Source organism: Epargyreus clarus, unplaced genomic scaffold (assembly GCF_041222505.1).
Source record: "Epargyreus clarus isolate Ecla_fem2 unplaced genomic scaffold, WU_Ecla_fem_2.2 ptg000031l, whole genome shotgun sequence".
Lineage (NCBI taxonomy): Eukaryota > Metazoa > Arthropoda > Insecta > Lepidoptera > Hesperiidae > Epargyreus > Epargyreus clarus.
Genome location: NW_027332236.1, coordinates 10,252,392 through 10,396,570, shown reverse-complemented (window position 1 = coordinate 10,396,570; position 144,179 = coordinate 10,252,392). Strand labels below are relative to the sequence as shown.

Here is a 144,179-nt window from a genome sequence, read left to right as displayed (position 1 = left end):
TTTATATTCCCGAATACTTGCCGTCTTATCAAAGTGCAAATGTTATCTTATCACTTAACTGCGCAAAAAAGTAGTGTATATGCCTGTATTTACGATAATTATGTGAACATTTAACATTTTATTCTTGTAAGCGTTTGAAATATATCAATGTACAACTTGGAAAAAATACAGGTGCATAATTAATTCCTTACTCATTATGTATCAAACTTTTGGCAAATGCTCGTTAGGGGCAAAAAAGATTAATGTGTTTACTAGCTAAACCCTACCGCGTTTCGGGATTAATAGGGAAGTACATAAAATATCCCGCCGCGTTCCAGTAGGAATTTAAAATCATTCAAATTGTCAATAAAAATAAAATGAAATATCAAAAATTATAAAATACTTTATTTTAGAAATGCTTATTTAGGTATATCGTAAAAAACTGATTAACTCTTTACATTTATTTGTATATTTTTAATATCTACTCGTATTCATTGATTATAACATCCTATGACCCATTGTTAAACTTCATTACCTTTGAAAACTTTTTAAATATTTCTCTGGTATAAAGGTTTCAACACGATGTTCTCCTTCACCGTGTAGCGAGTTATAATTAATGTCTATAAAGTAGTCTATAACGTAACTTTGAAAAAAATAATAACAGATGTGTGCGTGATTTCAACCTCGGACCCCTCGATCAAGAGTTTCTTAACCACTAGGAATCACTGCTGCATCACTTTTTTATAGTGAAAACTAACTACGAGCTATACTTTCTTCTTCAGGAATCACGCTCCAGCGCATGACCAGGACGCTTCGAGGACAGATCCGGTAGTTGCAGTTGGCGGTGCTTTCATGCTTCAAGATCAACTACATCTCCCCTTCAACGCGTTTGAACTATATATATTTTGGTTAAATAAACTACATTTATGAATAACTACTCAACCTTAATAGATATTTATGGACTTAAGTTCATGGTTGACTATGGTCCTCAGGTGAGACTATAATCCTATCTGGAGTTGACTACAGATGTGGACATCTATGGCGGCAGTAACCACTTACCATCAGGTGGACTGCATGCTCGTCTGCTACTCATATATTATAAAAAAATGTTAATGAGCCTTGTAACTATTGTCGTGTATGTCCCCATTTACCATCAGAATATCCTTTTAGCATAGTTTAAGTTCTATCAACATAAATTAGTAATAAATTAGTTATCTTCAAATGTGTGGATTATTATTTCTATCCAAATATTGTATTGGGTCACGTCTCAACCCAATTAAGTAAAAACACGCTGGGAGTACAGCGAGCCAAGAGAAAGCAAATAATTGGCCTAGTACGAGTCGCACATGGATGGTTCTGTACCATTAAATTCTCATTTATTTATAAAACAGAAACCTATTACTAAGCATCCGTTATCTGTCCGTCTGTCACTGCGCTCTTATCTCTTGCATAAATAGTGAAAGCTTAGTAATAGGGTTCCGTTTCTAGTTTCTACCCCTTGGATGCAATGGTGCTAAAAATTGTAATTTTATCCATTCACACGTAATTGTCTCTGCTACAGACCTATATCGAAATATATGACACATGTACAGCCACGAGAATAAATATGACTATGGGCATTACACATTAGCAAAAATATCTGACTCAAGAAAGAGTTCAATAATATCTGACTGCACGAACGCAGCAAAAATATCTGACATTAATAGGCAGCAAAAATATGTGATGATAATGTTCATCAAATTATTGTGACCTTACCAAGCAAAAGTATGTGACGATATTAATTTATTTACTTTTGTTATTCCCGCTCAAAATACAACGTCAAGCTGCGTTCTTTTTTAACACGCTTTTATTAGCTTGGGTTGTACGTTTGTATGTATTTATGTACGTAACAGTAACGGAATCCTTGAGCCCGATTTCTATCCACTTTGAACGTTTAGTTTAATTCAAAATTTTGAAGAATTATCAAGAACCGATGACAATACACGATTTTAATAATTTTGTACCATTGTCCTTATCAAAAACCTCAGGATTAACGATTTTCGAGGCGAGAGAAAGCGCCTTATGGAGCGTTCAGGCAAATTTACTAGATTGATTTTTAGCTTTGGAAAATAATAATGTTATTTCCCTATAACTCAAATGTACTGAAATTTATCTATAATGCCATCATGTAGAAAGGTTTTTAGGATTCCGTACTCAAATGATAAAACGAAACCCTCCGCTGTCTGTTCGTGAGTCACAGGGCTTTATCTCTTAAACCGTAATAGATAGACACTTGATGTTTTTACAAACGATGCATGATGGTGGTCGCTATAACAACAAATACTAAAAATTAATAAAATAAATATAGTTTAAAAAAACTAAAAATTCACGCTTTTATGTTTAAATCAACTAAAAAGCAAAAAATAATCTTCAATCTAGGAAGCAATTAAGGAACAGTAAATAGTATAATTATGGAAAAGTGTGGGGCGCTTTTCGAACCTGATAAATGGAGCACCCCACACTTTTTCCACATACTATCTATCATATATAATATTTTATTAAATAATATATATGATAGCTGCAATAAGTTGCCGGGTATCGACGGTATACGGGTGCGAGATTTAAAATGAGTAAAAGAACATATTAGCCCAATTTTAGCCTGATTAATAACTTTATTCAGCTGGGAATATACCCTGAATCCAGCAATTATTAGACCTATAACGAATATACAAATTATAGACCGATAGCAATTTTAAGCGACATAAATAAAATATTTGAAAAAAATAATTTAAACAAAAAGTAGGTTGTCTTGAGAACACAATATTAACACATCTCCAACATGGGTTCAGACCTAATAAGAGCACAGCGACAGCCTAGGCCGCGATTTCGGACGATGTTAATAATGCATCGACCATTAAACATGTAGTTTTGGCTTTATTTCTAGATTTTAAAAAGGCGTTCGATACCTTACATCACGGCGACCTATTGCAGGCTATGGATGAATTGGAGTGGTCCTGTAAATGTATGGTTCTGCAAATATTTAAAGAATAGACATATTGCAGTGCGTGTAAACGGGGTTGATAGTAAGCTGGGATTAGTAAAATATGGAGTGCCGACCGGCTCAGTTTTTGGCTAAATTGGATACATAATGCACGTAGCATAGTAAATCTCATTGACAACTGTAGGCTATATATGTATGCTGATGATACGTGTCTAGTTTACAGCAGCAAGGACAGCGAGCAGATACAGGCAAAAATGCAATTCGATCTCAACAACTTAATAAAGTAAACCTACGTAAGACAAAATACATAGTTATAGCATTCCCTTACAATCGGAGTGCTAAATTGGTAAAAACCACTCTGCAAGGGCATTCGTATTATTATGACTGTTTACATACTAATCAGGGGAAGAGTAACTGCAACTATGAATAAGTGCAACGTGTAAATCAGTATAAGTACCTTGAAAAAATTGTATTTTCTTATTTTATTTGTCACATAACATTACTTCCCAGAATTTGTTCCTTATAAGCGACAATATCGGATAATGAAATAATATAGAGGGTATACTTTATTCAAAACGAACTCGTTCGATTCCCGGCTAGGGAAAAAGATATTTAAAAAAATTAATGATTCAGTTTCAGTTCCTTTCAGCATTTTTCAATAATCCTCATAGTATTGGTTTTGGCCCTGAAGGCCTATTTGAAAAAATCACCCTGTATAATATGACGACGCAAAAAGCGTTGACGTTCTTCATAATATTATTTGATTATTTTTGGATTACTTAAATTTAATTCAATGTTGACTTTCATTATTTAGAAACATGAATTTGAGTACTTTGATGTAATTTAATGTTGGACGATAAACTTGGAACATTCAAAACTCAACTTTTGTTATTTTAGATAGTTAATTGTATCAGGCGTAACTTTGCAGAAATTCATGCTATTAAGTTAAGATTAAAACTACTTCGCAACAATCCGCTACAAATATGTATGAGGTCACATAAATCACTTTATCCTGATGATGCTCCGTTTTCGAGCGAAACACGTGCTGGTTGTGGTATGTATGGTGGTGTATATTTTTAATTTTTTGCATCTGCACGCATCTTTGAGGGAGGGAGGGTGGTTCATACCGCATGGTTTAAAATATATACGTAATTGTTGTGGATTGTTGCGAAGTAGTTTTAATCTTAACTTTTGTTATCTTGTTCGTCTTAGTTAAGCGTCATGCAAATAGATGGCGTTGTATTTAATTGCAATTGTTTGAATGTGATGAATGTCACTTTGGTGGAAATGTAAATTTTAGAAAACTTTTTAAATAACTGCTTACAAAATGATTTTTTTCTTTTAAAATTCATTTAAATCAATTTATGAATTATGAAATGAAATTTCATTTAAATACATTACATTGATTATGTTACATTACATTGATTTTACCGTACTAATTTCTTTTGAAGTGACAATGTATTTTTTAGAAGTACCGCATATTTTTTGACGGACTTGTGCTTTCGGGTTAAGCGGACGATAATTGTGAGTACAGTTATAACATTTTTATTATTATCCTAGAATTACAAATATTGCTTAGTCAAGAAGATGATTGTAATTGTAATACTTAATAATGTGTTTTAAAAATGAAGTGATTTATCAATGCATCATGAGTAAGGAGATGGAGGACAGCGAGGTCCCCAATGCTGCCTTCACTAAGGAGTGATATTCCACATTAATATACATAACGAGGAGTTTTTCCCAACTGAATTATTAGAAGGCTAATAATTCAGTTGGGAAAAACCCCTCGTTATGTATATTAATGTGGAATACGTTTAATTTAATTACATTTATTTAAATAACAAGAAAAATATAGGAGTTGATTACTATTTATTTACTATTCTATGTATGTCAATATAGGAGTTGATTATCTACTATTTTCCTTGTACGCAAAGTATTCGCCCAAGTCGTAAAAACATTTATCAAGGAGCCAGTCAGACACTTTATTTTTAAATCTAAAAGAAGTCAATTCTTTAAAATTATTGAGTAGTTTATTATAAACTTTTATAGTGTTTATACTTATACGCATTTCTATTAAACGATTTTAATTTACTTTGTTGCAAATACAGTTTGAATTTATTTCTAGCTGTATTAATGTTATTCTATTAAAGTATTCTGGATGTTCCTTAACAAAAAGGCAAACCTTACGTAGTAACTATTTATTAATCTGTGGCAAAGCTCCCTAATATACATAAAAGTTAGTGGTAGTGTTCGATATTTTTTAAATAGCGGTTTACAACTGTCCATAATTCAAGCGACACAAATGGCTTTTAACTTTTAAATTATTACTATTGAGCCACTTAATTATGTGTCTTTATTATAATATTTTATTACAACTTTAGTATCATCAGGCAATAGGATAGTTTTATGATCAATGATATTTAGGAGATCATTTATAAATTAGATTTTTTTTTAATTTTCGCAGCTTTCTAATACTTCACTGCTTTGCCCATGGTTTGCACATACCGAAAACATTGGTGGTGTAGTCATTATTTATTTTTGGGCTTCTATGTAAATGGCAGGTCACATCTCGTACTTGTTCATCGTCGAGTATGTAAATGTTTCCTTTTTCTATACACGTAGCGACATCTATCGAAGAATGTCCCGCAACATTTGAGGAATCTAGTTTTTGTGTTTCTGGTGATTTTTGTGGTAGTGAGTTGCTGTCGCTGCTCTGTTCTGGAATGGTGTCGGCTACTTCCCTGTCGCCAGTGGTTAATTCTGATGAGCTGGATAGCATTTGTGGAGCGTTTTTTGGTGATTCATTGAGATGTAAGATTTAATTAACAGACGAAAGGCAAGACGTTGGAATCTGCATATTACCTCATTTTTTAATGGCAGATTAGATCATAGCCTAGGTGTAGCATTTGCTGGTTTACTTGGACTAGAAGTGACACACACATTCTTAAGAAATTTAATGTTTATTTTTTTCGCCTTATTCCAACTGTAATTAGCTACACTGAAAATTTAGATTGATTATCTCTCGATGAACACTTAAATTTTCGATTCTTAAAATTTCGAAAGTTTGAATTTGTTGTTTTAATTCTCCGACTTCTTCGAAGTCCTGTAATGAAGTCATAGGAATCGTAGTAGATGATACGTTAAGTCCTGGACAAGAGCCTGAGCTGAGCTGAATGTGTCGTCAAAGTTTAAGCTTGATAAATTTGTTTCTGATCTCAGGTGTTTTCTTAAAGTAACATTATCATGTTCCATAAGTCGATAAGTAGCGACCTCTAACTGTAGGAATAAAATACTGTTGTATGCGCTGGCGCACACTTATCTAAGCGTTGATGTAGTTAACGTCAGTGTTAATAGATGGCGACACTTTGTATGCGTATTTTTATTAACTGTCAGCAATCTCTAAATAATCTTGTTTTTGTGATGAATTTCACGTTTTTCGTAATTATTTGCACTTTGTTTACTCACTGTTGTCATATTATGTGCAGATTTCTCAATTCTTGGACATTTTGTGGAATTATTCAATAACAGTAGTTTTCTGTCCAGTACTGTTGTATTTTAGACTAAATTTTTTTAAAACTCTCGCCAAGTCACGTTGACATAACACTGTTGATGTTAAGTCATGTCACTTTCAGAGTATTTATGTACAATTTTCATCATAATTTGCAATTTTTCCATTTTTTCACTAAAATTAACATAGAGAAGCTATAAAATGTTTCTTTACTAGGCGAGCGTCTTCTGGATTGATATAAATCGATTTATAGAAACGTTTTTTTAGAAATTAGAAACATATTATTAGGATTAAAATAAAATCAAATCAAATCAAATTGATTTTATTGTAAAATACGGGTTACAATAGTCATTATTTAAATACAATGGTTTCTTTATATTTTCAACACAATTGGGCCTACAATTGGTATAATTTTCTTTATAATCTAATAGCGCAATGATTATATAAAATGATTGTTAATCCGTTAATAATAAAAATAACATCAAATTCAAAGTCATATATTTTTGTATAAAAGTATATTGTATATAATGTTATGTAATATAATTTTGAAATTAAGTCTAGTTTATAACTTATGATAATGTCAACTTAAATAAATATGTTCAGTCATTTTATATTCATTCAAAATATTCATTCAGTCTTTTTTACTTCTGATTATTTTTTATAATTGTACCTATTGTTATACAAAAAACAAATATTTCTAATTTAAAATATAACGTTATAAAAATATTTTAAAATTATGACTAAGGCTAGAAATAACCCAGCATCAGCAGGGTTATTTCTAGCCTTAGTCATAACTGCAGGTAGTTGAACTTCAAAATAATCTTATGTCTATGCTAAGGAACTAATCTATTATTATTATATTTACATACGAATACAGTAAATGTAATAAATAAGTTAAATGGTAAAAAATATTTTATTTATTTTTACAATTTTTTTTTATATTTTTTTGTTTAAGTTTTATTTCATCTATAATTATATTGTGTATATGTATCTTTAATTATAATTTGTAAACACTAAAATAAATTGGATGTAAACTAAGCAAAACATAATCTTAAATTTCAAATGAACATATAAATAATAATAAACTTCAACTTATAAAAGAAAAAGTCGTCCATAACTCTTTCTTGTGACAAAATGCATAGGTACTAAAATGGTTATATCCTAAAATGGTTTAGGCAGGCAATAATACTTACCGTTGTATTCAAGAACTTTAGTATAAACAGGGTGTATATAATAAAGTTACCTTGTAATTCCGTGTAAGCAACACAATAGCCTATCATGATATCGACTTCGATTAGTGCAGTCTTATGGTTTTGGAGTTTTTTGCATTTGTGAAGTTGTACAACATTCTTCACTGCATCAATCAATGCATGCATGAGCGCTTGTTGTAAATAAATATGAAAAAATAGCTAAGACGGGTTAGTCTTCTGAGTTACAGCAGATGTTTACAGGTTTTGTTGGTCACCAGAACAATTCTCAAGCGTAACAGATGTACACTCGTTATCGTTTGTACCCGAAAGAAATTGTTGCATACAGTTCTTTTTCCATGGGTAAAATATTCTACCCCTCTTTTCACATTTTATCTTCCTCCCATAAAATTCTTCATACCTTCTCCATTCGACACATTTCTTTTGATATTGTATAAGACTGTCGGTATTTCCCGTGCTATCATAATCGTGCTTGTATTTTAATCTTTCACTTCGAAATATTTGTTCCATGTTAGAAAGCCGGAAGGTATCATCAGTGTCTGGCGAAGGCAAGAGTTGTAACATAGTACTGTTTGTCTTCTCTCGAATTGCGTAAGAAACGTAGACAAGGTCATGATATGAAAAACAGGCAGAAAGTTGGCCGTGCTTCATCACATTATTCTCGTTAGATACTATGATTAGATCAATCCGTGAGGGTTTTTTATTGGGTTGGCGATGTGTAGCCAATGATGGTAAGATTTTTAGTCCAACTTTATTCATTACAGAAAGAACATTATTTCCGCGTAATGTATCAAGCAACTGGCAAATATTAAAGTCGCCCATCATAATAGTTTCGGCATACATCGGGCATAACTCCAGCAGTAGTGTCCGAAGTAAAGATAAATCTTTCGAAGTACTGGGTGGTCGATAATAAGCCCCCAAAAGAATTTTAACAGGTAAATTTACTTGAATGAAAATATATTCATGATTACTTTTTGTATAATGTTCAGTTGAGTTTGACGAAGTTCCGACGATCTCGTACGTAATATTGTCCCTAAGATATATTGCGACACCCCCGCCTCTCCCTGTGATCCTGTCGTTGCGAATCAAATTATAACCTGGTAGTTTGAATAAAGTAGGAGAAATCTCGTCCATATCTGGCTTTAGATACGATTCACTGACTAGAATAGCATGTATATAGCGTTCTTTTATAAATGTTAGCTCAAAATCACGAAAATGAGCAGGAATGCTTTGTGCATTTATATGAACTGCGTTAAAATTTTGATGATATCCTTCAAATTCTCGTTGTAGGTAATCTTCTAAATTCATCACTCCAGTTACATCAGACATGATTAAGTTGTCTTCTTCTGTTTCAAATATATAAATATACAATATGTAAGGGCGATATTACTTCCGTTGCCTTGTCTGCAAATCTGAAAATGAAGAAATAAACGTAGGTAAATTCCCACTAATATTATTCCTATGGTCGTATTTGTGGTGGTTAGGTCATCCATACGTAATAATTTGTTTTATTATAATCATTAAAATATATCATAACGATAAATAAATCTTTCAACAATAATTATTGAATAAATAATTATATCTTAGGCCGGTATATCTTAGGCCGGTAAGCGACTGTTCGGCTACACGAATGGTGGTTCTGTAATGCAAAAATTAAAGGAGGAATAATTTTATATATCAACATACATAATGGTTGATTCTACTTCAATAATAATGACATAAAGCACATAAAATATTATTAAAATTGGTGTCTGCAAAGTGAGCATATCATGAAACTTTTGTATCGATAGTCAATTTTATGGAAACGCAGATACGTGGACATCTGTGTTTACACAAAACTGATAAAGACCAGCAGGCGGCAATGAGCCAAATGTGGTTCGATTTCAGCGGAGATTCCACTATCGATAGGTCGCGTTCGTTTCGACATTGTAAATTATAACAACATATTGTAAAGCATCCTTCCAATAGAATTTGATAAAATTTTTGTGCATAAATTTTTTAGTGTAGTTTCTTCAAAATTGTGATATAGGAATAATATGGTGAATATGCGAAATATGTGCACGTATCGGATTATTTTAGTGAATTATTCGTCGCGTTTAAGTGCAGAACTTGTGAAATGGTCTAAATGGAACCTAAAGTTTTTTTAAAGAATATTATGAGGTTCCTGTGAAGAAAACGTGTCTTAACGTGTTCGTGGATTTCGAGGCGCGAAAAGTCATCGAAAATGTGTAAAAAGTAAACCTGAGAATGAGCCAAATATATCGTAATGTAAGTTGTACTTTGCTCTTTACAATACTTTCAAAATAGAATTAGCTCGTAGGATGTTTTATCGAAATTATTAAATAATAGGAACCTAATTATTACATAACCTTATGACAAACAAAATGGCCGACTTAACATAAAGATTTTACATTCAAAAAATTATTATTGACAAATAACTGTGCAAATATTGCGGAACGGGAATCATGCTATTTTATAATTTTTGCGATATAAGCATGCAATTAATTATTCTAATCAGGTTTACTTTTGATTCAAGTGAAATAAAACAATGAGCTATTAACCTCCTAAAAATGTTGGTGCAAAATGACTCATGAAATTTGTCAGTGAATCTGCTATGCTGTATGTACAATATATACTCGTATCCGATAATATTTCCAATTATTTTTTTAATTACAAGCTTTGTTTCCTAAATTTTGTAAAATAACCCAAAAAGGCTTTAATTTATGACATATATAGCGACCATTCAAGTCAACGATATATGTATTAAAACTGAGCTATCAATGACTCAGTGCACGTCACTGACGTGAATGGCGGGAAACGACTAGCACTGACGTGACGTCAGTGCTAGTCGTTTCCCGCCATTCCAACCGTACGCGACGCAAGTTCGACTTGTTTAACAACACGATTGTTGATGGACCCAAAGAAACTAGATCTAATCCATATTAATCTAGTTATTTATTTTATTTAAATATGACATTTTTATAATAAAAGAATAAAGAAAGTGAAATAATGCACTCACCTGTGGATTGTGTTGTATTCTTTTTTTCTTGACGTCCCGTGTCCTAATGGGAACCGGAGAGACCTTTTCAGGTTTTATATGACTGTTTTACCATGTTGCTTTTCAAGAACAATCGTTCCCGTAAAACAAGTTGGATTCTACTCGTAATGCAACATGGTAACAACATTATTGGGTGGTCTTTGTAAGATTGTCAGGATGATGTCATCGACAATCGATGTGGCTACTTGGTTAGTACTGATGTATAGTGACATGGGTATTTACTGCTGTTGATGGTGACCGGGAACAGACTCTGACCGACAATATGATGAGTTGATGCGAATTTTTTTACCGTGCTGGTCCAGATGAACTATCAAAAGTTGTTTAGTTTCATGAGCAGCTACCAAATATGCGACAAAATTGAAGATCTGAGGACCAGTTTGGTGCCGTGCTGGTCCAGATGAACTATCATAGATACGCATGAACTGTTCAAACAAAAGTTGTTTAGTTTTATGAGCAGCTACCAAATATGCGACAAAATTGAAGATCTGAGGACCAGTGCGGTACCGTGGTGGTCCAGGTAAACTATCATAGATACACATGAACTGTTCAAACAAAAGTTGTTTAGTTTTATGAGCAGCTACCAAATATGCGACAAAATTGAAGATCTGAGGACCAGTGCGGTACCGTGGTGGTCCAGGTAAACTATCATAGATACGCATGAACTGTTCAAACAAAAGTTGTTTAGTTTTATGAGCAGCTACCAAATATGCGACAAAATTGAAGATCTGAGGACCAGTGCGGTACCGTGGTGGTCCAGGTAAACTATCATAGATACGCATGGACTGTTCAAACAAAAGTGGTTTAGTTTCATGAGCACCTACCAAATATGTGACAAAATTGAAGACCCGAGGACCAGTGCGGTACCGTGGTGGTCCAGGTGAAGTATCACAGATACACATAGACTGTTCAAACAAAAGTTGTTTAGTTTTATGAGCAGCTACCAAATATGCGACAAAATTGAAGATCTGAGGACCAGTGCGGTACCGTGGTGGTCCAGGTAAACTATCATAGATACGCATGGACTGTTCAAACAAAAGTGGTTTAGTTTCATGAGCACCTACCAAATATGTGACAAAATTGAAGACCCGAGGACCAGTGCAGTGCCGTGGTGGTCCAGATGAACTATCATAGATACGCATGAACTCTTCAAACAAAAGTTGTTTAGTTCTATGAGCAGCTAACAAATATGTGACAAAATTGAAGATCTGAGGACCAGTGCGGTACCGTGGTGGTCCAGGTGAAGTATCACAGATACACATAGACTGTTCAAACAAAAGTGGTTTAGTTTCATGAGCACCTACCAAATATGTGACAAAATTGAAGACCCGAGGACCAGTGCGGTACCGTGGTGGTCCAGGTGAAGTATCACAGATACACATAGACTGTTCAAACAAAAGTGGTTTAGTTTCATGAGCACCTACCAAATATGTGACAAAATTGAAGACCCGAGGACCAGTGCGGTACCCTGGTGGTCCAGGTGAAGTATCACAGATACACATAGACTGTTCAAACAAAAGTTGTTTAGTTTTATGAGCAGCTAACAAATATGTGACAAAATTGAAGATCTGAGGACCAATGTGGTACCGTGGTGGTCCAGGTGAACTATTATAGATACGCATGGACTGTTGAAACAAAAGTTGTTAAATTTTATGAGCAGCTACCAAACATGTGCCAATATTAAAGATCTGAAGGCTAGTGTGGTGCCGTGGTGGTCCAGGTGAACTATCATAGATAGGCATGGACTGTTCAAACAAAAGTTGTTAAGTTTTATGAGCAGCTACCAAACGTGTGACAAAATTGAAGATCTGAAGGCTGTGTGAGGACCAATGTGGTACCGTGGTGGTCCAGATGAACTATCATAGATACACATGGACTGTTCAAACGAAAGTTGTTTAGTTTTATGAACACCTACCAAATATTAAATAAAATAAAAGGTCATATTGGCCTCCATGCAGAATAATTCCCATGAATTCCATACATTATCCATATGTGTTATGTCATGAATAAATACATTTAATTTACAAAGTAAATATTGCATTTCGATCTCAATGGGTAATTTAAGGTCTTGCGTATTTTAGAACAGAACGCGTATTTTAGACGATACCGCGCTATAGCGCCGACTTGTGTTTACTGAGTTACTACTAAGCGGTCACAAAGAGCGCGTCGCGGCCCTAGGTGTTCTTGTCGTCGGGCCTTATATGTTTTTTACAGATTTTCGTACAAGCGTCATTATCAGGGAAAAATTACGCGCGTGTACGAGTACGCGCGTACGCGTAGGCGCTCTATGTCTTCGCTTACTACTAACTCAGTACAATACGTCAGGTTCAGCGGCGTCAGGATTTACCTATCTCTAACGCCCTAGCGCGGCGCTAAAATACGCGTTCTGTATCAAATCAAATCAAATCAAAAATCCTTTATTTAAACAAGTATGTAGATTACAAGTTTTCGGGACTCTCCTGGTAAGTTTATATAAACCTGTGGTAGGAGACTCCGCTCTTATCTGTGGTCGCCTTTGTTTAAATAAGGTCTATGCACTTTGTTTACCATATGAACATATATACACACACATATATATATATATATTATATATACGTATATAAATACATACAATTATGAATATATACATACGAGCATAATTATACATAAATACTATTCTCAAGTCATTCATTTAATAGGTCTTCTGTTTGTTGGTAAGTTAGGGATTTTAGTAGTTGGGTTAAACTTTTTTTGCATTCAGAGTATGTCATTTCGGAAATTTTAAGTTTTCTATTTATTTTATTATAAATTTTAATAGATTGAGCTTTAAATTGCTTTGAGGCTATTACTGTTTTAGTTTTTATGTGCGGTAATACTGTATAATGACTACGTTTTTTTAAAACATTTGGATCAAATGAAATATTTTTATGAGTTTTAAGTATGCATTGTAAAATGAATAATTGCCTGACAGTTAACACATTTGCATCTTTATATAGTTTTTCAGAGCTATAAATTCTTTTTTTATGTAACATTACTTTTAAGTATAAATCTCTGTGCACGTTCAATGCTTATAAATTTGGTTTTATATGTCCCCCCCCATATTGGAATGCAATATAGTAATACTGATTGTATTAAAGAAATGTATATATACGTTATTAGTGATTTATCAGCAATATTTTTAAGGTATTTAAAAATCCAAACTAATTTTCTAGCTCTATTTGAAACTACGTCGATTTGGGGATACCATGAGAGATTTTTATCCAGAACAATACCTAAATATTTAGTACTATTAACTCTTTCTATTGGGCTGCAGTCACAGCTTTTGTAGTCAGTGTTGTTACAAAAATGAGGTGTTATTGTTAGGTTAGCATCAGGCTGGGAAGAGTCTTTAATGGAAAATGCTATAAAATTAGTTTTAGAAGTATTTAATGAGAGAGTATTATACTTTAACCATTTAATTACATTGTGTAGACCAGTTTCTGCTGATTTATAGACCTCATTCCAATTCTCACCATTGAAAAGAATAGAAGTATCATCAGCGTATGAAAATACTTTGCCATTTTTTATTTCTAATGTAGTCAAATCATTTATATAGATTAGAAACAGGGTAGGCCCAAGGACACTACCCTGCGGAACGCCGAAATTTGAAGTTAATTCATCTGAGCTTATCGTGTCACAATCTAATTTTACTCTCTGAGTCCTATTGTGGAGATAACTATTTAGTAAATTATGGAAAGTACCTCTTATGCCTATTTTTTCAAGTTTGATTAGAAGAGTTGGTAAGTATACGGTGTCAAACGCTTTTTTCAGGTCTAAAAAAACACATAAGGTTTTGCGTCTATCATCTAATTGTTTTGTAATTTGGCTAGTTAGGTCCAAAATGGCATCTTCAGTACTAATACCCTTTCTAAAACCGTATTGAGACTTTGAAATCAGACTATATTTATTTAAAAAATTGATCAAACGTGTATTTATTAACTTTTCAATAATTTTTGAAACTACTGTAAGAATAGAAATTGGTCTATAATTATTAATATCATTTCTGTTACCGCTTTTAAACACAGGATAAATTATTGAGCATTTTAAATCGGTTGGGAATATACCATATCGAAAGCAAAGGATACTAAGGTGCGTTATTATAGGGACTAATTCCTTTTTCGCCATTTTTATAAATTTAGTGGTAATGTTGTCCCATCCAGCGGCAGAGTCAGATTTAAGGTTGTTTATAATAGATTCTATTTCGGTGGCATCAGGTTCAATTATTCCAATAGTGTTTGGTTGGGTGGGCAGGGAGGCAATATAATATGCATTATTTGACTTTGAATCACTTTTGACATTACATGCTAATTTTTTTCCAATATTGTTAAAATGGTTATTAACATATTCTGCAGATTTAATTGGGGAATTCCTAAGGTTAACAAGCTCAGTTAAGCTATCTTTTTGTTTTGTAAGGTAAGTAATATTTTTTATACAACTCCATAGAGTTTTATTGTTACTTTTCGATTTATTTAATAGATCCCTTTCATAGCATTTTTTGAGATTTTTTATGGTATTGTTACAAAAGTTGCGATACCTACGATATGTTATTTTTAAAATTTCGTTATTTTTATCAAATTTTAATTGTTTTTGTAATTTATTTCTATGTTTAATGCATCTTAGAATACCCGGGGTAATCCACGGTTTAATTATTCTTTTGTTAGCAGATATTTTTATTGTAGTTGTATTCTTGTTTAGGCAATCTTTGATTATACTTATTAACTCATGGCAAAGTGTATCTGGATCCTGTAAATTTAGTAAATGTGAAATATTGTAATTTTTTAATGTAATTAAAGCATCAGTGTAATAAGTAATAGTTTTCATTTTTAGTACTTTTGGAGTAGTAATTTTATGGTAGATACATGTTAATGCCATTTTATGATCGGTGATAGTAGTATCTAGGATTGCGACCAGGGATGTAAATTTAGACATATCAAGATTGATAAAAACATGGTCTATACAACTGTTTATTCGCGTGTCAAATTTATGTCCAGGAAGTAAACTATGTGATGCCAACATATCTAGGTAAGATTCTGCATATTTATCCTTAATACCATCTATTATATTTATGTTGATATCACCCGTTAAAATTATGTTCATTTTAGTATGCATCGAATTTAGGTACTTATCAAGTGAATCTATAAAAGTATTTGGATTATTAGCAGATGGTGATCGATAAATACATATAATCACGGTATTGTGGACATAAACCTCAAGACAAGAAGCGCCAAAAAGTGTAACTTCTTTAACTGAATGTTTTAATGATTCATTTATAAATAGAACCACACCATCATTTTGATTGTTTTTTTTAATCGTGCTATATGTCTGGTAATGTTCTTTGAGAGGAAGTGGTTTATGGGGATCAATTCTGCATTCAGTCAGGATAATAATGTCTATGTCTAGTTTAAGCAATTGCATGTTTATTTCAAGGTCATCTAGATTAGATCTTTTGTGAATACTTCTTATATTTTGCGTAATAAATGAGAATTCTGGATTACCTGAAGGAAGATGCTTAGATAACTCAGTAATTGGGCAGTTTACGGATTGGGTGTGATTTAGGGAGTCTAATTCCTTGATAACTGCTATTTGATTATCCATTGTCAGGTTCTATAAGACTATAGTTGTTATTTATACTAGTAGGTATGCTGTCAGTGTATATAGTTTTATAAACATGTAATATATAATATCTTAAAGTTAGAAATATTATTTTTATATATATCAAATAAATAAAAGAAAATAACCAATATGCACAACTAAACATTAATATAATATGATAGATAATTATTAATAAATATAAATACGAATAAATAATAATAGTATATTTACTTATTAGGACATGACCATCACAATATTTGCTTACATTGGTATCTCTAAAATTTTTAACGAATACTAGTCATTTAATTAGTTGATGTATTTGTGATTCCTTGGTGATATTAAGTATTGGAGAATCATCATCACGCCGAAGGTACACCTTACCGTAGTTTGTCCAACAGTATTTGTAATTATTTGCTTGTTTAAATCCTCGAGCCAAGAAGTATAATCTGGATGAATATGGAGTCAGATTTTCAGACACAAATATAGGGATATCAGAGTTAGCTTTGAAACCCATGTGTTTCGCACTTATCTTACTAGTTTTATATTTTATGTTGTAAATTTTGGCTGCTTTAAGAATTTCCGTTTTTGTAAAGGTGTTAGTTAGCTCAACTATGAGTGTACTTCTTTCCTGGTTTTGTTTCTTTATTTTAATTATATCTTTTACTTCAGACTTATCCAGTTTTACTTGTAGGGTTTCACATAATTTAGTTACCATCTGTAGTAGGTCTTTCTTATTTTCACTTCCTTTTAGCGGTACATTTTTAAGTTCAATATTTGTTTTCTTCTCAGTTCTCTGGATCTCTTCAAGTTTATTTTCAAGTAAAATTATCTGTTCCCTGTCCTTCTTTTGTTGAGTTTCTAATTGTTCAATTTTTTTCTTGAGTTCCAAATTTTCCTCTGTCAAGTGCAATAGTGTACTTTGTGTTAAATTATTCGATTGCTGAATCTCTTTCAACGTAGATATAACAGTATTTATCTGTGTACTTTGGGATTCTGTAAGTTTGTTTATTAGTTCTTTCATTTCATTTTTTATGTCTAATGTTATATCTTCGACTTGTGCTAAATTTATTTCGGAATGTCTCTTCCTTTTATTTCTTGCGGTTATATAAACTGGTGGAGAGATTTGGTCCAAGGTCGGTATATCCGGAGAAGAATGTGCCTTTTCAGGAGTACGCATCATCGCCGTTACAATTATTATTATTATTATTATTGTATGACCAGTCCTTAAATGTTACATGAGATATTTTTATATCACCTACTAAGAAAACCTGAGTCTCTTGTTGTCTTGAATATTTATATCATTCTCATATCAAGTTTTAGTTTTGCATACAACGCATTCAACATAAATATATTAATTTTATATTCTCGAAAACTTGCCGTCTTATCAAAGTGCGAATGTTATCTTATCACTTAACTGCGCAAAAAAGTAGTGTATATGCCTGTATTTACGATAATAATTATATGAGTATTTTACATTTTATTCTTGTAAGCGTAAGGAATATATTACGTACTGTACGTTACGTACACTTGGAAAAAATTACAGGTGCATAATTTATTCCTTACTCATTATTTATCAAACCTTGGGCAAAAGCTGCTTAGGAGCAAAAAAGTTTAATGTGCTTAGGTACTTGCTAAATCCTACCGCGTTTCGGGATTAATAGGGAAGTACATAAAAAATCCCGCCGCGTTCCAGTAGGAATTTAAAATCATTCATATTATCAATAAAAAAAAAAAATGAAATACTAGTTTTTGCCCGCGTTTAAAAGAAAATAATATGACATACTAACATACATAAAACTGAACATTCGTACCTTCATTGCAATGACAGTAGCGCCATCTGGCGAAAATTGGTCGTACCAACTCTGTACTATAAGGTACCAACCATAAATATATAAAGTACCAACTCTGTACCAACTCTCAACACTAATATACTATATCTTTCGACACGATGTTTTCCTTCAGCGTTTCACAAGTGATAATTAATGTCTATAACATAACTTTAAAAAAATAATAAGAGATGTATGCGTGATTTCAACCTCGGACCCCTCGATCAAGAGACTGAGCTAACTAGGCTATCACTCCTACATTACTTTTTAATAATAAAAAATAACTCCGATCTGTACTTTCTTCTTCAGGAATCGCGCTGCAGCGTATGACCAGGACGCTTCGAGGACAGCTCCGGTACTTGCAGATGGCGGCGCTTTCATGTTCCAAGATCAACTTCGATATCCTCTACAACGCGCTTCAACGTTTCAATTATACATATTTTTGGTTAAATAAACTAGATTTATGATAATCTGCTCAACCTAAATAGATTTATGAATTTAAGTTGACTATTCCTCCTCAAGTGGGACTACAATCCTATCTGGAGTAGATTATAGATGTCCACGGGCGGCAGTGGCCACTTACCATCAGTTGGACTGCATGCTCGTCTGCTACTCCTATATTATAAAAAAATGTCCTCATTAACCATCAGAATATTCTTTTAGCATAGTTTAAGTTCTATCAACATAAATTAATAATAAATTAGTTATTTTCAAATGTGTGGATTATTATTTCTATTCAAATATTGTATTGGGTCACGTTTCAACCCAAAGAAGTAAATACACAATTACTCCCAGCGAGCCTAGGGAAAACAAATAATTTTGGCCAAGTACGAGTCGAACTTGAGGGTTCCGTACCACTAAATTTTAATTTATTTAATTTGTACACAGAATTAATGCACACATAATAGCAAACATCTTTTGTCGCAGAAAAATTTTTGATATGTTTTTGTATAAGCTTATCAATACTCATATTGATAGTACATACCTATTATCAAAGCTACGTTTAGCAATACCTAACAGATTACCTAGACAACTGAAATATCTTCCATTTTTGCAAACTAAAACACGATCAAACTTAGGCCATCACTCACCTATAAATAGAATTACAAGATATTATAACTCTGTGCATAATTTATTTATTGAAGCCGATGTAGATGTGAGCAATAGTAATAGTAATACACTGGATCAGCCTTTAACAGTAAACAAAATTGATTTATTATCTAATAGTTTAAAGAAAGAAAGAAATAATAACTTTATTACGTAATGCATTGTACACACACATGACAACGAAAAATTATCTTAATTAATTACAAAATAGTGGGATATGGCTAAATCGAAAACTTAAGATACACAATATAGCAACACAAAAGAATAAAAAAAGAAAAAAATACAACAGTTAAAAAGATACGTTCCTGCATATCCCTATGCTTGTATGTATACATTGCATATGGAAAAGGCACTCACTCAGCATTGATGGTATACTTGATTTTAAAAGAACACGGTATACTTGATTTTAAAAGAAATATCTGGAAGACACTAAGATAATATATTCATTTCTTCTTTTTATAATAAAGTATTGTTTACTTACTTGTATAATAATTATTTAAATTAATTTAAAAATAATTGATTTGTATAAAAATTAATGAATTTTATGATTTAGAAATTTTCTGTAATATTATGATGGATTTTGTCTTTTCTTTTTTTTGTTATTAAAAAAAAATTAAATTCATATATCACTTTAGAGAAGGTAGAATATTTTTTTTTTACTTTTATAATTATGTCCTTGATTTATTTTTTAATAATCAAGAATATTGTTTTTGTTTTAAATATCAATAATTGCAATTTATCTTTAATGTAATATTTCAATATTATATAATGCTATGTTTTTTTAATGCTATAATTGATTGTACATTTATTATTCACTTTTGTCTCACATATCATAACTGTATTATTTTCGTTTAATTTTAGTGAATTGTAGTTTGTACCTATAATTGAGGTGACACTCACCAACATTGTAAATCTAAACTTATAAGATGTAATAGTGTTAACCTTGTTGGAACAACTTATGAATGAATAAATAAATATTATAGAAATACACTGCTTATTTAAAAATTAAGATTGAAGTGCACATACGAAAGCGAATTCAGCTTGAAAAAACTAAACTAAATTATAAACTATTAAGGTCATAATTAAGGATATTTATTTTTTGGATTCCTTACCCAAAGGGTAAAAATTTATTAGTACCCTATTACTAAGCCTCTGCTATCTGTCCGTCTGTCATTGGGCTCCAGGGCCGGATTTAAGGGAGGGCAATCGGGGCGGTAGCCCCGGGGCGTCCACAAAAGAGGGGCCCCACAATAGAGACGTCGGATTTTTTTTTAATTCCGACTAGTAAACACTAGTAAATATATATATATATTTTTCGCTGTTTTACCTTTATCTACAGTACTTTGTACAAACATGAATACCAACAACACTATAATACAATGAATATAAACAAGAAGAATCTACCTGCGTTTCACAAAATATTTATTGAAAAACTCAACTGAAAAAATTGTTCATTTTATTCGGAAAATAATTTGAGGCCAGGGGGCCTCCACTCCTTTGTTGCCCCAAGGCCTCTAGACCTCTAAACCCGGCCCTGTTGGGCTCCATATCTTGGATAAATTGTGGATTCTTAGTAATAGGGTTCCCTTTCTACCCGTTGGGTACGGTGGCACTAAAAATTATAATTTAATCTATTCACACGGTACTGTTTAAATCTTTGAGATTTGCATTTGAATTTATTGACCTTCAAAGTAGCATATTTCATCATCATCATCATCATCATCATCATCATCATCATTAAGATAAATAAATGTGTATACTAAAATGGAAATCATAAATTGAAATTCAAATCTCGTTTACCACAAACATTTTTTAACAAGAAAATACAACCGACTTCTATGTCACTGCAAAGTAAAAAATAATTGAAATAAATGTTGGTTTAGTACATATTTCTGAAGTTGGCGCCCAATATATTTCGTTGGATAACGATGTAAACAGCGCGTCTAATATGAGTGAAAATATGGTTGAGGCAGGAGGCACCTCTGCATTATCAGGGTTGAAGAGTTGAAGGTCGAATTTTCCATAATATATATCTGCTCATTAACCTTATTAAATATTCCTAAGCTTCAAATGCCTATCTTGTATGGTTGAGGCACGAGGCACCTCTGCATTATCAGGGTTGAAGAGTTGAAGGTCGAATTTTCCATAATATATATCTGCTCATTAACCTTATTAAATATTCCTAAGCTTCAAATGCCTATCTTGTATGGTTGAGGCACGAGGCACCTCTGCATTATGAGGGTTGAGGATTTGAAGGTCTAATTTTCCATCATATATCTCTGCTTATCAATGTTATTAAATATTTGTAAGTTTCAATTGCCTATCTTGTGTGGTGGAGGCAGGAGGCACCTCTGCATTATCAGGGTTGAAGAGTTGGAGGTCAAATTTTTCATCATATATCTTTGCTTATCAACCTTATTAAAAATTCGTAAGCTCCAAATGTCTTACTTGTATGGTTGAAGCAGGAGGCACCTCTGCATTATCAGGGTTGAAGAGTTGAAGGTCTAATTTTCCATCATATCATGTTAATCTAGATACGCAATGTTTATTTTTAAGTTTCATGAGAATTAAATGGGCAAAAGGTAAGTTATCATATAAAATATGTTAAAAGCAGGGTAGTGATGATGAGTTCCACCCCATAACTCAAAGTTCTAATCATCAGATCATCATTATGTTCAGGTATGAAAGTACCGCAATGAAACACCTTTCATATGAATAAAATCGTCATATACATCGAATTAACGTCAAACGTTCCTTTGCACTGGATAATAGTGTTACACTTGAATAACGTTTTAAAATATATTCAATTAAAAATAATTGTACACGAAATTTAACTCTTTACGCAAAATATGTTAATTTCAGTTACTTTTATAAAACTAATCGAAACTCGAAAACTGGATAAGGGTGTCTAAATATTTACTTAATTTAATTAATAATAATAATACATGTCAAACAAAATGAAGTAAGTCTGTTTAACTGCGTATGCCGGAACACAATCAAGACTATGGTGCGAAAGAGAAGACTCTAGTGTTCATGTCTCATTTTCTCTTGGATAAGGAATAGACAAATTATTCATTCTTTTACATCACTCGGCAGGAATAAAACAATGTTGTTTTAAGGAGGTCGTGGTACGAATCAAAATAATGTTGATGTAATATTGAAATAAAACATTCCGGAACTATGACGGTTTTTAACCCTTAATAAGCCATAGGACTATTATTTCCCACCTCAAAGTTGCCCACAAACTTATTTTTCTTTTTTTTATTTCTACAGATATAATAAAATAAATCGAACGTATATTAAGATCGGTAGTTTTTCTAAGTTTTTTTGTCTGCTGTCAATATCAATGGTCATTCAAAGTGAAGAGTTCATTTTAACGGTCATTTTCTCCCAAAATTTGAAATAGTTTTTGAAACTACGCCCAGAAAAAATCCTCTAAGTATGCAATTGTTTTTATTTCGTAAAGTAGAACATGTATTTTATCTATTAATATAAAGATAACGTACGAAATAAGTTACGTTGGTATATTTTTTCTCATTCGAAAATAGTGGGAAATTATTAACCTATAGCCGTGTATGAATTCTTCAAGTGGGAAATTGTTTCCCTATAACCTTTAAGGATTACGAAATGTTTTGATTATTTTTAGAATCATAAGTAAATAATACAAAAGAGTTGATTAATTATATTTGTTTAATCTTATAATAAATAATTCATTTAATGTTGCATTGTCTATTTTTTTCCCTGTATAAAAATCGACGAGTAAAGACGCTGACAAAATTTAGTCAAGTGGTAAATTATTATGTTCATGGCTATAGGGAAATAATTTCCCACTGCAAAAAAAAAACTACTTGCTACCTACTAATTTATTTTTTAGTATTCAAGTCTTTAATCTCAATATAACCTCGTACTGGTATATTAAAATCAACTTGTTTGAAGCCATGGCCGATTAAGGGTTAAAAGATGGGGGTAGGCCCCCTGTATCGTTTGACTACTTATTTAATAATAATTTACAATGTTTGGTACATACAAGTGAACAATGCCCTCCTCTATACTAAGCATAGCTTGTATCAATAAAAGGCAGGGCTCTTCACAGAAATGTTTCAGTTTATAGACATTAATGTTATAAACATGGTTAACAGTCATATGATTAGCTATAAAAATAGTTAATTTACAAAAATCTAAAGAAATAAACAGAAAGTGTATTTTACGTGTGTAGTGTGTTATAGATGGTCTATGAGAATGTTTTAAATGAGAATGAGAATTTTAAATGAGATTGTTTGAAAAAAGTAAAAATTACATAAATTTAAATAGGAGTACATTGAATTAATTGATTGATGCAGCTGGAGTTATGTCACACCATACGTATTTATCATTTATATAGTGACTAACATTATAATACGTGCGGAAGCCGAAAACATATTTACCTTGTCCTGGTAAAAATACGCACATGGCCATAATGGGAATAAAATATGCGTATTTTCATTACAGGCACATTTATTACGCTAGAATAAGATAAAACAGGAAAATAATCACCAACTCCCGTAACATGTCACCACAATATTACACATAGTGACCGATTTAGAAACAACAAGGAAAGGATTCGTGTTAATTGTTAGTTTCGAAGCAATTTTGTGACATACTAGTCTTGTGTAATGAAGTGGTCTTCGTAATTTCAGGTGAGTTCATTGTCACCAATACCCTCCTTAGCACATTGGTATGCAAACCAGATAGCCCTCTCTGGGCCCGCTGGAATGGTGTACACACACGAGCGAACAAGTGTGTGCGTACTTAGAATATAAGTTTTTTTTTGTTTTAATTGTCTTTGCTAACATAGGCTAAGTTGTCTTTAACACTAATCCCTTGTTTGTTGTACACTAACATAGATTGCAGAAAATATGTACTAACCACTATGGACTGTAAAAAATAGGTCTGAAATAAAGAAATATTATTATTATTTCTATTAAAGTACCTGGATGACCGAGCTTTTCTCGGTGTTGTAACAATAAAACAAAAATACCAATTATTTGAAATAAATATGACCAGTGCTTAGTTTTAGTGTTTAATCAGGAACAAGTAAAAAAAGAGAAATCATAAAAGAAACAATCAGACCGAGATTTGAACCCGGATTCCTGCGTTTTAAAGTACCTTCATAAATGGTGTCGAAATTTAGCTTTGTATTCTGATGATATTGTAGGAGGTTATTATTCAATGAAAACACGGTTAAAATACATTTTCTGAAAATAAAACCTATAAAGCGCCCCCTAAACCCCCTAAATATAAAATTTCAAGAATATCGTTGGAGCCGTTTCCGAGACTTGCTCGTTTAAAGGTATTAGATTGAATAATTGGCCAAGTCCGACACGGAGGTTTTCGTACAACCTATTTTGCATTACTTTTTTATTTTTAACACGTTTTTATTACCTTGGGTTGTATGTATGTATGTACGTATGTATGTAGGTATGTATGTAAGTAACAAGTAACGGAATCTTTGAACCCGATTTCTGTACACTTTGAACGTTCAGTTTAATTCAAAATTCTGAAGAGTTATCAAAAACCGATGATAATACACGATTTTAATAATTTTGTACCATTGTCCTTATAAACATCCTCAGGATTAACGATTTTCGAGGCGAGATTGTTCATGCGCCTTAGAAAAAGTTAATCCCAAGGTACTAGATTGCAAATAATTATTGCTTTTTAGTTTCAATAAGGCGTAACTGTTATAGCGTGATTTTTAGTTTAGAAAATATTAATGTTATTTCCCTAAAAATGTTCTCAAACATATCTATAATGCCCTCTTGTAGAATGATTGATAGGATTCCGTACTCAAAGGGTAGATACTTATCAACATCTTCAGGATTAACGATTTCCGAGGCGAGATTGTTCACGCACCTTACAGAAAATTCATCGCAAAGTTACTAGATTGATTTTTAGTTTTGAAAAATATTAATGTTATTTCCCTGTAACTCAAATGTTCTGAAACATATCTATAATGCCATCTTGTAGAACTTTATTATATATTTAAAACATGAAATTAAATACTAATTAAAATAAATTTAACTATATACAAATAATTAAAGTACCTAAACATAACCTACAATTTTAAATTAAAATAATTTTAAATTAATCTTGTACAATGATTTTTAGGATTCCGTACTCAAGGAGTAAAACGAAACCCTCCGCTGCCTGTTCGTGTGTCACTGAGCTTTAACTCTAAACCGTAATAGATAGACACTTGATTTTTTTAACAAACGATGCATAATGGTGGTCGCTATAACAACAAATACTAAAAATTAATAAAATAAATATAGTTAAAAAAACTAAAAAACACGCTTTTATGATAGAATAAACTAAAAAGTAGAAAATAATTTTCAATCTAATTAACGAACAGTAAATAGTATAATTGTGGAAAAAGTGTGGGTTGCTTTTCGAATCTGATAAATGGAGGATGAAATTAGTCATAGATTAGTAAAGATTACTTGCTCCTAACAAGAAAATGTAACCTTTTGACAATTGTCACTGTCATCTATTTTCGTGTTTGAAAATATTAAAAAAATGTAGTTTTTAGATCATTTACGAATGAAACGATATTTCTTCTCACTTTTTCTTCGATTTTGTGCCTTAACTGCGCATGTCAGCATTATTCCGCGTAAATTACACCATGACAGCCATTAAACATAAGTCATTTAATGGCTTCCTTCAATTACAAGGCGGTGAGTTCATTTTTTCATTTTCAAGTCAAAAATCATTTTTTTATAATATAGGAGTAGCAGACGAGCATGCAGCCACACAGGGTTCTACCACCTTCAATTGTCTATCTGTTACGGTTCAAGAGATATAGCCCTGTGATAGATGGACAGCGGAGGCTTAGTAATAGAGTTCCGTTTTACCTTTTAGGTACGGAACCGTCAAAACTCTATATACGTATAAATTATCTTTCATACACTATATATGTTACAGTCAAAGTAATAAATAACACGATATTAATCAGCCATTATATATAATATCTTTAACGACTTGGATAAAGTAATAAAACATGTATAGGTAAAGGTTATAAGTGTCTTGTCTGGACAGTGAGGACCTTAAGTTAGTTTAGTTTTCCTTGAGCATAATTATATTTTTTGTAATTTTATAATGATCCACATGTCGAAAAATAGACATGTCGAGATGTTTTACGCCCTGTCTTTACACGATGTATGTGAGTCAACTATGGCACAATACAAATAGATATGATGAGTAATGAGTAGGTATGGATTATCCGGCCGGTTATCCGTCCGGATTCCGACCTACAAAACTTTCAGTTAACATTATTCTGTACTATACTATATTACAACTTACAATAATATTTTTACACACTTAGAATCTATCTTCACACGAATATAATTCGAATATAATTTATTAATAGTCAGATAAAGTTCATATTTACGAGACGTTATACGATGTGAAGTTCGCCATCTTTATTTTTTGACCTTGGGCAAGCCGAACCGAAGCCGACCAATCACAACAGTGTACTTGATACACTGTTGTGATTGGTCGGCTTCGGTTCGACAATGATCGGAGTCAATCGGAGATAGTCGGTAACGACCGAGTATAAGCCACGAATGAAATAAACCACAATATAATTCCCAGATTGACCTCTTTAAACCAGCGAGTCTCATACATAAAGGAGGTCTTTTAAAGTGGATCATAGAGCTCGTAAACGATAAAGTAATAAGCTATATGAATTGCATGTTTAAAGTATATATGATAAGATAGTAGTTTGGTGTCCTCAATATGTTACTTCATCTTCAACCCATTATTGTCCCACTGCTGGGCAGGGTCTCCTCTCAGAATGAAAAGGATTAGGCCATAGTCCACCGCGCTGGCCAAGTGCGTATTGGTAGACTTTACACCTCTTGAGTTTTTTTTTAAACCTCTTAGGTATGCAGGTTTCCTCACGATGTTTTCCTTCGCCGTTTAAGCAAGTGATAATTCATTTCTAATAAACACATAATTTTGAAAAATCAGAGGTGGGAGGTCTGGGATATGAACCTCTGACCTCTCGATCGAGAGACCGAGTTTCTTAACCACTAGGCTATCACTGCTTAATCCTTGTGGCAATACGCTACTTATTCGCAGCGTGTAGAGACCATACAGCGCTCATTTACGAGACATTTGGCATGTCTCTCACTTGGCATATCTCATCGCAGTACCTATGGCATACGCCTATAATACTTTAAAATTATGTCACTTAACAACCGTCGTCTGCTACTAAGTATAATGTTTCTGAAAAAACTTATATCTGAAAACATAGATTGCAGTCACTTACTGCAAAAGATAAATATAAACGTTCCTTACCAATATCCACGATATCCCTAACCAAAGTTTTTAGTGTATCAAGCAGAAATGGTCTCTTCAAAATCTCTCCGCTGTGCAGAATGTGTAATAAATACAACCGAGCACGTGCCTCATTTTTAGACATCGATATTGATATCGATGATTCGTGTCTTTCGTTTAAAAACAAACTAACGACTCATTTTCTTACTTTTAAAATTGAAGTTGCTACTTTAACATTTTGTCTGTAACATTTTGTTTGTTTTTAGCCCTAAATCTTAGCGAATACTATTTAACCCAGCCAGGTAACCCAAGCACGCACCTCTGATTTTTCAAAGTTATGTGCGTATTAGAAATGAATTATCACTTGCTTAACGGTGAACGAAAACATCGTGAGGAAACCTATATACCTGAGAGATATATAAAAAAAAAATCATAAAGGTATGTGAAGTCTACCAATACGCACTTGGCCAGCGCGGTGGACTGTGGGCTGTGACTGTGGCCTTCTCATTCTGAGAGGAGACCCGTGCCCAGCAGTGGGACAGTAATGGGTTCGTGACGATGATGATGATGACTATTTAGCATCCTATTATATTTGTCTTTTTTCTCACAAGAAGCAATAACATGTCTTTGGCTTATTACGAGAATGCTGTATTTATATATATACATACTTATAATTGTCATGTATATAGGGTACATTATTACTATTGTATTTAAATTTTTAGTTATGTATACTATGCTGTTTGTATGTCAAAATAAATAAATAAAAAAAAATAAGATGATTATTACTTTTTACAACAGTAAAGTACGATGGCGCCACTGTCGCTCAAGATAGTGCTGGACAACGGAGTTGTGACGAGGACTGTACTCTTTGACACCAGAACCACAGTGAAGGAAGCCAATGACGTCGTCATCGAAAAGTTTCAAACTCTGGGCGTCGACCACAACAGCGAGGGTGGGTGGTATTTACATTATTTTATAATATACCTATTATTGATTATTGACGACCCACGTGGCGGAGCGATCACTATTCCGGTTTGATGCGCAAGGGGTCCCGGGTTCGATACCCGGCCAGACAGATATTTAAATGATTAGATTGATTTAGATTTCTGTTTCTGGCTCTTGGTGTTTGTGTATTTGTGTTTGTGTATTTCCCTAACTTGATACGCACTTCCCACTTTCCTCACTATCTCTTTACCTTTTCCATGCATAGGTAGTCTGGAAGCGATCGCTGCTTAGCGATAAGGCCGCCTATTGCATACGATTAACCTATATAATTGTGTACTATTGTTATGTTCTATTGAAGTGTGCAATAAAGAATATCTATCTATCTATCTATTTGTCTGTGTGTGTATCCATGGCAGCCACGACACGTGGAATTCAAGTGTGGGGCTGTGAGTGTAGAAAGCCTTTATTTATATGCATGCATATGGACATCTGTAATCGGCCGCTATCCCTGAGGACTAGCTGGATCCTCGGAAAAGTACTATTATGTCTACCTTACTAAACCCTTCAAACCAAAATGCAGCAACGCTTGACATTAGATACTATTATAAGGCAAAATAGAGGTGGCGGTGATGCCGCCGGAGTCGAACTATAAAGGGTTCTACGACCAATAAAATTAATATTATATGATATTTTAAAACTGAGTATTATGATGTCAAAGTAATCTTATATATAAAATTCTGGTGTCACAATGTTAGTTACCGTACTCCTCCGAAACGGCTTCACCGATTTTCACCAAATTTTAAATGCATATTCAGTAGGTCTGAGAATCGGCTACTATCTATTTTTCATACCCCTAAGTGAAAAGGGTTGTTCACCCTTAACATTTTTTTTATTTATATGGCAACACAACGTTTGCCGGGTCAGCTAGTTATAAAGTAAAAACCGAGCCTGTTAGGGTACGAACAATAATAAAAGGTCAGAACTCAATTTTTTATACTATAAGAGAAGACGAGCAGAGAGTTCACTGCCATCCATGGACATCTGTAATTAACCCCAAGTAAGATAAAATTTCTATCTGGGGGCACAGATGCGCCGCTACTTCTGAGGACTAAGTTGGAATGCCTTGGAAAAGTATGGGTCTCGTACTACAACCTGTAAACCTGAACACAGCAGTGATTAACACTGCTGTTATGAGGCAGAGGGAAGTTTGGCGGTGGTGCCGCCGGAGTCGAAAAACAAAAGGTTCTAACACCTTTTATGACAATATTAAACAAAAAAGACCTTTTTTTCTTTTAAGACCATAAGCTTTTTATAAGTTTAATAGTAATGGTTGACGTCGATGATCCTGTTCATTTTTCCCCCAGAATACGGCTTGTTCTTAACGTCAGCCGATTATGAAAAATCTGGAATATGGCTGGAAAGCCATAGAACCCTGGACTTCTACATGCTTCGCGATGGTGACTCCCTGCAGTACATCTGCAAGATGCAAAAGATGAAAGTCAAGATGCTCGATGGTAAGTTTATTAAGATATTATGGTAAATATATCAGGCAAAAGCAATAATAGCCTAGTGGTTAAGAAACGCGGCCTCTTGATCGAGGGGTCCGAGGTTCAAATCCCCGGCACGCACCTCTGATTTTCAAATTTATGTGCGTATTAGAAATTAATTATCACTTGCTTAAACGGTGAAGGAAAACATCGTGAGGACCTGCATACCTGAGAGATTTATAAAAAAAATCTTAAAGGTATGTGAAGTCTACCAATCCGCACTTAGCTAGCGCGGTAGACTATGGCCCAATTCTTCGCATTCTGAGAGAAGACCCGTGCCCAGCAGTGGGACAATAATGGGTTGATGATGATAATGATGATGATATCAGGCAAATATTTCCAGAACTTAAGTAGTGATGACCCGCGTGGTGGTGCAGTCGCGCAGAGGGTTCCGTGTTCGATTCCCAGCCTGACAGATATGTAAATGATAGATTTAACTTCCTGTTCTGGGTCTGGGTGTTACGTAACGGTAAAAACGGAATCCTATTACTAAGATTCCACTGTCTGTCCGTCTGTCACAGAGCTCTATCTCTGGAACCCTAATAAATAGACATTTGAAATGTTGACAGAGAATGTATAACGGCGGCCGATGCAACAACATACAACAAACCGGTACATTTCGAACTAACTGTTGAACCGTTATAGGTAGACAGTTCAAATGTTCACAATGTATTTACTTCAGTGGCTGCTATAATAACAAATAGTAAAAATTAAAAAAAAAAAAGAAAATGTTGGTGGTACGGAACCCTCCATGTGTTAGTTCGGGTTTTTTTTTTTTTTATAATATGAGAGTAGCAGACGAGCATGCAGTCCACCTGATGGTAAGTGGCTACTGCCGCCCATGGACATCTGTAATCAACCCCAGATAGGATTAGATATTCCTACCTGAGGTCGGCCACAGATGCGCCGCTACCCCTGAGGACTAAGCTGGAACGCCTCGGAAAAGTCTATCTCCCTTACCACACCCTTCAAACCGGAACACAGCAGCGCCTAACACTGCTGTTATTAGGTAGAAATAGGTGTGGCGGTGGTGCCGCCGGAGTCGAACCACAAAGGGTTCTACCACCTTCAGGTTCATCATCATCAACCCATTACTGTCCCACTGCTGGGCACGGGTCTCCTCTCAGAATGAGAAGGATTAGGCCATAGTCCACCGCGCTGGACAAGTGCGTATTGGAAGACTTCACATCCCTTTGAGATTTTTTTTTTATAAATCTCTTAAGCATGCAGGTTTCCTCACCATGTTTTCCTTCACTGTTTAAGCAACTGATAATTAATTTCTAATCTAATACGCACATAATTTTGAAAATCGGAGGTGCGTGCCTGGGTGTGAACCTCGGACCCCTCGATCGAGAGGCCGCGTTTCTTAACCACTAGGCTATCACTACTTTCCGCTAGGCTATCATTGCTTTCCATATTAGTTCGGGTTGCACTTGGCCAATTATTTTAAACCACCTTTAAACTGCTATTCCAGGTTCCGTGAAGACTGTGATGGCGGACGTGTCCAAGGTGGTGGGTGACATGCTCTTTGACGTTTGCACAAAATTTGGCATAACGAACTATGACGAGTACGGCTTGGTAAGTTTTGACATACATTTTCCTTAAGATGACTAATAAAAGGGTCGGTTTCCTTGATATTCAATGATCAATGACTAACCTACGATTTATTTACTTATTTTTAAAATATAGGAGTAGCAGACGAACATGTAGTCCACCTGATGGTAAGTGGCTACTGCAGGTCATGGATATCTGTAATCAACTCCAAATAGGATTAAATATTCCTACCTGAGGTCGGCCAAACATGCGCCGCTACCCATGAGAACTAAGTTGGAACGACTCGGAAAAGTATCTCTCCCTTACCACACCCTTCAAACTAGAACTCAGCAGCGCTTAACGCTGCTGTTACGAGGCAAAAATAGCTGTGGCGGTGGAGTCTCCGAACAGCGAGAAATATTGAATTTGAAAGAGTTTGTAACATTTAATATACCTGAGGCAGTCTGCTTGACTCAATCCTTCAAACATAATTGTGAATAAGTGTGAATCAGTTGCGGAAAAATCTACGACACTATTATATTATTATATACTACTTTTGTGAGTAATTTCGACGAAAACAAACACATTTATTATGAACACAGGTTGATTACAACCGTGAAAACAGTAACCTGACTTGTTTTAAGTGGTCACACTGTTGGTGGGTAGAAGGTTGTGGCAAGGAAGAAACATACATATACAATTTATTAAGTCAATTTTTACCTACTTTGAACTGTCGTTTTGGAAGTGAAATTTCGTACATGTATGTAATTTGAATGACAATACCATAATTTGATATCTTGGAACTGATCTGATGATGGAGCCAGCAGGTGCGTGGTTCATTTCTTAGTAAATCCCTCGAGTTTGGGCTAAATTGGTAAGAGATCTACTATCCATATCCTGGGGGTTTGGGCGACCATCGCCAGGTGTGTATGACGGCATGCGCCACACACACCGCCGGCCTTTCCGCGGTCGCTGGCCGGGCGGATCGAGTATAAGAGGGACTTACCACTTACTAGGGAGTAACCATCTAGCAGCGCACTTATGGTCGACCTCAAATAGGAATGTTCATAAACCTTAGATGCTCATAAACTGCAGCAGCGATTTGCCATCAGTTAAACTGCACTCTCGTTTGCAACTAGTATTTAAAAAAATGATATTACAGTGTCATGATGAAGCCGAAGATCCTGAGGAAGTCAAACCAGCAACTGGCACTCTGACCCTCAAAAGGAAGAACCCGCAAAGAGAGAGAGATGTCCGCCTGGAGCAAATGAGTAAGAAACTGAAAACTGACGACAATGGTAAGTACTCATATTGTTAGAAATATATTTAAATTATTTGATATTATTTGATTATTTTATGTTATTTTCATGATGTGTTATTTTTATAATAATAAGTCCATTTATATAGTCACTGGCTGGTACGATTGTATGAGTTAGCATAAAAAAGAAAAATAATGATCTTGACGTTTCAGTCGTATTTTGCGCGGGAATAATTAACGTTAATCCCCGTTAATTAATAATAATTAAAGGTATCCCGTTAATTATTCCCGCGCAAAATACGACTATTCTAAAAATAAAATATTTGTAATTCATGGGTACGTGAGGGTCAAATCTTGTAAGTGTTCAAGCTCAGACTAATCAATAATTTCAAGACATTGTAAAAAATCAGATGAAATTTCATAATTCAAAGCAAAACTGAATAGTCATGGAATTTTCCCACAATGTATTTTTTTAAAACTATCTAAAATAATCAATAAACAGCAATTATTATAAATTTACACATTTCCAGATCTGATGTAGTTGAGATTTTACACACGTGACAATACATGGTTACTTACTTTTTTATTTTTGCAGTTGAATGGTTGGATCAGAAACGAACGTTACGCGAACTGAAAGTGGACCCCGAAGAGACACTTCTCCTCAAACGACGACTGTTCTACTCTGACAGGAAAATTGACGCCCGTGATCCCGTTCAACTTAACCTATTGTATGTTCAAACAAGGGAAAACATCTTAAGCGGACGACAAATCGTTACTGAAGAGAAAGGTATATAAGATATAAATATGTTAATAACCATGGAATTCAAATGTAATTTTTAAAACTTAACTATTGTATTTTCATAACTTATCTCTTATCATCATTGACATTATTATTTTTTTTATTATTATTAACATCGACATTGTGAATTTAAATAATATTTATATTTTGATCTGTCTATAGAAATGTATTTATAATGATTTTTAATAAGTGTAATTGGTACATAACCGTTCTTCTTAACATTAAACAATAAATAAATAACAAAAGTGAAATAGATGGATCTCGTTGTATTGTCAAATTATGGATTTATATCCATTGCATATAAAAATATACAGTACTTATAACAAAGAAATATTTACATACAATATTATCTGTCTGTCTGTCTGTCTGTGTAAGAAGCGCTTAATAGCAGTGTTAAGTGCTGCTGTGTTCTGGTTTGAAGGGTGTGGTAAGGGAGACATACGTTTCCGAGTCGTTCCAGCTTAGTCCTCAGGGGTAGCAGCGCATCTGTGGCCGACCTCAGGTAGGAATATCTAATCCTATCTGGGGATGATTACAAATGTCCATGGGCGGCAGAAGCCTGTTACGGTCAGGTGGACAGCATGCTCGTCTACTACTCCTATATTATAATAAAATCTAACATGACCTGACATTTATTTTTTCAGCCGCGGAATTTGCTGGAATCCAATGTCAAATAGATTTTGGTGATTTTGAGGAAGATAAGCATAAACCAGGCTTTATTGAAAAGTAAGTTATTTACTGTTGAGATTCCAGGCTGTATGCCTGGATAAGTTTGCGTTCGGGTTCCGTACCCAAATGGTACAAATGGTTTTTTTATAGAATTGAACTTGAATGACCCTAAGGCGTATAATGACGCTTCTTACTTTACTTTACTTTACTTGTCTAACGACGCCTATCTATCACAGACCGGTATTTGACAGGTTTGTGCTAACTATTCGTTTGTTGGCTTTGTTGCTTCTTGCTTAGACTATTTTAGAGTGTACCTTCCCGTTCCCTAATTATCAACCAGAAGAATTTCCTCTATCGATTTGTAAAGCTCATTTAAAAGTTATTGGAATTCTACATTTTTTCGTAATATTACACATATGTATTCTGAGGTTTAAACATAGATACGTATACTCATATAATACTAGCTGACCCGGAAAACGTTGTGTTGCCATATAAATAAAGGAATGTTAAGGGTGAACAACCCTTATCACTTGGGGTATGAAAAATAGATAGTAGCCGATTCTTAGACCTACTGAATATGCATATAAAATTTGGTGTAAATCGGTAAAGGCGTTTCGGAGGAGTACGGTAACTAACATTGTGACACGAGAATTTTATATATAAGATTATGTTTCGTTTTTTTTTTGCCAGTCTGACAGAGTATCTTCCACTACAATATACTTCATCTTGGGGTATTGAGAAGAAGATCTACCGAGAGTACAGCAAGCACAAGGGGCTCAGTCAAGTTGATGCCAAATATTTATACACAAAGATCGCGAGAGAGTTCCCTACTTACGGCGTTACTTTCTTCCTCGTCAAGGTTATCCACTTTACTATTTCACTTATTCATTTCATCTTTGTTAGCTCCTTCCTCAGATATTTCGAAAATAATATTAAATGAAAGACTTATAGTATACTTCTTTCTGTTTTCGTAAATAAATGTTAAGATTTTGGAACCTGCATCAAAATTATAATAAATTCTTAGAATTCTGCGCCCAAAGGGTAAAAGCGGAATCTAAACCTCCGCTTACTATCAGTTTGTTCGTCTGTCACAGAGCTCTATCTAATATACCATAATATATAGATTTATTATGGAACCCGTGTGCAAGTTTGACTCGTACTTGGCCAATTAATATTTTCTGTGTATCTTATTTACTTGAATTCCTTAAAATGTTTTGTCATTCTGAAGATGTAAACCTAGTAAATAGATTCTTGGTATGTTCATAGCAGACACATTAAGTATCGAAATAAAGTCTGACGAAATTATTCATGATGTAGTTAAGATATCTCTTTAAATAAAAAATACGACGGATACTTATGATATTTTCATACTAGGAGAGACAGAAGAACAAGAAAAAGCTGATTCCACGTCTATTGGGCATCAACGCAAAGTCAATCCTCCGCCTTGATGAGAATACAAAGGAAATTCTGCAAGTGTGGCGGATCACGCAGGTACAGAGTTACCACGCGGGAAATGCCACCTTCACTCTGAACTTTGGAGACTACAGGTCAGTAAGATGGCTTTTTTATATAATATGGGAGTAGCAGATGACCATGCAACCCACCTGATGATAAGTGGCTATGGCTATACCCACTTATCATCAGGTGGGTTCAGGTGGTATAGGCGGCTACCCATATGTATCTGTAATCAATCGCAGATAAAGTTAGATTCCTACCTAAGGTCGGTCACAGGTGCACCGCTACTCCTGATGACATAAATTGGGATGCCCCGGAAAAATATGTCTTCCTTAACACATCTATCAGAACAGAACACTGCTGTTACTAGGTCAAAACAGATGGTGGTGCTTCCGGAGTTGAACCTCAGAGGTTTCTATCACCTTTCATCATCAAGTCATTATCGTCCCTGGGCACGCTGGGCACGGGTCTCTTCTCAGAATGAGAAGGATTAGGCTACAGTCCACCGAGCTGGCCAAGTGCGTATTGGTAGACTTCACATACCTTTGAGATTTTTTTTTCACAAATCTCTCAGGTATGCAGGTTTCCTCACGATGTTTTCCTTCACCGTTTAAGCAAATGATAATTAATTTCTAATAAACACATAATTTTGAAAATCATAGGTCCATGCCCTAGGATTTGAACCTCGGACCCCTCGATCGAGAGGCCGAGTTTCTGAACCACTAGGCTATCACTGCTTTTGTTTCTATCACCTGTAAGACAATTTATTAAGATTTGTTTTTCAGTGACAAAGAGTACTCCGTGAAAACTAACGAGGCTTTCCGCATTCGTGACATTTTGGAGGGCTACATAGACATAATTAGGAAGCAACGGGAAGGGCCTTCCAACATATCCTACGTGGAAGGTGCGATGATCTGTGAGGATAACGTAGAAAAGTCAAAGTAAGTATCGATGATAGTTCTTAGGTTCCGTACCCAAAGGGGTAAAAAGGGGTTATTACTAAGTTGCCGCTATCTGTCCTTCTCACCGTCTGTCACATCCCTTGAACCGTATATACAAACTTAAAATTAATGCCGTCGCCCCAATATGGATACAATTTTGTGATGGTATTGGTATGAAATGAAAGTTTTTGCTCTAAAGAACACGTAAAATCTTACTTTCTAAAACCCTTTATTCTGTTACAGAGGTCATGTAATACAGGCTGTAGAACAACAAAGTGTGAAGGTAGTTGAACAATCATTCGTAGGACCTAGCAAAATTATTTCCTACGAGCCAGGTGAGAAAATAACATTAAATCCAGCAAATGCTGTCTTCTTTCTGAGCATCGACCAATTACTGTCCATCTTTTGCATTCCTCGGCATATAAGTTTAATTGCGGTCAAAGCAAATGATCGTTCGTTTTAAATGTATTCTTAATAAATGTTTAGTTTGATCATTGCAGCAGTGATAGCCTAGTGGTGCTTAGAAACTTGTCCTCTCGCTCGAGGGGTCTGAGGTTTACATTCCAGGCACGCACCTCTGATTCGATTCGATTTTATTTTTCGAGATATGTGTATTAGAAATTAATCATCACTTGCTTAAATAGTGAAAGGAAACATAGCGAGGAAACCTGCAAACCTGCGAAAAAAAAAAGTTTTCAAAGGTATGTGAAGTCTACCAATTCGCAATTGGCCAGCGTGGTGGACTATGGCCTAATCCTTCTCATTCTGAGAGGAGACCCGTGCCCAGCTGGGGGACAGTAATAGGTTGATGATGATCACTGTAATTACTGACTCACCGCTGGGCACGGGTCGCCCCTCAGAATGAGCGGCTTAGGCTATAGTCCTCTACTTAAGCCAAATGCATATCGCCTTCAAAAACCTTTGAGAACATTTTTCAATAAAGTCTCGGACGTTTAAGTCATGATGTTTCTTTACCGTTAAGGTGCATGCCTCAGATTCGAACTTTAGATCTCCTGACTGAGAAGCCATGTTTTTAACCCTTAGGCTATCTGCTTCACAGACAAGTCATCAAATGAGTTCAAGGAACGTATTAAATGAATCTATCAATTGAATTAATTGAATATTCGTATAACCATTCCAGGTCAGCAACTAGCACAAGGTACTCAGATTGTCACAGTTCAGCAGATGATAATCACCAATAAAGAAAATATGAAACAAAAAGGAATGGTAAGCTTTTTTTAAAAGCTCTTTATTTTTATACAAAATTGAAAGTATATTACACAATATACACTTTATAGTAGGTTTCCGTACCCAAAGGGTAAAAACGGATTATATAAAAGAAAGTCGTGTTAGTTACACTATTTATAACTCAAGAACGGTTGAACCGATTTGGATGAAAATTGGTGGTACCTCTCCACCAGGCTTAGAACCAGGAGACGGACATAGGATACTTTTTTTTACTTTTTTTATAAATTTGTCAAATTGAAAGCCAGCAATATGAAAGTTTGCTATTACTGGTTAGATTATAGTGGACCTTTAATTCTACCCTTTATGGAAAATCAACGCCTATGTGGGTTAAATAAGGGTTGTAAGTTTGTATGAAAGTCCCCTAGTTTTATATATTTTAGTTAAATTAATCATACACGTCAACAAGGAAGGAGCAGCAGGTCTGCAGGAACTTTATCCTCGTTATTAATGATCAATCTATTGAATGCCTTACAAAAAGCCGACTTTCGAAAAGCTTTTCATACTACATTGTCATTTTTCGACCTTTATCACATTGACGAGCCACCTGGAAGAGTGGTCACCTACCGGTCTAATGCGCAAAGGGTTCCGCGTTCGATCTCCGGCCAGACACGCATCTAAATGATGAATTTTGATATCTGTTCTGGGTCTGGGTGTTTGTGTATCCGTCTTTGTGTGCACATGGTACCCACGACACAGGGAATCCTAGTGTGGGGCTGTGTAGAAAGCGTTTTGGTATTTGAATAATTTGTATTTTTACAACACTTTTATTAGCTTAACCTGTATGTATGTATATAACGGAATCTTTGAACTCGATTTTAACCTACTTTAAACGGTCCAATTAATTTAAAATTTTGACCACTTATGAACAACCGATAACAATACACGATTTTAATAATTTTGTCCCGATCTCCTCATCAGGATCGTCAGGGTTAACTATTTCCTTATGCGTGGTTTTTAGTTTTTAAAACTACTTATATTATTATTTACTTTTTAGAATAGCGAAACACCTCGCTCACACATGCTCAACGATTTTGCACGAATACTCAACCGCGTCAACTCGGAATCTGTCAATGCCGTAATGTTACTATCAGGTAAGATTCTTGTAGCTTCGTCATCATGGGGTGTGTGTTAATTTTATTTGAAGGCATTTTTGTTAGATTTTTTATAGTATTTTAGTGGACTCCGGTGGCATCACCGCCACACCTATTTCTGCCTAACAACAGCAGTGTTAAGCACAACTGTGTTCTGGTTTACGGGTGTCGTAAGGGAGACATACTTTTAAGAGGCGTTTAGCTGAGTACTCGCGGGTAGCGACACAATTGTGGCCGACCTTAGGTACGAATAAGTAATCTTAGCTGGGGTTGATTGCAGACGTCCTTGGTCGGCATTAGCCACTTATCATCAGGTGGACTGCGTGCTCGTTTGCTACTCCTACATTAATAAAAAAAGAGTTACAAGTTACACCGTAATGTATTCATCAAGACGAGCTTGTGTGTAACACATGAACATATCGAGAGAAGAATTTGTTTTATCATCTATAAAGTTACTCAGAGCTATTACATTTCTTAAATTAAAAATAACAAAAGTTTTTTTTTCATATAACCGTATCTGACATTTCTCACAGATCCATCTCCGAGTAATCTTCAACAAGTTAGAACCATTGCTAACCGTTTTGTAGCTGAACTCCCCACAATTGTGGAAGGTAAGAAATACAAAAATGTGTCATAGATTTTATTTTACTTACATTAAAAAAATAACATTAAAATTTCAAGGGTTATCTATTCCCAAAAAAAATTTTTTCACACCTGGCTGAAATAAAATTATTTCCATAGTTTAAGTTTCATAAGTGGCCGCACGCCACGCCGATTTACCCAATCTTCTTTCTGAAAAGATTAGAGTAATAATAATTCCGAATATTTTCCAGGCGTGGAGGAATTAGCAAAGCAGCAGAATACAGAAGAGGAGAGGAAGAGGCTACTGGATGAGTTGGACGAACTTTGCAAGTACTTGAACTCTCTTGGTTCGGTTGCCAAGCGTAGTGACCTGGTAAGTATAGAAATATTTGTTTGTGCTTCTGTTTGTAATTTTGAAGGTAGAACCCCTTGAGGTTCAACTCCGACGGCACCACCGCCACACCTATTTCTGCCTCATAACAACAGTGTTAAGCGCTACTGTGTTCTAGTTTGAAGGGTGTGGTAAGGGAGTTATACTTTTCCGAGGTGTTCCAGCTTAGTCCTCAGGGGTAGCGGCGCATCTGTGGCCGACCTTCGGTAGGAATATTTAATCCTATTGATCGGGGCTGCATGCTCGTCTGCTATATTATAAAAGATTATATTATAAAAGAGTAGTAGACAAGACTGATTTAATGTAATTTCTAGGAGGCTCCAGAAAATTTGCAAACAGCGGAGAAAGCAGCAAAGAAGGTAGCTGAGCTGTCGACGCAAGTCATGTTCTCTTTAGATCCAAAGAGCAGGCGGCGCAGCGAATTTTTAAGAGTAAGTTAATTAGTTAAGTGCCAGTCGAGCCCGCACCCGGAGGGTTCCGTACCACCAAAATTTTCTTTCTTTTTAATTTCTAGTATTTGTTATTATAGCAGCCAATTAAGTACACACGCTGTAAAAATTTGAACTGTCTACCTATAACGGTTAAACAGTTAATTGGAAAAATGCCATTTTTTTCAACCCTGTTAAAATTTAACTTTTTTTTTATTTTAGTATTTGTTCTTATAGCGGCCACCGTTATACATTCTTTGTAAAAAATCAAGTGATCTATTATGTTTCCAGAGATAGAGCCCTGTGACAGACGGACAGACAGACAGACAGTGGAGTCTTTGTAATAGGGTTCCGTTGTTACCCTTTGGGTATGGAACCCAAAAATCATTTTTGAAAACTTAGCAGAGCACGTCACGTATTATTAGAGTTTTCAACTGTACGTGTATATTTAACAAAAATCATTAGGTTATACAAAATAACAAAGTCGCAAATATTCCCTTTTGAAAATGGATTGGCAAAAAGGAACGTACTTCCCCGGGCGAAGTTGAATTTGGGCGATTGATTGACGAAAACAAAAAAGTTTTCAAAAAGGAAAATAACAACACATACATATAACTGAAATTTTGTACCTTTACTGGAATGACAGTGGCGCCATCGGTCGAAATCGAAAATTGGTCGTACCAACTCAGAAAACTTCGTGGGCTCATCCACAACAACTTTGCTAAAGATCATCACATGATCAAATGGATAGTTTACGATTCTATAAAGGACACACAGGCAAACATTCATTTTTTATATATGTTTTACATGATAGCGTTCCCGTCAAAGTTTTATTGCTGATGAGCGGATGGAGGCTACATTACGTCGAGCATCGTTCCTGACAATAGCGTCGACTGGATGCGGCACTCTCAAACACGCAATCAATGATTTAGAAAATGTAAGTTACATATATGTAGGCACTATAGTGTCAATTAATCATACTTATTATTAAATATATACTACTTAAATACGTGCACGAAACTTGTGAGATAGGAATAGGGTAGGGTAGGGGTTTTGAAGGTGGTTGAAACCTTTATTTCCGCCTCATAACAGCATTGTTAACCGTTGTGTTCTGGTTTGAAGGGTGTGGTACGGGAGACAAACTTATTCGAGGCGTTCCAGCTTAGTCCTCAGGGGTAGTAGCGCATCTGTGGGCGACCTCAGGTAGGAATATCTAATCATATCTGGGGATGATTAGATGTTCATAGGCGGCTGTAATCACGATTAGGTGGACTGCATGCTCGTCTGCTACTCCTATATTATAAAAAGAGACTAAATTTGTACACATCTAACATGACGTGTTATTCTCAGATCGTTAATAAAAACATCTCAAAAGTTTTTTCTTTGTCTTGAAAGCTGCTCTAAGATTACCTATGCATACAGGTAATCTTAGAACAGGTTTCAATCAGTTTTTTCTAAATTAGAAATTAATTATCACTTGCTTTGACGGTAAAGAAAATCATTGCACAGCTGAAAGATTTATAAAAAAGTCTCCAAAGTATGTGAAGTCTGTTAATACGCCCTTGGCGTGATGGACTATGGCCTAATCCTTCTCAGTCTGAGAAGAAAACCGTGCCCAGCAGTAGGACAGTAATGGGTTGTTGATAGAGGAGTCAAATCAATCTGTAAGACGGTTGTCCAGCAGTGGGATAGAAATATTGGTTGGTTTGTTAAATAAGATTAGGGTCTCATAAAAATACTAGAAAATATTCTCAGAATTTTGGGTTTCATAAGTATAACATTGGATAAGTCAGTCAGACGCTACGCCTGTCGTAGCTGCGTAGGCAATGCTACGCAGACGTAGTGCATCTACGTAGCGTCTCTACAGAAATGCGTACGCATTTGGCCTTATTCTACCGAAGTGGTCAAGTCCGAATGAGTTAATAGCCTAATAGTTTTTATTTTGAAGATCTTTTAGCATGTGGGTTTGATCATGATATTTTCCTTCATCGTTAAAAACGTCAATTAATATTAATGAGAGCGCAGTAATGTTTAAGGCTGCCATTAAAAGGCAGTATTATTTATTAATTTATAAATGTCACATATATCAATTACATTTTTGTTATTTTGTTATTTCTACAATATTAGCTTATCGAAAATTATTCTTCTAAAATGCGTAATTGCGTATTTAATAAGCCCGTTCCAAAGTTTGAACGTTCTGCCATTTAAACTATTTATGTGAGCATAAATAAAGTATTTTTAAAAATTTTAATCTAACGGAGATACATTAACTTATGGATCCCTTTTATTACATTATCCTAAAACGTCCATTACATTTATTATAATGAATGAATTTCTAATCGCTTAAATTAATTAATTTATTTATCAAATAACTTTTAAGATGACTGCAGTCCCATGTATTATTTATTTATTATAAATTACTTTTGTTGAATTAATGCCCATTTATTTCAGCCAAATACACTAATATTTATAATAGTTTTAGTTGCTTGGTAGATTTGTCAGTAATTATTGTTTGCCCCCGCCTGTATTGCACTTTGTAATATTTAATTTCTATTTCAATTCTGTTTTTGAAATTTTACTTCCACAGTAAAAACTAATTTATTAAAATTTATATTGTCTAATTGTGTTTTTCGTCACATAGCCTTACGCAGGCCCTGAAGTAAATAAGGACAATGCGGCAAGGCTTGAGGGCTCTGCTGTGAACAAGATCGGGAGACTGAACGCAGCTGTTGCTTTGCTGTTAGCGGCTCGGGCAGGTTTGATACGTTTTACTCTCAAGGCTTAATCCCATAGAGCGTTTTTGGCAACGCGAAGTTGGCCAAAATATATCGATCTCTGTCTGTCTTATGGCTTCTACAAAAACACGGCGTAAATAGTAATATGCCAAACAATTCACGTCTATGCGTGGAAGCAGAATAAAAATGCTCAGTGAGTACACAGCCTAAGTAAAGGTCGAAGCGTACAATTAAAACATAACCCCGGTTGAAAAAAGAGTGACAGTTAGTGACAAAATCTTATAATTTCTCATAAGAGATTATACTATTTATTAAAGAATCGAGAAGATTACGGTAATCGTGCATCGGCCCTTATAACTTCACCGTAAGGCATAGGTTCTTGGTTATATATTGCATTACTTGTAATTATATGTATAACAAGATTTTAGCGCATTCATATTTTCAGATCCCAAGAACATTGACTACGAAACAGCAATAAATTCTATGACAGCCATCAACGAACTCACGCCGTTATTGATCAAAGGTTAGTATTAGCTCGTTTTAATACGCTTTTGATATATAGATTAATCTATATATAATAATATGTATATCTGTGTATAATAATATGTATGAATCTATAAACTCGATTTTTACCCACTTTGAACGGCTAGTTTAATTATTTATTTTACAATTAACAAGAACCAATGAGAGTTTTATTATATTTGACCCATCAACCTTATCAGGCTCATCAGGATTAACGATTTTAAAGGCGTGTTCGAGCGCCTTATATAAAGTTCATGGCAAAGTTACTGCACGATAGATTGCAAAAAATATTACTTTTTAGTTTGATTAAGTATGAAAAGGGTGTTTTTTAATAATAATTGATGTGAAACATCTATAGCCGCACGTAAAAAAGATTTCTGGCGTGGCGACGATTACCTTTAACTACATAGACAAATGTTCTATAAGGGACAGAGCTATTAGAACAATGTGATAAAAAAAGACAACTAGTGTTTGACCTTGCGTTTCAAGTGTACGCAAACGTAAATATTGACCATGGAATATAGTGACCAATGATTACTTCAGTCAAAACGGGACATCGATTTTTTTATGTCAAATACTTTTTACTTGAAAAAATATAGTTAGAAATAATAACACGCTTTTATGATAAAATTTACTAAAAAGTAGAAAATAATTTTCAATCTAGGAATCATTTAAGGAAAAGTAAATAGTATAATTGTGCAAAAAATGTGGGGCGCTTTATGAAAACTGATAAATGGAGCACCCCATGTTTTTTTCACAATTATAATATTTACTGTTACTTAATTGACAATGGCAACGGTTCATTTCGGAGACAACGGCACGAAGCATCGAAAAAAGGGACTGTCCCGTTAAAAACGGGACGTATGGACGTATATTTCTCATTGATACTCATGCTTGTCAAAGACAATGAAATAATGGAACAGAAGGTAAAAAATGTCCAGAACTGTCGATAATAGTTTTAGTACATCGTTTACGTAGAAATGTTATAGTACAGTTTAACTAAATAAATTATTATTATATAAATATATAATTTGATGAAAGAATGTATCTATACAGATGTATCGACTGGTTTAAAATATACGATTTAAAAATTGTTTATATTTATTATCGTATATTAGTAAAGATTACTCACTCCTAACAAGAAAATGTACCCAGTTTTGAGAATTGAAATAGTTGCGTAAAAAAGTTTTGCCACGTCTCCGTGCTAAAATGTCCCTAAAATATTTGAAATAATTATTTATCTATTATGTAAATTACGCAGTATTAATTATTTATTTGTAAATTTTCTCTAAAAATGTTTTTATTTGTCAAGAATTCAAAAAAAACTTACTAATAAGCCGTTTGTGGCTTCATTCAATTTCAAGGCGGCGAAGTATCTTTACTAATTTATGTTTATTATTTTCAGTTTTATTTTACACACGACCATTAATTGCAAAGTTGTGTACATTTTATAAATGTACTAGCTGACCCAGCAAACATTGTGTTGCCATATAAATAAAAAAAATGTTAAGGGTGAACAACCCTTATCACTTAAGAGATATGAAAAATAGATAGATAGTAGCCAATTCTCAGACTTACTGAATATGCATATAAATTTTGATGAAAATCAGTAAGAGCGTTTCGCAGGAGTACAGTAACTAACATCGTGGCATGCGAATTTTATATAATCTTACCGTGGTCTTTTTGAGGATTAATTTCTGGCTATACAAAGATTGTTTATTAAATTATGTTTAGGTTAATTTATTCAATTAAAGAAATTTTAAAATACCGTATACTATCCTATATAAATTTTATGGTAATATTTTTTATTATTTACCACAGGTATCGAAGAAAATTTAGAGATTAGGATACAGAATTTCCCATATATCGATTTTATTTTATTAAAATAAACTATAAAAAGTTATATTTTGACTAAAACACACTAATATAAAAATTAAGCAGTGGGATCTTAAACTATAACATACACGTATGAACATCGTGAGCTTCAATAAAATGTCACTTCTGTTCTGTTGATCTATGGTCATAGATCAATGAAAATTTTTTCATTGATCTATGACAGTTCAATTCAATCAATGAAAGTTTTTGTCAATGAAAGTGATAAAGACGCAAAATGCATGGTCATGCATTTTGCGTCTTTATCACTTTCATTGACAAAAACATACTTTGTCTCTTTCTGGTTACTCATGTAATCATGGCGGATCGAACACGAAAAATAAACAAAATTTAATAATTTCTCTTCATTTACGTGTGATAGGTGATTCCATGAATCTTGTTTCTTTTTCGAGCATAATTTTTGCATTTATGCATTGCACAAGAAGGCATTTTGAGGCTTAAAATTCAAAATAATGACGTTTAACGTGTTCAGTGACATTCGTGTGTATTACTACGCCGCGCGAGAGCGACTGGAGTCGTTTTAACTCGTTTTACACCACTTGACGTATTTTGTATGTTTTAAGTATTGCCCGCTTATTTTTCTGATAATAAAATGTCTGACCGTGATAATTTAGAGAGTGAAAGTGATCAGCCTTCTGCAAAGAAAGCAAAATCACACTATGACACACCATCAAGTCATCAGTAAGTTAATTATTTTTTTATAATTAAAGTATGCATTTATCTGTGCATTAAGCAAGCAATCCAAGAGAAGCTACCACCAGATACGGAACAACAATAGATGCTGTATTTATTAGATATCTTGATAATGTTATGTCCAATACTTTTGTAACATACTTCAGTTACCATCGACCAATTGTCACAGTAATACCGTCCTCAGAGGCAACATCGAATATAACTATTACCGAAGTCACTGATTAAACGAATTAAGTAGTCACGATTTGAAATAAATTCGTAAATTTTTGTATTTAATGAAAATAAATTTTTATTCAATAAATAGTCATCGTTATCTGGAAAAAAATCGTAATATTTTATTTTATCATTATGACATATTTAGTTCCTATCACAATATGTTCTTTTCTGCATATTACTTTTACAAAATAATGTCGATGCTTCACATCTGCCAGGCGTCCCGTGACGGCTCACATTTTTTTTTACTATTAAGAGACTAAAAAAATTATTAATAAAAGCTGCTAGAAGTGTTTGTCGTTTCGGCACATCTATCTTTACTATTTAGCAGTAGTGCTATGATGCGTTTGTGTAGTTTAGATAATCTATCACATCTACGTTATGCATACATAGTGCGTTAACACTTAGTGGTGACAACGTTTCAAATATTTAAAGGTGGTGGAGTCATGCGTAGTTTCATTCGCCCCGGTGTTGAAATTTTTTTCTTTATTTTTATAATATAGGTGTAGCAGACGAGGGGACCGCCTGACGATAAGTGGCTATTGCTGCCCATGGTCATCTGTAATCAACCTCAAATACAATTAGATATTCTTACCTGAAGTCGGCCCCAGATGCGCCGATACCCCTGAGTTAGTACACAAATGTACGCTACTACATACGTCACGCTGGAAAGATAAAAAGTATGTTGCACTTACCACACCCTATAAAGCAGAACACAGGACTTAACACTACTGTTATGAGGCAGAAATAGGTGTGGCGGTGGTGCCGCCGGAGTTGAACCACAAAGGATTCTACCACCTTCAAAGATGTGATAAATAGAATATTCCATTTCAGATGCCAAAGCTCTAAGCAGTACTAAGGATGACAAAAATAGAAGAGAACTTCTGAACAAGATAAGAGATTTGTGTGAAACCTTAAATAATCTCTGCGCAGTGGCTGGAACTAATACAGATTTAGTACGTATATTCGATTTTTAAGATGCGGTACTAACAAAACACGCGTGCACATGTGCGCCCAAATAACCCTAACCCACCTTATCTCCAAAATTGCAGCTAGCATTTTGAAAAAGAAAGTACTCAAAATACATCTTTATTTCAATATTAAATAAAAAATCTTTTAGAGGTCATATGGTCTTAAAATAAATGATTAAATTAATTGTTAATCAATTAATTTATTCATTAATAATTAATCAATTAAGTTTATTCATTAATAAATAATCAATTAATTTATTGATTAATTACTTTTTTAATTTAACAATGGTCATAAGGTCATATGGTCTTAAAATAAATGATTAAATTAATTGTTAATCAATTAATTTATTCATTAATAATTAATCAATTAAGTTTATTAATTAATAAATAATCAATTAATTTATTCATAAATTACTGTTAAATTTAACAATGTATCTTAAAAGATAACAGTAAATCCCTCGATATTGATATGTTCTCACATTTTCAGTTGGTAAACATATTTCCAATTTGGCTTAGATTTAAAACATCTTATAGACATAAATATTTATAGCAAAACTCGTATGGAGCCCTCTCTTCTTCTTCTTGCTCGCACTTGTCCTATTTTATTTATAATGTATAGAAGTAGCATGCAGTCAAACTAGATAAGTGACAACTGCCACACTTAGTGTGTTGGCCTTTACTAAACGATCATTATATTATTTATAGTGTTTTAGGGTTCCACAGCCAAAGGGTAAGAACTGAACCCTATTACTAACCCTCCGTTGTGTGTCCATTTCTTTATATTTTTATTTGTTTATTTTTATTTCAGGATATAAAAAATGCTGCGAACAACTACGGCAAAACTTCAGGCAAACTTATTTATTTATTTAATCCGAAAAGCAAAGGAGGGAAGCGTGGTGGATTAGACCCCGATAAAGAAAATGAGGTATGTTAATTGCTATGCTAATTGTCTAATGCCTGCAATACACACTACGGTGCACCGGAGAGGTCTACCTGTGCAGGTATACTTGCGCAGGTACTACTGCAGGCGTGCAGGTGACCGACGCAAGATAAAAAATAATTCTTTGGTGTAACACCCTACGGGGCGTAATAGGTTTCAATCGATGTTATCGCAAACAGAACTGAACACCGTACGGTACACCGGAACGTCCCCACACACGCTACTTGACCTGTACAGGCAAACCTGCGCAGGTTATAGTTCGTGCCAAACTTCTAGTCCACTCTGAAGTTGCTGCGCACTATGTCACTGACGCAGCTATGTCACCTGTGAGAGAGAGCGGGCAGCGGACGCGTGCTTAGAGGAGTCCCGCGCTGTCTTCGTCCCGCCAATATCTACAATTTGCTATTCGACACGACTCGTTCCTATATTCAGAGCGGACTAGCAGTTTGGTGCGGACTATACCTTTATAACTATTGTTACTTAGATGTATAGATAATTTCTGATTGAAGAACTTGTCAGAAGAAATCGTGAACCCACATCGTAAGAAGCGGGATTTCAAACGACTACATTGCAAAGTATGGTTTACTAGTTTTTGCCCGCGGCTTCGCCCGCGTTAATAAATATAACATACTAACATACATAAAACTGAAAATTCGTACCTTCAACTTTGCTAAAGATCATCACTTGACCAGTGCATAGTTTACGATTAAATCCTTACTAATATCGATTAAAATAATCGGTGTTTTGGGTCCAAAAGATTGATTCTCCGATTAATCGATCTTAGATCGCCATCCCTAGTTCCCGTGGGATTTCCAAGATAAAAACTATCCTATGTCCTTTCTCGGGTTTCAGACTATCTTTGTACAAAATTTCATTAAAATCGGTTCAGTGGTTTAGGCGTGAAGAAGAGACAACCAGACAGACAGACAGACAGAGTTACTTTCGGATGTATAATAATAGTAAGGATATTTAAAAAATAACATTAGCACATCTTTTTTTCCGCAGATTGTGGATTTAGCTAAGGATGTGGGTAACAAGACAAATGCACTGGTGAAGAAAGCAAAGGATTTGGTCAGTGCGGCCGGCAATGACCGGCGAGCCCAGGTGTTAGACGCTGCTGGAGCGAAGAGCGCTGACGCTGCAAAGAGTTTGCTTGCTTGTAGCCAGGTATTATTTTTCATATCATCATCATCATCATCATCAACCCATTACTGTCCCACTGCTGGGCACGGGTCTCCTCTCAGAATGAGAAGGATTAGGCCATAGTCCACCGCGCTGGCTAAGTGCGTATTGGTAGACTTCACATACCTTGGAAACTATTTTTTTTTTTAAGATTTATTCAGGTATGCAAGTTTCCTCACGCTGTTTTCCTTTAGCGTTTAAGCACGTGATAATTGAATTCTAATACGCACATAACTTCAAACATTTAGAGATGCGTACCTGAGATTTGAACCTCGGAACCCTCGAGCGAGAGGCCGAGTTTTGTCAACCACTGGACTATCACTGCTTATTTGTATTTAGAAGATGAAAAGTAATTTGCAAAACACCTGATGATATATTCCAATTAAATTAGTACAAGATATCTCTCAGTAATAAATAATATTTAAAAAAAAATGATAATGAGGCGAGTGTATGATAAACATGTAAATAATAAAAGGCTTTCCATAAAAAAATTCAAGTATTTGTATGGAGACACAATAGAGATAGAGACAGTTTGAACACCGCCACCTTTTCAACTTGAGGCAATGCTGCGTTTCGATTGAACAGTGTGGATACCGGCTAGCTTACATATTATGAGAGGACCAACTTAGTCCTCAGAACTGTGTAGTGATGTCGCAGGCAGGTTCTTAGTTAAAGGCGTGTTGATGGGTTGAAGGCTTTATTGTAACTGTCCTAATACTAAGCTTAACCTAACTTATGTATAACTAAGAGTCTTACGCACACTACAACTGCCAATGCATCTACCATCTATGATATGATGATGATTATTATTATACAACGTACTTTATAAAGAGTTGCTTTCAGTTGTCTATGGTATACGGTGATCAAGGGAATTTGTGAACCCATTAGACGTTGCTTTCGGGTTTGAATGGTGTGGTATAGCAGTCATACTTTTGCGATGCCTTCCATCTTAGTCCTGAGGGGTAGCAGCGTATATGTGGCTGACCTCAGATTGGAATCTAATCTTATCTGGAATTGGCGGCAGTAGACGCTGTAGGTTTAATAATCGGCCAGGAAAGCCGCTTGAGATTTTCCTTGCCTCCAGGAAGACGTCAAAAAATTAAGATGGATTTCTATTTTGGATTCAAGCAGCCTTAATAAGACTTATCGTTTGATTTTCCAGCTGGTAGCGCCAACAATTCATGAACGACATTGTCAAAGCGCTCTTACAGCAACTAGTGCGAATCTGTCGTCGTCAGTGCATCTGCTCTCTCAAGCCTGGAAACCACTAGTCGAGGAACAGAAGTACCAAAACTACGGCAAGAAACTGGGTGACAAAACCGCCGATCTGATGAACGCTCTGGATAGACTCAATAAAGCATACTCGTCAATAAACAGTAAGTGTATTTTACTTTTCACTTATTTTCTTTATAGTCAAACCTAGCAAAAAGGTAGACAGGACATCCGATAAAAAGCAGTCGCAGGCGAGCATGCAGTCTTCTAGTAAGTGGCTACTGTTGCTCATGGACATCTGCAATCAACCACAGATATATTAGATTCCTACCTGAGATCGGCTGAAATTGCGCCAGTATACCTGAGGACTAAGCTGCAATGCCTTGGAAAATATGTCTCCCTTACCACACTCTTCAAACCAGAACACAGCAGCGCTTGGGTATGGAACCCTGAAAAGACAGTAATGATCTGGGATGATTGGACACACTGAGTATCAGTGGCCGTGGTTCGCCTCGGTGAGGCTGAGTGTGGACCCTTTTGTTTAATTTTACTGCAGCAATGTTCTGAATTGAAAGTCTTGTTTACTATTATTTTTTACAAATCAATATTTCTTTCTATCATTTCTGTCTATTATAATGAAGTGGATTGCTACTTCATCCATGGGACGACCCGCGTGGCGGAGCAGTCACCATGCCGGTCTGACTCGCACAGGGTCCCGGGTTCGATCCTCGGCCAGACAGATTTCTTAATGATGAATTTAGATTTCTGTTTCCGGGTCGGGGTGTTTGTGTATTTGTGTACTAGGGAATCCTAGTGTGGGGCTGTGAATGTAGAAAGCGAGTGTAGAAAGCGTCATTTCCATTAAATTATTATGTGGTTTCCTAGGCAATCCTCCAGCAGTTGTAGATAATCATGAATTGTCAAACGAAGCAGCGAATATGGCAAATGAAAGGAAACGCTTACAATTCATCGCAAGTCTTTCAACTACAAAGCAAGGTATACGAGAAATGGAAAGAGAGCTACAGGAGAACTGTGGAGACTTGAAGAGCGAAGTAAGTCTGAGAACATACTGATAGAATAAAACTCTTTCTTGTATCAATTTACAACTTTTATTATTCCCGCTGAAAATACAACTCAAACGTTAAGACGCGTTCTTTTTCGTTTTTATGCTAATTCATACAATCGTACCAGCCTTTGACTATATAAATGAGAACTCATTATTACACAAATAAAACAAAATTCTCATTCACACTATTCTCTGGACAGTCATTACATTACATTATATTATATTAAATTACATTACATTACGTAGACAGAAAATTCGGAACGGTCACCATGCCAGTCTGACATGTAGTGGGTTCAGGGTTTGACCTCGAACAACCAAAGGCCTGAATGTAGACTTCTGTTCGTGTGTGTTTGTCTCTTCGTCTTTTCGTATGTCCATGGCGACACACACGACTTACTGTAGAAAGCATTATCTCAATCATCATAAGTGTCATCACAACATTGTAATGTTTTCAGCCAATTAAAGACAATGATGAAAAGGAGAAGCTTCGGCAGATTCTGTCGCAGAAAGTAGCTCAGCTGAATGCCGCAACTGCAAGCTTGCTGCACGCCACTTCTAGTGAGTAAAACAACTTTTCCACGGGTGTTTTATATGACTAATCATGTCTAGTGGTATTTAGAAAGAAAGAAAACATTTTATTCGGATAATTGTAACATAAATGAAATGAAGGATACAAATGAAACATAAAACATCAAGAAAACGTACCTACAACAAAAGGACAATAAGAAATATACATTCAATTTTTACTATAATATATAGGTATGTGTTGCAACGACCGCGAAATTTTAAGATGATTTCTTCCATACCGTTATTCAAAACAGATACATTAATTCTACTAATTTTGTGATTTCGTTTGTAATTTTTACCCGCGACCATAGATTAGTAAAGATTCTCTCTAGATTAGTGAAGATCGTCTATTTTTTTAATATTTGAAAAACATTTAAAAAATGTAGTTTTTAGATCATTTATGAATAAAAGGATTTCTCCGCACTTTTTCTTCGATTTCGTGTTTTTGCACCACTTAACTACGCATGTTGGCATTGTTCCGCGTAAATTACACCATGAAAGCCATTAAATGGCTGACAGAATTGTCAGCCGTTTAAGCTATTTAATGGCTTCCTTCAATTACAAGGCAGTGAGATATCCATACTTACCTATGCCCGCGACGGAATGGAGACGGTATAAGCGTTGTGGTGAGTGGATAATTGAACAGACCAATGTTAACTTTTATCTCCAAAAAAACTGGTCGGATTGTAATGCGATCTTCAGTGATGGGTTTTTATTTAGTATTTTTCTCAATGTTGTTTATTTTTCTACGATTACGAAAGCTAACGAGGTTAAATAATATCTCCATAAAATTCAAATTTAATAAACTACAAAAACTAAGGTTGAAAAAATTTGCTAAATACGATTTACTTAAAATTCCTTAAATGTAACATTAACTAATTTTATTACTGATTTAATTTTCTAGAAGGAAAAAATCCAGATTACGACACTGCAACATTGGCGATGAATGTCATTAATGAAGTGACTCCAGAAATGATAGCAGGTAATCTTATATTTTCAATTGTTTCCTCAGAACAGGTTCCTATCACAGTTAAAATAAAAGATAAAACAAATTTTTAAATAATTGGAAAGGATGGGGTGTTGTCCCAACAAAGGTGGAAAAACCCTCTGCAGTTGTCTCCGACGACACCACCGTCACGCCTATTTCTGCCTTATAACAACAGTGTTAAGCGCTGCTGTGTTCTGGTTTGAAGGGTGTGGTAAGGGAGACATAGTTTTCCGAGGCATTCCAGCTTAGTCCTTAGTAGTAGCGGACAATCTATGGCCGACCTCAGGTAGGAATATCTAATCCTATGTGGGGTTGATTACATATGTCAATGGGCGGCAGTAGCCACTTACCATCAGGTGGACTGCATGCTCGTCTGCTACTCCTATATTATATAATAAAAGAGTATGTGTGTTGCTTCACGGCTGACCAGTCGCCAAGGGAAGCAGGCGGCACCACTCCACGGTGCAGTACACAGTTATATTTCGAATAAAACCAACATCCTAAGATCATACATTTCGGTCGCGTTTACCGTGGTTTCTAAAAAGCAGTGATAGCCTTGTGGTTAAGAAACTCGGCCTCTGATTTTTCAAAGTTATGTGCGTATAGATAATAATTTGCTTAAAATGGTGTAGGGAAACATCGTGTGGAAACCTGCTCACTTGAGAGATTTTATGAAGTCTACCAATACGCACTTGGCCAGCGCGGTGACTGTGGTCTGATCCTTCTCATTCTGAGAAGAGACCCGTTCCCAGCAGTGGGACAATAATGCGTTGATGATGATGAGGATACCGTGGTTTCAGCTCACACCCTTGATTACTGTGCAAACATTGGTATTCGACATGAAATGGTAAATATTTGTATATTTCAGATACTAAGTCACTCGCAAAGTACGAAAATGAAAATATCAGGAAAGATATGTTGGAAGAAGTAACTGAGCTTTGCAAGGCGATGCGGAATATTTGCGATAGCGCAGAAAAGAATAATGTGAAGGTAATTAAAATAACACTTTCAACTATACTAACATTTTTTTTATTTATATGGCAACACAACTTTTGCCGGGTCAGCTAGTAATACATAATCAAATCCTAAGAAAGTTCGTATTTAATTTCAGGATATCAACGAGGCTGCAGCAAACTTTGCAAACTCCTCCGGGAAGTTGTGTTACGTTTTCAACCCCCGAACCAATCCTGTCAAGGAAAATGAGGTAAATCATCAGTACACGTGATACTTGGTCTTTGTAACTTTGTGTAGGTCTGAAGGTACAACCCTCTGTAGCTTGGCACCTCCACCACACCTATATCCACCTCATAACAGCAGTGTTAAGCGCTACTGTGTTCTGGTTTGAAGAGTGTGGTGAGGAAGACATACTTTTCCTAGGTATTCCAGGTAAGAGCATCTCTCAGGTAGGCATCTAATGTCATATGGGGATTGATTACAGATGACCATGAGCGGCAGTAGCCACTTGCCGTTGATGGTAAGTGGCGATTGACCACATATATTAGGAAATACAAATTTAAAGTAAAAAATAGTCAAATTATATATATATGTATATATTTTTAGTGCACTTTATTGACCAATATAAACAAGTGCTACAATAGGCGGCGCAAACAACATTTTTATATTAAAGATAATTAAAAGAAGAAAAAATATAAAAAAGAAAAAAAAAGAATAGAAGGATAGAAAGAGAAAGTCAAACATGAGAATATAAAGAAAAGAGAGTAAAAAAAAAGACATGTAAATAGATATATAGCAAGTAAATAGATAACTAGGATAAGCAACGAGCAAATATAAAATGCAATTACTTATTTAATATTAGATTTTTTAAAGAAGAAGAGCTATAACTTTCTTTTTAAAAGTGTATTTGGAGCACACTTTTGTTACTTCCTCAGGAAGAGCGTTCCAAAGCCGTGTTGATTGAATCGTGAAAGAATTGCAGAGAAACCCCGAGCGATGGTGGTGGATTTTCATTAATCATAATATGCCTTTAAACTTTAACAAATTCAGAAATTATGTGTGATACGCTTTTAAATTATATTATAACCGAGATTATATTTTTTACAGATTTTAGACCTATCAAGGTCAGCATGTGAGAAGGCGTCAGAAATGCTGTCCAAGGTGTACCAGCTCACTGAAGCAGTGGGCGGGGAGGATGGCGCGAGGCTGGACTCCTCAGGAGCTAACGTCGTCACTGCTGCACAGACTCTGCTACTGGCCGCTCAGGTGATGTGATTGCTGCAAGTGCTGCAAAAAATGAAGGTGGTAGAACCCTTTGTAGTTCGACTCCGGAGCCACCACCGCCACTCCTATTTCTGGATAATAGCAGTGTTAAGCGCTGCTGTGTTCTGGTTTGAAGTGTGTGGTAAGAGAGACGTACTTTTCAGAGGTAGCACTTAGCAGAGTTAGCACGTACATCTTATCCGACCAGAGGTAGGAATATCTAATACTATCTGGATTTGATTACAGATGTCCGGTAGTAGCCACTTACCATCAAGTGAACTGCATGCTCGTCTGCTACTCCTATATTATATAAAAAAAACTGATTGCTAGTGTTTCTAGCAATAAAACAGATTCAGACTTTTAAGTCCTTCTGCAAAGACTAAACTTTTGCCCATTTACAACTAGAGTTATATTTATATTTTTACCGAGCCTAAATATTATTTTAGTTCTTAAGGATTTGTGATGTTAACCAATTTAGAATTGTCCAGCGGGTGGACTTTACTATAAACATCTTTCTTTCGGAGACCTATGTCTTTCACTGGGATAGTATGGGGATGACGACGATGAAGAATTACAAAAGATTTTAAAAGTATAAAGATTTAAAATTACACTGTCAGTAGAACTTACGATAGAATTTTGCGCTTCAGATAACAGCACCATCGATAACGGACGCTCGGTGTCAATCAGCTCTGATCACAACGGCTGATACAGTTTCCGAACAGACACAAGACTTGTCGTACCTGTGGGAGCCAATTATTCAAAACTCTGAACATCAAGCTTTAGGAGATCAACTTGAGAAGGATCGCGAGGATCTTGAAGCCATGCTAGAAAAACTAAGAAATGCCTGCAAGGTTGACAATGGTAAGTCCTGTGTTTGAGGCTGAATAACAATGATATTTAGTTTAAATATACACAAGGTGAAAGTTGTATTAAAGTTATTCGAAAAATAAAGTTTGAGGTGAATATAAATATAATTATAATAATGGTAATATTCTTTATTATACAAAATATAACACAAAATATAACATACATTTTTAGATTATACAATAGGCGGTTTTATCGCTATACAGCGATTACTTCCAGACAATCTTAAAGTGAGAAGAACTTCTCACCTTGAAAGAATTAAAAGAATAGGGAAGGTGCAATTAAATAGTTTAAGGACAAATGACTAAAACGTAAATTAAAGTGTAAATTACGGGATAATACAATAGAACACATAATAGTAAAAATAAAAAATCAGAGCAATTTAACACAGTTTTCAGAATGATAGCAAGAGCACCAAGTTAGGAAAGAAATAAAGTTAGAGCTAATTATACCTATAAGTAATTATATCTATGATTTAAAACATTCCAAGTACGTATTTAGTGATATAAATATATAAGTTCTTTATGTTATAGAATAGTGTAATAGATTATATATACATTATTTGACCGCAACCTGTTTAATAAAAGTGACGAAAAAATATCTTCTGAAGTTAATTAATTTGTTAATGATATAGTTTTCTTTCCAGATGAAATTAGTACCAAAGTTGAAGCTAAACCAAGCAACAAAGAACGTATACAGTTTAAAACGACGACCGCAGCAGCAAAAAGGAAATTAGATGAAGCTGAGAAATTGCTTCAAAATAGTAACGATACTGTTGTGATATCTGATAAGGTAAATCAATTATTTTATAATAATATGAATTAAAATATATGCCATGTATGATTAAATTTCCACGTTCGACAATTATGATATTTTTAGTATTTTCTATTTTGAATCCGAAAGAAAATATTATTTCATCTTCTTCTATATATAAAAATCAATTAACGTTCGTTAGTCTCGCTAAAACTTGAGTATCGCTGGACCTATTTGGCCAATTTTAGTTTTAAATTATTTGTGGAAGTCCAGGGAAGGTTTAAAAGTTGAGTAAATATAAAATATATTTCATAAATAGATTCTGAGGTGGTACAAAGTTTGCAGGGTCAGCTAGTGAGTCAATAAATATTTACTATTGGAAAGAGAAACGGATTACCTAGATTTTATCGTAGACAGTTAGTCACCCAGTTAGGCTGTGCTTGTCTACATAATATGAATACATTGTCCATCACCTGCATTACGTCACTTAGTTGCCTGCAATACCTATGAAAGAGAACGTGAAGGTTTTGAAGGTGGTAGAACCCTTTGTTGTTCGACTCCGGCGGTACCACCATCACACCAATTTTTGCCTAATAACGGCAGTGTTAGGCGCTGCTGTGTTCCGTTATGAAGGGCGCCATACTTTTCCGAGGCGTTCCAGCTTAGTCCTCAGGGATAGCGGCGTCTGTGGCCGATCTCAGGTAGGAATATCTAATACTATCTGGGGTTGATTACAGATGTCCAGGGGCGGCAGTAGCCATTTACCATCAGGTGGACTGCATGCTCGTCTGTTACTCCTATATTATAAAAAAACGTGGTGCTATCCAGGTCATTATGTAATACTGTACCAACTGTCTGTTTACAGGCCAACAAACCCTCATCGGAACATAAAGAATTGCAACGTCTCACTGCCCAAAAGCTCGCTGAGCTGAATGCTGCTATAGCTGCTCTTGTGCAAGCTACTTCAGGTAATTATTTCTAAAATATATTTTTTTAATTTACTTTGTCAATGATAGTCATCTTGAAGGTCTTGAAGTCATGTAATAATATAGTCACATAAACGGTACAGAGTAACGATATGAGAATTATACGTAAGTAAGTACACACTAGTGATTAAAAGTATTAAAACTACACAAGTATCACCGTTATTCGACTGTTCTTGCTGAAGTCTTCGACCAGAATGCCGTTCTCTGTTAATTCGAGCGCCGCCATGGTGTCGTCCCCACTTCACACATCCGCATCTGTGTTTAAACTGTAATATCAAATGAGCCACTTATTATTTTAATGTAATGTTATAAAAATGCGATATCGTTATCACTCAAGCTTCTTACTAACGAAGATAATAACTTTTATATTATTCTCAATTATAAATATATCATTATATTTCAGACCCAGTGAAGCCGGACTACATAACAGCTGAAATGGCTATTACTACGATTTCTGAAGTGACGCCTGACATCGTACAATGTAATACAAATAATAATATACATATAAATAATCTTAGTATTAAATTTTTAACACATTTAGATATAATATAGAATATTTTTATAATAATGATGATATAATATATATACTTCACGTGGCATGCGCCTTACACTAAAATAAACACAGACACAAGCTCACATACACATTCTCACACACACAGACACTATATTCACTATGTATAAATACGTACATACTGTATTCAAAAATAAAAGTAATTCAACTTTATTCAAATAATTATATTGAAGTGTAATATATTGGAAATAATATAATGTACTTTATTTTCAAGATTTGATACAATAATAAATACAACAAAAACATTATAATAATTAAAGTAATATAAAGAGAGAATTAAATAATAAAACCATATTTTAAATTAAATATTAAATATAAAAAGCTAAAATATAATATATTTGGAAATTTATATTTTTAGTACTTAGTATTGTATAAAGGAAGACCCTCTACTACAGGTACCAACGTACTTAAAAAAGGGTACTCAACAATATTGTAAAGCAATGTACTACTTGTGGTCCAATAAATCATTTCTTTATAATATATTTCAGATACAAATAAACTGTCTGAATACACGGACGATAAACAACGGCGAATAATGTTAGACAACGTGAGAGCGTTGTGCAAAGCTAACAAACTCATTTGCGATAGTATGGACAACGATGATTTTACGGTAGGTGTTATTTTATTTATTAAGTTATTTATTTAAGAAATTCACAGTTTAATTTATTTATGTTATCTAATTATTAATATTAAAGCATTAGCCAAAAATGGATTTACATTTGACGTTATATATAGATACAGTCAATAAATATGTGCGTGTGTTAAATAAATATAACACTAAATATAAATATAACTATAAAGTAAAATATATAATAATAATAAAGTTAAATATATTGAAAATACTTAGGTATCTGAAATATTACCACGCACAAAAAATAATTAGGTTATTAGTGTCGACTGACACCAACAGGGTACTCCCTGTTGGTGTCATTCGACTCTTACGGACGGACGTTTCTCTACTGAGTAACGTCCGTTTAAGCGTCTAGAAGACCATCCCAGACTGGTCTAACTAGCCTTTTTAAAGATGACTAGTTGACCCGGCAAACGTTGTGTTGGCATCAAAATAAAAAAAAATTTTAAGGGAGAACAACCCTTATCACTTAGGGTAACAGCTATAGATAGAAAATATACGATTCAGAAAGACTTTATATTTTAAAGGAATCTACAATTCTTAGAATAAAATACTTGAAATGTACGAATGACATGATTACATTTGTTGAAGTCTCATATAATGTTGTCCATATTTTCAGGAACTAAGCAACGCTGCGAATAAGTTTTCCAATACTTCAGGAAAGTTGTATTACGTATTCAACCCCCGGGCTAATTCTGCAAGGGAGAATCAGGTAAAACTCATTTCGATATAACCCTTGCGTTTATTTTTTACTTTTTAAATGAATATATTCTGGACTGAATTTTTTTAGACAACCCATTTGCAATACAATTATCGACATATTTTATTCGACTTAAAATACTTTTCATCCATTAACTAGCTCGGTGAAGGTCGTCTTATATCGGGATCTTAGACCAAACCCATTCCTGTCCAACGGGTGTCCTCTCAGAATAAGGATTAGGCTAGGACCGCCGTGTTGGTCAAGTGTGAACTGATATACTTCAAAATATCCTTGAAGACTTGTTTACATCGTCAGGAAACCTGCATACCTATAATATTAAAATTGTTAATTAGTAATATGAATTAAATAATAACAGTTTGTAATAAATAAATTTTATCGATTAAATCGATAAATAAAATTTTATCGAAATTCTACAATGATTCCATAGGTTCCGTACAGGATATCTACCATAGGCTTACTTATCATACATAGACTTACTTGATCCTTTTGCAATAAGATTAACGTTTCTCACAGATCTTAGAGTTGTCTAAGGCAGCCTGCGAGAAAGCCTCAGAAATGTTATCCATCGTTTATGAGCTGGCTGAAGAAATTGGCGGAGAAAGTGGCTCCCGGCTAGACAGTTGTGGCTCTAGAGTCGTTGACTCCGCGCAAGCCCTACTGTCTGTCGCTCAGGTAATTTGATGAATAAACTAAAAAGACAGCTTTTTTTAAACGTTTTAAATTCTATTATTATGAGATGAAAGTAGGAAATGCAAAAGTTCCAAACCCTTCAAATCGAAATGCAGATGTGCTATTCTGCTGCCATCAAAATAGAAACAGGAGAGGCAAAGTAATTACAACTGTATATCTACAATATTATACAATATACGCAAGTTACAAGAATAAGACGATCACTTTAAAAAAAAACGCTACAAATACACAAATACCCAGAGCCAGAAATAGAAACTTAATTCATCATTTTGATATCAGCTGTCTGACCGGGGCTCGAACCAGGGACACTCTGCGCGTCAGACCGGTATGGCGACCGCTCTGCCACGCGGATCATCATTTTAAACCATACAATGTAACAATTGAATATTATTTTTCAGATAACATCACCTTCGATGACAGATAGCTTATGTCGCTCTGCCTTAATCTCATCAGCGGATAAAGTTTCCGATATGAGCCAAGAGCTTGCTTCTACGTGGGAACCGATAGTTCAACAACAGAAATATCAGGCTGTTGGAGCTAATCTGGAAAATGGTCGGCAAAGATTGGAATCCGTGTTAGAGAAATTGAAAAATATTTGCCGTCCAGAGAATGGTTGGTACTAGTCCTATAGATATTAAAGTTGATTCGAAAATTGGTGTACACCAGTGGCGTAACGTAAGTTCGCAAAGTCCGAGACGGACGTTATAGCGTCTGACATTTGGGCCTTTTCAATTTTAAAAGTTGAGTTGCAAATCTCCTATAAAATAAATATACATCATTATAATAAGGAAAAGCTGATTTTACGTCCTACAAAACGCACTGTCCTCTCACGGTACAGCCTGGCGTACATAAATGTTAAATTATTTCTTCAAACCTTAAATTACATACAAGTTTACATTTGCGTCTGATCACTTTTTGTAGATAAACCTTCCAAACCTGAAATAAAACCCAGAGACACAACACGACTTAAATTCATCAAAACGACATCAGCGGTTAAGAAACAAATGGACGATGTTGAAAAACTTCTTTTAAACAATGAAGATGTTCTGAAAATGCCAAATAAGGTAAGATTATAGTCGTTTGTTATAAAAGTAATGAAATCATTTAAAAGTATCATAGACATAATTAAACCGTTTTTCTATTTTAAACGTTCATGTCAAACATTCGGATATAGATATATATTTTTTATGTATAATATAAGAGTCGCAGACATGCAGTCCATGAGCATGCAGTCCACCTGATTGTAAGTGGCTTCTGCCGTCCAAGGACATCTGTTATAAACCCCAGTTAGAATTAGATATTCCTATCTGAGGGCGGCAACAGATGCGCCGCTGAGGACACCTGAGGACTAAACTGGAACTTCTCGGAGAAGTATTTCTCCCTTACCATATTCTTCAAACCAGAACAAAGCAGCGCTTGACGCTCCTGTTATGAGACAGAAATAGGTGTGGCGCTGGTACCGCCGGAATCGAACCACACAGGGTTCTACCAACTATATAGCTGGAGAACTGGACCTATAAAGATCAAGGCCGTATACTTACCAATGTCATTACATTTTTATTTATCACAGCTTAACAAAGATTCTTCGGAGCACAAGGAACTGCAACGTCGCTCCGCCCAGAAGCTCGCTGAGCTGAACGCAGCCATAGCTGCTCTTGTGCGGGCTACTTCAGGTATGTTCATATTTCGTTTTTAGGGTTCCCTTCCCGAAGGGTAAAAACGGAACCCGTACGTAGTCCTGAACGTAGAAACTGGAGGAACGTAGAAACTTTCTAGTGATTTAAAATGAGATCTAATATAATTTCAGACTCTGCAAACCCCGACTTCATTACAGCTGAGGGTGCAATTAACACAATTTCTCAACTTACGCCCGAAATCGTTCAAAGTAAGTTACCTTCTGATTAAAATTTTCGTATAAGTTATTTTCAGTTAGTTTTCACATCTCCAGTCATTCATTCCCGTATTAAGCATCAGTAGTGATGCTTAGTACTGGAATATAGGTGAGACAAATGGAGTATGGTTAAAACAAAAAAGGAAGCACTATAATTTTAAACATACATCCTCATCCTCATTATCGTCTTCTCTAAATTAATATATTTTAAGTAAATATTTCTAAAAATGTATTTAGATGTTGTGTTCTACATCTAAATACATTTTTAGAAACACTATTTCTCTAAGGCATATAAATATATGGAGATAGTAACACGGTAGCCAAACAACTGTCCAACTGACCAAGCTGATAACTTCCAAGGTGTAATAACTGTTTCAGATACGAACAAGTTATGTGAGTACGCAGATGATCAACAGCGTTTAGAAATGCTGAATAACATAAGATCGCTTTGCAACGCTAATAAACTTATCTGTGATAGTTTGGAAAATAATGATTTCAAAGTAAGTACTTTTTTTAATAACGTAAGAGTAGCAGACGAGCATGCAGTCCACCTGATGGTAAGTGGCTACTGCCGCCCATCGACATCTGTTATCCACCCCCAGATAGGATTAGATATTCCTATCTGAGGTCGGCCACAGATACGCCGCTACCCCTGAGGTCTAAGCTGGAACGCCCCAGAAAAGTCTGTCTCCCTTACCACACCCTTCAAAACGGAACACAGCAGCGCCTAACACTGCTGTTATTAGGCAGAAATAGGTGTGGCGGTGGTGCCGCCAGAGTCGATCCACAATGGGTTCTACCACTTTGATACTACCTGATAGTAAGTGGCTACTGCCGTCCATGGAATTCTGCTACGAATCCCTAGTAACATTATCTAATCTAGGAATCTTCTACCTGAGGTCGACCACAGATGCGTCTTTACTCTTGCACGACATGCTTAAAATTTGGACCGCCATTATGGATTTAGAATATGATCACTAAAGTAATCATGGATTGTCATCCAAACTAAACGTTTATGCAAAATTTCAGCTAAAACAGTTAGGGTCTGGTTTAAAATTTCGTTAAAAATTTGTCCCTCATGCATCCGAACTAACGAAGCAAGTTTGAAAAACTTTTTGAACTTAGAGTACTTACATATTATTATTCTTTTATTTCCAGGAATTGAAAGATTCCGCGAATAAGTTTGCGAATTCATCGGGACAGTTGTGCGTCGTATTCAATCCTCGTGCAAACCCCATACAGGAAAATCTGGTATAAAAACTTCATTCCTATTTTATAATTTACGTGATATGTATTAAAGTCAGTGCTGGTATTTAAAAAAAAATATTGTCATTACTTTCGTTTAGTATTTTTTTATATTTCAAACATAGTCGGGCCTTTGAAGCGTCTAAAAACCATCTCTTTATTTATAATATTATGCACAATACTTACCGCCGGCACCCGTAACAAATTAATTAGATCACCTAATAAAAAACAATCAGCTATCTAACCCATAATTACACGTTACCTGCAGATTTTAGATTTATCTGAACAAGCCTGTGAGAAAACCGCAAAATTGCTGTCGCAAGTGTACGAATTGGCTGAAAAAGTTGGCGGAGAAGATGGCCATAAGCTTGACAGATCCGGGGCAAGAGTTGCTGATTCTGCACAAGCTCTGATAACTACTGCTCAGGTAAACATATTTCAACCCTTTTTGTTAAATAAATTTTCATTTGATATAGTGTGTTGTGTGGTCTTACTCCGTCGTACATACTCGAAGATTTGGTGAGCGTGAATGCTTATATGGGCAGAGTCAGAGGCACCACACTCAAAGGATTCCTGCTGAGTTTCGTCGAAATTCCCAGAGTCTTCCCAGTAGCGCTGGGAACGGCTACCGCGGGGGTTTTAATGGGTAAAAATTCCACATAACATGGTGTCGCTCCCATGGCACCGAGCAACCGGCACCAGGCAGGCTATTGAAGATTTCCCTCGTATCAGCAAAAAATATATTATGTGACATAATTTTAACATTTGCTATCATCCGTTATTCAAATCAAGCCTTAAAAATTTTTTGAAACAAAAATCAAAATTTAAAAATGTAAATACTAAAAATTGTACAAATTTCGAATTTTGATTAGCAAGAGATAAATATCAGTGACTTATTTCTGTTTGATTGTTGGATATCTTTTTCCAGAATTTTCATTTCAACCCATTTTTATACATTTTTAAATAATTTGATTTCAGTTAACAGCACCTACAATGAACAATGATCAATGTCGATCTGAAATGATTAGATCGGCTGATACAGTTTCTAGCCTCACCCAGGATCTGGCTTGCGTATGGGAACCAATAGTTCAGAATCCTAATCATCAAGCTTTAGGCGGACAACTCATCAAAGATCGAGATATTTTGGAAGCAGTTTTAGAGAAGCTGAGGAACGCTTGCAAACCGAATAATGGTAAGATCATATTATTAATCATTTACTTTTCTTTAAGTTACATGATAAAATATATAATGTGGAAAAGCTAATGTTTACACCCCATAAAACAGACTGTCCTCTCATGGTACGGCCCTGGCGTACACTAAGGTTAAATTATTACTTAAAACCATAAATTGTATACAAATTTACTTCACTTTTGAGTCTGATCACTTTTTTGTAGATAAACCTTCCAAACCTGAAATAAAACCCAGAGACTCAACACAGCTTAAATTCATCAAAACGACATCAGCGGTTAAGAAACAAATGGACGATGTTGAAAAACTTATTGTAAACAATGAAAATGCGATGAAAATGCCACATAAGGTAAGATTATAGGTCACTTGTAATAAAAGTTATAAAATCTTTTAAAAGTATCATAGACATCGTTAAAGCGTTTTTCGATTTTAAACATTCATTATTTCAAACATTTGGAGATAGATTGCAAAGTCATTGCATTTTTATTTATGACAGATTAATAGAGATTCTTCGGAGCACAAGGAACTGCAACGTCGCTTTGCCCAGAAGCTCGCTGAGCTGAACGCAGCCATAGCTGCTCTTGTGCGGGCTACTTCAGGTATGTTCATGTTTCGATTTTAGGGTTCCCTTTCCAAAGGGTAAAAAGGAACCCGTACGTAGACCTGAACGTAGGAACTGGAGGTTTCTAGTGATTTAAAATTATATCTAATATAATTTCAGACTCCGCAAACCCCGACTACATTACAGCTGAGGGTGCAATTAACACAATTTCTCAACTTACGCCCGAAATCGTTCAAAGTAAGTTACCTTCTGATTAAAATTTTCGTATAAGTTATTTTCAGTTAGTTTTCACATCTCCGGTCATTCATTCCCGTATTAAGCATCAGTAGTGATGTTTAGTACTGGAATATAGGTGAGACAAATGGAGTATGGTTAAAACAAAAAAGGAAGCATGTTAAACTATAATTTTAAACATACTTCCTCATCCTCATTATCGTCTTCTCTAAATTAATATATTTTAAGTAAATATTTCTAAAAATGTATTTAGATGTTGTGTTCTACATCTAAATACATTTTTAGAAACACTATTTCTCTAAGGCATATAAATATATGGAGATAGTAACACGGTAGCCAAACAACAGTCCAACTGACCAAGCTGATAACTTCCAAGGTGTAATAACTGTTTCAGATACGAACAAGTTATGTGAGTACGCAGATGATCAAAAGCGTTTAGAAATGCTGAACAACATTAGATCGCTTTGCAACGCCAATAAACTTATCTGTGATAGTTTGGAAAAGAATGATTTCAAAGTAAGTACTTTTTTTAATAACGTAAGAGTAGCAGACGAGCATGCAGTGGACTATATCAGGTGGACTTGATTGTAAGCGACTACTGCTGACCATGGAAATCTATTGAATGAATCCCAGATAAGATTGGATTCCTACCTGAGGTCGACCATAAATGCGCCTTTACTCTTGTCGTGTGGGGATGCTTAAAACTTGGACCGCCATTATGGATTTAGAGTATCATCACTAAAGTAATCATGAATTGTCATCCAAACTAAACGTTGATGTAAAATTTCAGCTAAAACAGTTAGGGTCACTGGTTTGAAATATAGTTAAAACTTTGTCCCTCATACATACGAACTAACGGAGCAAGGTTGAAAAACTTTTTAAAATGAGAGTACTTACAAATTACTTATTATTATTTTATTTCCAGGAATTGAAAGATTCCGCGAATAAGTTTGCGAATTCATCGGGACAGTTGTGCGTCGTATTCAATCCTCGTGCAAACCCCATACAGGAAAATCTGGTATAAAAACTTCGTTCCTATTTTATAATTTACGTGATATGTATTAAAGTCAGTGCTGGTATTCAAAAAAAATATTGTCATTACTTTCGTTTAGTATTTTTTATATTTCAAACATAGTCGGGCCTTTGAAGCGTCTTAAAACCATCTCTTTATTTATCATATTATGCACAATACTTACCGCCGGCACCCATAATAAATTAATTCAATCACCTAAATTAAAAAAATGCAGCTATCCAACCCATAATTACACGTTATAACCTGCAGATTTTAGATTTATCTGAACAAGCCTGTGAGAAAACCGCAAAATTGCTGTCGCAAGTGTACGAATTGGCTGAAAAAGTTGGCGGAGAAGATGGCCATAAACTTGACAGATCCGGGGCAAGAGTTGCTGATTCTGCACAAGCTCTGATAACTACTGCTCAGGTAAACATATTTCAACCCTTTTTGTTAAATAAATTTTCATTTGATATAGTGTGTTGTGTGGTCTTACTCCGTCGTACATACTCGAAGATTTGGTGAGCGTGAATGCTTATATGGGCAGAGTCAGAGGCACCACACTCAAAGGATTCCTGCTGAGTTTCGTCGAAATTCCCAGAGTCTTCCCAGTAGCGCTGGGAACGGCTACCGCGGGGGTTTTAATGGGTAAAAATTCCACATAACATGGTGTCGCTCCCATGGCACCGAGCAACCGGCACCAGGCAGGCTATTGAAGATTTCCCTCGTATCAGCAAAAAATATATTATGTTACATAATTTTAACATTTGCTATCATCCGTTATTCAAATCAAGCCTTAAAAATTTTTTGAAACAAAAATCAAAATTTAAAAATGTAAATACTAAAAATTGTACAAATTTCGAATTTTGATTAGCAAGAGATAAATATCAGTGACTTATTTCTGTTTGATTGTTGGATATCTTTTTCCAGAATTTTTATTTCAACCCATTTTTATACATTTTTTAATTATATGATTTCAGTTAACAGCACCTACAATGAACAATGATCAATGTCGATCTGAAATGATTACATCGGCTGATGCAGTTTCTAGCCTCACCCAGGATCTGGCTTGCGTATGGGAACCAATAGTTCAGAATCCTAATCATCAAGCTTTAGGCGGACAACTCAACAAAGATCGAGATATTTTGGAAGCAGTTTTAGAGAAGCTGAGGAACGCTTGCAAACCGAATAATGGTAAGATCATATTATTAATCATTTACTTTTCTTTAAGTTACATGATAAAATATATAATGTGGAAAAGCTAATGTTTACACCCCATAAAACAGACTGTCCTCTCACGGTACGGCCCTGGCGTACACTAAGGTTAAATTATTACTTGAAACCATAAATTGTATACAAATTTACTTCACTTTTGCGTCTGATCACTTTTTTGTAGATAAACCTTCCAAACCTGAAATAAAACCCAGAGACTCAACACAGCTTAAATTCATCAAAACGACATCAGCGGTTAAGAAACAAATGGACGATGTTGAAAAACTTATTGTAAACAATGAAAATGCGATGAAAATGCCGCATAAGGTAAGATTATAGGTCACTTGTAATAAAAGTTATAAAATCTTTTAAAAGTATCATAGACATCGTTAAAGCGTTTTTCGATTTTAAACATTCATAATTTCAAATATTTGGAGATAGATTGCAAAGTCATTGCATTTTTATTTATGACAGATTAATAGAGATTCTTCGGAGCACAAGGAATTGCAACGTCGCTCCGCCCAGAAGCTCGCTGAGCTGAACGCAGCCATAGCTGCTCTTGTGCGGGCTACTTCAGGTATGTTCATGTTTCGATTTTAGGGTTCCCTTTCCAAAGGGTAAAAAGGAACCCGTACGTAGACCTGAACGTAGGACCTGGAGGTTTCTAGTGATTTAAAATTATATCTAATATAATTTCAGACTCCGCAAACCCCGACTACATTACAGCTGAGGGTGCAATTAACACAATTTCTCAACTTACGCCCGAAATGGTTCAAAGTAAGTTACCTTCTAATTAAAATTTTCGTATAAGTTATTTTCAGTTAGTTTTCACATCTCCGGTCATTCATTCCCGTATTAAGCATCAGTAGTGATGCTTAGTACTGGAATATAGATGAGACAAATGGAGTATGGTTAAAACAAAAAAGGAAGCATGTTAAACTATAATTTTAAACATACATCCTCATCCTCATTATCGTCTTCTCTAAATTAATATATTTTAAGTAAATATTTCTAAAAATGTATTTAGATGTTGTGTTCTACATCTAAATACATTTTTAGAAAAACTATTTCTCTAAGGCATATAATGCCATCTCCATATATATGGAGATAGGAATACGGTAGCTAAACAACAGTCTAACTGACCAAGCTGATAACTTCCAAGGTGTAATAACTGTTTCAGATACGAACAAGTTATGTGAGTACGCAGATGATCAACAGCGTTTAGAAATGCTGAACAACATTAGATCGCTTTGCAACGCTAATAAACTTATCTGTGATAGTTTGGAAAAGAATGATTTCAAAGTAAGTACTTTTTTTAATAACGTAAGAGTAGCAGACGAGCATGCAGTGGACTATATCAGGTGGACTTGATTGTAAGCGACTACTGCTAACCATGGAAATCTATTTAATGAATCCCAAATAAGATTGGATTCCTACCTGAGGTCGACCATAAATGCGCCTTTACTCTTGTCGTGTGGGGATGCTTAAAACTTGGACCGCTATTATGGATTTAGAGTATCATCACTAAAGTAATCATGAATTGTCATCCAAACTAAACGTTTATGCAAAATTTCAGCTAAAACAGTTAGGGTCACTGGTTTGAAATATAGTTAAAACTTTGTCCCTCATACATACGAACTAACGGAGCAAGGTTGAAAAACTTTTTAAAATGAGAGTACTTACAAATTACTTATTATTATTTTATTTCCAGGAATTGAAAGATTCCGCGAATAAGTTTGCGAATTCATCGGGACAGTTGTGCGTCGTATTCAATCCTCGTGCAAACCCCATACAGGAAAATCTGGTATAAAAACTTCATTCCTATTTTATAATTTACGTGATATGTATTAAAGTCAGTGCTGGTATTTAAAAAAAAATATTGTCATTACTTTCGTTTAGTATTTTTTATATTTCAAACATAGTCGGGCCTTTGAAGCGTCTAAAAACCATCTCTTTATTTATCATATTACGCACAATACTTACCGCCGGCACCCATAATAAATTAATTCGATCACCTAAATTAAAAAAAAATGCAGCTATCCAACCCATAATTACACGTTATAACCTGCAGATTTTAGATTTATCTGAACAAGCCTGTGAGAAAACCGCAAAATTACTGTCGCATGTGTACGAATTGGCTGAAAAAGTTGGCGGAGAAGATGGCTATAAGCTTGACAGAACTGGGGCAAGAGTTGCTGATTCTGCACAAGCTCTGATGACTACTGCTCAGGTGCATATTTCAACCCTTTTGTTCAATATATTTTCATTTGATATAGTTTTTAGTGTGATCGAGTCACATCTTCGAGTATGTACTCCGTCGTACATACTCGAAGATGTGGTGAGCGTGAATGCTTATCTGGGCAGTCATATGGAGGTACCGCACTCAAAGGATTCCTGTTGTGTTTCGTCGAAAATCACAGAGTCTTCCCAGTAGCGCTGGGGACGGCCACTGCGGGGGTTTTAGTGGGTAAAAATTCCACATAACATGGTGTCGCTCCCATGGCACCGAGCAACCGGCACCAGGCAGGCTATTGAAGATTTCCCTCGTATCAGCAAAAAATATGTTATGTTAGCAAATGTTAAAATTATGAGTTCTCTAAGTTACGTGAATAAAATTATGAAATATATAAAATACATTGAACGGATGATAATCCGTTATTCAAATCAAGCCTTATATATTTTTTGAAAAAAAATCGAAATTAAAAATGTAAATACTAAAAATTGTACAAATTTCGAATTTTGATTAGCAAGAGATAAATATCAGTGTTTGTGATCTTACTTGTTTCTATGAAGACTTCGTCGAAGCACCCTTTCTCGCCCGTTTTTGAATAATTTTTTTAACACTTTATAACTATTTAACATGAGTTTTTATTTCTTATAAGACAAATTACGATGTAGTTTAGGCGGTTACTTTTTTCGAATGAATATCATCGCTAAGATGGCCGCGCGTCGTTTTCTCCCACTCTTCGTCGCGGTTATTATGTTGGCGGCAATGAAAAATGCATAGACATGCCCCCCGCCTTGGAGCAATTGCCTCCAACAAACAGAAACGCTAATTATGTTTGTCTTCACTGAGCAGTGGACATATCTTCTGCCACGCTCTTTGGACAACTCCGCCAGATGTGTGAATATCTGCAACACGCGCAGCTCCATCCTGTCCACTAAAAACTCGTATAACTCTTCCCAGGCGCCATTTTAGCGGTGGTAGCTTATCTTCCTTTATGATCACAAGTGTTCCTGGAGTTAATGTGTCTTTACTGGTCTGCCACTTAGTCCGCGTCTGGAGTTCGCTGATAAATTCCTTCGACCAGCGTTTCCAAAAGCATTGTCTCATTTGCTCTATGCGTTCATAGCGGTTCAGGCGTGATGTTGCCTCAGAGGTGAGGTCTCTGCTAGCAGGAGCGACTAACGGCTGACCAATGAGGAAATGAGATGGAGTAAGAGGGAGTAAGTCATTAGGATCAGTGGACATTGGGTTCATGGGTCTGGAATTCAGGACTGCTTCAATTTGTGCTAATAATGTAGAATACTCCTCGTAAGTGAGGTTCGCGTTTCCCACCCGACGAAGATGGTATTTACACGATTTAATTCCGGCCTCCCATAAACCACCAAAATGAGGCGAATAAGGTGGAATAAAACTGAATTTAATGCTTTCATTAGCGGAATAATTTATAATATCATTTTTACTGGATTCTAAAAAAATTGAGAATTCCTTTGATGCGCCTATGAATGTTTTACCATTATCGGAAAATATTTCCGCGGGTTTTCCTCGGCGAGAAATAAACCTCTTTAAAGCTAATAAATATGATTCGGAAGTGAGACTCGTGACTAATTCTAAGTGTACCGCGCGAGATGCAAAACAAATGAATAGGCATACGTAACATTTTTCTAGTTTTGCGCCTCTTCCCTTGCGGTTCAATATGAACATGGGCCCAGCGTAATCTACTCCGCAACGTAGGAATGGGTACCCTGGCTCTAATCTTTCACTCGGTAAGTCACCCATTTTAACGCGCATCACCTTGCCCCTCTGCCGAGTACAAAAAGTGCATTGACGTATCGTTTTCCTAGCTAAATCGCGTCCCCTCAATGGCCACCAACTATCCCTAACCGTAGCTAGAAGTAGCTGAGGTCCACTGTGGAGAAGACGTTTATGCTCAAATTGAAATATAAGTTGTGTAAATATATGTTTAGAGCATAACAATATAGGATGTTTTTTATTAAAAGAGAAAGTATCTGAATTTCTTAATCTACCTCCCACTCTAATAAGGTGCTCGGAATCCAAAAATAAATCTAGACTAGATATATTCCGCATTTTTGTGACAGGCAGGTTATTTATTAAAGCGTTATGAATATCAGGAAATGATATTTGTTGTGACAAGCGCGCCAGGACTATGGTAGACTTGTTCAACTCATCACTTGTTAGTGGACCTGTTGTACGATTTGAACGAACTTTAATGCGTGAATTATTAATGAATTTGAAAACGTAGGCTGCTGCGCGCCTCATACGATTAAAATTTGAAAAACGTTCAAAGGTAAATACGCTAACATTATTTGAATGTGAAATTAATGATGTTACATTTGACTTTAATTCTGGTAAATCATTACTATTAATAACATCACCCTTATTACTTTGTATAAAATTAGATTTATGTTCTCGTAAAAATGCTGGCCCATACCACCAGATATTCGAATTTTGTAACGCATCGAGCGGTAAACCACGGGATAAAAGATCAGACGGGTTGTCCTTGCCAGCGACATGCAACCACGGCAACTCACCGGTCAATTCGTTTATCTGGACTACTCTATTCTGAACAAATGGTTTCAATAGGTTAGGTGACATTTTAATCCAACTTATAACTATAGTGGAGTCAGACCAAAAATATATATGATCAAAGTGCGATTTCCATGAACTGATAATTTTCTGATATAATTTTGCACCAATTAACGCTCCGCATAACTCGAGGCGCGGGATTGTGACGGGTTTGATTGGCGCGACTTTACTCTTAGCACCGAGTAACCTGACTGTGACCGGTGAATCGTCGTCGTAGGTACTAACGTACGCGCAAGCACCGTAGGCGTCTTGCGACGCATCCGTAAATATGTGCAGATCCGTGTATTTTGTAATTAATCCTTTAACGTGTCGAGGAATACGAATATTCTGTAAATGTTTAAGCGTATTCAAGAATTTTTGCCACTTTATTACGATATCATGGGGTACAGGGTCATCCCAGCTTAATTTACATAACCACAATTTTTGTAAAAGTATTTTAGCTATTATAATCGAAGGAGCTAACAAACCCAATGGATCGTAAATTTGTGAAATAATCGAAAGTATAACGCGTTTGGTTACACGATTTTCGTTTTGATCAATTCTCGTAGTAAAATGAAGCGTATCCGAGGACTGAAACCAACCTAAACCTAATGTTTTGGTTGAACTATTTTCATTAAAACATAATTCTTTTGTATGATCAGTTGTAGGAGACTTTGAATCATTGAACATCCATTTACGCAAAGGAAAACAAGCAGACTTTAAAACCTCTGTAACCTTATTACAAATATCTAATAAACATTTCCTATCGTCATGTCCCGTTATTAAGTCGTCAACAAAAAAATCCTCGTTTATAACGCGCTTGATGACGTCATCCGTGCATTCCGATGCTAGCTGCTTCAAGCAACGAATGCTTAAATACGGCGCGGACGCAGTGCCGTACGTCACAGTATTAAGCTGATAGACACCGAGCTCATCGAATTTATTTTCCCGCCAAAGAATTAATTGTAAACTTCGTTGATCAGGTTGAATATTAACTTGCCGATACATTTTCTCGACATCGGCACAGGCGACGTATTTAAATTGCCGGAAACGTAATAATATAGAAACTAAATCATTTTGCAAACTAGGACCGATTAATTGGATATCGTTAAGTGATTTCCCTGATGTTGTTTTTACACTTGCGTCGAATACTACCCTAAGTTTAGTTGTGGTGCTATGTTCCCTAATAACACCGTGGTGAGGTAAAATAACTTGGTGAAGGAATTTCATATATGCGATTCATGTGCCCCAGATTTAAATACTCTTTCATAAATTCACAATATAATCTTTTATATTCAGGCTCACATAAATCCAATTTTCGTTCTAGTGCAAGAAATCTATGTCGCGCGATTGTGTACGAATCACCCAGTGTGTCACTAGCCTCTGAGAGCGGAATTCGCACGCAGAAGCGACCCTCGTTGTCTCGATACGATGTTTGCGTAAATAGCTGTTCACATTGAATGTCCCCTTTTGAAAGATTACTTTGTGGAGATATTTCTTCTAATTCCCAGAATTTTCTAAGTTGCATATCTAACGATTGTGAATAATTGCAATGAACTTCTTTTATTCGAGATTTATTATTATGTAATAAAGATCCGGAAATTATCCAACCTAATTTAGTGTTTTGTAAATAAGGACCACTACTTAAACGAACTAACCCGTCATTTAACAACTCCCAAAATTTATCTGCACCAATTAATAACCCTATTTCTGATGGTGAATAAAAGTTGGGGTCCGCCAATTTTATATTGTCAGGAATATTAATGTGAAACTTTGTACCTAAAGATGACAATTGAGCGGTTATTTGAGGCAACACTAAACGTTTAAGGCGCGTATTGTAATTTGTAGTTTTAGACCTCAATGCTATTTCACATGACTGCGTGGATTGAGTCACCGAATTACCTACACCTGTGACTTGAACAGTGGACTGTAATAAAGAAACGTTTAATTTTTTACATACCTAATGATTCGGCAATGAAACAATGTTGGCTGCCATTATCCAATAATGCTCGAGTAGTGTGATATTTATTGTTTTTATCTGCAATTTCGACTAAAGCTGTGGACAGTAATACAGTCTCTAATAATGAGTGAGGTGTATCATTTGTTCCATTTAGCGCTATGGGCGTGTAAGTTGCGTGAGCTGCAGTGTGCAATGTAGCTGTATGTCTGTCATTCGCACTAGCTGTGTCATGCAAAGAATTTTGTGATATTTGTGCGACAGCTGACGAAACGCGTGCATCTGTGTCGTCGCGACAATCACTGTGAATTAAGCTATTGTGTTTTTGAGTGCATAGTTTACACGGACCGAACCAACATTCGGCTACCGTATGACCTGCGCGTAAGCAATTACGACAAAGCTGTTTGTCGATAATGAACTTTAATTTATCATTAATGGATAAATTTAGGAATGAATTGCATGAATATAAAGGATGATTAGCTTTACACATAGTGCAAATTCGAACCCGTTTTGAATTAAGCGTTTTATTTTGCGTAGGCGTATTAGGCGTTTTATTTGGCATAGGCAAATTAAGCGATTTATTTTGCGTTAAAAGGAAGCTATGCGATTTATTATGAGGATTCGACGACTTTTTAGGGTTATTTTCAAGCGTACTTTTACTGTGTGATAAATTAATGTTTTCCAGTACATCGGCTTTGTCTTTAAGAAATTTTATTAAATCATTTAGAGATAAACGTAAATCCGGTTGATTCTTATTGTTTATAATAGTGCATTTATAGTTTTCCCATTCACGTTCAGTAGAAGAATCTAATTTTGAGGTAATTAATTAAATTATTAATGTGTCCCAAGACTCGGTTGGTTCATCTAGGGTTTTAAGAGCACGTATATTTTTCAGAACATTATCAATTAATTTTCGAATTTGTGACGGTGATTCTTTATGTATTGAAGCGATTGAAAATAAAGATTTAACATGGTTTTGTACAAGTAAACGGTTATTATTAAATCTATTCTCTAATAAATCCCATGCAATCGTATAATTTGAAGCAGAAAATTCTAAGGATTTTATCACCATTAATGCGTTACCAGTGAGAGACGAGCGTAAATAATGAAATTTTTGTACATTATCTATTTCTGTGGAATTATGAATTAAAGATAAGTACGTGTCACGAAACTCGAGCCAATGGTCATAGGAACCGTCAAAGGAAGGCAATGAAATGGTAGGTAATTTAATAACACTTTTAGAACAATTTTGATTTTGATTTTCTTTTACGCTTAATATACACTTAGATTTAGCCACATATTTATAATATTGATTTTCAAAGGCTTCTCTCTCAAATAATTCTTTTTCGATTTGACTTTCGGGTACTTTTATATCGATTTCGTCTTGAATTTCCGAAAATTCAAGTAGTAAAGAATCTACTTTTTGTAAACGCGTATTTAATTCCGTTTTAATTAACTCTGTTATTTGCAGGCCTTCTAAAGAATCTACATATTTAGTGAATAACGTAAACTTACCTCTAATGACACCCCTTTTTTTATTTAATTCCCGTATAAAATCCACCTCAGACTCAAATTGTGATATAGAATGCCTCTTTTTCCCCATTTTGGTGGTATGAAATACGTGAAATACACTTCAACAACCGTTTAAGAACCTTAATGCGTAAATTAGTTCGCGCGCGATCGCCACGTGTCCTTGGCCGTTTCAATGTCAAACCGCGCTCGTAATGAATAAAGAAACGTATTATCACTTTTTTCTTCTACTAACACAAAGTAAAGCGTTAAAGGATTGAGAAAGGGATACCTTAGCCGACTCCACGCTGATATTCTTTAAGTTTTATGCTGCACCCGGCGCTGAAGGTCCAAATGTTTGTGATCTTACTTGTTTCTATGAAGACTTCGTCGAAGCACCCTTTCTCGCCCGTTTTTGAATAATTTTTTTAACACTTTATAACTATTTAACATGAGTTTTTATTTCTTATAAGACAAATTACGATGTAGTTTAGGCGGTTACTTTTTTCGAATGAATATCATCGCTAAGATGGCCGCGCGTCGTTTTCTCCCACTCTTCGTCGCGGTTATTATGTTGGCGGCAATGAAAAATGCATAGACAATCAGTTACTTATTTCTGTTTGATTGTTGGATATCTTTTTCCAGAATTTTCATCTCAACCCATTTTTATACATTTTTTAATAATTTGATTTCAGTTAACAGCACCTACAATGAACAATGATCAATGTCGATCTGAAATGATTACATCGGCTGATGCAGTTTCTAGCCTCACCCAGGATCTGGCTTGCGTATGGGAACCAATAGTTCAGAATCCTAATCATCAAGCTTTAGGCGGACAACTCAACAAAGATCGAGATATTTTGGAAGCAGTTTTAGAGAAGCTGAGGAACGCTTGCAAACCGAATAATGGTAAGATCATATTATTAATCATTTACTTTTCTTTAAGTTACATGATAAAATATATAATGTGGAAAAGCTAATGTTTACACCCCATAAAACAGACTGTCCTCTCACGGTACGGCCCTGGCGTACACTAAGGTTAAATTATTACTTGAAACCATAAATTGTATACAAATTTACTTCACTTTTGCGTCTGATCACTTTTTTGTAGATAAACCTTCCAAACCTGAAATAAAACCCAGAGACTCAACACAGCTTAAATTCATCAAAACGACATCAGCGGTTAAGAAACAAATGGACGATGTTGAAAAACTTATTTTAAACAATGAAAATGCGATGAAAATGCCGCATAAGGTAAGATTATAGGTCACTTGTAATAAAAGTTATAAAATCTTTTAAAAGTATCATAGACATCGTTAAAGCGTTTTTCGATTTTAAACATTCATAATTTCAAACATTTGGAGATAGATTGCAAAGTCATTGCATTTTTATTTATGACAGATTAATAGAGACTCTTCGGAGCACAAGGAACTGCAACGTCGCTTTGCCCAGAAGCTCGCTGAGCTGAACGCAGCCATAGCTGCTCTTGTGCGGGCTACTTCAGGTATGTTCGTATTTCGATTTTAGGGTTCCCTTTCCAAAGGGTAAAAAGGAACCCGTACGTAGACCTGAACGTAGGAACTGGAGGTTTCTAGTGATTTAAAATTATATCTAATATAATTTCAGACTCCGCAAACCCCGACTACATTACAGCTGAGGGTGCAATTAACACAATTTCTCAACTTACGCCCGAAATCGTTCAAAGTAAGTTACCTTCTGATTAAAATTTTCGTATAAGTTATTTTCAGTTAGTTTTCACATCTCCGGTCATTCATCCCCGTTTTAAGCATCAGTAGTGATGCTTAGTACAGGAATATAGATGAGACAAATGGAGTATGGTTAAAACAAAAAAGGAAGCATGTTAAACTATAATTTTAAACATACTTCCTCATCCTCATTATCGTCTTCTCTAAATTAATATATTTTAAGTAAATATTTCTAAAAATGTATTTAGATGTTGTGTTCTACATCTAAATACATTTTTAGAAACACTATTTCTCTAAGGCATATAAATATATGGAGATAGTAACACGGTAGCCAAACAACAGTCCAACTGACCAAGCTGATAACTTCCAAGATGTAATGACTGTTTCAGATACGAACAAGTTATGTGAGTACGCAGATGATCAACAGCGTTTAGAAATGCTGAACAACATTAGATCGCTTTGCAACGCTAATAAACTCATCTGTGATAGTTTGGAAAAGAATGATTTCAAAGTAAGTACTTTTTTTAATAACGTAAGAGTAGCAGACGAGCATGCAGTGGACTGTATCAGGTCGACCTGATGGTAATTGATTACTGCCGTCCATGGAAATCTATTGAATGAATCCCAAATAAGATTGGATTCCTACCTGAGGTCGACCATAAATGCGCCTTTACTCTTGTCGTGTGGGGATGCTTAAAACTTGGACCGCCATTATGGATTTAGAGTATCATCACTAAAGTAATCATGAATTGTCATCCAAACTAAACGTTTATGCAAAATTTCAGCTAAAACAGTTAGGGTCACTGGTTTGAAATATAGTTAAAACTTTGTCCCTCATACATACGAACTAACGGAGCAAGGTTGAAAAACTTTTTAAAATGAGAGTACTTACAAATTACTTATTATTATTTTATTTCCAGGAATTGAAAGATTCCGCGAATAAGTTTGCGAATTCATCGGGACAGTTGTGCGTCGTATTCAATCCTCGTGCAAACCCCATACAGGAAAATCTGGTATAAAAACTTCGTTCCTATTTTATAATTTACGTGATATGTATTAAAGTCAGTGCTGGTATTTAAAAAAAAATTGTCATTACTTTCGTTTAGTATTTTTTATATTTCAAACATAGTCGGGCCTTTGAAGCGTCTAAAAACCATCTCTTTATTTATCATATTACGCACAATACTTACCGCCGGCACCCATAATAAATTAATTCGATCACCTAAATAAAAATAAAATTACACGTTATAACCTGCAGATTTTAGATTTATCTGAACAAGCCTGTGAGAAAACCGCAAAATTACTGTCGCATGTGTACAAATTGGCTGAAAAAGTTGGCGGAGAAAATGGCTATAAGCTTGACAGAACTGGGGCAAGAGTTGCTGATTCTGCACAAGCTCTGATGACTACTGCTCAGGTGCATATTTCAACCCTTTTGTTCAATATATTTTCATTTGATATAGTTTTTAGTGTGATCGAGTCACATCTTCGAGTATATACTCCGTTGTACATACTCGAAGATGTGGTGAGCGTGAATGCTTATCTGGGCAGTCATATGGAGGTACCGCACTCAAAGGATTCCTGTTGTGTTTCGTCGAAAATCACAGAGTCTTCCCAGTAGCGCTGGGGACGGCCACTGCGGGGGTTTTAGTGGGTAAAAATTCCACATAACATGGTGTCGCTCCCATGGCACCGAGCAACCGGCACCAGGCAGGCTATTGAAGATTTCCCTCGTATCAGCAAAAAATATATTATGTTACATAATTTTAACATTTGCGATAGCAAATGTTAAAATTATGAAATATATTAAATACATTGAACGGATGATAATCCGTTATTCAAATCAAGCCTTATATATTTTTTGAAAAAAAATCGAAATTAAAAATGTAAATACTAAAAATTGTACAAATTTTGAATTTTGATTAGCAAGAGATAAATATCAGTTACTTATTTCTGTTTGATTGTTGGATATCTTTTTCCAGAATTTTCATTTCAACCCATTTTTATACTTTTTTTAATTATTTGATTTCAGTTAACAGCACCTACAATGAACAATGATCAATGCCGATCTGAAATGATTAGATCGGCTGATGCTGTTTCTAACCTCACCCAGGATCTGGCTTGCGTATGGGAACCAATAGTTCAGAATCCTAATCATCAAGCTTTAGGCGGACAACTCAACAAGGATCGAGAGATTTTGGAAGCAGTTTTAGAGAAGCTGAGGAACGCTTGCAAACCGAATAATGGTAAGGTTATACTCACATATCATAATAATCCATATTATTAATTATTAAGTTTTCTCTAAGTTACGTGAATAATGATGTTGCGAAGTATTAGAAATTTCCAAACCAATGGAGACATCGTTTTAATAATTTTGTTTTTTCTATATTTGAGCTTAACAATAAAGTAGACGTACTACCTGATGGCAAGTAGTCAACGTTACCTACAAACATTTCCAACACCAGGGGAGTCGCCAATGCATCACCGGCTTTGAAGGAAAGCTCTTTTTGCACCTTATTTGAAGAGCCGCATGTCATAGCGCCCTGGGAATATCTAATGCATGGGATGAATAAAGCAGATCTATAAATACGTCTTGAATTTCAGAAACTACAGAAAAAGAGAAACAACGTCCTAAATTTATCACAATCACGTCAACAGCTAAGAAACAATTGGACGAAGCTGAGCATCTTTTATTAAATAGTGCTGATATTGCAATGAAGCCTAAAACAGTGAGTGTGAAAGTTCATTATTATGTTAAGTAATTAATAAATGTCAGGGACTTTTTGAAATAAAAAGTCTTACTCCAGCGAGAAAAAAATCTGATGGTGTTTTAGCAGCTATTAGTCTTTTTATATCAAAGGTATGATGACTCTCGATAAGTGAACTTTTTAAACGAAAACTAACTCAGAACGTTTTCATCATCGACGACCCGCGTGACGGAGCGGTTACCACATCGGTCTGACGCGCAGAGGGTCCCGGGTTCGATCCCCGGCCAGACAGATATCTAAATGATGAATTTAGCTTTCTGTGTCTAGGTCTAGATGTTTGTGTACTTGTTTCTGTGTATATCCATAGCCCAAACAATATAGGGTATCCTAGTGTGGGCTGTGAGTGTAGAAAGTGTTTTATTTGATTTTTATTAGTTTAAGACCTTTTAAAAACCATCATAGTTCAGGAAAGTTTTATTTAAATATTGCATCAACATTATTTTGTTCCGTACTATGACCTCCTTAAAACAGTATTGTTTTATTCCTACCGAGTGATGTAAGAGAATCAGTAATTTGTCTATTCCTTATCCAAGAGGAAACGAGACATAGAAACTGCTTATTGTAATATTATAAAAACAAGCTTACTTTAACGAACACGACCTCGACTATCGCGCTTTTCGAACCTGATAAATGGAGCACGCCACGCTTTTTTCACAATTATACTATTTACTGTTCCATAATTGATTCTTAGATTGAAAATTATTTTCTCCCTTTTAATTGTTTTTATCATAAAAGCGTGTTTTTTAGTTTTTTGAACTATATTTATTTGAATTTAATTTGAATTTGAAGTTATGATTAAAATAATATTGTTTTAAGAGCTGGTAGTAAGTCCCCAGGACGTAACAGGCAAACACACAGTAAACTTTTTTATGTTAGAAGTCAAAAGTAAAATAGTAAAAAATGGTTTGTTTACCATATCTGCTAGTGACACTGCTTTAACGAATTAAAAGTGTACATTAGTTTCATAATAAGTATATTTTTTTTAGCTCAAGATAAACGCGTTAGCACAAAGAGAGTTACAGTTTGAATCTGCTCAGAAGCTGGGTGAACTAAATGCCGCCATAGCTAATCTAGTGCGGGCTGCTTCAGGTAACTAAATTGTTTTTTTTTTTTGCATTTCCTTGTTTTAAATAATTGAAACAGAAAATTATTGTGATCTTCATCACCATTACTGACCCACTTCTGGGCACGGGTCTCCTCTCAGAATGAGACGGATAGCCATAGTCCACCGCGCTGGCCAAGTGCGAATCGGTAGATTTAACATACCTTTAAGAACTTTCTTTTTTAATATCTCTAAGATGTGCAGGTTTCCTCACGATGTGTTCCTTCACTTTTTAAGCAAGTGATAATTACTTTCTAATACGCACATAACTTAGAACAATTAGGTGCGTGCCTGAGATTTGAATTTAGGTCCTTTCGTAGGCTATTGCTACTTTGACTCTTACATATAGGTAGACGGTAATAATTGTATAATATTTCTACTTAATAACAGCAGTGTTAGGCGCTGCTGTGTTCCGGTTTGAAGGGTGTGGTAAGGGAGACAGACTTTTCCGAGGCGTTCCAGCTTAGTCCTCAGGGGTAGCGGCGCATCTGTGGCCGACCTCAGGTAGGAATATCTAATCCTATCTAGGGTTGATTACAGATGTCCATGGGCGGCAGTAGCCACTTACCATCAGGTGGACTGCATGCTCGTCTGCTACTCTTATATTATAAAAAAAATGATAACAGTATTGTAAAAGTAATAAACATTTTTCGGCATAGTATCACTATCACGTCATTTGAAATGATACTTAAAGATGTTTGTAATATTTTTAGATGGAGGCGATCTAGACTATAACACAGCAGAACAAACCATCATGACGATTTCTAAACTTACGCCTGAGATCATTCAAAGTAAGATTTTTATTTATTTATTTACGTATTTTTGATTTTTTGGTGAATAGTGCAGAATTTATGTGATTTAATTGCCAGTCCTACCTTCATATTTTGTTACTAGAAACCCGAGGACTATGATGGATAGTCTTAGTCCTCGGGTATTTCAACGCAACTGTGTCCTCAGATATATCTATAATCTGTAAACAGAGAACAAATCTGTTTGCAAATTATAGATGATCATATCAATGCCTATATGCCTATTTGATACTTCAAATTACACGCATAAATGTGCATTAAAATGGTAGAATAACAGATTGATCAAAGTATGACAGATAAAAAGAAAGGTGGCATTAATTCAAAAGTTGTTTGTATTTTAGTGTAGTTCCAGTTGTAAGTAATGAAATAATTTAATGCTTTTTAGATACCACAAAGCTTTGTGAATATGCAGACAAAGAACAGAGTAAAGCAATGTTGGATAATGTTAAGGAAATTTGTAATGCAAACAAAATCATATGCGACCGTGTGGAAGGGAATGATTACAAGGTACGAAATTGCTATTGTTATTAAATATTTGTTAAAAGTTAAATAAGATAATGTAATTATATACTAACTATAATTGCTGTAAAGAAATATGTAAAAATCTATACAATAGAAAAAATATCAAAATTATTTTATGAATTATTTTCTTTATGAATCGTTCAAACTATATTCTTCCGTAAATAGACTAGACTATTAATGTTATTACTACTCGACCAAGCCAACTAGACGAACGGGTGGAATGCGGCCTCCCTCCCCGAGTACCGCCCGATGTCCCGCCCACGTACTAGTACTGTTCGCAGCTAAACTCTCACAGTTCACAAATAATTTGTGGATTATATATTGGTTTATTATTTGTTATTTTTATCAGTGTACATAGTTATAGCTTTTTTGTTATTTATTACGTTATTTATTAAGTTATGGCTGTGCCGTGTGTTAAGACAGCATCAAAACGGGGGAAAATAAGACTATTCTTAGTGGAGAGCGAACTATGATATTGCGATTTTTACGATTTACATTATTTTTTGTACTAAATAGTTCTCGTAACAGTTCGTAAATTATAAGACAGAAATTTATTAAAATTTAAATTTCATAGGTATATTTCAACATTTCACAACAAGTTATTTTATTTTGCCAGCAGTACGCATATATCTGGCGAGTGACGTCACATTTGACATTCGTCTACTTGGCTCGGTCGAGTAGTACTCTGTATTTTGTAAATGTTGCAATCGTTCTGGTAAAAATTGAATTCCCAGGAACTCAACGACGCTGCAACCAATTATTCGAAGCCTTCAGGATTGTTATGTTCTTTGTTCAATCAACGAGTTCATCCTGTGCATGAGAACAAGGTCAGTTTATATCTTTATTAAAAACATTATCTTCTACTTCCACTTCCACTGAAAACCAGCAGTCGTAGTTCTCCACAATCTGAGTGATACCTTTTCGGTATTCACCACTCACATATTGCGTTTTTCTCACCACTCCATACATTTCTTGTTCTTCTTTTTGTTCATTTTTTTTTTACTTTTTTCTTTTTTCTTCTTCTTTGCTTTTATTTTTGCTGTTTTGTTTATTAATATTATAATTTCTTACTTGTTGTATTTTACTATTTTTTGGGTGATGTTTTTATATCACAGTGTGTATTAGTGATGTCTACCGAAATAAATGTATCCTTCCTTTCATTCTTACTACTTTTATATTATTGATAGGTTCAATATTATAAGGTCGATTAAATAGACGACCTGTAACAAAATTGCTTCTACGTTGACCTGATGATTCTTCCATCATAAATTTATAATATATATATTTTTTTTAATCTCAAAATATTGTTTTTTAGATTTTAGACCTATCGGAAGAAGTTTGTAGGAAATCCTCGGGTATGTTAGCTGGTGTATATGAGTTGGCTGAACAAGTTGGTGGGGAAAGTGGCTTCACGCTTGACAGATCCGGAGCCAAAGTGGCTGACGCTACACAGGCGTTGTTGACTATTGCTCAGGTAACGTAATGATGTTCATTAAAATTTTGTTATCTATATTATTATCAATGATAACGCCTTTGTTTCGTAGCAGTATACTGCACGTATACATGCATGCATTTTTTGTACTTTAAAATAAAATCAAATATTTTTTAAAGTGACATTTAAATAACATGTGTTTTGTGGATTTGTTCTTGCTTCTTCTCTATTTAAAAGCTTGAAAACCAAAAAAATCTAATCAAAAATCATTTGTTATAGCTTTTGTTTTAATTTCAATTAACAATTTTAACAAAATAATTACGGTAGGTATTTTACTTTTACTTTTTTATTTTAATTTGTTTCAAATGTAATTATTTCTTATGTCCGGATTTAGGAGTAACTTAAATCCCTTTTTTTTTTTGCTACAGATAGTAACACCAACGATACCAGCCGATCGATGTCAATCAGCGATGATCGCTTCAGCAGATTCAATTTCTGGGTTGAGTCAAAAGTTGGTTTCCACCTGGGAGCCGATAGTCAAGGACCCTAAATATCAGTCGCTTGGGGGTCGTCTTAATAATGATCGGAAAATGTTAGAAATAGCTTTGGAGAAATTGAGAAACGCTTGCAATGGTTAGTTATCTTTATATATATATATTTCTTATGTGCGTGTGTATGTCCCTGAACTCCTCCTAAACGACTGGACTGATTTTGATGAAATTTGTTGTGTGTGTTCAAGGGGTCTTGAGAATGGTTTAGAGTCCGTGGGAACAGGTTTTTTTTTAATTAATTTTTAATTCGTAAGTAGTTATAGAATCGGAAACTATGCATTTGATCAAGTGACGATCTTTAGCGAAGTAGTTGTCCAAGAGCCCACGAGGGTTTGGGAATTGATAAGACCAATTTTCGACAGATTGCACCACTCCAATTCAGGCACAAATTTTCCGTTTTATGTATGTCATTTTATTTCTTAAAAATGCGGGCGAAGCCGCGGGCACCACTACTTAGTTATAATATTAATAACTAATAGTGCCCGCGTTTTAAAAAAAAAGTCACGTATATATAATTGAAAATTTGTACCTTCATTGGAATTATAGTGGCACCATCTATCAAAAAATTGTCGTACCAACTCAGAAATCTTCGTGGGCTCATGCACGACAACTTTGCTACAGATATTCATGATCAAATGCATAGTTTACGATTCTATAAAGGACATACAGACAAATTCATTTGTATATGTATAGATAATAAAAATAAAAATTAAGGACTATTGGAATACCTAGGAAGAAAGCTTACGCAGGTCATCAAACCAATGCTCTGCAACAATACGTATATTATAAAAAATATATATAATTAGACTAATAAAATTGTACGGTTTGAAATAAGCATCAAGTCTACATGCTCAATATTATGTAATAATTCATACGTCTGATATTTTATAGGAAGAATTTGTACAATACTGAAAGTCTAACACTTTAAAAAAAATGTCCATATATTTTCAGATACTAAAGAAAGAGAGAAGAAACGTCATGAGTTTATCAGTACGATGCCGGCGGCAATAAAGAAACTTGTCGATGCTGAGGAGCTTATAAAACAAAATAATGATTTTGTCATGGATAATAAGGTGAGTTTATTAAAGGAAAAAATATATGTGAGAAATCAACCTATTCTTCGGGAAAGTTGGACGTAGCATCGGGCCTACAAACTGAAATCTGAGTTCAAATTTAGATAATTAGATAGATAGATTATTTATTTCAAGAACTTAAGCAACAACAACAAATTTTAACACACAATAAACAATGAAATCCAAAAATACACATATGGAAACAAACTTAATTATTATTAATTTAAAACACACTACATCGTGCTATCTTATTACTACCTATCTTATTGGTTTCCGTCAACGTAATTCACAGGAAGAAATGCTTACTTGACCGTCAAAGCGTAAATTAATATTTAAATATAATTGTTATAGAAAAGAGGTGATATAGAATAAAAGGTATTGACCTTGAAATTTGCATGGATGTATTGTGTATAGATTTGGGATAAACTCGCGACAATTGTTCACAGCTCACAAAATCCTCGATGGAGCATGAGGAAGTGCAGCGTCGCGCAGCTGAGAAACTGGCTGAACTGAACGCTGCTCAAGCCGCTCTTGCGCAAGCTACTTCTGGTAAATAAAAAATAAACGCTTTCTACACTCATAGCCCCTCATGCCTCATAGCCTAGATCATAGCCATTTCTGTATTTGTCTTTGTGTTTGTCAATGACTCCCATAACACAAGGAATCCTAGTGTGGGTATAGAAAGTCCCTAAGCGTTAATAAGGGTACTACGATTATGTTTTGTTTGATTTATTTTTAAAATAACTATGATATTATTGCAGACGCAGCAAATCAAGACTACAAAGCGGCACAAAGTGCAATAATGACAATTGCTCAACTTACCCCTGAGATCGTTCAAAGTAAGTTTATTGTATTAGTAAATACACTACAAATACACTCATAATTAGACACAACATAGACCTTAGATGAATAAAATATATAGATAGATTACTCCTAACAAGAAAGTGTAACCAGTTTTGAAAATTGAAATTGTTGCGTAAATAAAATGTTGCCACGTCTCCGTTCTAAAAATTCCCTAAAGTGTTTGATATATTTATTTATTTATTACCTAAAATACGTAGTATCAGTTATTTATGCGTAAATTTTCTCTGAAAATGATTTGTCAAGAATTCAAACAATAAATGATAAAATCATCCCAATGTGGCCTCGGCTAAGGCGGTGAAATATCATTATGTAATGATATAATGATGATACATTATATAATGATGTAAAATATTTTACATATAAAAGGATGTCGCATTAATTATAGATACAAACAAGCTGTGTGAGTACGAAAACGAGGAACAACGTCAAGTAATGTTGGATAACGTCAGAGATATATGCAAGGCGAACAAACTTGTATGTGAAAGTTTGGAACATGCCAATATTAAGGTAGGTGTTTTTAAATATATAGAACTAGAAAAGGAATGTGCAGTCAATATAATGACCACAGCCGTCCAAGGACGTCCCGAAGCAACCCCAGATAGAATTAGAGATTTAGGATCGACCGTAGATGCATTTTTACCCTAGAGTAAATTAGAGCGTTATATATAAGTGTAACAACACGATATTTTAAATCGATACACAGCATCGTTTTTTATGACATATGAGAAGCAAACGAGGATGCAGTCCACTTGATGGTAAGTGTTTACTGCCGCCCATAGAGATCTGTAATCAACCCCAGATAGAATTAGATATTCGTACCTGAGGTAGGCCGCAAATACGCCGCTACCCCTAAGGACTAAGCTGGAACGCCTCATAAAAGTATGTCTTCCTTACCACACCCTTCAAACCAGAACACAGCAGCCCTTAATGCTGCTGTTACAAGGCGGAAATAGGTGTGGCGGTGGTGCCGTCGGAGTCGAACCACAAAGGGTCCTACCACCTTCAAAGAAGTAAATAAATAAAACAGAATGTAAACTACGGTGAAGATAAACGGTAAAAGAGATGAAGTAATTAAAAATTAGACGAGCTTACCTGTAAGCGAAGTCTGATTATAATTTTATGAATGGTGATCTGAAATATAATTAAAATTAACAGTGTAGTATCCTCTTCCTCACTCCATCGGCATCGCGGTTGTTTAGTTCCCTAAATAAGAGAAAAAAAACATTGATATGGTAACATTGTCATAGAGAATGTGTCATAGCCAACTCCGGAACGTCACTTAATTTAGAGTCTTATTCCTTCCCACCAGATTCAATTTCCCTGATATAGGGGATGTTGTGTCATTTTTGTTGTTGCAGTTTGGGTGTAGATTTTTGGGTGGGTAGGGTAATTATATTTCAGATCACCATTCATAAAATTATAATCAGACTTCGCTTACAGGTAAGCTCGTCTAATTTTTAATTTTATTTCATGGTGATCTGAAATATAATTAAAATTAACAGTGTAGATGTTTAGAGTCAGCTGCAACAATAACTGCTGTAATTAAATAATAAACTGTTATAATAAGAGTTTATGTTTCATTTATTATCCAAAATGCACAATTTTCCAGTCTTATATTTTACTAAAATAATTAAGAATTAACATCTTAAATTATATGATTTTTTATTACACATGTAATAACAGTTTTTATGTGAATGATATAATTTGTATTCTTTGTTTTACTTACATCACATTTAAATGTATTTTAAAGTCTGTTTATAATTTGTCAATTTAATCATTTTAGTTCTTATTGTAAAGTGTTGACACTAGTATTTTTAATCATTTTAGTACTTATTGTAAAGTGTTGACACTAGTATTTTTAATCATTTTAGTACTTATTTTAAAGTGTTGACACTAGTATTTTTAATCATTTTAGTACTTATTTTAAAGTGTTGACACTAGTATTTTTAATCATTTTAGTACTTATTTTAAAGTGTTGACACTAGTATTTTTAATCATTTTAGTACTTATTGTAAAGTGTTGACACTAGTATTTTTAATCATTTTAGTCCTTATTGTAAAGTATTGACACTTGTATTTTTAATTAGTATAATTAGAACTTTTAATTTTGGTAATTTTATTACCTATATTTGAGATCAATAATCATTAATTCCAATAATCAATTAGTGTAGAATTACAAATGTTGTACTTATTAAGTTTTTTCATTTGCTTCCTGATCTTATATAATAATCAATTATAATTTTGATGTATAATGCAAAGTATATAATGATTGGTTATAATTTTTGATTAATCATAATTAGAATCAAACTTCTATGTGATGGTCTATTGTCACTTTTTAAATTTTGTGATGCGATTTATCACGTCGGTTTCTGAAGTTTGTCTTGGTGGTATCAGACTAGCTGTTACTAGATAAGGCTGCATAGGCGAAGTTTTCTTGAGGTGTATCATCACTAATAGGTATATTATAGTATTTTGCAAAAACATTTGAGTTCAATGACCATCCTGCTGCCTTTCTGATCAGTTCCATGCTCACTCCTGTTCTTTTTGCAGATGATGTGGCAGTGTGCCTTGTACTGTGTGCTGTGTATTTCGAGATATCTATGCCGCTGTGTTGCATCATATCTTTTATCCATCTACTGATGGTCTGCTTTGATGCTTTTTTATAAGGCTTCTTGTATGTTAACCAAAGGTATGATTCCCCATTCCTGACTGATGTTGTTCGGTCCAGGTATGCTTGAAGGGCTCTCGATGGACATATTTTGGGATTTTGCGTAAAGAAGGGTAGGTGTATGACTGGCTGCGTTTTTGTTACGACAGATGTTTTGATAATATCTGTTATATGGATGATTATTTTTGACTGAGTTTTTTGTATGTTGTCAATTTTTATTAATGAGAGTGTTTGGACTCTCTGAGCTGTGGCTAGGGCTAGAAGTATGGCCAGTTTCTTCGTTAGATTCTCTAGGCTTAGGTCTTGGTTGTCTGGCCAACTAGTCAGATATTCTAACACTTTTGTTGGGTCCCATGTTTCACTATATCTAGGCCTTGGTGGTCTCAGTCTGTATACACCTTTTAAGAAGCGTGAAATTCTGTCATCACTGCCAATTTTTGTGTTAACTAATAAAGACAATGCTGATCTGTCAGTGTTCAATGTGCTGTAGCCTGCACTTGATTCGTATTTCTCGGTGAGGAATTGAAGGACTTGAGGCACTGACGCACTGTATGCATCAAGGTGGTATTCAAGACAAAATTTCCACCATCCTTTGTATGTTGTATTATACTGTTTGAGTGTACCTGGAGACAAGGACGACAGCATGATTTTCAGTGAGCTCTCTGGCAAACCTCTATGTCTGAATGCCTGCCGCAGAAGACTGCTGCCACCAGGGAAAGCGTCGAACTCAGTGGGTGCTTGGTTCTGAAAGGTGATTGTAATAAATTATCATTGGGCGGAAAAACAATTGGTTCTGATATCATCAGAGACATGGCCAGTGGATACCAAGGTTGGAAGCTCCATCTTGGCAATACCAGTATGCCTTTTGCTTTATTATTCTTAATCTTTTGCAGGCACCTAGGTATCATGCTGAACGGAGGAAAGGCATAAAAGAAAAATTTTGACCAGTCTAATGTGAAAGCATCAATATTATATGCAAATGGATCTCTTTTCCATGATACGTACAGATCGCATTTAGCATTTATTCTGCTGGCAAATAGATCGATTTGAGGGTTTTCAAATTGAAGGCATAATGACTTAAATGCCTCCGTTGAAAGTTCCCATTCAGTGTCGATGTTTGTGTTCCTTGACTCCTGGTCTGCCATATTTTCCCTTGATTTGATGTATGATGCATATATGTGTATGTTGTGGTCTTCGCACCATTCCCATATTCTTCTTGTAACCTCATTGAGATGTGGATGTTGAATGTTTCCCATTTTATTAATACATGCAATGGCAGTGGTATTGTCAATCCTTAAGAGGACACTTGTGTTTCTCATATTGTTAGCATAACATTTTAGCCCGAAATAGGCGGCTATGAGCTCTAGATGGTTTATATGGAATTTTTGTTCATTACCTGACCATAATCCTCCAATGCTATCGCCATTGCAGTATGCTCCCCACCCGGTGAGGGATGCATCTGAAAAAATTTCCAATGAAAATGGGTTTTCCGTTATCTGTCTACATGCACTTTGTATTTTATGTTCCCACCACTGTAGGTCAGGTATGATGGTCTTTGGCATACACATATTTGTATCATAATTGTCATTGGATTTAATTAACGATATGTATTTTTCCCTTTCCATGATCTTTGTGTGCAACATTCCATAAGGTATAGCGGGACATGCTGCCACTAATGTACCCAGAAGCTTGGCGTAATCCCTTATGGTAAAATTATTTAGTGTTTTAAACTTTTTAATGAGTTTTAGGATGGCTATTTTCTTGTCTATGGGCAGCTCAAGAGTCATCTTACTAGAATTAAGCAAAAAACCTAGGAACTTGCATTTTTTACTTGGCGTGAGCTTGCTTTTCTCAAAATTTACTATTAGACCTAGGTGCTGGAAAAGATTAAGAGCAAACTGAGTATTTTGGTGGCATTCTTGATATGTTTTCCCAATGCAGAGGTAATCATCTATGTATATGGTAGATAGGTGTCCCTGGTTCCTCAAGAACCCTATTACTGGCTTGAGTAGTTTTGTGAAAACTGATGGTGCTGTACATAGACCATAAGGCATAGCTGTGAACTCAAACAGCTGATTCGAATGTTGAAACCTTAGGTATTTCCTATCATTGGGGTGTATGGGTACTAGAAGGTAAGATTCCTTTAGGTCAATGCTGGTCATGAAGTATTGTCTGTCAATCAGTCTGATAGCTGTTCTAAGGTCTTCCATTTTGAAATGATTTGTTTTAATGTATTTATTTAGTTCTTTTAGATTAAGGATGAATCTAAATTTCCCATTAGGTTTGGGTCTCAAGAAAATTTTTGAAATAAATTCGCCTTTGATGTGTTCACATGGGGTAATGGCACCTAAAGCAATCAAGTCCATGATGGACTTGTCCATTAGTTCACTTTCGTGAATTGATAGTCTGTTGTTGGGAATAATTTTTTGGTTTGGTATTGACTCAAATGGAATTTGGTATCCTTGAATCCATTGCAGGATAGTAGGATCCTGAGTAATTGATTCCCATTGATTAATGTAATTTCTTAAGTTCCCTGCATGTACCTGTTTTATCGTCGGTGTGTTGGAGCATTCCGGGGAGTCCAGGAGCGATTCTTGTAGGGCTGAGGTTGGTCTTGTTTGGGTTGGACACGCCTCTGGTATGATGACCGGTTTGGTTTTGGTCCACCACGTGTCATCGCTCTGCTTCTTGATTTCGGTGGTGGACCGTTCTTGTTTAACGATGGTCTTTTTGTCTTTGTCACAGTCTTTTTGATTTGCGCCACGGACTGCTGTAACAACTTTGCGTTTTTTATAGTTTCTGATAAGTTGTCCCCGAAGAGGTGTGTGCCACGCTTGTCTATAGTTTGATTAAAGCTTTTGTCGAGCAGTGGCAAGATTAGTTTTGTTCTTGTCTTGGTCTGATGAAAATGAATATCTGTTAATAATTTTGTTGCTTCAGTGAGCTTCTTCAGTATTTCATGTTTGTTAATTTCTTCCTCCGTTAGGACATTGGACATGACTTGTCCTATAGCGGCACATGCTCTTCCTAACTGACGTTGGCTTATTTCAATTCCTTTGTCTCTCATCTTTGCCGACTCGGACAGTGCTGTCAGTACTTCCAGGTTTAGTATTGGTGCCTCCAAGAACTTGCAGTTTGTTGGTATTTTGCAATTTTGTACAATTTCTTCTCTTTCCTGTTTGGATAGACCATTTACCAGGATATATGTCCACCTTTTTGTGATGTCTTCATGCAGACTTCCCGAAAAGGTGTCTGGCTCTGCGTAGTCTTTGCCCAGGGCCAGTGTGAGAGAATTGTCTTCCGCATCCTCCATGGTTTGATCCAGATTGCTCGGGCATGGTTCTGTGTCATCTGAACCAGAATCCTCAGCGGTTTGATCCGGGTTGCTCGAGCATGGTTCTATGTCACCTGAAATGCAATTTTGATATGTCTAAGCCAATGCATTTTAGCCATTTGCCACATAGAAATGTTAGCATTAGTATCTCGTACTTGATGGCGAGAAGGAAAACCCCGTTTAGCGTCATCAAAGTAACGCTGTGAGTATCTCGTACTCAACGGTCTTATTGCCTTGTGTATGAGGCTCGCCATGTGTCGCAATGTGCAAGTTAGTGCAAGCGCTCCATGCTACAGTACTAATTTCAGGGTTATGCGAACCATTTGTGTCAACAAAGTGTCACAGTGAGTATCTCGTACTCCATGATTCGAAAGGCAATGTCAGTGGTGTTAGAATACACATGCAGGCTATGCTATACTTCGGTTTTTTGGTACTTTAGTACCCGTCACCCCGTTTTGCCTCCTCTACGGAAGCGTGCCCCACTTTTAGATATTAGTTTTTTATGGTGTTTTGTTATTTGTTATCGTGCGCATGCCTTGTCGCAGTGTAAAGTGAGCTTATGAACACAAGAAGCGATATTTTCTTACCTTGTGACTCGTATACCGACACGTGGTCGGGGTCGATCGACGTGTCTCGTGACCGCAAAGTACTTCTACTGCGACTACGGCTGTATCTATCCAATTCTTCAGTCTTCCTTTTGATTTTCTTCAGTTTTTCTTCGTATTTTCTTAGCTTTTCCATAAGTTTTGCTTGATTAGGCATGTTTCTGTTGAAATGCAAAACTTTTCCACGATGCCTTGCAAGAGCGCGAAAAAGAAGTGACGTTCCGGAGTTGGCTATGACACATTCTCTATGACAATGTTACCATATCAATGTTTTTTTTCTCTTATTTAGGGAACTAAACAACCGCGATGCCGATGGAGTGAGGAAGAGGATACTACACTGTTAATTTTAATTATATTTCAGATCACCATGAAATAAAATTGTAATAAAGATTACAGGATAGGTACGAAACACAAAAAACTAGAAGGCATTTAATTTACATTTTACAAACTGTTATGTTAAGTTTAATTTTAAATAAAGATTTTTGTGTTAAATGAATGAGTAGATTTTGTTTCGTTTTTAAAATAACTTAAAAGTAATTTTAATAACACATGGGAGTATAGTACCAAAATCTATCCCTTCTATCACACATTGTTCATGCATGGTATCTAAAATTATTTTGAACTATAATTAATAATATAATCGGAATAATAATAATCGAAAATCTTAGGATTTATCTTAGGATACAATCTCAAATATTCGCTCATGCACAAAATTTTGTTTTCCCAGGAATTAAATTTGGCGGCAATTAAATTTGCAAAATCTTCGGCTAAACTATATTATATATTTGATCAAACTGCTACTCCCATGAGACATAATCAGGTAAGTCGTTTTTCAATTAATTTTATTTTTATACCTATTTTGTACTGGTATTATTACTAATAATCATGCTGTGTATTATTAAGCTGTGTTCAATATAGTGTTATTTCCGTAACCTATTTTCTTAACAAACTAGAAGAGAGATTCTCAACTCATCATTATTTTTTTATGTATTCCCGAGGATTCTTCGATATTGTCTCGAACAATTGAGAAACCTTCAATAGCGTAATTCAGGATACTCGTGGCGACATCTTTAGACGAGTAGCGGGAAATCTCCACAAAAAAAAACAATCTTTCGGAAAGCCCTGAAATTTAATTAATTTAGCATAATTTTCACCATTAAGTGACAAAATGCGTTTGCCTTATTCCAAGTAATTGACATATCATGTGATCTTTGTACAGATCCTCGACTTAACTAAGGCTTCTTGTGAAAAATCATCTGCGATGATGTCCAATGTGTACGAACTGGCTGAGACCGCTGGAGGGAGGGAAGGATCCATAATAGAAGAGTCCACAGTCAAGGTCGTGGATGGTGCACAAGCTCTGCTGATTGTCGCTCAAGTAATTACCTTATTTTGATATATTATATATTGGTATACTTATACCAAAAACAGAAAATAAGCGCCTTTGAACTTTCAAATGCGCTTATTTTCTGTTAAATTGTGTTCTTCTTACAGTTCAGGTTATTTTTTATAATATAGGAGTAGCAGACGATCATCCACCCGATCGTAAGTGACTACTACCGCCCATGGACAGCTATAAACAACACAAGATAAGGTTCAATTCCTGTCTGAGATCCTACAAAGTAGAACACAGCAGTGCTTAACACTGCTGTTATGAGGCAGAAATAGGTGTGGTGGTGGTGGTGGTGTGCCGGAGTTGAACCGCACACAATACAATCAGTTACAATTAAATTAAACTAGTAATGAATTACAAATACGAACTTACACACAGAAAATAAAATAAGAACAGTAATATGTCAAAACACACATAGCCTACAACCGAATTGTGACTAATGTTTTTTTCCATCAGTTAACAGCTCCATCTATCGACGATGGTAAATGCAAGACTGCACTCATCACATCAGCTAACAACCTTTCATCTCTCACTGAAGATTTATCTGCAAAGTTGGCTCCAATAGTGCAAGATCCAAAACACAGCTCATTTGGAGAGAAACTAGTAAAGGATGGAAAAGAATTTGATGAGAATTTAGAAAAATTGATCGCAGCGTGCAATACTAAACCTGGTATGTGGATATCTACATGTTCTAATGAGTGTCTATTATGAATAACGGTTCCTAATTTCTTTAAAAGTATTCTTAACCCGCGTGGCGGGGCGGTCACCATACCGGTCTGACGCGCAAAGGGTCCCGGGTTCGATCCCCGGCCATACAGATATCTGAATGATGAATTTAGATTTCTGTTTCTGGGTCTGGGTGTTTGTGTGTTTGTCTATGTGTGTGTTCATGGCACCCACGACACAGGGTATCCTAGTGTGGGGCTGTGAGTGTAGAAAGCGTTAATAAAAATCGTTATATACAGTGGCGGACTAAGGTCCCCCTAAAGCGCCCCTAAAGCTAAATGGAGGCTCCCAGTGTAAAAAGTTGACTTGATTTCACAACAATACGAATGTCTCATAAACTTATTCGCTGACAAATACGTATGATTCGGCGATCTTCTTTTTGCTGACTTATAAGTACACATTTCACAGATTGTTTGGTTCTGACGACCTTGTTTTAGCAACTGTGTTTAGGGGCCTCTAGAATCAAGAGCCAGGGGCTGACTGCACCTTGCGCCGCCCCCTTAGTTCGCTAGAGAATACATAAATAATGTTTTCTTTTTTTATACAGTGCAATCTTGAAACTTTTTTTTCACGAATGATATTCCTTGATACGATGCATTTATTAAATTAGTTTATAACATCACTAAATTACTTAATGACAATCTATTTACTAGCTGTTCGCCCTAAAAAGCCAGCGCCTCCCACAAGGCACCAAAGTTTGTCTGGGGATGATAAACTAAAGGCAACGAAAAATATACACTTTTGCAAGTCAGTGGACGTAGTACAGGATAATATTACGAGAGCCGAAGAACAAGTGAAGAAGGTAAGAATATTTTCTGAAATATTACTTATGATTGAAAACGAAAGACTTTTCCTAGCGATTGTACACTGTACATTGTTGATGTTAAACAAGTGTTATATGTATGTATAAACTTAGATTAGTAAACTACATAGATTGATCACTCCTAACAAGAAAGTGTAGGTGTAGTTTTGGGAATTTAAATTGTTGCGTAAATGAAGTGTTGCCACGTCTCTGTTCTGAAATGTCCCTAAAATGTTTGAAATACTTATTTATTTATTACGTAAATTTTCTCCAAATATGTTTCTTATTTGTCAAGAATTAAAAAATAACTGATAAAATCATCATATTGTGGCTTCATTCAATTCCAAGGCGGTGAAGTATCTTTCTATTTTACTTATCAAAGTTAGTGGATTATTTTTATAAATAAAATTTTATGGCATCAAAAAGAAGGAACAATTATGCATTATGTTGTACTGAAACTGCTGCTACCCATTTTCTTAATAGAATCGGGTGTTATTTTGCGCAAATCCATACTATAAAGTTAGGATGAAAAAACTATTTCAATTATCAATAAATCCCCTACCAATATGTATTTTCTTTCGTGGTCATCTTAGTATTTACGTTTAAATAATTGTTTTTAGGCTTACAATCAGAAATCTTTGCCACCTACGATTGTTGGTGAACAGGAAAAACTGCAAGACTTGATGGAAAAGAACTTGGCACTAGCTGGAGTCACTGTGGCGCAACTTATTTCTGACATGAGTAAGGATTTTTGCCTATTATAATTTTCTGTACAACCAACGAGTTGTTTTGAAGGTGGTAGAACCCTTTGTGGTTCGACTCCAGTGGCATCACTGCCACACCTATTTATACCACCTAATAACAGAGTGTTAAGCGCTGCTTTGTTCTGGTTTGTGGGGTGTGGTAAGGTAGACATACTTTTCCGAGGCGTTCCAGCTTAGTCCTCAGGGGTAGCGGCGATTCTGTGGCTGACCTCAGGTAGGAATCTAATCCTATCTAGGGTTGATTACAGATGTCCATGGGCGGCAGTAGCCACTTACCATCAGGTTGATTGCATGCTCGTCTGCTACTTCTATGTTTTAGCATCTATAGTATTCATTATCTAGCAAGGATTTGTTGCTGCACTATGAAGAGTAATAAAGCGGATAAGCTGATATAACAGATAATCAAATTGGTTGATAACTAATCCTATTCTAATTCACGTAGAATGCCGGTGGTGGGGTGCTCTTTAGGCTCTCCACGCTCAAAAAAGTAATTTCCACTTCTGACTCTTTCACTTATCCTGATGCACTCTATCTCTTCTCTCTCATCTCCAGGTCCACATCATGTCAATTACGACAACGCAATAAAGTGCACGAAAGTTCTCGCTGAAATTTTCCCTGAGATTGTTAAAGGTATGTATAAAAAATATACGTTTCCTAGACGTTCCAGCTTAGTTCTCAGGAGTAGCGGTGCATGCTCGTCTGCTACTCCTATATTATAAAATAATAATAATAATTTTTGTTTGTATGTTTTAACTTTATTATTGTTATATTTTCAGCTGGTACAGAACTTGGTAATGCAAAGGAAGATATTGATAAGAAGGAATTCTTAGGTGATTTGCTTTCCTTATGTGAAGCGTCTACGAAACTTTGCAACACTGCCAAAAACGATACGCAGGTAACAATTATAGACAAATAAAAATATTGTAGTACACATACTTACCTATTTAATATAAGATAGATTACAAAGAGAGATCAAGGTGGTAGAACCCTTTGTGGTTCGACTCCGGCGGCACCACCACCACACCTATTTCTACCTAATAGCAGCAGTGTTAAGCGCTGCTGCGTTCCGGTTTGAAGAGTGTGGTAAGCGAGACATACTTTTCCGAGACGTTCCAGCTTAGTCCTCGGGGGTAGTGGCGCATCTGTGGCCGACCTTAGGTAGGATATCTAATCCTATCTGGGGTTGATTATAGATGTCCATTGGCGGCAGTAGCCACTTACCATCAGGTGGACTGCATGCTCGTCTGCTACTGCTACTCCTATATTATAAAAAAAAGATATTATGTAAGTAATAATGATGTACAAATAAGAATAATACAATACAATATACAATACTAAGAATGATAGCCAGTGTCATAGCGTGCCTAAGATGGGACCTGTAATAAAAACATTTTGGGCCCTCAATTTTTTTTTATTTTTTACTTTTTTTACATTTGAAGTCAAAATTTGTTTATTCAATCCAAATTCAAAATTGTAATATGTGTTTTTCTCTGTAAGTGAATAAAATTTTCACAAAAATTAGTTCGACAATTCTGTGCAAATTCAAAAGTTCTCTTATCATTTTACTACTGCTGTAGTACTATTTTTAACGCAATAATAGACAGCGTTAAACAATGTCGCGTGCTTAAAGGTAAAAGGGCCTATAGCTAAGAGTTAATAGGGATTTATGCTGAAAGGGCACATAATTTTTTTTTTTCGTTAACGTTTCAGATAATTTCAAACCGAATGGCAAAAAAAAATTTTTTTATGTGCCCTTTCAGCATAAATCCCTATTAACCCTTAGCTATAGGCCCTTTTACCTTTAAGCACGCGATGTACGTATTTAATAAAATAATCGTTTATATTTGTATTTTAGAACTTAAACACCGTCGCTATCGATTTTGGCGATAAGGCTGCCAAACTCCTTTACAAAGTGTCTGCTGAAATAGATCCTACTCAGGAAAAGGAGGTAAGTGAATACATTAATAAATCAAATTATATCGACGTTTGAAAGGCAAAACCTAGGACTCAAGGTGGTGGAACCCTTTGTGGTTCGACTCCGGCGGCACAACCGCCACACCTATTTCTGTTATAACAGCAGTCTTAAGCGCTGCTATGTTTTGGTTTGAAGGGTGTGGTAAGGGAGACATACTTATCTGAGGCATATTTTATGTATCATTGTTCATTAGTGTTATTGGAGTAATCTGTACTAATTGACTAAATAAATAAATAATCAAATAAATAAATAAAATTCCAGCATAGGGTAGCGGCGTATTTGTAGGTGACCTCAGATAGAAATATCTAATGCTGTCTAGGGTTGACTACAGATGTCCATAGGCGGCAGTTGCCACCACCAGATGGACTGCATGCTCGTCTGCTACTCCTATGTTATAAAAAACAATCATTAGGTGAGTGTATCATCACTTCACTATCACTACACATTATAAAACAAATTCTCTTCCCGCTGTCTGTTCCCATGTTCGCTTACATCTTTAAAACTACGGAACGGATTTTGAAGCAGTGTTTTTTAATAGACCGAGTGATTCAAGAGAAAGGTTTACATGTATAGTTACAACTGACAGATTTGACAGTAAAAAATTAAAACGCCATTATGATTTATGACGCCATTTTTGTTGATTATTTCGTTGTGTTTGCTGTGTACTGACCAGTTTGCGTTTACTCCGTGGATTTATTGAAAAAAAAAATGTCTTTTGACTTTCTCCTGACTCCGATTTGACCCTGCTATATACATTGTGACCTTATCTTCGTTTGGACTTCGATTACCTTCGTATAATTGTTAAATAAATAATTTTAATTGCATAAGTTGACAAAAAAAACTATGCAATAGCTTTACCGTGGCAGTCACCGATTGCCGCACGTTTGTTTTTTTTTCTTTACGAGGGAGAAACCTTTTAAAGGTACCGACGACGTGGGAACGACGCCGGATTATGTCGGATTGTTACTGCACTAAAACCCGGTCGCCGTCCTCAACACTTGTTGGAGGACTCCGGGATCCCCAACGGAACGCAACTGGAGTCCTCCAAGCGCGATGTCCCGATCGAGGGCATCGCGGAGGTTAAGGAAATGCAGCTTAATCAGGGTTACCATTCAAGCGTCGATACTCGATATGTTTTGAAAACCGAAGTAACTGAATGATATGTTTTCCTTGAAGGTGATCCATCGCGCGAAGGAGATAGGTGACAGTGCGTCCCGGCTGGCGGTGCGCGGCGCGGAGGGCGCGGACGCGGCGGACGCGCGCGCGCACGCGCTGTGCGCCGCCGGAGCGCGCTGCGCGGATGCCGCCAGCGAACTCATGTACACCGCCAAGGTAACCTTAACTCATACGCGTGTCATGTGTGGTAGGAGACAGACTTTTCCGAGGCGTTCCTTTTAGTCCTCAGGGGGGGCGCATCTGTGGCCGACCTTAGGTGGGAATATCTAATCCTATCTGGGGTTGATTACAGATGTCCATGGGCGGCAGTAGCTACGTACCATCAGGTGGACTGTATGCTCGTCTGTTACTCCTATATTATAAAAAAAAGGAAAAAAAAACGCTGTTTGCAACCGCCACTCTGCCGATACCAATAATTAATGACGGCGCCGAACATACATTTACTATAGCAGCTTGTCCACCGCGTGCCCTTCACCCGAGCACCGGCATCCCAATATTTCGAGTAGATCGGCGTGACCGCTAGATCGGCACCGAGTTTTTGTCGGACCGATGTGCCGGCAATGTACACGTTGAAACTTGTCCATATCTTTGCATCACACGCCGATAACGTCTCACGCTAACGCTGAATCGGTAGACAATGTTAAAACCAAAAGTTTATTCCGCAGCGTCGAACTGCAAACTCTAGTTTATCTATGCAAGTTAGCGTGACAGAGCGGCGATCATATTAGAATATTTCAAATCTGTTGTGCGAGTTTTTAGTGTTTGTTTTGAGATTATAAGCTAAATGTGTATTTGGTTATTATTTCACGTATATGTACTTATTGTTTATGACGTAAAATAAAAAAAAAATAAGTGTTCTGTTGTTGAACGAAGAGAACATACTAAAAGATTTATGAATTGCGGACGAGTAAGTTTTATAACAATTATTATTTTAGATGGAAAGTCGATTCCGAGCTAGTCATGAACAATTTTTATTAATGATAGATTTTATGGAAACTTAAATACAAAATTCATAATTGTTTAATAAATAACTAGGAACGAAAGGTGAGATTTGTTTCAAGTGCCTCTTATCGCAGTTATATATTAAGTGGCTTCTTAGGAGTGTTTACTTTTCTTGGTAAGCAATATAACACTTCTATTGCTAACTGACTAAGGTAAAAAATAATACAAATAGCCTTTTCAATGTGCATTCCATAATCTCATTCATAATAATAAAAAATGAATACACTCCTATTCCAATATATTTGGGCAATAAAATTGGCTTTGCGACGATTTATTCTTAATTGACGATTATCTCATATTTCTTATTCATTATTTCTTCGGCCCATAGCAATCTCAATTGACGCATAGGTATTACTTAATTATAGGAACTTATTTTACAAAAAAATACTCGTAACATAATTTAGCGGAACCATCCTTATTACCTTATTTCCTTACCATTTTGTCCGCAAGACGTCAAGCTACGGAAACATTTCGAGCGTTAGCTGTAGCGTGCCGATACATGTAAAATAACAATACACATGTAATATATACGTGTAAAACTTAGCGTGACGTGACGTCACCGTTCCGCTGCGTATGTCATTCCCATACATTTTTAAGTTAGCATTTGGCGTTAGCGCTTGCGGAAAATAATGTCTAGGCCCGCAGGACTACATAAGTGTGAAGTGTTCGGGTACCAGTGTGTGAAAGAGAAGCGGCTGCCGATAATGCTCTGACCCCGCCCATTTTGTGTGAGGGAGTGCCCGCTGGCCGGGTTTGCAAAACAGATCCCGCCCCGTCTGATCGAGCCACGCCCTCCCGCCTGAGTGAGATCGATATAGCCAAGTCTGTTAGGAGTCTGTCTGTGCGTGTGCTGCGCTTCAACTACTGCTTTTAACGCTAATATCACTATCTTTGTTTACAAGCTCCGCCTACATTCGATTATTTCTCGACGGCGTTATCTAACTCATTTAGGCTCGGTACATACCTGACGGAAAATGCGTCACGTATTATCGATCGCGTTACGCCAGACCAGACAATTATATAATATAACATTCAACCCTTCAAACCTAACCGATGATGCGTTAGTGCGTCGAGCATACAACGTCTGATACGCTTGACGCATTTTCCGTCAGATATGTACCGACCTAGGCCTACGCTACGTAATTATGTCATTTTTCGTCAATTCCTAACCATGTTCCAATGAATACTGCGACAACACCAAAACATTTTTCATCTGACACGCAGCTAAATAAATCGAGTGACTGCGGAGAAGGGCTATCCGCGATCCCAGACTATGTCTCCCAACGCTCTAAACGACCTAGAGAGGAAATCTCATACCCTTCCCAATATTTAAAGAGGAAATGAAGGAATGATCTCCATACTCACTAAAGCTCAAAAGGGTGATCTAAATAGTATTACCACCGTTCTACAAGAGATTAAGGAATCTCTAATATTAAATCCGAATAAAATTTCACTCCTGGAACTCCAGGCCACAAAGGACCGTGAGTACATTTGTATCCTAGAGGAAAAGATTGAGGACCAGATAACCTCGCGAAAAACCTGTCTAGAATTGAAAAACGTACCTATAAAGATCAGGAATCCAGAGATGACCTAATTAATGTAGTGGTTAACCTGTCAACAACGGTTAAGCTCGACTTGATTGATCGCGATATAAATGTTTTTTTTTTTTTTTATAATATAAGAGTAGCAGACGAGCATGCAGTCCATCTGATGGTAAGTGGCTGCTGCCGCCCCGGATAGGATTAGATATAGCTACCTGAGGTCGGCCACAGATGTGCCGCTACCCCTGAGGACTAAGCTGTAATTATTGTTCTATATATTTTCTTATTATCTTCCTATTTTTTATGGATAGTTTTAAGTGAAATGTATAACAATTAGACAAATATATATTTAGAGGTCGAGAACTTGCAAGACTAAAATTACATCTTCAACTATTATAGATAAAATTTTTGTATATGGACTTAAGCTTCCGATCCCAAGGATATCTGTATGAATCTGTAGGGCATACACTAATGGTATCTAAACATCGTACTGAATATGTTGTTAATATTTATGTTAATCCTATGTTTGTTGACTTAGTGTCAATATTTTTATGTATAATCCTCATTAAGAAACTCAACCGTGGAAGAGCGAGGCGTTCCTATCACAAATGTCTCTGACTACTTACCAGGAAGCCCCGACAACTAGTTTTAAGGTTTTTTATAAAATAAATGCATTTTTATTTTATTATTTTTATTATATAATTATTGCAAATAGGTTCACTAAGAATTTTCTGTCCTTCTGGACTTTGTGACTAGAAACATTTTTTTTCTCAAACATTTCAGTGGTTTGGTTAATGGACAAATTACATACCAATCGAAAGCCTATAAAATATGCAATCGTTAGGTTGATTATTTTTTCCTGACACAATTCTTCTATAGACCAACCTGTTTTGATAAACTGGTGTTTAAACCTGCTGCCCCAAGAGTTGTGACGGGAAAAAATGGTGGTATCCTATCCATAACACATTTTTTCATATATTTTTTAGCTAGTGGCTCCGTCTATACACGATCCAGAAAGTCAAAAGGCTCTTCTAGATGTGTCCAATCAACTATCTTCAAAATCCAATGAGTTCATGTTGACCTGGCAACCGTTTTCTTCGAATCCTGAACACATGACATTTGTGATGGAACTGGACGCCGAAGCGAAACAGCTGAAGTCCCTTTTGGCGAACTTCAAACAAGACCTGAAAGATAACAAAATGGTCAGACGAAGAATACTTGAAGATGAAACAGTTCAAGATACTCCGTTGAGGCAACTTGCTTCAAATATTCTGGAAACTGCAAAGGTAAGTAAATGCTTGTCAGGTATTTTGAAAAAGTTAAATAATTCAAGCCAAGAAAACAATTTGAAAGAATACACTATTACCAAGTATCTTTATATTATATACTACAAAGTACTTGATGAACAATATGATATAGAGCACAACTGCCACGTATTACTAGAACACTAAAGAATTATACACATTAGTCATTCATATAAAATGTTCCCGTAAGTGTTATAAACTTGACCATTTAAACACAAGTATAATAAGTACCACTAATTACTTTAAAAATTGTTTTAATTGCATTTTTCTATTTATGCAGCGTAAAGCAGAAACCAGTAGCTGTCCCGAAGAAAGACGAAATCACAATAATTATTCTAGCAAGCTGGCCGCCGCCATCAAAGACTTGGATTTGGCTAACGCTAGATGCAGAAATTCCCCTCGTGTAAGTTATTTGTTCGAAAAATCAATTTTCAAACTCATTGGTATCTTTTCTCTCATGTTATACCCGCGACGGAACGGAGACGGGTAAAACATGAGAGAAAAGATACCGCGTTTGGGGTGAGAGGATGGTTGTACAAACCAATGTTAACTTTTATCTCAAAAACCCACATTCAGTGATGGGTTTTGATATAATTGGTGCATGACCCTTGATAGGTGTTATGATAACAACTCACCAGGAGGCGCTGCAATAAACACTAGTTTGTGCAAACCAATGTTAGTACAAATCTCCAAAACCACCGATCAGATCCAATTAAATCAAAACCATCCAATCATATGAAATCCGCTCTATTAATGTGATAGTCACTTGAGCATTTCATTTGTCGCTTAGTCCTGTATCCTTAGTATGATTTTTTACTTTTGCTCGAAAACGTTCACCGTTTACGTATTCGCTCATACAGCGCCCCCGTGGACCGTATCGGGACTAAAATTTCACAATAATATTTTTTAAAAAACCGAATAAATTAACGTCGTTCAATTTTACAAATATAAATAGAATGAATTTATTTTTACATTTTTAATTTAATTTTGATAGCGGCGACAGCTGTTTAAGCGAATACGTAAACAGTGAATGTTTTCAAGCAATCGTAAAAACTCGTACTAAGGGTACTGGATATTCCTGGATATGGATATTCCCTCAAATGCAGTAGGAATACTAAACGACTCAATATCTGAGCTGGATTTCACTACTTCTAATATTCTAAAACCTTCTAATATTCTTATTACTCTTTAGGATATACAGAGAAGAGAAGAGCTGGAAGAGGCTGTACAGCATTTGCAGCAGATCTGCTTGGAGTCCAGGATACAGTCAGCATCTGGAGACCAGAATCGTTTTGTAGACTTAATGGTATGTCACAGGTGCAACATCACCACACACTTGTAGCTATAACAACGGTTAGGTTAGTCAGTGCTGTGTTCTAGTTTGAAGGTTGCTTCTTAGTCTTAAGCAAGAGAACTTATAGCAACTTCAATTAAAATTCCAATACTCTTTGGACTTGATTACAGACGCTTATGGGCAGACAGTGACTATTATAGCACAAAATGTGCATGATTTTGACCACATTTTATAAATATCTTCATCTAAAAGGCATTGTACCTCTTACAACATCCACAAGAAGAAATTTATGAAAGGAAATGGTAGTGGTAATGGTAGAGGTGAAAGTAAACTTTTTGTGGTTCGAATCTGGCGGCACCACCACCACCTCTAAGTATTTCTGCCTAATAAAGCAGTGCTAAAAGCTGCTGTTTTCTGGTCTGAAGGGTAGCAAGAGAGACGTACTTTTCCGAGGCGTTCCAGCTTAGTCCTCAAGGATGGCAGCACATCTTTGGCTGACCTTAGGAATATCTTAAAAAAGGGAGGTTCACATTCGCATATCATATCAATCATTTAATTATATACTTTCAATGAAATCATTTCAATTATCTCCTTTCAGGACCTCATTAATGATGTCTCCTCAGACGCGAAACAACTTTCTGATGAAACCAGCAACGTAAAAGCTGTACATAATAAGGATGCTATTATCGTAAGTTACTCTGTTTTTAAAGTGACTACTTTAGCGGCGTTATGCACTTTTTGTGATGGTTAAAGAATATTAAACTCGCATCAAGGCACGTGACTTGATCGAAAATTCGTAAGACTGTAATTTTTAAGCGCAATAAATGAATATTGTATTTTACTATATTTTACTTTTATATTGATAATTAAAACAATTCGTATAAAATTATTCACTAACCATTCCAAAATATCAAAAATGCACAACGTTAATATTCAAGTTTTGACTTCTGCCGGCACTCCCGGAGTGCTAGCATTTTTTTATTTGCATTACGTACGCTTTAAAAACTGATCATAACATAACATAGGTGTGCGGTAATAACTGATAATTATATGACACTAAATGATTATTTAATTACGTAGATAATAAAAGACGAAGCTGATGATATAATCAAGGAAGCGAAGGAAGCTACGAAGCCGAATGTATCAGATGACGGAGGTGCTATGGACGATATTATGATAATCAAACAGTTTGCAGAGGTAAGCCTTAATAATAATGTTATTTCACGATACGATACTTTTTGTGCACCCATATTATGGTATATTATTGTATTAATAATCACAAAGTTATACAGAAGTAAATATATTAAAGTTCACATCGCCTACCCCCAAGTTATTTGAATTATAGAAACATACTAGCTAATTAAATTTAAGAATAACAATTCAACAATTAACATACAAACAAACAAACAGTTAACAATAACTCTGTAAATAATTTCAGTATTTTAGATACAATATTTTAATTTTGGATTCACAGAAATGCGATGATCGAGTTAACGCATTGCTCAAGGTCATAGAAGAAATCCACGAAGAGCCATATAAAACAGCTTTGCGTGATAAATTAATCCACTTAAAAGGAAGCAGTGATATGTTGAGGTATTTATTTTACTATATAGGAGTAGTAGACGAGCATGCAGTCTACCTGATAGTAAGTGGCTTCTGCCGCCCATGAACATCTGTAATCAAACCCAGATAGGATTAGGTATTCTTACCTCAGGTCGAACACAGGTGCGCCACTTTCCTTGAGGACTAAGCTGGAACGCTTCGGAAAAGTATGTCTCCCTTACCACACCCTGCAAACCAGAACATAACTGCTGTTATTAAGCAAACATAGGTGTGGCGGTGGAGCCGCCGTGTCGAACCACAAAAGGTTCTACCACCTTCAAAACCAGTTCAGTTATTTGCAACCCAAGACAGAGAGGACTGGAAGATGTCTTACTCGTATCTTATGATATGCCTGAAAACAGCTTGATAAAGGCTTTCAAAGACTACATTTGGGTGGCCTGCGTGTTTGAGTGGTTTCAACTTACTAATGCAAGGGTACATATATTATTTTATGTTAAAAAGAGTTGATTTGAATTACTCGCGAGTAGCAATCTAGCGGGAAATTATATAAAAAGAAGAATATTATATTTTTGATAGAATAAGATATCATAGTATAGTGTGGCAGAGAAAATAAAGAATAGAGCTGTTCTTCTCAATAGTCTTTCAGGAATAATAATTTAAAAATAAATAATTTAATTTTCAGGTTTGCTGTAAATAGCCATATAGCAGCAGCTTCAAGCGCAGCCCTAGATATGAACATGGTCGACTTTGATGAACTTGAAAAGAATATTGATAACATTCTACAATCCACGAGAAAGACGAAAAATATTGATAACGAAAAGGTATTTCATTATTTATATTCTACTTGTAGTTCCCGAGGCTTCGCCCACGTTTTAAAAAAAATGACATCCTATACTTATAACTGAAAATTTGTATTGGAATGACAGTGGCGCCGTCTGTCGAAAATTGTCCTTACCAACAGAAACCTTCGTGGACTCATGCACAACAACTTCGCTAAAGATCGTCACATAATCAAATGCATAGTTTACGATTCTATAAAGGACAGACAAACACTTATTTATATATATATATATATATATATATATATATATATATATATATATATATATATATAGATGTTCAGCTAGAAGTCTAAAAGAGATCGTTTCAGGTCTTATTAGCTCACAGCACTTCAACTCTTTAACTTCCTACTCTCATTTGTCCCGGTATCTATGCTCTTCCTCTGCATAAAAATGACTCCACGTAATCTCTTCAGACAACAGTAATAGCTTAGTGGTCGAAACCGCCTTTCAATCGAGGGTCCACGCACGTCTCATTTTTTCTAAATTATGTGCGTTTTATAAAATAATTATCACTTGCTCCAACGGTGAAGGAAAACATCGTAAGGAAACCTACATACTTGAATCTTAAAAAAATCAAGCTACCTATGTGAAGTCTACCAATTCGCACCTCGCCAGAGCGGTAGACTGTGGGAGACCTGTGCCCAGCGGTAGGATAGTAATGGGTTGATGATGATAATGATTTGATCTCTTCAGCACGCAATATTATTTACAGATAACATATTATAATTATTATTACAGGAATCAGCAGCAGCAGCAATGGCGACAGCGACAACTCTTTGCAGCGCGGTGGCGTATCGGAATGCCGCTGAGAAGATTCCACCGGCGCTTGCAGCTTACCTGCTAGAAACTCGCTCTAAAACAGATCTTTCGGACCCCAAACAGAAGTATAAGTAAGTTAAGGTCCTCCCGGGAAGCTATTGATCATGATCCATTTCCTCTCCACTTTTTTAACCATCCCACATTAAGGTAGTAGAACCCTTTGTGAACCTTTCGACTCAGAGACACCACCGCCACACATAATTCTGCCTATTAACAGTAGTGTTAAGCGCTGCTGTGTTCTAATTTGAAGGATGTGATAAGGGAGACTTACTTATTTGAGGCGTTTCAGCTTAGTCCTCAGAGGTAGCGGCGTATCTCTGGGCGACCTCAGGTAGGAATATCTATATCCTATCTGGGGTTGATTACAGGTGTCCATGGCTGCCATTTTTATATTATAAAAGAAAGTGCTACATTAAGCTATTTTTTTCGATATTTCAAAATTAATCATTTATTTAGTATCAAATACTAGATGTTATTTGATATTTACTTTTAAAAAATCATTATTTAAGTGAATTTATATGTATGCAATTGTAGTTTACAGCAGCCATGTACTGAAAAAACTTGTAAATTTATTACAGACTAGAAGAACATCTGAAAAAATTAATTCATTTGCTCCAAACCCAAGCCTTGGCATCCAGCAGACGCATAGCCACCTGGCAAGAAGCAGATGACGGTGAAATTGCTGAAATAACACATCAAATTATACAGGTTGGTTACTGAGAATGCGTTCTAGAGTATCTAGAGAACTGATACTCGTACTATTGACAAAGGTATTGACAAAAGTTATAACTATGAGATTTTTTAGATATACAATATATCGAAATATTGTGGTAAAATCTTCATGGTGTGGTAAGGGAGACATACTTCTCTGAGGCGTTCCAGCTTAGTCCTCAGGGGAAACGGTGCATCTGTAGCCGACCTCGTGTAGGAATATCTAATCCTGTCTAGGGTTGATTACAAGTGTCCATGGGTGGCAGTAGCCACTTACCATCAAGTAGACTACGCGTAACATATCGTATGATTGAAAAACGATGAACAAATCAAATAAATAGACGTTCAAACTATATAATAATGCAAACGTTGAATTCCAGGAAATAGAAAGCTTCAACAAAGATGACAATGACGAAGTACAAAAAAGTACAGACATAGATGTGGTAACTGAAAGCGATTTGAAGAAACTCCTACTACCATCTAAAGGTGCAGTGGTGCGCGGGAACCAGAAGTAAGTAACTATGACAATATAACAATGAGTTGATGGTGGTTTCACTATGATATACATATATGATTTGGGTACGGAACCCTAAAAAAGAGACATTGAGAGAGATGAGATGAAGAGAATCGTTGGTGATGTTAATAAATAAATAAATAAGAGAAAGATTGACATTGCTGAACGTGTACACAGAGAGCTGAGCCACCAGCTCTCGCAGCACATGCAGAAGCTGGGCTCGATGGCGAGCATGGTGCAGCTCGGCGTCGGCCGGCGCGAGTCGCTCGCGCGCACGCTGCACGCGCTCGCCGACGTCGCGATGCAACTCGCGCTCATAGCGAGATCCGTTCCCACTCACGTAAGTCACAGCACTTTTTTTTCCTTAAAAGGTACCCTATGCCGTCGTTCCTTAAAATAACATTAACTAAGTCGGACATAAAAATATAAATTCTTGGAGAACAGAACGTCCGCTTTCGAATGATTTGAAACATTGAGCCAAAAAAAAATGTTAATACACGAAAGCTTTAAATTGATGAATGGCGGGAACTTAACTGCCAAAATAATATGAAAAAATATGTATTTTTTTTAAATTGAGGCTTTTCCTTTTGGTTAGTCATTAATCATTACTTCCCAGATTTTGATCCTTATAAGCAACACTATCAGATAGTGGAATAATATAGAGGGTGTATTTTTTTTCAAATTGAACTCGTTCGATTCCCAGCTAGGGAAAAAGTTATTTTAAAAAAGTAATCCTTGGCCTCGTAACCCCTTTCAGCATTTTTCGCTAATCCTTATAGTTTCGGATTTGGCCCTGAAGGCCCGTTTGAAAAATTCACCCTGTATACAAGCTCCGAACTGAGATTGTCATATTATTCAAAGAACTCTTTGCTAAGTTAAAATTATTCTCTTACCATCAGGATCCTATAACGAAGATGAGGATAGAAGACGCGACGCAAACGATGTGTTCGACGACCTACAACTTGCTGAAGACCGCGGAGGTAGCAAGTCAGGTAAGGGAGGAGCTTAGATGAGTAACAGAGGGGCGTAGGGCGGGGCGACGTGGGGCACCGCCCACGGCCTCGGGGCCACGCCCCTTAGAAATAAATCGCCAAGTACGAGTCGAACTCGCACATGGAGGCTTCCGTACCACCAAATGTTCATTATTTTTTACTTATTTTTATTAATTTTATTATTTTCAACAATACTTAGTTATATGACACAGCAATAGATGGCGTTGGGGTGATGAAGAATGATAAGTTACCATAATAAAATTAAAATAACTATATATAGGTATTAAAATATATTTTGTGGTTCTTATTTGTATTTATTATAATACCAGTTATAGTAATAAACTTCCGTATTCCGAGGTGGGCGTAAATAGTGGCGAGACAGTTCATATTATGCTGCTTACGACAATATTATTTGTATAACTGTTTTTGCTTCGAAATAAACGTCAGCGTTTTGTGACTTCATTCAATTTCAAGACGGTCTAGTAGTAGACTATCTTTCTATTTTACTTATCAAAGAGAAGGAGATAATAGGAAATAGTAAAACTACACTCTTTTACACGCCTAAGGTCTAGGTATAAAATTAATGACTATAACCTGTTTTGGCACGAGGGTCCTCTCAGATTGGAGAGGATTTAGTCCATTGATAACTATACGAAATTGTATTTTGTATGACAATTTTAAGGTGGGCGAAAATTCAATAAGAATACAAAGATTTCAAATTGTGATTGATGTTAAACGGGTTAGGTATACTCATGTCTTTTACTTATAAATATATAATACCTGAATGACCGAGTTTTGCTCGGTGTTGTAGGTAATAATAAAACAAAAATACGACATTTTCTGAAAATAAAACCTAGCTAGATCGATTTATCGCACCGAATCCCCCTAAATAGGTACATGATTTCAAGAAAACCGTTGGAGCCGTTTCCGAGATCGTTGATATACCTAAATATAAATACAAAAATTGCTCGTTTAAAGGTATTAGATAATCAAAATGATTTTTAATTCCCACAGGACCCACAACACCCTGACACCCACAGAAGACTTCACGAAGCGTGTCGTTTGCTGAACGAATCCATTACTAAATTGGTAAGTTCCTTTATTATATTCATATAGTTCGCGCCAAACTGTTAGTCCGCTCTGAAATTGTTGCGAGCAGATGTAGTCATACAATTTGCTATGCGACGCGATTCATTTCCATATTCAGAACGGACTAGCAGAATTACGCGAAATATACCAGGCGTGAATAAGTTAACAGGTCGCAAATGCACACCTTGCATTGCAGCTATTTATTAGCTAGCTACTCATCATCCTCCAGGTGGTAGAACTCTTTGTGGTTCGACTCCGGCAGCACCACCGCCACACATATTTCTGCTTAACAGTAGTGTTAAGCGCTGCTGTATTCTGGTTTGAAGGTTGTGGTAAGGGAGACAGGTACTTTTTCGAGGCGTACCAGCTTAGTTCTCAGGGGTAGCAGCGCATACACCAACATACATAGGAATCGAATCCTATCTGGGGCTCATTACAGTCCATGGGCGACAGTAGCCACGTACTATCATGTGGACTGCATGTTCATCTGCTACGCCTATATTATAAAAAAAAACCTCATCAATTGATAATCTGTTGGTGGTGGCACCTCAAAATCTCTTTACATCTTTTCCTCGGGAACAGTGTTTTCTGCTCAGTATTGTCGAAACTGCAACAAATCTTGGTGTCGTTTGCGTTTTGAAAAACCGTGGACAGGTTTGTGGCCCTGTTGGCGCGTCGTATGTACGCACGCGCCGACAATGGGCCACATACCCATCTGAGAGGTTTCACACTCCTCCACGCTCGATCACCGGACGGTCGCCCGCTCCCTCGTGAACTCGAGGGGCAGGTGTCCTCCGATCACCTGGAGAACTGAAAATCTGCACACGCAGCCTGGCACAGGTCACTTATAGGAAAGCTGCACCGCTGCCTCACGGCAGTTCACAACACCGGTGGGCAGTGTACCCACTGAGGAGATTGCCCGGGTAAGGAGGGATCCCTCGAGGCCCGTAAACCCTGCGCCATGCGGCGAAGTCACGCCGCGGCATAGGACGACCATATTGCTGGCGTTTTGAAGCATTCATTTGATTACCTCACTTGTGATTACCGGCACATATCTTTCCAGTCCCGGGTGACGCTACCAGAGGACAGGATGCAGCGCGACTGCGGTGAGATCGCCCGCAACTTGCAGCTGCAGCTCGGCTTGCTGCAGACCGACTACCCCACGTGCAGCATGACGTATGCGGCTTGCTTGAAACCGTTGGAGAACCAAAATAATTTGCGTGAGTTACTTGTTATCAGATGGATCAATTCTTTATACCGATTTGTATAACTTTGTGATTCATCATCATCAACAACTCATTACTGTCCCACTGCTGGGCACAGGTCTCCTCTCATAATGAAAAGGATTAGGCCATAGTCCACCGCGCTGGCCAAGTACTTAGATATTGGTAGACTTCTCATATCTCTCTTTGAGATTTTGAGATGTTTTCCTTCAACGTTTAGCAAGTGATAATTAATTTCTAATACGCACATAACTTTAAAAAAACCAGAGGTACGTGCCTGGGATTTGAACCTCGGACCCCTCGATCGAGAGGCCGAGTTTCTTAACCACCACTATCACTGCTTATTATCATCTTGTGATTACATTTTGAAAAGGGGGACTTCCGCCGGGATATGATTACTTGCCCAAGGAGTAGCTTCTAGGTAGTAGGGAGTAATTTGGAGCTTGTATATAAAATATGTTAAGGAAACTTTGTTTTGACGACTCTTGAAAACATGGCGTCTCATGTATTTTGAACTAGTTTTTGCCCGCGGCTTCGCCCGCGTTTAAAAGAAAATAATATAGCATACTAACATATATAAAACTGAAAATTCGTACCTTTAACTTTGCTAAAGATCATCACTTGATCAAATGCATATTTTACGATTCAATTCTTACTAATATCGATTAAAATAATCGATCTTTTGTGTCCAAAAGACCGATTCTCCGATTAATCGATTAGATCGCCATCCCTAGTTCCCGTGGGATTTCCGGGATAAAAACTAACCTATGTCCTTTCTCGGCTCTCAGACTATCTTCGTACAAAATTTCATTAAAATCGGTTCAGTGGTTTAGACGTGAAGAAGAGACAACCAGACAGACAGACAGACAGACAGAGTTACTTTCGGATTTATAATATTAGTAAGGATAATGATAAAGAAACATGGTAGAGTCAAGGTGGTAGTTCTACCAGGTATCACCGCCACACCTATTTCTAGCATAGTTCTGCGTTGCAGTAAAAGGGTGTAAATGCCAACTTACATGTAAAGCGATCATCTTGCTCCTCACGAGTACTCATCATCAACCATTCACACATGAGTCGCTTCACAGAATGAGAAGGATTAGGCCATAGTCCATCGCGCTGACCAAGTGCGTATTCTAGATCACATACCTCATTTCTTATGTTTTGTCCTCACGATGTTTTCTTCCACCGTTAGAGCTAGTGATAATTAATTTTGTAATACGCACATAACTTTGAAAAATCAGCAGAGCCTGGGATTTGAACCTCGGATCCCTCGAACCCCGCATTTCGACCACCTCAGCAGTAACGCATATTTTTTTTTCTTCTACAGAATCTCTCCAAAGTGAGGAATCTATGAGTCTAACCTAACCTAACCTAACCTAACGCACATTTTCTTTTCTGTTCTACAGAATCTCTCCAAAGTGAAGAATCTATGAGTCTAACCTAACCTAACCTAACCTAACGCACATTTTCTTTTCTGTTCTACAGAATCTCTACAAAGTGAGGAACCTATGAGTCGGGAGGAGTGCAGCGCCCACTTGCAGTATCTAAGCTCCATGGTGTGTCACAGCGCGGAGTATGCTGCTCAATGCGGTTATCTGGTAAGAACACTACCACTGAGGACAGACTGGACGCATTTTTAAATGTGGTAGAACCCTTTGTGATTCGACTCAGATGGTACCACCGCCACACCTATTTCTGCCTTTTAACAGTAGTGTTAAGCACCGCTTTGTTCTGGTTTGAAGGGTGTGATAAGTGAGACATACTTTGCCGAGGCTTTCCACCTTCGTCCTCAGGGATAGTAGTGTATCTGTGGCCGCCCTCAGGTAGGAATATCTAATAGGAATATCTTATCTGGAGTTGATTACAGGTGTCCATGGGCGGCAGTAGCCACCTATCATCAGTTGGACTGCATGCTCGTCTGCTACTCCTGTATTATAAAAAAATTGCAGCCCTTTGGCTCAACTCTCAACCGTCCTCAACTCTCTGGTGTTCCACTGCCGGGCACGGTTCTCCTCCCAGAGAGGCAGACCTTAGGCCATATTCCAATGCACTAATCAAGTGCGAATTGGTAGATTTCACACATTTTTCATAACCTTTTATAGCTAAAAGAAGTAATAATAAGGTTTTAATCTTTAAGAAGCCTAAAATTTGAATCTGTAACATCTGCTTACAATTTATAGATTTGGAGCTCAAGAAAGAAGTATCTTATTTAATAGTATGCTATTTAACAAAAAATATATTGTTTCAGTTGTCGCTTCCTGAAGAACATCAGTACATTGCCAAAGAGGGATTCTTGAACGTGCCCCGTATTCGGAATATTACCGGCGAAATCAGACTCGCATGTTTGAAAATCATACGCTCTAAATTTGTTGAAGATGTAAGTGTGACTCAGTGTATTTCTTTTAAAAAATATTATTTTACACTAGCTGCTGATATGTTCACAGATAAATTCGAGTTGGTATGTTTTTATGAGTACTTTTGTACACCCCTACCCTATATTTCTAGTATTTGAAAGCATTTTTTTTTTCATCAACTATATGGTTGTCTGGAAGAGATCGCTTTTAAGTGATAAGACCGCCTATTGTACTTTTCATACCATGTATGTGAATATTTGTCATTTATTAGTTGGTGTACAATTAAGCATTTTTGTATTGTATTGTATTGTATTGTATTGTATTGTATTGTATTGTATTGTATTGTATTGTATTGTATTGAAATAATTATTATTGGATTATACTTTTGGTACTTTTAACGAAAAATATAGAAGTGAATATTCCCAACACCGACATCTAAAATCAACACCATGAAGTTGATTAGTAAATGGCGCAAGTTTTGCAGAAAAGGCTAATCACAAAGTTATTTGAAATATTTGTTTTGGTATGATATCATATGACAATAAAACTTACGATAGGATTCTGATCATTATGTATTTTTTTATGTTTTATACTCAGTAATTTTATTTTTTGCGCATATACACATTGATACACACACTCTTACCAAATACACTAATACATACAATATAATCTTTTACATGTATTTTTTTTTAAATTAGTGATAAGGCAGACCTGTAGAAAAGTAATCATTAAGACGTCCATTATGATGATTATAACACCAGAAAAATCGTCAATGTATCGCCAGTTAAGAAGGAAAACTCTTTTTGTGCTCATCGGGAGAAAATTTATTCCACATTTTGTACTACAATAAACAGAAATTACATTTGTTTTAAGGGCGAAATTCAAACCCGCTATATTAGGTCATCACTTTAGCTTTAGCACTTGATCATACTAAATAGAGACGAACTAAACATAGAATGGATAAAAATAATATATTTTAAATCATTTATTCATATACATCTGTATAACATATATTTCATTAGTTAAAATACTAATGTAATTTATAAAAAAACGTAAAAAAACAATATATCAAAAACTATATTGTTTTTAATAATAACTTATGATTAAACAAATAGTTAAATAATTTAGGTTAGGTTAGTTTAGGTTAGGTTAGCTTCATTCAAATTATTGTGCCTTAGAAGAGTCCCTAAAAAGCTGGCGATATTAAATAGCAAAGCTAATTATTTGCCCTAGATCGTTGGTGCACTCGATCAAACGCTATGAAAAGTGTTTAAAGAATGATCGAGCGTTTTTTTTTTTGTTTTTCAGGCAAATTATTCACAATCCGATATAAATAAGTACATTATCGAACTGCAAGAAGTAACACAAGAAGCTGCAGCGAAGATGAGAGATCCGCACGTGAGAAAAGAAGTATCGGATAGTTTACAAGAAATGGAATGTGCTTCTAAGGATCTTCGTGAAGCTTTGACAAGAGGTCCTGGGGAAATGGTAAGCATTAAAGATCATTGGTCTTCACCAACCTATCAATTGCTGGGGACGGTAAGAAAGAACTTTGACTATACTACCGTATTAGCTTGTGGTTTATTAATTCTATGTGAAAAATAATGGCATTTAAAAAAAAAGAGGGATTAAGTGAATAAATAAATGAAGAGAATGAAGTAAGTATGTAAGAGTAATGAAGTGAAAAAAGACAAACTTACTGAGTTTTTTACCTGATCTTCTCAGTCGAAACTCGAAGCCGCGTTCCGGTCTGGTAGTAGTTTACTACAGTTACAATTTGTAATTGCCGCCTGCATATGCCTATACAATACATTATATTTCATTTCATTGTTGACGAATTTAGCTCCCTTATAATAAAATAACCTTAAGGTTGCACCGTAGGTTCGTTTAAAGTTTGCATTATATCTAATTATAACTATAACCTTGATAGCGATGGAATGTAACGATTATGTGTTGCCTCCAGTTATTTGTCAGTAGTGTCATTTGTCAATTTAATTTAAGATTACATTGATCTATGTGTGTGTAATAAGATAAACCCGAATATTAAAGGTTTTATTAAACAGAAAACTAGGTGACATTAGCAATAGTATATGAGTGACATATGTTTTAATCATATAAATCTTTTATGGCGTTTTCATCACATTCTTCCCCGCTGATATTATTATGTTGTATAATCTTGAAAATATAATGGCGGGCGCCGTATTCTTCCTGATCTTCTTACTATAGGTTCTTGAGGTGAACTCAAAGGAGATGAATATACTGAATGCGGAGAGGAGTGTGGTGATGATAATTCAACTTCTTCTTCTATTTCAGAACCTGTCGGTGCAAGGTTTCTATTAGACGTTGTTACCTCTCGTCCATCCGGAAAACGTACTCTACTGTATAAAGGATTAGGTTCTATTAATTCGACTTCGTCCACTATTGGGTCATACTTAGATTTTGGTGTAGGATTTCGTCTGTATACTTTATTCCCTGGACATAACCAGGAGGGAAACATTTGATCAGGAGAATAACGCCTTGCATGATTAAACATCCTTTCATGGGGAGTTGCGTTTGTCGCTGTACAAAGTAATGATCTTATGTTTAACAAGGCTTCAGGTAATACGGTTTCCCAGTCTGCAATAGATAGATTTCTGGATCTCAGAACGAGACGAATCGTAAGCCATAGCGTACCATTCAGACGTTCAATTTGACCATTCCCTCTAGGATTATACGGTGCGGAATGACTTACAGCTATTCCTTTTTTGTTTAAAAATTCTCTTAACTGCGTCGAGATGAAACCTGAACCTCGGTCAGTATGGATGTATGAAGGTATTCCAAAAATAGAGAATAAATCTTTTAAACAATTTATGATGGTTTCACTGCTCATATCTGAGCATGGATATGCGAAGGGAAATCTCGAGTATTCATCAATAATGGTTAGAAGATACTTATTTTTACCCTTCGACGGCAATGGCCCCTTGAAATCAAGTGCTAACCTTTCCAATGGAGTTGTTGCTTTAATAAGTGTTCCAGTACACTTTAAGAATCTGGGTTTGATTTCTGCACAAATTCTACATTGTGATACAATCCTCTTAACATCATCTGTTGAATATGGTAAGTTCTTACTTCGTACATAGTGTGTTAAGCGAGTTATACCAGGATGACCCAGATCATTATGGAGTGTAGATAGCTGATTCTCTCTGACTGAAGCACATGTTTGCCTTGACAAAGCATCAGCTACAATATTTTCTGATCCCGGCCGATACATAATATCAAAATTATAATTCGATAGCTCTAACCTCCATCTTTGTATCTTTTCGTTTTTAATCTTGCTTGCATTATTCTGTAACATGTAGGCTACCGATTTTTGATCTGTTATTAAATAAAACCGACGGCCAAGAAGGTAATGTCTCCATTTCTTTATACTTTCGACTATAGCACAAGCTTCCTTCTCTATAATAGGATATTTCTTTTCACTATCACTCAGTGATCTAGAGAAAAATGCCACAGGTCTTCCATTTTGTGTAAGAGTGGCTGCGATAGAGACATCAGAAGCATCAGTTTCAACTGTTAAAGGTACATTAGGGTCAATTACAGTTAACGATGATTTAGCTATGAGTTCCTTAAGAGATTCAAAAGCAGCTTTTTGATTTTCATCAAGAGGAAATCGTTCAGTGATGACGAGAGGATGTAGTTTATTAGAAAAATCTGGTATCCACTTCGAATAATGCGCAAACAACCCTATAGCACGCTTCAAAGATGCTGAATCTTGAGGAACAGGCATGTCTAGAAGTGATTTAAGCCTATCTGGGTCCGGTTTGACTGTCCCATCAGCAATGTTATAACCAAGAATATTGATACTCTGTTTTGAAAATTCAGATTTGTCTTGGTTAACAGTTAATGAATATGTATCAACTGCTTCCATGAATTTTTTTAGTTTCTCATCATGATCAATTTGATCATTTCCACATATTGTAATATCATCCAAATACGCAAATACTCCTTCTAGTTTACATTTTTCGATGATCTTATCAATTGCCCGTTGGAAACAAGCTACTCCATTAGTTACTCCAAAGGGAATACGACAGAACTGATACAAGTTTCCACACGCTTCAAACGCCGTATATGGCCTGTTACTTTTAAGAATAGGAATTTGGTGATACGCTGACTTAAGATCTATTTTTGAAAAAAATCTGTATTTGGATATTCTGGATACTATATCTTCTATATTTGGCAAAGGATAAGCATCAAGTTGTGTGAATTTATTAATTGTTTGAGAATAATCAATACACATTCGTTTCTTGTGATACGTTCCAGACGTCACGATGGCTTGAGCTCTCCATGGAGAATTACTTTCTTCTATAATTCCATCGGACAATAATTTTCGGACTTCATTTTGTATGAATGCAAAAACATCAGGAGCATATTTTCTAGATTTTATAGCTATTGGTTTGCAGTCAGATGTCAAATGAGGAAATAGATCCACTGGCTCTATTACTGCTTCTTTAAGAACCGCTACACGTAGGGCTGGTCTTGGTCCGTTAAATTTAATTTCCACTGACGAACATTGTTCTAGAACATCATGACCCAATATAATATCTGAACATAAATTTTTCATTACTCGCAGAGGTGTAGAAAAAGATTCATTATATATTGTAATAGCTGCGATGCATACTGATTCAATATCAAAACGAAATGATGAGTTTGCCATTGAAACAGCTTGACGCCAAGGATGCACAGGAAAATTGTTAATTTTGACTATACTCTCATTAATAAAACTTGCTGTGCTACCTGTATCAATTAAGGCCTTAAGAGGTAAGCCATTTACTGTGACCAAAACAGTGCACTTCTTCAAGCCTACTGAAGCTGATATTAAACAAGAAGTCATTTCATCTGTGTCGTTTACTGTGGCCACAGGAGGCAAACTTCTACATACTTTAGCAAAATGTCCTTGTTTGCCACATTTTAAACAAGTAGTATTTGAAGCTGGGCAGAACCGACGAGCATGTAAGGAACCACCGCAGAAATAGCATTTATTATTTTTTTTAATATCAGGTATTGACTGATGGCCACTTTGCTTGGAGTTATTTCTGATAGAAATAGACTTATTTACGGCCACAACATGTGGAAAAGTGAAGCTTTCAGATTGTACTTGGGCCGACTCTAGTGCGCGTGCTTTGTTATAAGCTTCGTCTAAGGTCAAAGTTAAATTTTCTAATAATCTCTGTCTTATGTGTGATGAAGACATTCCAGCAATAAAAGCTCCACGAATAGAATCTTTTTCATTTTCTTCTGCAGAAACAGACTTAAAATTGCATTCTTTCGATAATAGCTTCAAAGCCTGAATAAATTGATCAATGGATTCTCCTGGTTGTTGAGTTCGAGTAAATAGTTTGTGGCGTGCAAATATTTCACTTTTAGGTTTAACGTAAATTGATTCTAAGGTGGATAAAGCTGAGTTGTACGTACTGCATGACGAGATGTAATCGTATATAGCTGGCGAGATGTGATTTATCAATAGCCTTAATTTTACTTCTTCGGAAAATTTTATTTCAGTATCTGACGTACTTCTTTGAGATTCTTCTAAAAAATTCTCGAACGTTCTTTTCCAATGTATCCACTGCGATGATGCATTTTGGGACGACGTTGGATCAATATCAAATCTGTCTGGTTTCAGGAATCGATACATATTGTATAATCATTGATAATTTCTGTTTAATAAATTGTAATAAGATAAACCCGAATATTAAAGGTTTTATTAAACAGAAAACTAGGTGACATTAGCAATAGTATATGAGTGACATATGTTTTAATCATATAAATCTTTTATGGCGTTTTCACCACAGTGTGTTAGTAAGGACTTAAATCAATGACACCACAATTTATAGTCGACGTTGACAGATACGGCTGTTAACATGTACAATAACTTTAACTGATCGAAATCGAGCGGATAATGTTAAGTGTTAATTACAAGTTCAACCTCAACTAAAATGGTGCAACAAATTATTTTTTAACTATCGATTTAACGTTTAGTTAGGCTTTCGTACACGTTAAAGTTATATAATCCAATTCTAACCGTAGTTTGGTTGCTGGTGAGGTGTTTGTTAATGTTAAAGTGACATGGTGCAACCCACGTTTAAATTCTTAAATTTTAAAGAACAAATAGAATTAAGTTTGCTTTGAAAATGTTTTTTGAATAAAGTTCTTTTTTTTCTATCTTTGTACAGATCATGTTTTTTTTTTAATTTTGCTTACTTGAATTTTATTTTGATATTTCAGAATACAATAACTCCTCTGGCCTCTCGCCTGCTAGATGCTACAGAAGACTTCAGTTCCGTCACCACTCATCTGGCCGTTCCTTCGGGAATAAAACCTTCAGCGGAGAAAAAAGCACGTTCTGAGGAAGTTATTAATTATGCCAAGTAAGTTTCAATTACTAATAATAATATCATTTATACAAGACAATTGCAGCATACAGTACAATTTTAAAACTAAATATACAAAAAGAAAATCAAAATATAAATTAAAAAAGGACACAAACACAAAAACAAAAATAAAAAAAAGTTAACAATAAAATAAAAAGGGGAAAAAACAAAGAAGGTAATTACCTAGTGTTATTAAAATACTATGCGCTGCAACAATCGCGAAAGGCAACAAACTCAGCATTATGTCATGAGGGGTTAAAACACCTACCCACAGCGCTGAAAGAACAACAAATTAATGTTAATTAAGTACAACTAATTATGTGAAATTCATTTTAGATGACTAGAATTGTATCAAATTATTTTAATATTAAGAATTTGACAATTTAATTTGCATGCACGGTTGCTTTAGATGACAACTTAATTTTGTTAACGGTATACGTTAGGGAGACATATTGTTCCGAGACGTTCCAGCTTAGTCCTCAGGGTTGGCTGCGCATCTGTGGTCGACCTCAGCTAGGAATATCTGGGGTGGATTACAGATCGACGGGTCCTACGTAAACTGGTGCAAGTGCGTTTTCACAACTTTCAGTAGAGCAATTTGAATGTTCTGATGCGTGTAACTTTAACATTATTCAACGTACATAGTTAAAATTATAAAATGGTATAATTGAATCCTTTTGAAAAAAACTGCATTTATAATTTTTAATTAATTTTGAAACTTTGGAAAATAGCTGTGCTTGCATTTGTGTAGCTTTGTATATTTTATGCTTCATCGTGTTAACGTGGTTATGGCCTAAAAATTTCTTTGAAAATAGAATAAAAATAACGCAATACTCTTTCCACTTACAACAGTATGACGCGTGCGCGCCGGTAGCGTCGCAACAAGCTTACTGGTGTAACCTTCACTTGCATTCGAGCGTCGCGCAGTTCGGGACCACGTAGACTAGTATAAGGGACTTACATCAGTATTCACAGTCCTTTAGCGCAAAATAGTATTATTTGCAACAGTTTACACGTTTTTATCTCCGAAACTTATTGATTTTTGGAAAATATTTTTTCAGGATATTAAAGAATGGGTTATTTAAGTACGAATGATGCAATAAAAAAGTTTTAGACATTTTGCTACTTGTACCAGTATACGTAGGACCCGTCGAGATGTCCATGGGCGGTACAATTTACCATCAGGTGGATTGCATGCTCGACTGCTACCTATATTATAAAAAAGAAAAAAAATAAAGGCATCATCAACTTCATCGTTTTGTTTGGCCGGGAAATGAACTCAGACGCGATTGCGTCTCAGGTGGTGACAGCTTCGCTACACACATCGTCAGCTAGTTAGTCAATCCTCACTTTATTTTCAGAACATTGATAATCAAGACTCAAGCGCTGGTGAAGCAAGTGGGCTCGTCAGACCACGAAGTGCTGACGTGGAAGATGTTCGCAATTGGCAAGCAGGGCGTCACGACCGCTTACGAAGACTTCGTTTGTAGTATTATGTGAGTTGGAACTTGTAATAGTTTTATGTTTTCCTTTTAAAATATACGTCTAATTATTATTAATTTAACCTTGTGACGACTTCCCGCAACTCGCCAAGAGATGGCACTACGTGTCTCTGAATCATACTATCGAAATTTTCGCAAAATCTTGTACACATATTACATACGAGCACGGAACTGAGAATGTCGGGACACATGATCATCTTGCCCTGTGGGGGATTTTGTCAAAGCCTAATAAAATCTGTGTTAGGCATTGCTGCCAAAGCCTAATAAAATCTGTGTTAAGCACTGCTGCCAAAGCCTAATAAAATCTGTGTTAGGCACTGCTGCCAAAGCCTAATAAAATCTGTGTTAAGCACTGCTGCACAAAGCCTAATAAAGTCTGTGTTAAGCACTGCTGCACAAAGCCTAATAAAGTCTGTGTTAAGCACTGCTGCACAAAGCCTAATAAAGTCTGTGTTAAGCACTGCTGCACAAAGCCTAATAAAGTCTGTGTTAAGCACTGCTGCCAAAGCCTAATAAAGTCTGTGTTAAGCACTGCTGCACAAAGCCTAATAAAGTCTGTATTAGGCACTGCTGCTAAAGCCTAATAAAATCTGTGTTAAGCACTGCTGCACAAAGCCTAATAAAATCTGTGTTAAGCACTGCTGCCAAAGCCTAATAAAATCTGTGTTAAGCACTGCTGCCAAAGCCTAATAAAATCTGTGTTAAGCACTGCTGCACAAAGCCTAATAAAATCTGTGTTAAGCACTCCTGCACAAAGCCTAATAAAATCTGTGTTAAGCACTGCTGCCAAAGCCTAACAAAATCTGTGTTAAGCACTGCTGCCAAAGCCTAATAAAATCTGTGTTAAGCACTGCTGCACAAAGCCTAATAAAATCTGTGTTAAGCACTGCTGCACAAAAGCCTAATAAAGTCTGTGTTAAGCACTGCTGCCAAAGCCTTATAAAGTCTGTGTTAAGCACTGCAGCACAAATCCTTATATATCCTTTTATTGATGCAGTATTATAATATTTTATATTATTTTTCTTGCAGAGAAAATGGACGTCGAGCAGGTTTCACAGAAGTTGCAGAGAAGAAAGAAGAGGCTCCGAAGAAGACCTTCATAGAAATACAGTATGTATATTTAAGAACTGACCTATGAAAACCCATTAAGAATGTCGATAGTTATAATTAAAATCGATTACGTAACCGATATCTGGATTTCATATCAATATGGAGGACAGTTTTTAAATATTTAAACTGCCTATTACCGATATTATTACCATTTTATGTTTTTGAATAATGCACTCATTTTGACTGAATTTAAAATAGTTCCAACATATGTAAAAATGTTAATATACTCGTAGACGTATGTGGAATAGAAATATAGTCGAATAATATTTAAAACGGGGTTATTTTTACCTTCGGTAATTTACATTCGTACATCTGTCGATCCGTATGTATATCGTTTATATCGATATGGTGAGATATATTAAGAAAACCGGTTTTTACAAAATGCACGGAATACTCCTTACTAGCGTTCCCTTTCTTAAAATGATAATATTATTTTGTTGTTTTTATTTCAGATTGGATCTCGCCAACAAGTGGCTAACGAAACCTGCGTCAAAGCCAGAAGTTAAAACTGCCGGAATCGAAGGAGTCCGAAATATTATTGAGTTAGCTGAAAAAGTACGTTAATTTAATTTGTTTCACAAATAGTGCAGCATGCAATCCATCTGGTGTGTTCTGGTTTGAAGGGTTTGGGACGGGAGTTGTATTTTTCCAAAGTATTTCAGCTTAGTATTCAGGAGTAGCGGCGCATCTGTGACTAACCTCAGGTAGGAATCTATTCTTGTCTGGGGTTGATTACAGATATCTATAGACGACAGTTGCAAAAGTATGTGTCCCTTCAAACCAGAACACAGCAGCGCTTAACACTGCTGTTATGAGGCCGCAATAGGTGGGGCGGTGGTGCCGCCAGAGTCGAACTACAAAGTGTTCTACCACCTTCAAAAGTAGAAAGTTATATAAATATATCATATCAGAAATCAAATTATTATTGTTTCAGGTGTCAGAAGATATGAAGGGCGAAGAAAAGGTTGATATGCAGGGGATGGTGGATGAGTCCAAGGAACTTCTGGAACAATGCGTCGTTAAATACAACAGTGAGAAAGCAAGGTATGAGTTTTATGAGAAATTTGTAGAATTTGATCAAAGCACGAAATTTTTGTGGATGAGGGCGATGTGATGGATGATACTAAGTACATAGCAATCGAATATCGTCAAATCTATAGTCTAGGGATGTTCGTTATGATATTGCTAACTAACTTAGATATAAGGTTATATATTCTCATTCTCTTTTTTATATTACTTTCATTATTATAATGTTTTTGTTGTATTTATTATTGCAAATTACTAAATTAAAAATAAATAAATTTGTGTATTAATTTTACTCTTAGGAACTGTCACATAATTATTAATGTTTATTTTAATTAAAGATTTTTTGACTTAGATTCAGGGTTTGTATAGCAGGTAAAAGTATAGCTCTCATGTATGAAACATATGTATAATGAAACGAACAGAGCGCTGTATTACACAAAACTATTAAATTTGTATAGCATACAAGCCCTTTCATGACAAAATCCTGAGAGAGTTTTGGCCACAATTCTTCACAATGGCCAAGTCATCATCAACCCATATCCCACTGCTGGGCACGGGTCTCCTCTCAGAATGAAAAGGATTAGGCCATAGTTCACCGCGCTGGCCAAGTGCGTATTGGTAGACTTCACATACCTTTGAGATTTTTTTTTTATAAATCTCTTAGGTATGCAGGTTTATTCACGATGTTTTCCTTCACCGTCTGAGCAAGTTTTCCTTCATTTTCCTCCTTAAGGTAAAGTCACCTATTTGGTGAAGGCTGAAACCCTAAGCGTATTACTTAATTATCACTTGCTTAAACGGTGAAGGAAAACATCGTGAGAAAACCAAGTCTATCAATTCGCACTTGGCCAACGCGGTGAACTATGGCGTAAACCCCTCAATTTGAGAGGACATCCATACCCATACATTTTAAGGTGGTAGAACCCTTTGTGGTTCGACTCGGGCGGCATCACCGCTACACCTATATCTGCCTAATAACAGCGGTGTTAAGCGCTGCTGTGTTATTTTGAACGGTGTGGTAAGGGAGACATACTTTTCCGAGGCGTTCCAGCTTAGTCCTCAGGGGTAGCGGCGCATCTGTGGCCGACCTCAGGTAGGAATATCTAATCCTACCTGGGGTTCATTACGAATGTCCGTGGTCGGCAGTAGCCACTTACCATTAGGTGGACTGTATGCTCGTCTGCTACGCTACTCTAAAAAAAAAACCAACAGTGGGATATTACTACGTCGACGACAATTTATCTATAATTTTATATTCAACAGCTTGTTAATGGAGCGCCTAAAAGAGCTGCACAAAATGCTGACATGGCGCGTGGTGACGCGGGTTGTAGAAGACTTCCTGGAAGACGAGCCACTTGAAGACTTGGACATCATTGCTGATTCCGAAACAGGTAGGATTGTAGTGAAGCCTTATGTGGCAAGGAGCGATTTTTTTTAGAGAACAGCTTGGCAGGGAGATTCTCTCAAATCTCTTCCTCGACAACCTTCACTCGACAACTGATTTCCGACACAATCCCTAATATCTTGCAGATGAAAAGAAACGCAAGTACATTCTTGACAAGAAGATAGCAGAGTTACTAGCACAGCTGGGCAGGGTGAAGAAGACTGCTAGGTTCGTCGCTGACGCTGGCTCCAAGGTGCCCAGTGAAGACCTGATACAAACCAAGGACCAGGTGAAACCTTTAACCAATGGAAGCAATATGCTATCCAGGGTTGCCAAACGTGATATAATGTATTTTACTTTATTTCAGGTGGAACTCCTGGCTCCAGCTCTTGTGAAGGCCGCTCAGAAGAGAATCGAAACTCCTAATAACATGGCGAGTATAATCTTACTTACTGTGACATTTCTATTCTGTTTAAATATTTATATTTACTTATTATAACATACATGTGTAGTAGTAGGACTGTATGGGCTTAGACAGGCTACTCACATAATTACCGCAGGGGCAATATAAGGTGGATGACGGTCGTGACGATATCACAAGTATCTCTACACACTTGCCTGCCATGCTATGACCATAGATAAGTAAAGATTACTCACTCCTAACAAGAAAATGTACCCAGTTTTGAGAATTGAAATAGTTTTTTTTTTTTTTTTTTTTTTCCTTGTATAAAGTACCGAATGAATAATAAGGTACTTTATATTTATTACAATCTAGCCTACTATAAGACTAATGAGTAATTTTACGCTAACTTAAACTGCTAAATAATCATATAATGAAGGCGGCGTCCTCTGACACTGCACTTCTTTGTCTTATCACATAAAGGAGTAGACACATTGTTCTTGTGTTCTATAATGTTCACTTATCACTTCTTCACTAACACTACACTGTGTCATGTCACTAACTCAAACGGTTTAGTCCTTTTGAGTCTTCTCACTAAGTCCGTCGTATCGAGGAGCTGGATCGCCTCGATATTGACGTGATGGTGAAGTCTTTTTTGATGGCCTTCAGCATAAGTGCTAATCACTTTTTTAACAAGGTCTACTTGAAGGTCCCGATGTAGATCTTCGTTTCTTACATACCAAGGTGCATTTGCAATACCCCTAAGTACTTTATTTTGGAACGTTTGTATGATATTTAAATTACTTTTTTTGGTACAGCCCCAGAGTTGAATACCATATGTCCATACAGGCATTAGGACTTGTTTATATAGCAATATTTTATTGTATATAGACAGCGAGGAATGTTTCCCAAGCAGCCAATGCATAGCTCTGTATTTGAGCTCCAGCTCGTCACGTTTTTTCTTGACGTGAGCTCTCCAGCGCAGCTTCGCATCAAGGGTCATGCCAAGATATTTGGCTGTGTTTGCGTATGGAATGGGTGTATTGTTAATATATATAGGTTGATAATTAGGATGCCTATTTGTAAAATCAATGTGCACTGATTTGGTTTCATTGAGTTTCATTCGCCACTTCTTCGTCCAATTGATTACTTTGTTGATAGCTACTTGGCAATTCTCCGCTGCTTCAGCGTGATCATTCCCTACAGCTATAATTGCAGTATCATCAGCAAAAGTTGCGAAGATGTTATTTTCTGTTTCTGGAATGTCACAGGTGTATAAGAGGTACAGGACCGGCCCCAATACACTGCCTTGTGGTACGCCAGCATTTATTTGCTTGAGATCTGAGTATGCTTCTCCTTGTCTCACTCGGAAAGCTCTGTTTGAAATATAAGATATTAATATTTCTGAGAATTGCTTTGGTAGCATTGCTCTTAGCTTCAATATCAAGCCTTCATGCCAAACTTTATCGAAGGCTTGCGCTACATCTAAAAATACTGCAGAGCAGATTTTCTTCTCTTCTAATGATTTTTCTATTGTACTAGAGATCCTATGAATCTGATCTATCGTGGAGTGTTTTTCTCTGAAACCAAACTGGTGATCTGGTATAAAGTTTTTATGTTCTAATATGGGTTTGAGTCGCTTTAACAAGAGCTTCTCAAAGACCTTAGACATTATAGGCAATAGGGAGATAGGCCTGTATGATGCAGCTTCATGTGGCGGTTTACCCGGTTTTGGTATCATTATTACTTCAGCTACCTTCCATAAGTCTGGAACATATTGAATTCTGAATGAAGCATTTATTAGGGAAGTTAACTTGATTACAGCTTTTCTAGGAAGGTTCTTCATAACCTCACCTGTAATCAGGTCGAATCCAGGAGCTTTTTTAGGATTAATGTTGCGTTGTATCTCTGTTGACACTTCTTTTGGGGTCACAAATTTAATATCTAGCTCTGTCTGCTCTATACAGTGACTACTATAATCACTATATTCTCCTTCATTTGGTTGGAAGATTTTTTCTAGATGAAGGGCAAAATGAGAAGCTTTTTGCATATCATCAATTATCCATTTTCCATACTTATCTTTAATTGGGGGAATTTGCTTGATAGGTCGTTTCAAACCTTTGGTTGCTTTCCACAGTGAGTAGTCTGTGCTGCGATCATTGTTTAAGCTTGATAAATAGGTTTTTAGGGTATCGTTATTAAATTGATTAATTTTTCTCCTAAGTGTTTTTGTGAGGTTGTTCAGATGTTTTTTGTCTTCGGGAGACCTCGTTTGGTGCCACCTTCTCCTTTGTCGCCGTTTTTCCTTTATAAGGACAAGTATTTCCCTTGTATACGTTGGACGTGTGACTCTCACTCTAGCTTGTGGTGTATTTTTCCAGGCTGAATGTTGGATAATTTTAACAAATCCACCCACTTCTTCGTCTATTTGTTCGGGAGTTTTAAGTGGAACGTGCAAGTTTATATTACGTGTGAGATCCACCTTAAAACTTTCCCAATCTGTATGCTTATTCACTAGGCCGAGCTGGCTATTTCGATGTACAAAGCTTTGATGCAGTGTTAGTATGATTGGCGAATGGTCCGAGCTCATATCGTATGAACCCTCAACGCTCATGAGACTTCCTGATATTTTCTTATATATAAAGAAATCTATCAGGTCAGGAACTTTATTAGGATCAGTTGGCCAGTATGTAGGTTGTCCTGTTGATATAACTTCACATTTCAAATGTTTCAAGGCATTGAATAATTCTTTGCCTTTAGGAGTTGTTAACCTCGAACCCCAATAGACATTCTTGGCATTAAAATCACCACCCAAGATGAATTTTTCGTTAAATTTATTTAAAAATTGTATGTACTTCTCTTTTTTTATTGAATATCTAGGTGGGCAATAAATTGCTGCAATAGTTATATGGTAGTCCTTAGTTTCGACACCAATAGCCACTGATTGGATATCATGTTCTTCGTGTTTAAATTGTTCATAATGAAACAGATTATCTTTGATAATAACAGCACTTCCACCTCTAGCACAATTGTCTGGATGGATTGCGTGATATATTGCATATCCTTTGAATTTTATGTGTGACTGTGAGGTGAAATGTGTTTCCGAAATTAAGCAGATATCTATATTTTTTGTGTCTAGGACTACTTGAAGTTCGCTCTGATGTTGCTGTAGTCCGTTGGCGTTCCATGTCATTATCTTTAGTATGCGACCCATTATAATTTATTACTATGTTTAATAATATTTTTCTCTAGTTTATTAAGCCGTTCGTTAAATGTAGTCATAAACTTTAGAATTTGACCTAATTTATCATCAGTTTCTTTACTCTTATTTGAGGTTGATTGTTGTTGTACCTTCTTGTTAGCTGCTGCTGCTTGAGCATAAGATTTATTATTGTTTTTTTGGTTTATTTCAAAAGTGTTTTTTTTCTCAGTAGCTTCTGGATTTCTTTGTTCTGAAATTGTTTGACGGTTTTCAGGGTTTGTTAGTTTCTTTTGGCTTTTATTTTTCATCTTTTGCATCTCTTTTGCTACGATACAACCTCTATAACTCGCGGGATGAGCTTCACCACAGTGGATACATTTAGCTTTAGCGTCTGACGGTTTTTGACAGTCCGTGGTAAGATGTTTGCCAGTGCATTTGACACATCTTGGTTCTCTTGCGCAGTATTTATGTGTATGACCATAGTTTTGGCACCTCTTACATTGAGGAATTAACTTTGGAGTTTTCAGTGGTTCTATTTCTACTTTGCAACCTAAAATGGATTTTATATTGTACACATTACTTATGTTTTCTTCATGTTTAAAGGTAAGCATAAACATATTAAGTGGTTCTTTGTTCTTCCATCTTAACTTGTTTGTAGCTTCCACAATCTTGTATCCTTTTTCTAATAAGTCTTCCACTATTCTTGTAGGTTCGCATGTATGGTGTAATTTTTTAGCAATGACTCGTATTGGCCTCTCGCGTTTGTTTTCAAACGAGTGCCAGAGTATTTTGTTCTCTGACAGATTTTTTGTCAGTGTCCTGTAGCTGTCTTCATTGCTTGTATTAATCTTTACTGTTTCCTTACTCAACATTTTAACGTTGAATGTGTTACCAACATGTTGAGTCAGGAAATCGTAGAATGTCTGGTAGTTTTTTATGCCATCCACTATAATGGGTGGTGGTGGGGGTAGTTTTTTAGGTTTTTCTCTTTCGGGCTCCTTTTTCTCACCGGAGTCTTGTTCTATTGAAGTGGGTGATGTCGCTAATTTCCTCTTTTTTCTGCTTTTTTGTCTAATCCACTCCGTTTCTTTCGCAAGATCTTCCTCATCAGTAGTGTATGTTACCGAACGAGTAGGCTGCTCATTGGGAGTATTCTCATTCCTCGTGGTATTTTTTTCTGCTTTTAGCTCTGCGATTTCTTGCTGTAATTGGGCTATTTGACTCTTAAAGTCGTTAATTATACCTTCAAGATTTTCTCTCTCAGCTTTTTCTTTCATATATGCTTCATAGAGCATATGTTCCGTTTCTGTTTTTAATTTTATAGGGGATTGCTTAGCCATACTTACGACAAGTGTAGCTGCACCTTAATATTATAAATAAAATAATCGGTTATAACACCTTGCACTTTAACTGGGTCATCGCACGAACGCGGCGCGGCCGGCGGCGCGGCGACAATGTTATGATTCGTATGCACTTTCTGCTCTTAATTGGAGCACGCGAGCGACACGACTGATTTTGACGGAAATCAGACAATCACTCAAAATCTCTCCGTGCTAAAATATCACTAAAATATTTTAAAATAATTATTTATTTATTATGTAAATTACGCAGTATTCGTTATTTATTCGTAAATTTTCTCTAAAAATGTTTTTATTTGTCAAGAATTAAAAAAAGAACTTGCTAATAAGCCGTTTGTGGCTTCATTCAATTTCAAGGCGGCGAAGTATCTTTACTAATCTATGGCTGTGACCCAGAATATGTTGATCTGTTTAGGTCACAGCGGCAGAAGTAATCAAAGGACCAAGGGTGGTCTGCCCTGCCACCTTGCCGTAGGACTGATCGCGGATTTTTTTCCTGATTGCCTAAACGCATGACGACTAAGGAGGCAGTCAAGAATTAATCACACTCTAACACCCTAGCCCTGCGGCAGATGTGTGTGCAGCCTGCTTTAAATATTTGTGATGCTCGTAAATCCCACGCTCACACTTTCAAAATTGTAGTTGATTTCAATTTTTATGCAACTTTAGATTTCAACACTTAAATAGTCGTTTTTATGCTCATCTAATATATTTTCGGGAGTCTGGCTTACCTTCGAATCCTCCATTTTGAAAAATATGGATAAGCATGACTCGATCGAAAGGAGAAGCAACGGCTAAAAAGTAATTTCTTTATGGCTAGGAGCTTGCCAGAAATTTGTTTATATTACAAGAAAAACTGAAATTCCTGCCAAAACAGATAATTTACAGATTACCAAATCATATTCAAACGGAAACCAAAATATTTGGTGAGCTTTTACGCATTTTTAGAAGCAAAAGATATTTACAAGCGTTTAAATTGTACTATTTATTAATTCAGGAGGCGGTTAACAATTACAAGAAATTGCTAGCAGAGTATAACCAATCGATGGCCCGAATTCGTGAGATTTGCGACCGCTCCGTTGACCCTGTGGACTTCGCGCAAGCCGCCGGTAACTACTACAGGATTTTTTTATAGTATAGGAGTAGCAGACGAGCATGGTACACCCGTCATGGTCCACCTGATGGTAAGTAGTGCCGCCCATGGACATCTGTAATCAACCCCAGATAGGATATGATTCCTAACTGAGGACGGCCAATGATGCGCCGCTACCCCTGAGGACTAAACTGAAACGCCTCTGAAAAGTATGTCTCTCTTACCACACCCTTTAAACCAGAACACAGCAGTATTTAACAGAGCAGTTATGAGGCAAAAATAGATTTGGCGATGGTGCCGCTGGAGTCGAACCACAAAGGGTTCTATCACCTTCAAGATGTAACGATGTTGCCACTAAAGACGAACCATAAAGTAGTAGTTTTGTTGTATTGTTTTCAATTGCGTGTGTTTTTGTGTAATGTGTATTACTAACATTAGTCTTTTAAAAGCAAATTGTTACTAAACAAAATATGGATTTACGTCCGAAATAAATTATTAATAATGAATTGTACCAAAAAATGAAATTACTCTAGTAAAAAAATCTTTGTATTTATCTATCTCAATATTTTAGGAGACACAATACAACGTATGCGAGAAGAATCGACGGCAAAGAACGACCCGCAAACCTGTACTACCACCTCCAGGACTATCACCAGGTAACAATCATTCCCCAACTGAAAGTCGAACTCAGCCGTGATAGCCTAGTGGTTAAGAAACTCGTCCTCTTGATCGAGGGGTCCGAGGTTAAAATCCCAGGCACCACTGATTTTTCAAACTTATGAGCGTATTAGAAATTAATTGTTACTTGCTTAAACGGTGAAGAAAAACATCGTGGGGAAACTTGCATACCTGAGAGATTTATAAAAAAAATCAAAGGTATGTGAAGTCTGCCAATACGCACTTAGCCAGCGCGGTGGACTTCTCATTCTGAGAGGAGATCCGTGCCCAGCAGTGGGACAATAATGGGTCGATGATGGTGATGATGATGATGATGTTGATGATGAAGTCGAACTCGTACACGCAGTTTTGCGTACCACCAACATTTACATATTTTATTTTTATTTTTAATATTTGTTATTATAGCACCCACTGAAGTAAAAACAATGTGAAAATGTTAACTGTCCACCTATTACGGTTTAATAGATAAAGCGAATAACGTCGAGAAATGGCGGTTTCTTATATGGCGACCCCCATTTATTTTCAACTTTTTTATTTTTAGTATTTGATGTTATAGCGGCCACCTTTATATTTACTGTTTAAATATTTTAAGTGTCTGTCTATTATTATGTCTACCTATGTTATTACGGGTCAGGAGATAGAGCCGTGTGACAGACGGACAGACAGCGGAGTCTTAGTAATAGGGTTCCGTTTTTACCCTTTGGGTACGGAACCCTAAAATATCACAAAACATTTACTAAGTTGTAATGTTCTTAATATATAGTTTTAAAGGGGGACTATGATGGACTATGGCCTAATCTTTCTCATTCTGAGAGGAGGCCCGTGCCCAGTAATGGGTTGACAATGATGATAATGGGTGTCCGATGTATTGCAGCTTACTACTCACACCTCCGTTGGCAATACATGTATTTACTACCACAAAAATGCTTGGTTACAGAAATGTATTTATCTATTTATTCACAACTTACAACTAATATTACAGGTTAATCTAATGCGTTAGTGTAGCTTAAAGAATCAATTAACGTTATTATATATAAAGATGTTCATGAGGAATTCATAGAAGATTTCAATAATAACTTATAGTCCGCGCCAAACTGCTAGTTCGCTCTGAATATAGAAAAGAGTCGCGTCGCAATAGCAAATTGTAGATATTCGCGGGACGAAGACAGCGCGGGACCCTCCGGCACCCTCCGCTTCCCTGTCGCCCGCGTTAGTGTGCCCTTACGTTACTACGGAGTATATGCTTGTAATTGTGTTCGACCGCATTGGCTCTCTGACTACACCTGCGCGCAACAACTTCAGAACGGACTAGCAGTATGGCGAGGACTATTCCATCCGTTATGCTACATTGGCATCGTTGCTAAAAAAATGTTTCCATTTCTAGACTCGGTCTGCGTGTGATCGAAGCCGGTTTGTGTTCACAAGAAGCTAAGAACGATCCGGAGTTGAAGCAAGCGTTATCGGAAGCGCGCAGCCGGCTCACCGCCACCACCACACTACGCAGCAGCAGAGTTCCTGACTGGAGGGACATCACGGCCGAGGTTCGTTTTCTATACTAATATTATAAAGAGGAAAACTTTGTTTGTTTGTTTAATTGTAATGAATAGGCTCAAAAAGTACTGGACCGATTTTAAAGCTACATTATCACCATTCGAAAGCTACATTATCCACGAGTAACATAGGCTATATTTTATATGTATATATATATTTGATAAATAGATTTTGAGGAGGTACAAAGTTTGCCGGGTCAGCTAGTATAATATAAGAGTAACTTACGAGTTGTCAACCTGATGGTAAGTGGCTACTGCTGCTCATGGACATCTGTAATCAACCCCAGATAGGATTAGATTTCTACCGGAGTTCGGCTGGAATGCCACAGAAAAGTCCACCCTCCCTCCTTTACCACCCCCTTAAAACCAGAACATAGTAGCGCTTACTGCTACTATTATGCAGAAAGAAATGTGGCGTGGTGTGGTGAATCTCAGGTGTGGTGTATCGGGGATTGATTAAACTTGCTACATCCAGTAGCTTATCATCATGTGGACTAAATGTTATTTCCTGCTTTTTACTAAAATATGTATTTTTTTCTTTAGATTCTTCGAACAACTGGTGAAGTGGAATCGTTCTTGGGCGGAGAAAACATATTCCAGAAACAGCCTGAACCGAACCAGCCGATTTACGTAAGTTTCTGCGTCCGTTAGAGCGTAGCAAACATAGTGTAAGATATCACTAATACCACATTTAAATGATTCGGTTCAACAGGCAGCAGCTCTGGACCTCCACGCCACAGTCCGGGAGTGGTCCGCCAGGGACAACGAGATCGTCGCCGTCGCTAAGCGGATGGCCGTCCAGATGGCGCGACTCTCCGAACACATGAATTCTGGTGAGGTTTATATTATACAGCAATACCTTGTTTCTTGGTCGCCGTTCATTTGTTCAAAAAACAGTGATAGCCTAGTGGTTAAGAAACTCTGCCTCTTCAAATCCCAAGCACGCACCTCTGATGTTACAAAGGTATGTGTGTATTAAAGATTAATTATCGTTTGCTAAACGGTGAAGGAAAATATCGTGAGGAAACCTGCACACCTGAAAGATTTTATAAAAAAAATAATCTCAATAGTATGTGAAGTCTACCAATAAGCACTTGGCCAGCGCGGCGTACTATGGCCTAATCCTTCTCACTCTGAGAGGAGACCCGTGCTCAGCAGTGGGACAGTAATGGGTTTATGATGATGATACATACAAGACTTATATAATCACATGGAATGAACTAAGAATGATTGTTTCTGAAACAGATCGGAAGAGTGAACTGCTGGCGACTTCGAAAAAGATAGTTGCAGGGTCACACCAGGTGGCGGCACTGGCGAGGAAACTGGCTCTGGAATGTACTGACATGAGGATCCGAACGGTAAGATGACTGATTAATAATCCCGTAGTTGCGCAAGTCTTCTTCGGTTTAACAGTTAATTAGAAATTAACGAGTAAAAGATTACTTTTTTGAAGGTAGAACCCTTTGTGGTTCGACTCCGCCGGCACACACCCACACCTATTTTTGTCTATTAACAGTAGTGTTAAGCGCTGCTATGTTATGGTTAAAAGGGTGTGGTAAGGGAGACATACTTTTCAGAGGCGTTCCAGCTTAGTCCTCAGGAGTAGCGGCGCATCTGAGGCCGAGCTCAGGTAGGAATATATAATCCTATCTGGGGTTGTTTACATATGTCCATGGACGACAGTAGCTACTTACCTTCATGCTCGTCTGCTATTCCTATATTATAAAAAAGTTCATATTGTAAGTGAAACCTATTTTTGAAAAATATGTATAATATTCAGAAGTGTTTCCTCTCTTCCTTTAAATGGTATACCTTGTGTTATAAGACGTCACATCACACTGATTCATTAATAGACCACATAAGTGCTGGTTGTTGATAATTTACATTACTTTTCAATAGTGATTCTGCTTTTATATTTTTTGGTTATTCAATCTTAGTTTGCGTTATGAAATGTCATCTGATTTTTGTAATTTCATTTGTAATGAAAGTGTGATAAATTACTGGATAGAGATGTGTTATTGTAAATGTTGATGATTATGGAAGAATATATTGTATTTTTGGAATTCCTCTGAGTGGTATAACACTTGTGAAGAGATGTATTCAACGGTTATTAATGTTTAAAAAAATATTAATATTTGGATATTATTTCGTTCATAGAACCTGCTGCAAGTTTGCGATCGGATTCCGACGATCAGCGGTCAGCTGAAGATGTTAATTACGGTGAAGGGATCGTCTTTGGGACAGCAAGGTGGGTTGATCGCCTATCGATGGTAACGAATGACGGACAAGAATAGCTGAATTTTTTTTTAACAAAAATTACAACGGACTTCTAAGGTACTACAAAGTAAAAAATAATTGAAATAAATGTTGGTTTAATACATAGTTCTGAAGTCGGCGCTCAATATACATATATATTGGCGGATGACGTAAGCAGCGTGTCCAATAAGAGCGGACATATCTTCTTTCCAACAAAAAAAATCATCAAAATCGGTTCTTAAACTATGAAATTATCCCCGAACAAACATATGTATGGTTGAATTGAGAACCCTCCTCCTTTTTTGAAGTGGATTAATTAACTCATCAACTCAATATTTAAAAGTGCCAATTTCGATTGTGTACAGAAACTTCCTTTATTGAGAATTTGGTTCTCGAGCTTAATATGTTCTTGTCATTGTTTGTGCAAGACAAATATAATGCAAGAAATTATAATGCATAATTGTTATATTTCAGGCTCCGAGGAAGATAAAGAAGCAATGAACACGTTGATTGGGAACGCGCAAAACCTTATGTCAAGTGTAAGTTTTCCTAATAAATTTATAATAATATTGGTCTTTGTCTTAAAGTTACTTTTGTTAAACCTAAAATTTTAAATTTAAATATAAATAATAATAAAATTAAACCTGTAACTTTCTTCATGTTTTGTTGATTTGTATTTAATATTTCTTTTTTATTGTCTACCCACCATGACCCACATGAAAACAATTGATTGTCATCTAATTTTAGTCTTAGTGCCTATTTTACTGCATGTATATAAATAATAATAATAATTAAACGCTTTCTACACTCACATCCCTACACTTGGATTCCCTGTATCGTGGGTGCCATGGACACACACAAAGACGACACAAACACCCAGACCCAGAACAGATATCTAAATTCATCATTCAGATATCTGTCAAGCCGGGGAACGAACCCGGTACGCTTCGCGCGTCAGACCGGTATGGTGACCGCTCCGCCACACGAGTCGTCATATAAATGTGTGGATAGTTCCGATTTTTAATATATTTTTTTTAATATTTTTGTTTAGATCCAAGAGGTAGTAAAAGCGGCTATAGGGGCCTCAGTGAAGATAATGTCCCAGCGTGGTCCACGAATGAAATGGGTGCGCCGAAACTATTACCAATATTAATGCTAATCAAATTATCATTTCTAGTCATAGATTAGTAAAGATTACTCACTCCTAACAAGAAAATGTACCCAGTTTTGAGAATTGTAATAGTTGCGTAAAAAAGTTTTGCCACGTCTGCGTGCTAAAATGTCCCAAAAATATTTTAAATAATTATTTATTATGCAAATTGCGCAGTATTAGTTATTTATTCGTAAATTTTCTCTAAAAATGTTTTTATTTGTCAAGAATTCAAAAAAAGAACTTACTAATAAGCCGTTCGTAGTTTCATTCAATTTCAAGGCGGCGAAGTATCTTTACTAATCTATGTTTCTAATATGAATTTATTATTGCTGACCAACAGAATTGTAAACTTATTGTACGCTTTTAAAAAATAAATGTATGATTTTCTAATATACTGTTATGATTTTTTATTTTTATCACTTTTATTAACCCATTTCTATGCCACTGCCGGACATAGTCTTCTCAATATGGAATGATTTAGATTAGTATTTTTCATTATTTTATAGTTGTGCGTGATTGTAATTGAACTTCTTGTAATTTATCGTTAAAAAGGCATGCAACCAACGCACTAATTGTAATTAATGTAGATAACCACGTAAATATATGTTACGTACTATCAAATAAAATAATATCTAATAGTCCAAACCACAGTTCAAAACGAATATACGATTAATTACGACACAGACATACATTTCGAAACAGAAAAAGCTAGTAAATATACGCAAACATTTATTTCACAGTGATTGGTAGACTTCACATTTGAAACTAACTTTAACGTAGACAAGTTACCGACCGATGTTTCTTCACCATTATTGCAAGTGACAAATACTTCTAAAGAGCCATTTAGATGGAGAGTGTTTCTTTAACGTTCCGGGACGAGATATCGTAAGTGACTATCGCAAGCACTCATCGCCATAACATAATCGTATTAAAATGTTTACACACAGGCGAGAACTAAAATCTCGCCTACTATTATGTCATACGAGACTCGCATTTGACTCATCGCCAGACGATACTTGCCTACACGACGAAATTATAGTAAGGAGATTCTAGCTTATGCGGATCTCAGTGCGAGATTTCTCATTCCATTTTAGTGATTATCCAATTATAATACAAGTTACAAGGTACAACGTGTTATATGCTCCCAAATTTTATAACCCAACACCATTTCTTCTTTTTCGGTTTAATTACAAGAATTAATTAAGCGGAAATATAATACATAGTTAAAAATTAAAACACCCTCGTGCACTGCACTCATGGTAGCAACTGTCATAAAATCTCGAAATACGATTATTGCTTTGAAATTCTGTTTACATGGACGCAATAAGATATTCCATGCGAGGCAATTATCGCCCAAGGGAACGATCGAGAAGAGCGAATCTTTAGACGAACAGAATATTTTATATTCCTTCGATAATCGTATCTTCAGACGAGAAACTCTCTCCATCTAAATACAGAATTACTGAAAATCAGCGCCATGTCGCAATACACAATGGCATCAATGCTGAGTGAGTGCCTTTTCCGTATGTAATGTATACATACAAGAATAGGGATATTTTGTTATTTATCTACTTAACTATTTTATTGTTATTCGTGTCGTCTTATTATGTATCTGGCGTTTTCTAAGTATAGTTCGAGCCAAACTGCTAGTCCGCTCTGAAATTGTTGCGAGCAGGTGCAGTCATACAATTTGCTATGGCGACGCGATTGATTTTCATATTCAGAGAGGACTAGCAGTTTTCCGCGGACTACACAACATTTTTAATTAACGAAAATACAGATAGGTCAAAAATCATTAAAATGCAGTTAGGCCACTCTGGTTGTAGCAGCCTCATATAGAAATGAGTCGCCAAAGTAAATTGTATGACTACACCTCCTCGCAACAACTTCATAGCAGACTATACACTTGTACTTTTCTCCATACTGTAAATCGTTTTTTGTAGTTAAGCTACTCTGGTTCTAACAGCCTCACATTCAGAGTGAAATAGCAGTTTTACGCGGACTATACCTATATCCCACTACTTTGTAAGTAATTAACTTAATTTGTCCTTATTATGTGTGTACAATGCATTACGTAATAAAGTTATTCCTTTGTTTCTTCCAAAATTTGTAAAAACCTAGTATTTTAGAAGAAATAGCAGCAAAAGGAGTCCCGGTTAGCCTCGATGTGTCATTAACCAAGTAGAGTCTTAATTAAATCTATATTATAGTTTGTATTTCCACAGCGCATGCGCTGTACATCTGAATGTTCGCCACCTTAGACCAGCGTGACGTCACTGGCTTCCATCGAGGCTTCAGACCCCCGAGTGAGAGGGCGGCGGCATTTGTATTTATACGACCGGAGTAAAAAACTTCGATAGCGTGATTCAGGATTATTCGTTATTTCATGGATATTAGAAAGAATTTAAGGATTTTTACAATAGGAATATACTCAAAACAGAAAATGACGACCCTGACGTCAATATTAAGACTAAGGACGCTATCTAGCAGTCGTTTTAAGCAATTAGGTATATGTTTTTAATAAAAAAGTCAATTATATTAGTATTATGTTACATTGATTCGTTTGTTAAGTAAATAAGAAAGTTCTATTTTGTTAAATAAGACTTTATCACTTTTATGAACCCATTTCTATGCCACTGCCGGACATAGTCTTCTCAATATGGAATGGTTTAGATTAGTATTTTTCATTATTTGATAGTTGTGCGTGATTGTTTGAACTTGTTGTAATTTATCGTTAAAAAGTTTAATGTGCATGACACCAACGCACTCATTGTAATAAATGATATTTGATTTTCAAAACCACACTTAATGATTTTAAAACTTATATAAGAATAATTACCACACAGACATACATTTCGATTCCATGTTCCGAAATAATGTTATTTTGGCTTTGGCTCGATTTGGTGGAAGCTCTGCCGTGCCTCCAGATAGTACCTGGATGACCGAGCTTTGCTCTGTGTTGTAATAATAAAACAAAAATACCGATTTGAAATAAAAAGTCACGAGTGCAATTATTTTTTTTACAAAAAGAAGGAATTCGAAAAAAAGAGAATACATAAAAGAAACAATGGGACCGAGATTTGAACCCGGGTTTCCAGCGTTTTAAGGCGCCCGATTTCCCGATCGAGTTATTCTAACTTCGTAAATGATGGCGAAATTTAGCTTTGTATTCTAATGATATTGTAGCAGGTTTTTTATTCAATAAAAACACGGATAAAACGACATTTCCAAGAGTAAAACCAAGATAGATCGATTTATCGCCCCCGATACCCCCAGAATACAAAATTTCAAGAAAATCGTTGGTGCCATTTCCGAGATCGTTGATACAAGAATTGCTCGTTTAAAGGTATTAGATAGATATTTACTAATATACGCAAACATTTCTCTCACAGTGATTGGAAGACTTCAATTGATTTGATACCAACTTTAACGTAGGCATAATCACACGATGTTTTCCTTTACCAATACAATCAATTAAACAATTAATTCTACAATCAATTCACAGGTGTATGATTAATATATATAAAATGTAAATCCGTTATTGGCTTTAGTTTATAACGTAAGATAAGTATGCTTGTGACATGTAGCTGAGGCTTTAATAAATAAATAAATAAATAAAAAACATTTTTTTTTAAAACGCAAATTTATGAAACACTAGTAATATAAAAGAAATACCAGCAAAAGGAGTCACGGTTAGCCTCGATGTGTCATTAACCAAGTAGAGTCTTAATTAATTCTATTTTAGAGCGTATATGTCCACAGCGCATGCGCTGTACATCTGAATGTTCGCCACCTTAAACCAGCGTGACGTCACTGGCTTCCATCGAGGCTTCAGACCCCCGAGTGAGAGGGCGGCGGCATTTGTATTTATACGGCCGGAGTAAAAAACTTCGATAGCGTGATTCAGGTTTTTTCGTTATTTCGTGGATATTAGAAAGAATTTAAGGATTTTAACAATGGGAATATACTCAAAACTGTAAATGACGACTCTGAAATCAAAATGATGACCAAGGAAGCTACCTAGCAGTCGTTTTAAGCAATTAGGTATATGTTTTTAATAAAAAAGTCAATTAAATTAGTATTATGTTATATTGATTACTTTGTAAAGTTAATAACAAAGTTCTATTTTGTTAAATAAGACTTTACTTTATTATTAAAAGCTTTTCTCTGTAAAGACGATATAGTAGTAAATACTAGTAATAAAAATAACTTTTTGTGAGTGAAAAAAGCGTATTGTTATGTGAAGCGGAACAATTTTCGAGGCATTTCAGCTTAGATCTCACGGCGGCCCATCTGTGGTTGACCTCGGATAGAACTCTGATCTTATCTAAAGTTGATTACAGTGATGTCCATGGGTGGCAGTGAAATGAAATGAAATAAGTATTTTTACATAATATTTCCCGAATTCCACCATTATGCGTTGCTTCTCCCAAGGACAATGATGGTCTTCTTACATCTAAGTCTAAGAATACCTTCCACCGAAATGTAAAACTGAAATAGAAATGTATGTATTCTCTTCTTTATTTCGTTTCTTCTTCAAGTTGAGGTTAAGTTGGAGCAAAATAGAAGAAGATACAGAATTTAGCTTACATTTATATATTTTTTATAATATCGGAGTTGCAGACGAGCATGCAGTCCATCTGATGGTAAGTGGCTACTGCCGCCCATGGACATCTGTAATCAACCACAGATATTATCAGATATTCCTACCTGAGGTCGGCCACAGATGCGCCGCAACCCCTGAGGACTACGCTGGAACGCCTCGGAAAAGTATGTCTCCCTTACCACACCCTTCAAACCAGAACACAGCAGCGCTTAACGCTGTTGTGCTAAGAAAGTAACAGGTATGGCGGTGTTGCCGCCGGAGTCGAACCACAAAGGGTTCTAACACCTTCCGAACAAGACGTACCTACTTATATGAGTAAAATAAAAGCACTTTACATTTGTATTTTTTATAATTAATATTTCTTAGTTCTTTAAAATAATATCTTATTTGAAGCAAGAGGTTCATTTAAAGTTACGTGTGTGA

General features: G+C 35.9%; 5 protein-coding genes and 1 long non-coding RNA gene across 9 annotated transcripts; 5 read left to right on the top strand and 1 right to left on the bottom strand.

The window, feature by feature from the left end:
* Positions 1-23,912: 23,912 nt before the first annotated feature.
* LOC140754659 (uncharacterized) lies at positions 23,913-29,989 on the top strand. Its single transcript, XR_012103685.1, has 3 exons — positions 23,913-23,949; positions 28,388-28,548; positions 29,899-29,989. It is a non-coding gene; the product is annotated as an uncharacterized LOC140754659 (long non-coding RNA).
* A 28-nt stretch (positions 29,990-30,017) lies between these two features.
* LOC140754905 (uncharacterized) lies at positions 30,018-52,469 on the top strand. Its single transcript, XM_073090070.1, has 23 exons — positions 30,018-30,048; positions 31,556-31,659; positions 32,777-32,912; positions 33,468-33,659; positions 34,316-34,397; positions 35,031-35,199; positions 35,715-35,887; positions 36,581-36,736; positions 36,980-37,071; positions 37,878-37,963; positions 38,979-39,075; positions 39,609-39,686; positions 39,909-40,030; positions 40,363-40,479; positions 41,291-41,413; positions 43,118-43,232; positions 43,657-43,734; positions 47,367-47,488; positions 48,312-48,428; positions 49,449-49,610; positions 50,788-51,001; positions 51,723-51,889; positions 52,359-52,469. Exons 1-23 carry the CDS (start codon positions 30,018-30,020, stop codon positions 52,467-52,469), a joined length of 2,844 nt encoding a protein of 947 aa, XP_072946171.1.
* Positions 52,470-53,412: 943 nt separating this feature from the next.
* On the top strand, positions 53,413-60,882 carry LOC140754904 (uncharacterized). Its single transcript, XM_073090068.1, has 11 exons — positions 53,413-53,452; positions 54,327-54,448; positions 54,570-54,662; positions 55,520-55,678; positions 56,323-56,536; positions 57,186-57,331; positions 58,158-58,260; positions 58,682-58,759; positions 59,338-59,459; positions 60,100-60,192; positions 60,715-60,882. The coding sequence occupies exons 1-11, from the start codon at positions 53,413-53,415 to the stop codon at positions 60,880-60,882; spliced, it is 1,338 nt and encodes a 445-aa protein (XP_072946169.1).
* Positions 60,883-61,197: 315 nt separating this feature from the next.
* Positions 61,198-86,846, top strand: LOC140754903 (uncharacterized). Its single transcript, XM_073090067.1, has 38 exons — positions 61,198-61,503; positions 61,813-61,955; positions 62,462-62,564; positions 62,699-62,776; positions 63,161-63,282; positions 63,941-64,033; positions 64,296-64,454; positions 65,006-65,219; positions 65,422-65,564; positions 65,712-65,814; positions 65,937-66,014; positions 66,406-66,527; positions 66,937-67,029; positions 67,294-67,452; positions 68,004-68,217; positions 68,420-68,562; positions 68,710-68,812; positions 68,935-69,012; positions 69,416-69,537; positions 69,947-70,039; positions 70,307-70,465; positions 77,207-77,420; positions 77,623-77,765; positions 77,913-78,015; positions 78,138-78,215; positions 78,607-78,728; positions 79,138-79,230; positions 79,476-79,634; positions 80,250-80,463; positions 80,822-80,946; positions 81,972-82,074; positions 82,801-82,878; positions 83,282-83,403; positions 84,153-84,245; positions 84,734-84,892; positions 85,279-85,483; positions 86,353-86,474; positions 86,826-86,846. Exons 1-38 carry the CDS (start codon positions 61,305-61,307, stop codon positions 86,844-86,846), a joined length of 4,875 nt encoding a protein of 1,624 aa, XP_072946168.1. The 5' UTR covers positions 61,198-61,304.
* Positions 86,847-86,924: 78 nt separating this feature from the next.
* On the top strand, positions 86,925-139,542 carry LOC140754657 (uncharacterized). The gene is made up of 46 exons (XM_073089678.1): positions 86,925-87,023; positions 87,236-87,313; positions 87,724-87,845; positions 94,672-94,764; positions 95,164-95,322; positions 95,794-96,007; positions 96,717-96,865; positions 97,486-97,606; positions 98,182-98,259; positions 98,406-98,524; positions 99,485-99,577; positions 100,781-100,936; positions 104,310-104,609; positions 104,908-105,030; positions 105,820-105,933; positions 106,520-106,609; positions 107,002-107,118; positions 107,396-107,514; positions 108,167-108,305; positions 109,065-109,216; positions 109,724-109,853; positions 110,237-110,367; positions 110,548-110,710; positions 111,270-111,362; positions 112,377-112,451; positions 113,515-113,671; positions 115,163-115,275; positions 115,926-116,054; positions 117,340-117,519; positions 122,293-122,435; positions 123,800-123,934; positions 124,970-125,050; positions 125,503-125,605; positions 125,985-126,094; positions 127,340-127,467; positions 127,607-127,749; positions 127,828-127,893; positions 133,418-133,529; positions 134,085-134,169; positions 135,576-135,732; positions 136,285-136,371; positions 136,454-136,574; positions 136,987-137,099; positions 137,899-137,989; positions 138,472-138,536; positions 139,049-139,542. The coding sequence occupies exons 1-46, from the start codon at positions 86,936-86,938 to the stop codon at positions 139,148-139,150; spliced, it is 5,637 nt and encodes a 1,878-aa protein (XP_072945779.1). The 5' UTR covers positions 86,925-86,935; the 3' UTR covers positions 139,151-139,542.
* LOC140754658 (uncharacterized) lies at positions 88,953-94,299 on the bottom strand. 4 transcript variants are annotated; one of them, XR_012103684.1, is made up of 4 exons: positions 93,927-94,299; positions 92,549-93,413; positions 91,402-91,464; positions 90,679-90,749 (listed from the first exon to the last, which is right to left on the bottom strand). XR_012103684.1 is itself a non-coding variant. In XM_073089679.1 (3 exons), exons 2-3 carry the CDS (start codon positions 91,462-91,464, stop codon positions 89,733-89,735), a joined length of 1,080 nt encoding a protein of 359 aa, XP_072945780.1. In that variant the 5' UTR covers positions 92,549-92,670; the 3' UTR covers positions 88,953-89,732. The 4 variants fall into 4 exon arrangements, 3 of the variants coding, with proteins under 3 accessions (XP_072945780.1, XP_072945782.1, XP_072945781.1); XM_073089679.1 differs by lacking the exon at positions 93,927-94,299 and having other exon boundaries at positions 88,953-90,749; positions 92,549-92,670; XM_073089681.1 differs by lacking the exon at positions 91,402-91,464 and having other exon boundaries at positions 90,632-90,749.
* Positions 139,543-144,179: the final 4,637 nt, after the last annotated feature.

Coding starts and splice junctions, on each gene's coding strand:
- LOC140754905 (XM_073090070.1), top strand. CDS start 30,018: ATGCAAAAGATGAAAGTCAAGATGCTCGATG. Junction 30,049..31,555: donor GAAAGTCAAGATGCTCGATG/GTAAGTTTATTA, acceptor CTGCTATTCCAG/GTTCCGTGAAGACTGTGATG. Junction 36,737..36,979: donor GATAACGTAGAAAAGTCAAA/GTAAGTATCGAT, acceptor ATTCTGTTACAG/AGGTCATGTAATACAGGCTG.
- LOC140754904 (XM_073090068.1), top strand. CDS start 53,413: ATGAATGTCATTAATGAAGTGACTCCAGAAATGATAGCAG. Junction 55,679..56,322: donor CTCTGCTACTGGCCGCTCAG/GTGATGTGATTG, acceptor TTTGCGCTTCAG/ATAACAGCACCATCGATAAC. Junction 56,537..57,185: donor TGCCTGCAAGGTTGACAATG/GTAAGTCCTGTG, acceptor TTTTCTTTCCAG/ATGAAATTAGTACCAAAGTT.
- LOC140754903 (XM_073090067.1), top strand. CDS start 61,305: ATGACAGATAGCTTATGTCGCTCTGCCTTAATCTCATCAGCGGATAAA. Junction 64,034..64,295: donor ACCCCATACAGGAAAATCTG/GTATAAAAACTT, acceptor CGTTACCTGCAG/ATTTTAGATTTATCTGAACA. Junction 68,563..68,709: donor CGATGAAAATGCCGCATAAG/GTAAGATTATAG, acceptor TATTTATGACAG/ATTAATAGAGATTCTTCGGA.
- LOC140754657 (XM_073089678.1), top strand. CDS start 86,936: ATGGAGCATGAGGAAGTGCAGCGTCGCGCAGCTGAGAAACTGGCTGAA. Junction 95,323..95,793: donor CTCTGCTGATTGTCGCTCAA/GTAATTACCTTA, acceptor TTTTTCCATCAG/TTAACAGCTCCATCTATCGA. Junction 105,934..106,519: donor ATCGTTTTGTAGACTTAATG/GTATGTCACAGG, acceptor ATCTCCTTTCAG/GACCTCATTAATGATGTCTC.
- LOC140754658 (XM_073089679.1), bottom strand. CDS start 91,464: ATGCATCCCTCACCGGGTGGGGAGCATACTGCAATGGCGATAGCATTG. Junction 90,750..91,401: donor CATTGGAGGATTATGGTCAG/GTAATGAACAAA, acceptor ATCACCTTTCAG/AACCAAGCACCCACTGAGTT.